Source organism: Podarcis erhardii (assembly GCF_964252035.2).
Source record: "Podarcis erhardii genome assembly, chromosome: 6".
Lineage (NCBI taxonomy): Eukaryota > Metazoa > Chordata > Lepidosauria > Squamata > Lacertidae > Podarcis > Podarcis erhardii.
In genome coordinates, this window is record NC_138510.1 from 69955918 (window position 1) to 70100096 (window position 144179).

The 144179-nt window shown below is 42.9% G+C and overlaps 1 protein-coding gene and 1 long non-coding RNA gene across 7 annotated transcripts; both read left to right on the forward strand.

Annotated features, from left to right (window-relative positions):
* The first annotated feature begins 32297 nt into the window (after positions 1 to 32297).
* On the forward strand, positions 32298 to 78612 carry LOC309344017. Of its 6 annotated transcripts, none has more exons than XR_014157532.1 (7): positions 32298 to 32585; positions 33571 to 33843; positions 34576 to 34672; positions 36369 to 36472; positions 38398 to 38444; positions 60583 to 60804; positions 78319 to 78612. It is a non-coding gene; the product is annotated as an uncharacterized lncRNA (long non-coding RNA). The 6 variants fall into 6 exon arrangements; XR_014157533.1 differs by having other exon boundaries at positions 33571 to 33822; XR_014157534.1 differs by having other exon boundaries at positions 33571 to 33754.
* Positions 44208 to 47045, forward strand: LOC309344293 (uncharacterized protein). The gene is made up of 2 exons (XM_081866564.1): positions 44208 to 44271; positions 45542 to 47045. Exon 2 carries the CDS (start codon positions 45637 to 45639, stop codon positions 46978 to 46980), a length of 1344 nt encoding a protein of 447 aa, XP_081722690.1. The 5' UTR covers positions 44208 to 44271; positions 45542 to 45636; the 3' UTR covers positions 46981 to 47045.
* Positions 78613 to 144179: the final 65567 nt, after the last annotated feature.

Sequence of the window (144179 nt, forward strand, 5' to 3'; positions counted from 1 at the left end):
GGTGGTGCAGAATGATAAACAAAACCTCTGTGCGCTTTAAGGAAAGGTTGCTTTGTCAAGAAGTGTTCCATTATATATAGGCGCACGTGCACACACCAGTCCCTGTAATTGTGTAGTCTCAAGAGGGGTCTCTTTGATGTGGAAGGACATTCTGGTCAGTGTGGAAAGCAGAGCCATATGTGTGAAAGAGGAGGGGGTGGAAACACTGAGGGGAGGACAAGAAGTTCTGGAGTAGTTTTTGGAAGAAGGGAGATGGAGGCTGTTGTTTGTGCTCATCCTAATCCTAGCTGGAAGAATAAGCAGGTCAGAGAATGGGGAGAAGCAAGTTGCTGCTCCCATGTTGCAATTGTGGCATCTCCCGTCTCATTCTCTCATGTGCTGGGAGCCTTCCACTCTCACTTTCTATGCTACATTAAGAATATCAACACTAGCGAGCCGCTTACCCTGCGCAAAGCTTAATGGGTTCCATTTGCAAAGGCCTTATGAAAACCACTGTGTTTTTAAATAAAATAAAATGTTGCGTTCCTCCTCTGCGTTTTGTTTGAATTCCACGTTTGAACAAAGCCCAGAACGCTCCATGAAGCTCAGCTGAAAGGACAGAGTTTGGCCTGGTTTCAGATGGAAACCATGTAAAACTAGACACAGATGATTTCCATCATGGCTGTGGCTACACCTACAGGGCCCCTGAGAAACTGGACAAATAGGACCCCATGCACACATTAAATTCACTCATTCAAGCCCTATGGTTTCCTCCTCCTCCTCCTCTACATTTTTATTACATGCCTATTATTTTCCTCCACTTACCCCGCTCCCATTATTTCTGGAATATCCGAAAGGGAAAGCAGATTTCTTGTGTCGCAGTTGCAGAATAGGAATGAAGAGGATCTATGAGCAACTGGAATGTAGGGTTCTTTTCCCGCCCTGGGGAAATGCTTTTGGAATTACCGTATACCTATGAAGGAGCACAAATTTATTGCACTGGGATATAAAAGTAAATGTGTACATTTTGAAGGACAGCATGTGCACATCTCTGTTTGAGAGTCTATGTGCCTATTGGCTGCCATGGGTGGAGAGAGCAGGTGCAAGTCATCCCTAGGCCTTCCCTACCACTCTGCTTTATATGGGACAGTTCTCTCTTTGAAGGAAGCCTCCATTGGAAGGGCTGTCAAGTTCAGGTCTGGCTTAAAGATCCAGAACCCTAAGAAGGGAGAGCAGCAGGGGGCCTTGGAGTTTATCAATAACAATAAGCATTTGGACTATAGACTGAGCTCTCACATGGGTCAACATAGTCTTCCTCACTATGGTGAGATGCATTTCAAAATATAGTAATTATTTCTACATTTCAACTTACAGTGGTACCTCAGGTTACATATACTTCAGGTTACATACACTTCAGGTTACAGACTCCGCTAACCAAGAAATAGTACCTCGGATTAAGAACTTTGCTTCAGGATGAGAACATAAATCGTGCTCTAGAGGTGCGGCGGCAGCAGGAGGTCCCATTAGCTAAAGTGGTCTTCAGGTTAAGAACAGTTTCAGGTTAAGTACGGACCTCCAGAATGAATTAAGTACTTAACCCGAGGTACCACAGTATACCTATAAGCTGGTGCAAATCTATGTCAACCTCCACCATCTTTTTTGGTGATATAAAAGTGGTCACCCTGATGTATTATTATTTATTTGGGTTATATACTGCAGGGACGTGGGTGGCGCTGTGCATGGACGCGGGTGGCACTGTGGGTAAAACCTCAGTGCCTAGGACTTTCTGATCGTAAGGTCGGCGGTTTGAATCCCCGTGGCGGGGTGAGCTCCCGTCGTTTGGTCCCAGCTCCTGCCCACCTAGCAGTTCGAAAGCACCCCTAAGTGCAAGTAGATAAATAGGTACCGCTTTAAAGTGGGAAGGTAAACGGCGTTTCCGTGTGCAGCACTGGTGCTGGCTCACCAGTGCAGTTTTGTCACGCTGGCCACGTGACCCGGAAGTGTCTTCGGACGGCGCCGGCTCCCGGCCTCTTGAGTGAGATGAGCACACAACCCTAGAGTCGGTCACGACTGGCCCGTACGGGCAGGGGTACCTTTACCTTTACTGCCTTTATCCTAAGATCCAAAGGTGATGTATAACACTAAGAAAATAATTTATGCAGAATAATCAGTGCTTCCCCTCCCCCCCCCCCAAAAAATAGGTGCCGGTACTCACCATGAAGATGTTACAGTAAATGTCACACTTTTTGACAAAAAAGCGGTGTTGGTACTGCGTACCCTTGAGTACCCCTGGGGAAAAAAAGTATTGAGCATAATAATATTAAGATAATGCTAATATTAGGCCCCCACATACACACATTTAACATGCCATGGATTATTTAATGTCTGAAGGCTTGGGTAAAAAAGGAATGTTTTCACCTGGCACCATGCAGCCAGGTGAGCCTGGGGAGATGGGGAGCCACCACAGAAAAGGCCCGTGTTTACTGCAGTTTTCGCATACCAACACCTGGCAAGTTTTCCTATCCAGGTTTTACTTCAGACTCAATTTCTCTTCATCAGCGGTAGCCAACGTGGTGTCCTCAAGATGTTGTTGGACCCTCAACTCCCATCAACCTGAGTAATTATGGCCAACAGTCGGGGGGGACATTATTTATTTATTTGTTTGTTTGTTTGTTTGTTCTAAATAAAATTTATATGCTGCCCTTCATCTGAGGATCACAGGGAAGTTTACAGTATAAATGGGGAATGTACTCCAACAACACCTAGAGGAAACCATTTTGGCTACGCTTGCTCTACAAACAAGCTAGACCTGGTCAGGCAGGAAGACTAATTCTGAATTCTGTAGTAGCACTTAAAAGTTCCATAAAATGAAAAATAGCACTAAAAGTTTTGCAAGCCAAACAGGCTTACATCAGATCAGTATTTTCTCTGCGGGCTCTTTTCTTTCATTTCATTTTCAGTCGAGGTTGTGTTCCACCAAGTCACTCAGTAATTAAAATCCTGACTATACTGTAGGAAAGATGTGTAAATGTGTTTGCTTACAACCCAGATAACAAGTATGCTAGGGTTCCCTGAGTTACTAAACACACCCAAGTCCAACTTTCAGAAGCCTGTGCTACTTATGTGTAGGGCAATGCCATATTTATATTTGATTGCTTACTTACTTTTATAGCCATGATCTGGCTTGCTAAGTTATCCTAATGAAGGAAAATATCTGAAGACACTACAGGACTTTGTGCTCGTTACTACCCTTCTTTCAGTAGGAGTCCTGAATCAGGAGGACTGACTCTACATGTGAGTTTGATATGAGAAGTCCTCTTCTGTCAGGAGATCTATCAGATGAAGCAGAACCACACCGCTGATGTCTTATGGTTGAAAAGATTCTTTCTAAAATCACTTGGGAGGGAGGCAAGTGGAGAGTCTGTTTCTTGGCGTCTTGGCTGAATTGAACCACTTTTTTGAAAATAAGAAAAACAACCTCATTTTTTCCCCATTCTGTTTCAATTAACAGGACTCGACAGACAGTAGGAGACAGCACATTTCAAACAGCCCATTAGTTACAGAGCATGACTTGGGGAGTAAGATATGTTCCCAGGGTGTGTTCCTAGAACAAGGCAAATAGCTTGAGGGATGGTCGAGTTGCAGTGGGGAAAGGTATCCTTAGAAAGAGAGAATCAGCTCATTCAACAACAGAGTTGAGTCTCACAGAAAACAAGGGGCTGTCATATGCAACATATCTACAGTATATAGTGAGATCCATTAGAGCTTTCCTGGACTTGCGCTTAGGTAGCCAAAACCACAGCACCTATGCACAAGAAAGTCATTTTGGAAGACTCGAGGTAACCACAAGGAATGAAGATAAAATTCTGCAGGTGGAAGAAGATGTACCACTACACAGACACCAGCATCATCATAATTCAGTGGTATGGTATGTTGAAAGACTGAGAGGGGGAAAACTGACAAGCAGGTGGAAGGGAGGAATAAAATAAGCTAATGGGCCACAGAACTCCCCAAATGCCATTCTGGAGGGATCACCAGTATGTGATTTGCATCACGGGGGTATCCATAACCCAGCAATTGGGTTGATTGATTCAGGATACATACCCAGTGCTTATTACAAAGCCTACTGCTATATGTAATCAATAAAGTTTTGTCCATTTTGGTCCCAAGCTTTAGTTGTGTCATTTGTTGCTATTTTCCACACATCCTGCCCCCCCCCCATGGCCTCAGGCTTACTGTGCCTGAGGGAGGAAGGGAGGTTAACACAAATGAAGGAGAGGTTAACACAAACCATCACTTTTTTTTACATTGGCTCCCAGTAAGTTTCCGGGCACAATTCAAAGTGTTGGTGCTGACCTTTAAAGCCCTAAACGGCCTCAGCCCAGTATACCTGAAAGAGCATCTCCACCCCCATCATTCTGCCCGGACACTGAGGTCCAGCTCCGAGGGCCTTCTGGAAGTTCCCTCACTGTGAGAAGTTACAGGGAACCAGGCAGAGGGCCTTCTCGTTAGTGGCACCCACCCTGTGGAACGCCCTCCCATCAGATGTCAAGGAAATAAACAACTATCGGACTTTCAGAAGACATATAAAGGCAGCCCTGTTTAGAGAAGCTTTTAATATTTGATGAATCATTGTATTTTAATATTCTGCTGGAAGCTGCCCAGAGTGGCTGGGGAAACCCAGCCATATGGGCGGGGTATAATTAAATAATAATAATAATAATTATTATTATTATTATTATTATTATTATTATTATTATTATTATTTCCTCTTTAAAGTAGTGTATGAATACTTAGCTTTTCTAAGCAATGTTGTGACTTGCTTCTTGCTTTTAAAAATTATTATTATTCATCACTGAGGTTCGTAATACATCACCCAAACAACACACTTGCAGTTGACGGCAATTGTTTAGCTATGCTCCAACTAAGCATTTCAGTAAGAGGATATCCTAAAAAGAAATAGAGTTGCAATTCAGTACTTAAATAAATACATCTTATGATTCTTTACCAGATCAAACCTGAACAGTTTACGTTTGTGAATTCCCCCTTTCTGAAAATATATGTAACAGAGGCTTCTGTGAGAGACTCCTGGTAGGTCTCCACTACATGGAGAAAATGCTTCTAACAATTTTGGAAAATTTGGTTTTGCAATTGTATAGCTGCTATTTGTTTTATTTTTCATTATCTCGCCAAGTAGCTACAGCCCTGGTTATTCAACACGCAATAACACATCTTGTCATCAGCACTCACGATAAAAGAGGGCAAAGGAAATTGCATGAACAAAGGGTAAAACGTGACATCTGTCTCCTGGCTGTCTTCCATAATCCTCTACAGAATGGTGTTGACGGAATGGGTCAAGGGCGTCCCATGACACCAGAGAGTCTATTAGCTGTGCCCTTGCCAAAGCTGAATGGACCCTCCAAGGAACATGAAGTCACCTTTGCAAATGAGGAAGCAAGAAGCTGAAGTAGAGTTAGTGACAAAATACTACAGATGCAAGTGTCAGATACACTAGCAAGTCTTGTTTTTTTACAACTACTCAATCTTTCCAATGAATGCAAAACAGCATCACAGATGTACTGAATTTCATGAGACAAACAGTAAAATAATTAATTAGAATATTCGCAATATAAGAAACTCAACAGTTCAGAGCCACATTCGGACAGGAAAAGGGCACACAGAAATCAAGGTAATCATTATATTCCATAAATCTTATAATGGGACATACTCTGAGTGTATGTGGCTTGATAAGGTAAGTTGTTCATAATTCCACACAAGAGTAGTTATGGAGCAACTAAAAGTGATGGTTGAGTTCAAAATACCTGTCTTGTCTTAATAAACCACTATATAAATTACCCTTAGTTCTGCAAGCACCCTCCCTCCCGTCATTGAATTCCAGGAATTCCAGAAATTATAGTACTATAATAAAATAAAAACAATGAATAACATTGTTTTCTATTACATCTGAACGAGGAAATGATAGATACCATGTTCAGAACAAGCAAAATATTAATCCATGCTTTGATTAAAATCCTGCCTTGCTCCGAAGCAGTAACCATTGTTCATGGTTGGATGCAACAGGAAACTGTGGTTAATTGAAGCCTTCTTAGCTTATTGTGGTGCAGCAAGAAAGGAGGAGGGAAAGAACAGTAGGGTCACAAAGGCACATGGCTTGTTTACGTACATCTGAACAAATCTATATGTGCAGAGCCCAGCATAACCGGCAGGAAGTCTGAAGGAGATATTCCCTCACCTTCTTGGGGCCACATGCCAATGATGAGCAGGGCTAGAGGCAAAAGTGGGGGGAACAATGGTTATGACTCTTACCTTTGTATAGTAGGATACATTCCAGCTTCTCTACAACCACCAACCCATCTCTTCATCTCCTATACAGGCCAACAAGATATATTATTACAGTTCAAGGTCAAAAATTAATTGGCTGGATGGATAAGGTGGTCAGATTGTGGAAAAAAGAGCAACCATACATACAATTGTGAGGTGATATGAGGCAGAAGGCTCACCAGATCACCCAGGCCCATCCTACATTGAGGAGTGGAGAACTTGTGGCTCTCCAGGTGTTGTTGAACCACAACTTCCATCAGCAGCAGCCAGTATGGCCAGTGGTCAGAGATTATGGGATTTGTAGTATAACAACCTCTGGATGGCCACAGTTTCATCAACCTTGTTCTAGCTACCGCTTCTGGCCATGCTAGTAACGTACAGTACAAAATATCACTTCCCAGTGCAATCCTACTCATTCAAACCATATCCATCTTCTTCACTGCCATATAAAAGTTTCAATTAAAAGGTTTTTTATGTTATAAATTTAATGAAAACGAAAGCCTTGTTTTTTGTGGGGGCTTTTTAAAGAGAGATCTCAGGTAAATATTGGTCTGTAAAACTTGTTTGGGCTTTTGTTTCTTTTGGAGCAGAACTTCACAGCTCCCAAAGGAATGCGAAGTGCTGCTTTTTAAAGCAGCAGATTGACTGGCAATGAAAATGTCCCAATTTTCTTGTTTCCAGCAGAGGCTTTTCACTGCTTTCCTCATGATTGCACATAAATTACTGCTTCCTTCAAAGTCAAGCTGTCTAAAAACACACACACTACCAGTTTCTGCATTTCCTTCCATCTCACCTGCTGTGCTTGCCTTTGGACCAAGATTCACCTCCTAAGGTGCTGACTATACCACTGTTGCTCTCCGAGATTGTTTTTGGCCACCGTTCCCCTGCTTTCTGGAACTGGCTTCCCCCTCCTGACTCCAGGTCAAAGTCCTCTGTCCTCACTCACTAATAACCTGTGTTTCAAGCTGCTGTTTGCATAGCGTCATTGTCTGCCCAGCAAGTCTCCTGTGCATATCCAGGCTGCCCTCCAAGTTTCTTCTCGTTGTGAATTTAAACCGGTTAGGCAAAAGATAATAAGACCTAGTAATGCCCTTAGAGCAACAGAAAAATGAGCCTTTCTGGTAATGAACAGCGGAAACTGTGCCCTCAGCCAATAATCATCAACCTTTTCAAATCAAGGGCACACTTCAGACCCAATTTGTAGTATGGGCCCCACCATGTAAATTTTTTAGCATGTCTGGCTCATTCTTATTTTATTTCCTCCCTTTCTCAATATGCTCCCATCTTTGATTTTCTCTTACTTGAACAAACTAACTCTGGGAAATGCTGGCAATACTGCTAGTACAACCTGCACCTTGAGACACAGGTGCCAACTCCCTGGGGCTCTGGGTGCCCGAGCCTCCCCAAAATTCCCCATGGAGGGGCCAGGCACCCACAAATTTTGGTGCCAGGGTACACTACCCTGGCACCCATGATTGTGGGGCCCAGTTGGCACTCCTGATGAGATGAGTGTCAGGATGCCCACCCATGAAGGCTGGCATCCTATAAGCACTCATTCTGCTAAAGCAGCACACCACACAGTCATAGAATCATAGAATCATAGAATCATAGAGTTGGAAGAGACCACAAGGGCCATCGAGTCCAACCCTCTGCCAAGCAGGAAACACCATCAGAGCACTCCTGACATATGGCTGTCAAGCCTCTGCTTAAAGACCTCCAAAGAAGGAGACTCCACCACACTCCTTGGCAGCAAAGTCACAATGGAATTGCCTTTCCCCACCATCTGGTCCTCACAGATAGCAAACTCAACCTCAACACAACCATCCATCTGAACCCAGAAAGAAAAAATGAACATTGAAAGTTTTTCTAGTGTGACCTTTTCCTTTTTTGTCAAATTTTTATTACATTTTTAAAAATTTCAATTCAAATTCCAGATTCCAAATTTGTTATACATTTCTCTTTAAACTTTGACTTCCCATCTCCCCCCCTGTGCTGTTCTTAATCCTATCCATTTACATACTACATTCTAATAAATGTTTCACCTAAGACATATTATTCTATTTCATACATTATCAATTTTCCACCTCTGCTCATATTTCAAATTCTGCTTGTGATTTTATCTGATTATGACATTTTCCCAAATATTTCATAAAGCGCTTCCATTCTTCCATGAATAGTCCGTCATGTTGGTTTCTTATTTTTGTTGTTAGTTTCACCAGCTCTACATAGTCCATTAGCTTTAAAATCCATTTGTCTTTTGTTGGTGCTTTTTCTTCTTTCCAGTTCTGAGCAATTTTCCTACAGGGAGATGGCCTCCAACTAGGAATAAGCATGCAAATAATAATAATAATAATAATAATAATAATAATAATAATAATAATAATATATTATTTATACCCCGCCCATCTGACTGGCTTCCCCAGCCACTCTGGGTGGCTTCCAACCAAATATTAAAATACAGTAATACATCAAAGATTAAAAGCTTCCCTAAACATTTTTAATTCATCAAATTTATATCCCACCCTTCCTCCTCCAAGGAGCCCATCACACAGGAAGTGTGATGGTAGGAGAAGAGGCCTTATTCTTCTGCAATTCCATTGGCTGAGCAGCTACTTCTCACAATCATAGTACTCTCAGAAAGCAAACTAACTGCTCTAAGAACTGTTGTAGTGCTCCAGATTTTCCATATGGACAATCCTTTTGCTGGGCTGTTTTTGTTCTTGAAGAGCTGCCTACATTGTCCTCCTTTACCTAGGCTGTTCTTGGATATACTATTCTGCTTCCTGTTCTGCCTTTTCCTGCCTCTCTTTCCTGCTTGTGCCTCAGGAAAGACTTTTTGTCTGGTGGGTGCCCGACAATTGCAGTTTTACTCCTGTTGTGGGGAAAACGTTGCTTCTTCGTTTATTTCTGCAAAAGTTTGAAGAACCTTGGCTGGCATTTCTGATACACCACTTCCCATGTGGGGAGAGGGGAGAATCCCAGGAAATAGTATAACGGGGGAGAAACCCTTGCAACATCTTCGCCCCTGAACATTCCACAGAGGAGCATAATATATTCTTTCCTTCAAGGAGGCTGCAGGCTAAACTGTTCATGTTCCTGTACTATCCACGAGCATGTTTCTCTGCTTCCATGAAGTTCTCATTCCCTAGCAAAGGTTTCACATTTTTTAAATATTACATTTGTTAGAGTTCATGATAGGTTAACTATTAGAACAATCTTACAAAGGTTAGGGAAATATCCATATCACTCAGGGCTTTTCCATCTGCTGTAGCAGCCTTCTTGAGGTCAGGTCACCTTGGAGCTAAATTACTCCCCAGGGTTATAATGGGTGTCTTGGTTTGTCGTCCTGTCAGCAGCTGAGCTAGCTTCTAACTAGTAATTATTCATAGTGCTAGGGTGAGTCTGCCTGTTGCAAAGTTAGAGTGATCATATTCCAAAAGGAGCAAGGTTCCTACAGTTTAGGATTCTGAAGCAGAGCAAGCAGGAGTGGCTTGCAGCATTGGGTGGAGCCATTCCACTCACTTCCCCACAGATGGGTCATCTGTGGGGAGAGGCAAGGTCGCAGGAACATTGGCAAGGTGAAAATGCATCAGCAGAACGAACACAGCACTCCTGACAGTGCTTTTGCACCACACCAACCCTCCCACGACTCTTCCTCCTGGTAAGCAGCAGCAATTCACCTGTCAGGAGGGCAGCATAGTGGTTCCTTCCCATCTACTGAGAGCAGTTCCTCCATTTTATGGATGTAGTGGCTGTACTTAATTTTCTTTGTGGAAGCTGGGGGAGTGTGTTGGGTGGAGTGTCCTTTCTTTAATTCTACAAACCATCCAGCAAGTAGTCTGTATTTTGCAGCCCTCTCAGGTGCCCATGCTTCAATTAAAACCAAGGGAAGACAGCATGAGTAACTCTGAGGGACCTTCTCAGATCATGAGATATCATGAGGCAAGCTCCTGAGGGACCTTCTCAGATCAGGAAGCCCAGGCAGGTGAGGAAGCTGCAGGGGTCTGGAGAAATGTTTACTGGGCAGAGAAACACAGACATAACCCTTGGGCCTCTTACCACAATAATATAAGATCAAAACCCCATATCCACCAAAATCATTACAGTGGCCCAAGAATGAGGTGGAAAAAAGGCTCTTTTGTAGAGGAAGGAAAGTTTTGATAAATAGGAGGGCAGTTTGGCACAGCATTAGCTATAGTTAATCTTAGAGCCCTACTGGCAGAATGGTTTGGTTTCTATTTGAAATCCTGGGTGAGGGGCAAGTGCAGCTGCCTTCCCTAACTGCCAGGCTTCACTCTAAATTCAATAACCCCACTGGTGATAGAACAGCAGACCAGATGCAAACAAAGGAGCTGTTGTATGACTTCAGCACCAGGTACCTAGCATCGTCATTTTTTTAAAAAAAGATTACATATTTAAACATCCATTTCAAAAAAATATAGTTACATAACCTCCATGTTATTTTCTCTTTTATTTTGGCACTTTTAGCAGAAACTTTAGAGAATTAGGACAAAAAAATATTGTCAGATTCAATTCCAGTTTCATTTGGAATAAAAATATCCAGTCTCCTTTACTGAACCGTTTCTCGCCTAGATACTATCATTACAGTTTCTGCTTCAGAAAATACAACTATCATTTAAGGGGGAGAAATGGACTCAAATACATGTGTTCTTCCTGACTCTTCACATCTTAAAGCTTTCTGTAATTCATTCTCTCATCTTCAGATGTGGGTTTCAGAAGGAGCCATGGTGTGATCATATGTATTTTCAGGAGACTGATGAAAAACTAGAAAAGTTTCCAACTAGCAAGGTGCTCAGTTTTCTTGGAGAAGGCAGGGGATGCTCACACGGGCATTTTCCATTTCTAAAGATGACGTAAAATGCTACAGCAATCAGTCACAAACACACCTCAGGCAACAAGAGTACCTATCATATTTCATGCCAGTCTCCCACTAGTCTTTGCTATTTGACACACTCAACAAAGCATGGCAATAGGTTTCTTGGTTTAGGAATGGCAACCCATTAAACAAACCTTTGTTCATCCCAATAATTTTACCACAAAAGCAAGCTGTATCCCAATTTTTTTATTTTTCTCTGAGCATAAAAAAATCTTATGGGATATGTGTGTGAGAGAGTATGAAAACCATGTTTCATATTTCACCTTTTTCAGCCTTTGCTACGTGTTTTGAAGAAATCATACATTATAAAAGTTGGCTAAAAAAGAAGCCAGCCATATGTTTGTGCTTATTTTACAGCACACTGCATTCTCTCCTCTAATATGAGAAAATAAAGTCTCAGGATCTCCAGAATAGAGAATATGCTTGAATTCTCTAAGTATGTGAAGACAAAGTGGGGATGTGAGAGAATTAACCCAAAATCAAATTGTTATCTAAGGCCTCTAGTAGGAACTAAGGGTTGCAGATGTTTATCCACCTTCTTTAGAGCGAATGAGAGTGGAGGCTGAAGGAAAATGTCCTCCCATTAGAGTGATCCCAAGAAAGGAATCTGCATGCATCGATAATCACCTTCTAGGGTGTTCCAGTATGTTGACTCTATACCAGACCCACAACTCCTGACAGTTCCCACAGACGTATCATCAACACTTCATGATTAATGTTAAAAGTTCTAATAAGATAAGTACATTCCCACACCCCTCTCCAACAAGGACAGATTGTTAACCACAAGCACAATCTCACTACTAAATCCAGGATTCAGGAACCAGATGTGACCAAGGTGGCTTAACAACAGGGATATTTGCTGCTGCAAACTTTATAAATTAAGAGTAGAGTGTTGCATGTAAAACTCTTGACAATGGTAATGCAAAATGGCTGCTGCTTCAGGTTTCTGGTCTTTCCTTACTTGTTATTCCTCAGAATAGCTTCCTCCAGACAACCCTTCTATGCAACACTTTGGTTTGCTCTTGAGTCTTGGTGATTCTGCAGAGCAAAGGGAAGGTTGAGAGATTTGGGGTACCAAATGCCCCTGTGGCAAAACATCAGCTAACAGCGCCCGGCTCACATGAGATGGAACAGATTCTGGTGTTCACTCTGGGTTTTGAGGATGGGGGCTGAGACCACGCTGAACGTCGCCCACAATGAATGGGCATTGTTTTCCTTGCCCACTGGCTGCACCAGGCATGATTGGACATGATCTTCTAGGGCACTCTGTGGTAGTGCCAGGGTGATATAGAAGGTCACATGCTGCTCACAGTGGCAGACATTCAGAGCATTTCACAATGGGCTGGAATCTACTCTTTACCAGTGATTAGGAGTCCTGGTCTTGGTCCCAAAATCCTTGTGCTTCTGCCAACACCTGGAGCTCTTTCCCAGACTGAAGCTGGGGCAACATTTGAGGGTATCCCTGTTTTCAAGCTCCACCCACCCCCAACCATGAAAACTAAAAACCAACATAACTAAAGCAATATTTAATCCATTTTCAGGATCCTCTTTACAGACTGCATGGTGCATGGCACACATAAGAGTCCTCAAACTCACAATCCCCTTTAGAAAGGGTGCAATTTGCTTCAATGATTTTTTTCCCCTTAGACTATCATTAGTTGGAGCTCAGCATGAGATTACTGTCTACATAATCTCTGCTATTAGACAATATTAACGGCAATATGTTTAAATCTATCTTTTTTTATACAAGCAGTTTGACTCTAAGAAAGAGCCAGTGGTGGGGGAAGCCACTCAGGCGCCTGGGGCGGCACACCCAGGGGCGGGGCAAGCCACCCAAAGGGGCGTGGCACACCGTGGAGCTTCCGGAGTCTGCCTACCTCCTCCCACTCAGCCGCCCTACAGCTGGGGGGGGGGGGGAGGCAGTGGATGGACCGTTCGGGCAGTGCGGAGCCTGTGCGTGCCCAAGCCACCACGTTTCTCCCAGGAGAGACACATGTCTTGGGCATGCTACAGGCCCCGCAGTGAGTGCCGCCCAGCATTTTGTCACCCCCCTCAGTGGTGACACCTGGGGCAAACCGCAGCCACCACACTCCCCTTCCTCTGCCCCTGGAAAGAGCAGCTCTTTCTCTGGTAATATTTTATGGATGCATCTCCTCAAATGGACTATTGGCATTGTAGTGACTCAAGGGGTGCTGTCAGTGATTTGTGGAGCTTCCCTTATGTCACAGAAGAACAGAATGGCCTGAAGGTTATCTTGTTCCATTGATTGATCTGGTCTGTGCAAGATTCATCATAGATCCAGGAGAAGGCTGAGAAGTGTCCAAAGCAGAGCCTGACCAGATCTTGTCTGTGGAGAAATTATGCCTGAAAGGAAAAGATTGTTTAGGGCCATGCACAATGGCTCCTCCTCTCAGGTTTTCATTGGCAAAGTCTCCAGCCACTCAATTCCTGACTTTTCTGTTCTCAGCAGGAAAGGCTTTGACCTGCATCCACAGTGGAGAACCTTACCTCATAAGTGTTCTTGATGGCAAGGAGGGTTTCAGGCAGACCCAGGTAGTCATCTCCTTTCAGATTTTCCCCACTCTCTACAAGAGTGTCAGGAGCAGAGATTGCAGCAGCCGAGCAGTGCTTCATGTCTCTTAACATGCGCCAATATTTCCTGTTCAGGCATCATGCCTAAGCAGGGTTTATGTCATAAGTAAAACCTGTATTAGAACTACTCCAGCTTCTGGTATGTTAAAACTAAACAGTAAACACAGAATTACAGTCTGATCCTTGGAGTCTTTCTCTGCCAACAACTGAGCTGCTCAGGAGGCTGCAGAAGTAAGGCCATCAAAGCTGAAGTTCATATCTGGATTAGGAATAAACCAGCCTGATCTTTGGCTGCCGGCCGGGAACTTGAAATATAAACTGATAAGCAAAGCCACCTTGGCCATTCTATTCACTTTTGCTGTGGGATTTTTACAGGTAGCTTCTGAGATTTATTTTTAAAAACAAAAACAAAAAAATCACACACACACACACACACACAAAATCCCACCCCTATATTTAGCTCACCAGCCATTCAGATCTGCCCTGCCACAGTTTGTTCTATCCCAGTCTCCTTGAACGGCTGATATCCCAGCATGTGCTGAGATCACTGTAATTAAGATACTGGAATTTACTGGAGGTAAGCCAGAGGGGCATGAACTGATCTCAGAGTTGAAGCTGTGAAAAACCTTCTCTAAGCCAGTGAGTGTTTAATGATCACAGAGTGACATACTTCAAACTGGAACAAAAAGTGGCACTGTGTAGGGTAGCAATCCAGCTAAGGCAGGGCATTTAAAGTCTGAATCAAAAATTATTTTTTGTACAGCCCAGAAAATCCTTCTATTGTGCATAATTAAATTACTTGGAAATGCAGAACACATGGCTGCAAATCCACATTTTCCCTTTTTGAAAAAACGAGATTTAGAATGTACACCCACAATTACACAGAGAGTAAATGTTAATCTGGGGGTGGTGTATGTGTGTGGGGGGGAAGTATCTCAAATTACAAGGCAGAGATTTTAAAAGCAAAAAAAAGGGAGGCAACTATTTGTAGAAGGTAAGGAATGCAGGAGAAAACCTTGCCCCACATGGCAACTAAACAGCTGTTTATCACTGGCCTAATTATCAAGTTAATGAGATACTAATTTCTATATTCATAAAGTATGCATGAGCAAACATGAGCATATGCAAAGCAGAGCTTACTGACAAACTTAATAAATAAAATAACAAGGTATTGGTAAATAAACATTAATGAGCTTGAAAGCAAAGGCTGGTGGTTTGTTTTTTTGGAAAAAAGGAACTATAAGAGCCTTGCAAGTACAAAGCTTTGTACTAGCAAAGATACTTAGATATGTATATGTCAACTGCTTCAGTCATTCATAACCTGTAGCCTGTATTTATGAACAAGAGGGTGCCTTCAGCCCAGAAATATAGGTTGTCCACTGAACACACACCTAGAATGCTAAACCAGGTATGGTGAGCCTATGACCCTTCAGGTATTGGTGAATGCCAACTCCCATCAGCCCCAGACAGCATTGCCATGGGTCAGGGATGAGGTGTGTTGTGTCCAACAACATCTGAGGATTACGGGCTCCCAAGGGCTGCCCAAGCAGATCTCCTTTCAAAAGCTAAAACCCCACTTGTTATTGCCAGCTATTTCATGGCAAAGGGGGAGGAGGAGAACTGAATCTACCCCACATCACCCCGTATTCCTCTTGAACACCTAACTGCTGCAATTTGCCATGTTAGAACAACAGTTCAATGCACACAGCCTTGCCTGCTATATTGGAGAGGGAAACTGTACATTCAGTACCTGGTTGTCCACAGGGCTCCCTGTTCAGCTAGAAATGCACAGACAATTAGGGGCTTTGCAAAAGCACAGTAGTTTGCAAAACAGAAGGTACAGCTTGCAAAACCCAAGAACGACTTTGCAAAGTATCAAGAGATGGTGCGCTTTCGCAAGCCCCTGGCAAACGTCTACCTTCCTGGTCATGCTGCTAAGCAATGACAAAGCTTCCAAATATATGAGTTGAACAGCCGACAGTGAAGTGGTTTGCAAAATAATAATAATAATAATAATAATAATAATAATAATAATAATAATAATAATTTATTATTTATACCACGCCCATCTGGCTGGGTTTCCCCAGCCACTCCGGGCGGGTTCCAACAGAATATTAAAATACAATAATCTATTAAGCATTAAAAGCTTCCCTAAACAGGGCTGCCTTCAGTAGAAGTAGGAGCTGCCACAGCAGAACTGTTCCTCTGGAGGGATTGAGAGTGTGGGGAAGGGAATCCATACTAGAAACTGTAAAGGGCTGACCATGGAAGCAAGGACACCTCAGTTTCTATTTGGCAGAAGAACTGCTTCACTAAATATGGACGGGTAATAATTTTGAAGAATTCCTGGTCACATATTGTTTGTGATGTGTAAATCAGGTGGGGTCGCATTAAAAAATGAACCAAACCAAATTCCCCTCACATCACTATTTGTGTGGACAGGCGGAGTCCCCCAAAACCCTGGGTGGCCCCGTGTGGAATAACAACTCAAGACAACGTGCTATGGGATTAAAATTGGCCACAACTTTATTATGTTTCAGATGTGGGTAGATCTGGGACTTCCGGGTTGGCGCCTCCGTTAATGGCGGAATTCCTCTGATCGGGAGGAATTTGCCTCGTGGAAATCTGGGTCTGGCCGCCACGGCGAAGGCAGAGACCCACTAAAAATCACAGGCGGGTGAAGCCTGTGAACGTGGGATTCGGCTGGCACCTTTTGCGCCTCCCCCACTCATGGGGAAACCTGGTTTCGGGGATCCAGAGCGACGTGGGGTGAGTGGCGTGGTGCTTCAAATGCATTTTTAAAAAAGGAAAAAGTTTAAAGACTATTTATAGAAATATTGTAAAATTGACGAATGTTGGAAAAATGTTGGAATGAAGTTATATGGCTTTAGTAGAAATGTTATAAGGAATTAAGTATAGATAGATTATTAGAGTATTAGGGAAAAATAAGGTTAGAATATGTTAAGATAAATATAGGACAGAAAATAGAGAAAGATGGAAAGGAATTGCTGAAACAATTAACAGAAGTGGAATACAAAAAGGGAGGTGTGAGGAGGTCGTGGAAACAAGTAAATGAAAGATATGACATTGAAATTGTATGATGTGTGTTTTAAATTGTTTTTGTTTGGCTTTATTTAGTTTTTTGTGTTAGTGTTGTGTTGTGTAATGTTTATACGTTGTATTGTATTGTTTTCTTTTTTCTTCTTTTTTCTTTCTCTTTTTTTGTAGTGCCTAAAAGTAATAAATATTATTTTTAATAAAAAAAAAACAGATGTGGGTAGATCTTGGCTCAGGCATTGGGCGTTTATCCCTCCCAGTCCCCCGCTGGGGATCTTGGGAACATCAGGGTTATCCAGAGTGGGGGGGGGTGGACTGGCTCTGGAGAACATATGCTCAAGCAGAGAGAGCCCGCCCCCGTTACACCGCTGTCGCAGGGGAGAGCAATGACAACCTCTTGACTTATGTCCAAAGCCTCCCCTCAAAACAACCCCTTTAATGGCGAACCCTGGTATTGCCGCCACAAAGAGAAGGGGGGCGTGGGTCACCACTACATGCCCATCCCCATTTAAGGAAGAGAGACTAAGGATTCCGCCCAAGGCCTGATACCACCAAAGTTGTGACATTTTGCTATGGGAAAGGCAAACCTGCCAATGCAGGAGAATTCCCTTCCGGCCCTTCAACAGCAACCTTGATGTAGCAGCGCCCGCGTACCTGTGGAGAAAAGGTTAACCTGCAAAAGAAGTCTTAACTGAAGGTGGGTAGGGTGGGGGAAGCTCTGGAGCCAACTGACGATTTCCAGGTAAGATCCTCCCCCTACTGTGGGGGCAGGGTGGTCCCTCCCCCTACCTGGCCTGATCTCCTTGGCAACGCCTCCCCAGGTGGGATTGGGCAACTGGCTGAGGTAGGCGGAGACCTCCAGGTATCCCACCTGGGGAAGGCAAAGCCAAGCCTGTGCTAATGGTGCCGCATAGGGTCCAGGGGGCTGTGCGTGACCATGCAAAGGGTGCCCCCATTTAAAGGAACCTTCTTGGGGTTCCCTCACTGCGAGAAGCCAAGTTACAGGGAACCAGGCAGAGGGCCTTCTCGGTAGTGGCACCCTCCCTGTGGAATGCCCTCCCAGCAGATGTCAAAGAGAACAACAACTACCAGACTTTTAGAAGACATCTGAAGGCAGCCCTGTTTAGGGAAGCTTTTAATGTTTGATGTATTACAGTATTTTAATATTTTGTTGGAAGCTGCCCAGAGTGGCTGGGGAAGCCCAGCCAGATGGGTGGGGTATAAATAATAATTGTTGTTGTTGTTGTTGTTGTTGTTGTTGTTGTTGTTGTTGTTGTTATATTAATGTTGGGAGTGGTCATTCCAGTTATCATGCCTCCCAAAGAGGCTTATGCCCCAGTACTTTCTTTTTTCATTTTTTGTGAACAAAGACAAATAGCCATTAAATAAGAAATATGAACAGTTCCTCTTTCTCCCTCTTCCTATTTTGACATGAGCAGATGTGTCAGAAACGCAAACGCGACTGGTTAATTCTTCCAAATAAACTGAAGAGAATGAAAGACCCCAGCGAGCCTGGAAACAAAGAAGAAGAGACAAGAGGTTGATAGCTCATGATCATGTTAATCGCATGGAAAAAAAGAAATTAAATGTGGCAGCGGAATGATAAGCAAAGACTCTTAAAGGTTTGGCTTCTCTTTCCCCCATGTTTGTTTTAAACACAATACATGACATGCTGAAACCAAAGACTGCATTACAAATCCTGGCTGTCAAGTGGGAGGGGGGCTGACGATAACTGGCAGCCGAACGACAGGCAACAGGGCCAGTATTTTAGCAAGAATTTATTGGGCATCTTTACTGGCCTGCTTTTGAAGGAAAATAGCAGGTACAGTACTGGTTTGTGCTTATGCGATAGTGATAACCATACAGTTTGTGTAGTGACAGCTACTCACCCATACGCTTACAGGTAGTTAGATTTTTCTGCAAGCATCCTAGGCGATGCAGTTAATCATTTCCTGATGGCAGAGTAGCTGTAGTTACCTTGTAGGTGAAGGCAGTCATCCATTATAAGTCAGTTTTTCAGACCGCTCCTTAAATTTCTGCCCAAAGTAAGCAATTCTCTTTGCAATGCAGAATGCTGCCCTCCATTAGTGTGCATGTCACAATTTTCCAAACACGCAGGGGACAAAAAAGCAAACTGAATTGGCATTTTTTTGAATCAACGGTTTGGTTAAAATAAGGTTGCAGTTCTCAAACCAGCTGTTGAGATCCTGGTTGGCATCCGTCTGTCTCTGGAGACAACGGGCGAATGTGCCTTTGTGGGTGAAGTCAAACTGTAGGAGCTCTGGCTGTAGAGACCAATATGGGAGAGACATGTTTTGTTGCAGCCGGGCAGATGAAGGCATCCGGTTGTGATGCTACAGATACACCATGGCGTTTCTTCTCTCTGTGCTCCTCCCAGCAGTCATTCCTCCTCTGGTCACTGCTATGGCACCTGACTGTCTCCAGACATTGTGGTCGTCTGCAAGGATTTTCACTATAGGATATTTATGCCTCCCTCTCTGTGGTCTGGGGACGTGGGTGGCGTTCTGGGTTAAACCACAGAGCCTAGGACTTGCCGATCAGAAGGTCGGCAGTTTGAATCCCCGTGATGGGGTGAGCTCCCATTGCTCGGTCCCTGCTCCTGCCAACCTAGCAGCTTGAAAGCAGTTTGAAAGGCAGTTTGAAAGCAGTTTGAAAGGCGGGAAGGTAAACGGCGTTTCCATGCGCTGCTCTGGTTCGCCAGAAGCGGCTTAGTCATGCTGGCCACCTGACCCGGAAGCTGTATGCCGGCTCCCTCGGCCTGTAAATTGAGATGAGCGCCGCAGCCCCAGAGTCATCCGCGACTGGACCTAATGGTCAGGGGTCCCCTTTACCTTTACCTCTGTGGTCCAGGACCACAGTTAATGACCCTCCTGGTTTTCTGCCGTTTGCTGGTGCTTGCTGTAGTGCCATGAAAACCTCTGGTTTCCATGGTAACACCAGCAAGCAGAACCAGGCTGATCACTACAGGAAGCAAAGAGGATCAGGAGACAGCAAGAGGTTGAAACTGAGAAGAAGAAAAGGTTAAAATCTGAGAGCCAGTGTGGTGTAGTGGTTAAGAGCGGTAGTCCCGTAATCTGGGGAACCGGGTTCGCGTCTCCGCTCCTCCACATGCAGCTGCTGGGTGACCTTGGGCCAGTCACACTTCTCTGAAGTCTCTCAGCCCCACTCACCTCACAGAGTGTCTGTTGTGGGGGAGGAAGGGAAAGGAGAATGTGAGCCGCTTTGAGACTCCTTAAAGGGAGTGAAAGGCGGGATATCAAATCCAAACTCTTCTTCTTCTTAAAAGCAAACACACATTCCACTCTGCCCCTTTGTAAGGGGAGAAAGAAATTTCTGCCTCTCCTACCCAAACTTTGCTAGGGTATCTGTTTGCCCCTTGCCTTCCATGTATCGCTGGATTAAAGACTGCTTGAAATAGTAGCCCAGTCAATGTGATTTTTTTAAACTTCTGAATGGACGTACATAGAACTGTGCTGTCAGATTTCTAGATCAAGCTCAGATTTCACAACACATGTCTGTGCAGCTTTAACTCTGAGTTCTTGTCCTCCCCACTCCATCTTCCTCCAAGAAAATATCATTTCTGGAGGGATGTTTTTAAGGAGCAGCATCTGCTCTGGTTCCACAATGTGCCTGGATGTTGCTTTATCATTTAATCTCTCAGATTGGTGATAACCCTTGCCTTTTTAAATTTATTTATTAAACATCTTCTTTTAAAAAATCCATCTCTGACATTGGTCTGAGTGAGATCTAGTTGTTGCTTTGTTTTGCCGATAATATAATTATATATTAAATGTTATCCAATAAATATTTTGAAAAAACACTTGCACCTAATGAGCTGTGGTCAATGCAAGCTTGTGCTGCAATATGCGTGTCTTAAAATACCACAGGACTTTGTAGTTGAGATAAAAATGAAAGCAACTATCCAGCCGCAGTCAAGCACTCTTAAGTTGCATCGCTTTGCTGGTTTACCAATGCTTTAACTTTCTGGCTCATATTCTGTGTCTCCTATTGATTTTTGTGGGGACCGCCCTTTACAATTTGGCAGGAATATTGAACTATTTGGCTTTTAGGAAGGAAGGAAGGAAGGAAGGAAGGAAGGAAGGAAGGAAGGAAGGAAGGAAATGAGCTTTGTATTTAATTTCTATAGTTGGCATATTTTACTTGGATTTTGTTTTTGTGTGTGTGAACCATTGTGAGCCGCCTTGGGGTCCATTTTGGCTGAAAGACAGCAGAGAAAGAAACCCTAGCAATAAGAATACTGGAAAATTCAAGGTTGTACAATTAAAGTTGATTTGGAGCTCTTGCACAATTAACAAGCATTCCCTTATAAGATCACACTTTTTGTGACAAGCAAAGTGATGGGAAAGCATGGCACAACACTTCCTTTGACGTGTCATCAAACCTCTCTGCAAATAAATCATTGTGAATACTCATTAAATAGGCAACATTGTCTAATCTCTCTGCAAACAAACAGGGCACCTGGAAGCATCCTGGACCAACTTCAAAGAGCAGAGCTTCCTTATTTGCTAAAAAGAGATTAACAATGCAATCCTATCCATATCTGCTCAGATTTTAAGTCCCATTGTGTTGAATTAGACTTACACCAAAGTAACTGCTATAAGATTGTAGCCTTATTTGCCCAGCTGGATATGTTCAGCAAATTGGAGAAATCCTAAAAAATCTGAGTGCTAGATTATGATGAGTCAGGAGAATTTGTATTTTTTTATTTTTAGAGCTGGTAGGTCAGTTTCCTGAGAAACCTTTGCTGGAAGAACGATGACTGAAAGATTTGAAAGTTAAGCCGGTGACAAGAAGGTCAACAAACTCATGAAGCAGCTTAAAGTGTGGGCCAGAGAACTTTATGTGTCTTTATAGACTATTGGCTGTGTGCTGAAACAAACCCGGGATTTTATCCAGTGCATGTCCAACAGCAACTGCAAAGAAGGAAAAGATACAGGGAAGCGTTTAATTTTGAAAGAAGCTCCGCCCATGAATTATTGCATTAATAAGGCCCCGATCCTGCCTTTAGTGCATGGAACACGATGCAGAAATTTGTTAACGCTTTAATGCGTTGCAACAAAAGTGTGAACACACCACTGGATGGCTCAGTTGGTTAGAGCATGGTGCTGATAACACCAATGTTGCAGGTTCAATCCCCGTAAGGGACAGCTGCATATTCCTGCATTGCAGGGGGTTGGACTAGATGATCCTCAGGGTCCCTTCCAGCTCTACATTTCTATGATTCAAGGAGGAACATGTGTGATGTGACATGAACAAGAGAACTCCAAAGTTTGTTAAAATTGTTATAGTTTATTTTTGTAACAGAAATTAATAGGAATGTGTTAAGGATCCAAGATGCATTAAACTAGTTTCCCTCAACCTCGGGCCTTCTAGATGTTTTGGACACCAATTCCCATCATCCGAAACCATTGGCCAGGCTGGCTGGGGCTGATGGGAGTTGGAGTCCAACTGTAGCAAACTGAAGTAAACCAACAGTTAAACTTTTATTAACACTTTTCATAGTAAATAACCTCACTACAGCATTGTGTAGTGGTTAAGAGTGGTGGACTCATAATCTAGTGAACCTGGTTCGCTTCCCCGCTCCTCCACACTAGTCACACTTCTTTGAAGTCTCTCAGCCTCACTCACCTCACAGAGTGTTTGTTGTGGGGGAGGAAGGGAAAGGAGATTGTTAGTCTCTTTGATACTCCTAAGGGGAGTGAAAGGCGGAATATCAAGTCCAAACCTCCTCCTCCTCCTCTTCTTCTTCTTCTTCTTTGTCCATCTGCTTGGTACAGCATTTGATTCTTCAGAGTTACTGTATGCAGATTTCTTTTCCTGCCCTCTCCCTGGGTGGTAATTTTGTTTCCTCCACATTACAATGATTTTGACGTCATACTGCTAAATCCCCCTTCTTAAAATCTCAGCAGTCCAGAATGAGAAACCTCTTGTGCAAGTAGGAAGCGTCTCAAAGAGCCTTTGTCTCACTTTCCAAAGGTGACAGTAACAATTACCTATAGTTAATTGCACAGCCTTTCGCTCATATGCAGCTCCAAAACAAATCACGCCACATTACATTGAGGACATCTTGTTCAAAACACCTAGTGATCAATTGCTTTATCGGCTCAAAACCACATCCCCCAAAAAAGTCCTAAATTTGAGCAGGCTAAAAGCATAATGTCATTATTGAATTGCCTTGCAGGGGAGGCAGGGAATTAGGAAGTGGAGAGAAAAAGAAACATGCTTGGAAATTCTGTCATAAGCAAAAGGAACACAAGACAAGCAGCCCAGGCTATCCTATTGTGATAGCACGTAACAGGCTGCAAATCTGCTGTAATCTGTAGAATTGCAGGTATCCCTCCTTTTGGCAATGAAAGTTTGGAAGTACCTTTAGCAAGATTGCATTCCAGAAAGGCGAAAAGGCGCTCCAAGAGAAAAGACAGCTATATCGAAACAGTGTGACTGATTGGAAAATGGAAAAAGCGGGGGAAACCCTCTATGACAACAATTTTCCACTTTTGTTTCATATGGAAAGCTTTTGCCCCTCCCTTTTAGGGCCTAACAAAAAGCCTGGAACTGGTCGCAAGAACACACTGCCTCAAATAAGTAATCTCTTACTTATAATAACAGCAGATGAACGTGCACGTACAAATATTTTGGATTTTTAAAAAGGTATTCATGATTTAAAAACAAACCAGAATCCCAGAAGACATAGTTACCTGCCCCAAAGCTTTAGCCATATGTGGACATCCCTGCACATTATGGTTTTTCCCCTTTTCTTTTTAACTAAATATACAATAACAGTAAACAGGTGCCACCTGTTGGAAATTTCAGTAGCAAAACACCAGTCCAATCATATAGTCCTTCCTCTCCCTCAAAGTCTTATCTCTCACATGATAATGAGGTCCCTTGGACAATGATTTGCTAAGGAACTTCACCTTTTCATTTTCAGATTGTTCTAGAGAACAAGATGCCTTGAATGTACCAAAAGTCAGGTTTGTATCTGAGTCACTGTAATGGTGTTTCTAGTTTTTTAGAAGAAAATAGGAAGTCTGCACTTCATTGGTTTTTTAGTGTCCTGATTTCTGTGTTCTGATCCCACAGGAATCTCCTATCACATCCTTGCAACTGGACTTCTCCGCGACCCTTCCCCTCTGCAGGGAGGTGGGACCAATTCGGATGGTCCGCCCCCACCACTTAATGGATCCAAACGGTTTCCAGAGAGTGGTAGGGGATGCTTTATCCCATGTTGATGGCCTTTCAGCTGATTCCCTGGTGGCCTGCTGGAATGCGGAGTTAACCAGGGCTATCGACTGTCTGGCTCCGAAGCGCCCTCTCCGATTGCATGGAGCCCGGACAGCTCCGTGGTTTTCTTCGGAGCTGAGGGCGATGAAACAATCGCTGAGATGGCTAGAGCGTCGGTGGCAAAAAACTCACTCCGAATCTGACCAGACACAGGTTAGAGCTCAACGTCGAGCCTACCAAGTGGCGATAGCGCCGGCGAAGAAGACGTTCTTCACCGCCTCTATTGCATCTGCAGAAAATAGTAGCAGGAGACTTTTTCAGGTGGTTCGTAATTTAACAGAACCACCTTTACCACCGGGGCTTTGTAAAGACCCCAAGATCTCCTGCAACGATTTTGCAAAGTTTTTTGCAGATAAAATCACTCATATTCGGAAGGAGCTAGACACCACCGTGGGAGCAGGGCTGGGGCGGGAGAGTGCTAGAGCTCTGTCTGGTCAAGTTGCATGGAATCGATTTCAATCCATTACCCCCGAGGATGTGGACAGGCTGCTTGGACGCGTGAAACCAACCACCTGGATCCTGGATCCTTGCCCATCCTGGCTAATAAAAGCAAGCCGGGAAGGGCTGGGCGATGGGCTCTGCAGGGTGGTGAATGCTTCCCTCTGTGAGGAAACATTCCCAGATCCGCTGAAAGAGGCGGTCATTAAACCGCTTCTTAAAAAACCATCTTTAGACCCGGCCAGTATGGCCAATTATCGCCCAGTCTCAAATCTTCCATTCTTGGGCAAGGTGATTGAGCGCGTGGTTGCTGAACAACTCCAGGAACGCCTGGAGGATGCGGACCATTTGGATCCCTTCCAATCGGGATTCAGGCCTCATCATGGGACTGAAACTGGCTTGGTAGCACTGGTTGATGATCTCCGGCGAGCTAGGGACAAAGGTGAGAGTTGTTTCCTGGTTCTGCTGGATCTCTCAGCGGCCTTTGATACAATCGACCATAACATCCTTCTGGACCGTCTAGAGGGGCTGGGAGCTGGGGGCACTGTTATACAGTGGTTTCGCTCCTTCCTCCTGGGCCGTGTTCAGAAAGTGGTGGTGGGGGATGAGTGTTCAGACCCCTGGGCCCTCACTTGTGGGGTGCCTCAGGGTGCCGTCCTCTCCCCCATGCTTTTTAACATCTATATGAAGCCGCTGGGAGAGATCATCAGGGGGTTTGGACTGGGTGTCCATCAATATGCAGATGATACCCAGCTCTACCTCTCTTTCAAATCAGAACCAGTGAAGGCGGTGAAGGTCCTGTGTGAGTGCCTGGAGGCGATTGGAGGATGGATGGCGGCTAATGGATTGAGGTTGAATCCTGACAAGACAGAAGTACTGTTTTGGGGGGACAGGGGGCGGGCTGGTGTAGAGGACTCCCTGGTCCTGAATAGGGTAACTGTGCCCCTGAAGGACCAGGTGCGCAGCCTGGGAGTCATTTTGGACTCACAGCTGTCCATGGAGGCGCAGGTCAATTCTGTATCCAGGGCAGCTGTTTACCAACTCCACCTGGTACGCAGGCTGAGACCCTACCTGCCCGCGGACTGTCTCGCCAGAGTGGTGCATGCTCTAGTTATCTCCCGCTTGGACTACTGCAATGCGCTCTATGTGGGGCTACCTTTGAAGGTGACTCGGAAACTACAACTAATCAAGAATGCGGCATCTAGACTGGGGACTGGGGGCGGCCGCCGAGACCACATAACACCGGTCTTGAAAGACCTACATTGGCTCCCAGTACGTTTCCGAGCACAATTCAAAGTGCTGGTGTTGACCTTTAAAGCCCTAAACGGCCTCGGCCCAGTATACCTGAAGGAGTGTCTCCACCCCCATCGTTCTGCCCGGACGCTGAGGTCCAGCGCCGAGGGCCTTCTGGCGGTTCCCTCATTACGAGAAGCAAAGCTACAGGGAACCAGGCAGAGGGCCTTCTCGGTAGTGGCACCCGCCCTGTGGAACGCCCTCCCATCAGATGTCAAAGCGATAAATAACTACCTGACATTCAGAAGACATCTTAAGGCAGCCCTGTTCAGGGAAGTTTTTAATCTGTGATATTTTAGTGTATTTCTGGTTTTTATGGAAGCCGCCCAGAGTGGCTGGGGAAACCCAGCCAGATGGGCAGGGTACAAATAAATTATTATTATTATTATTATTATTATTATTATTATTATTATTATTATTATTGCAGAGACCACCTCAGTTGGAAGACTATATTATTTATTGCATTTTAGTCACCTTTTTATATACAAAAAGTAGCCCGATGTGGCTTAGAAGATAGTGCAAACATTAAAATCAGGTATAAAATCCAAAACAGGTGAAAGCCTAAAAACACATCCAAGCATATATAATAAACAAGTATAGGACAACCCACACCACAAGAAAAAAAGGCAAGGAAAAAATATACCCCAAAAACCCTTGAAATTATATGGCCAAAAGCCTGGATAAAATGAAACATAAAAAGAGTGAAAGGCAAGAAGGCAGCCCAAAGGAAGTGAACAAAGAATAGATGGGATGGAGGCCAGCAGATGAAGAAGGCCAAGCAGAAAATCATAATCCAAAAAAGTGGCAGGCCACAGGGCAAGAAGTCATAACATGACAGAATGGCTACTCCAGTGCCAGATTTAGGGTGGTGAAAGGGCTTCCCCCACACAGGGGGCTGAGCAGAGGGGGAACAAAATTGAGAAAATCCATAATTGAGAAGACCCATTTGGGGTCACCAAATTTTGGCCTCATGTTACAAAAATTACCCAAAGCCCACTCCTGAGCTACTTTATCTAACAAGTTGCTTAGAGTGAGGAACTAATCTGCAAGGTGACAGCTCCACAGACCATCTGCTCCAGGTACTACTGGACCACAACTACATCATAATGGCTTGATATTCTATCGGCACCTTAAACCTGGCCCTGGTACATTAAGGGCTGGCTACAACCAAGGAACTGGTCAGTAATTTTGAAGCATTTCAAAACCTAAGTTCCCATGGAGACTTTGCAAATGTTGGCTTTCCTCTTTTCTGATCTGCTCCCAATAACGTTCTCAAGAGTTCCCTGGGAAAGTGAATTGGTTGTTCTGCAGGGGAAACAGGGATCTCCTAACTTCCAGCACCCTTAGCAGGCTACAGTTCCCAGAATTCATTGGGGGAAGCCATGTTATCCTGCTTTAAATATATGGTGTGAATGTGGTCAGTGATTTTATAAGAAAGTTAGTGGTGGGGATGGAGAAAAATATATATTCATTTACCAAGTCTGACATTTCAGGGTTGTCAGCATTTTAGCCATCTTCCCAACACATGTTGAACATGCTCCCAACATCCCATGCAGTCTAAACACCGTGACAATTTGGTGCATTTCTCCCAAGCCTCTCCAATTGGAATACATAAACGAGCAAAACAGCAGTAGCCCATTACTGGAGATAAACTGACAACAGAGGTAATACAGAGGTAATGCTGCAACTGCTGAATTAAATCATGGAATGTCAAGAAGGAATGTTGACGGTTCAAAAGCAATGGGGGAAAAAAGTAGCCGGTAGCACAGAAACAGGTTGTGTGTGTGTGTGTGTGTGTGTGTGTGTGTGTGCTTCCAAACTGTAGGGTAGAATCATAGAGATATACAAATCTTGGCTATTGTAATATAGAGACACTCTTTATACCTTCTGGAAAAAGTATCATTCTTAGCAATGTCATCTTGAGATGTTGAAGTAGACAAATTTTTACATAAGATACACTCCTAGGTAATTATATATAAGAGAACCACCACTCCTATTAAAAATAATAATTCTGCAGTCCAAATTCAACTCCTGCTATTACACTAAAAGCATCTCACCAGAGAGTTGCTATTCTAAGCAGTAATATCTGCCATTTAAAAGAAAATGATTGTTTGGGAAAGAAACACAGATTATTGTGTTTTCCACCGCTGTTGACTTTTTGTTTTTACATTTATGACATAATAATACAAGGGAAGAAATTCAGAAAATGATTCTCTCTCTCTCTCTCCCTGTTCTAAATGCAAAAGCGTTATAATTACCTTGCTGACAATTGCAGCAAGTCCTTTCACTTGCAGGAGTTGGGGGGGGGGCAGCATTGCTGAAAAAAATCTTCCGCTTCTTCTCTTCACTCAGTTACGGGCCTGATCCAATGCCCTTGAAACATTTTGCCTTTCAGGGCTAGCTCAGGAAATGCACAAGAGATCCTCATGCTTAATTAGTTGATCCCTGGAGTCTCCCAAGTAGGGCTAAGATACACTCCTGTCTGGAATCTCGGAAAGCCACTGCAGGTCACTGCTGATTATCCTGAGCTACATATGGACCAATGGTCTGACTCTGTATAAGGCAGTTTTGAGGGGTTTTCTTTTTTACAATCAAGAGGTGTATACATTTTATGAACGAAACTAATAAATAATAACTATGAGCAGAAGTGATCTGGATCCCTGTCCCTTTCATCCAATAGCCACATGAAAGGGTCCCTTGCATTGCTGGTATCTCATTTTGAACAGCATGAAAGAACTGTATTCTAGAATACAGCCACCCCAAATTTCATCTCGTGACTTTATGGGTTTACAGGGTCACAAATGGATCCCCCCCCCCCTTGGAAGCAATTAACACAGGAAAGAGCACTCAGCTTCCACTAGATTTCCCAACGTGACTTTTATGTTGTGTGAAAGACAATTATCCAGTAAGGTAACACGAAGACGGAATAAAGTGCTGTCTGGTTTTTTTTAAAAAAAAAAATATTTATTAAATTTTCCATTTTAACAATCCAATAAAACCACATTAAAACATTCCAAATTATAATACAATCAAAGAAGCCAAATATCAACGCCAAATTATATATCTTTGGCTGACTCCCCATGCTCTGAATTTTCGTGGAGTGCTGTTCATCTAATATCACATTGCATTTCTTAAGTAGTCCAGATAAACCATTTCCAATGTTAATCCTTCATTTATTTTTCGTTTGTTTTAACAACCACTGGTCCTTTCAACTTTCGCTGAATAAAGTGATGTCTGAATGCAGCCTAAGAATTTCTCGCCCCAGCAGGCATTTTAAGATAGTGTTCGGTTTTATGATCAACGCTTATTGTTTTATAAGTTCATCTTAAGAATGGGGTTGGGGTTTTTTTACGCTGCTTAGAAATGCCAATGTTTGAGTGGTTCATAAATGTCTTAAATAAATAAATGTCTGAGGTTGGCCCAGGAGATTTAACTCTTCTGAGGACCCACCTTCACATGGCACAGTGCACGAAGGGGCCTTGAATCTGCCTTAAACTGAATCAGAGGTAGATCAACCATTTTTTTTTCTGTAATAAATCTTGCGAACATCTGAAGAAGAAGAAGAAGAAGAGATAGAGGAAGAGATAGAGGAAGAGAGGAACGCAGGGGAAGTAATCAAAACCAAAGCCAACAATCATCATATCCAACAAGGCCACTGGTCTATTGAGCTCACCATTCGATTTCTTAAAGAATGTAACCAGAAGCTCTGAGGAAGGTCGCAAGCAGAGCTAAGCATTATTTCTTTAGTCGCTAACTCCGGCCCTTTTAGGCTTCTTAAGGCAGAGTCATTGCATCCTCTCAGTTGCGCTTGTACTTTTTGTCTGCCTCAGAAATAAATGTTGAAAGGTTCCACAGAGTAACGTTGCCTCTAGGTACTTGGCTGAAAAAATGACAAGGGTGCTACCATGCTGAGTGGAGCCCTTTGAGATAGATTTCAAGAATAATGTTGTCTGTCAGTTTCTTTAAATCTTTTTCCTCTGTGTCACTGGCACTTTGAAAATTGCTCTAGAAATCCCAGGGAAAAAAATATTTCACCACTGGGAATTACATATGATTTACTTCTGCTTGTTTGTTTTTTGAAAGAAAGAAAGAAAGAAAGAAAGAAAGAAAGAAAGAAAGAAAGAAAGAAAGATTTACTTAGATTCTTTCCTACTAAGGAATAACAAATTGGAGACTGAAATGACATTTCATCCTGTAAGCACTTAGGGGTTCGTTTTTTTCTGCTGAGGACTTTGTGTATATAAGATCAGAAACGGAACTTGAGGAACACAAAAGTTTCCACAGATTTGTAATCATGCAAAGAGAAGCTAAAATTGCAGCAAAATAATGCTGCAGAAATCGTATCCGGAAAGATTGGATCCTGTAGATTTCTTGGGGGGGGGGGCTTAAAAAACAACAACACATATCTACACATCTTAAAATATGGCACAGGCTGAAACCAACTGAGCAGGTTGGGGACCATATACACAACCGCTGAACAAATCCTCTTAGGATCTTAAAGCAGGAACAGTTTAAACCACATCTTAATTTCTCCTAAGATCTCCACAATTTGATTTTTTCTGGAGAATTTTGATCTCTGTTTAATTCCTGTGGTTTCACCATCTGCACAGCATTTTTATGAAAGGTAATTTTATCCCCTATGCCAACCTGTTTAATTGTCAAGGGAGGATTTATTAGTTTCCATGACTCCAGACAATATTTTATTCTCACTGAGTTTGTAGCCAGCAGCAGCAGCAGCAGCAGCAGCTAGTTCCTTATTTTATCAAACGAAAGTAGAGAAGTGGTTCATTAAAAAACTAATTCTGACTGGTGATTCGACATTTGCCTGTTTCTATCTCTCCATCTGGACAGAGGAAAGGTGCAAAACGAAGGTATTTCAATGTAACCTGGATCCTAAAAATGCCTGTGATTTAAGAGTTATCTCCTTCATTTCCTACAAACCTGGAACCTGGAATGCTTTCCTGAACAGCAGAAATACAATTGTCTCTTAAGTCCTTTAACAACCAAAACAACAACAACAACAATTTTTGATCATGCATCCTACCCATTGAGGAAAATAGATTGTTTTATTACAGAACTCTGGTGTTTTGCTCTTTTAAAAGCTTGATAATAAATGTTTTCCCTTCAGTAGTCCAGAATGTGTCAGCTAGACTGGTGATAGGGAGAGACCGCCGGGACCATACAGTAAGGTTACCAGATGTCTCCGTTTCCCGGGGACATTCCCCAGATTTACAAATCAGTCCCCATACAAATTCCATGGAAGTTGAAAAGTGTCCCCGGAATCACTGAAAAAAATCTAGTAAGCTTACCATATAGCACCGGTTGTAAAAGAACTACATTGGCTCCCAGTACATTTCCTAGAACAATTCAAAGTGTTGGTGCTGACCTTTAAAGCCGTAAACGGCTTTGGCCCTGTATATCTGAAGGAGAACCTCCACTCCCATTGTTCAGATCAAAGGGCCTTCTGGTGGTCCCCTCATTGTGAGAAGTGAGGTTACAGGGAACCCGGCAGAGGGCCTTTTCGGTAGTGGCGCCCTCCCTGTGAAACACCCTCCCAGCAGATGTCAAACAGATAGACTATGTGAATTTTGCTGTTTGATTTTGTATTGTGTTTCTACTATTTTTGTTGGGAGCCGGCCAGAGTGACTGGGGCAACCCAGTCAGATGGGCATATAATAATAATAATGTTTTCCCCTGCACTTTATAACTTCCGGTCCTTGTTTATGTTCATCACAGATACTACTACTGATCACTAGGAATATAAGAGGCTGCTGGATCAGGCCAATGGCCCATCAAGTCCAGCATCCTGTTCTCACAGTGTCTAACCAGATGGTCTGTAGGAAAACCCACAAGCAGGACCCAAGCAGAAAAGTACTCTCCCTTCCTGTGGCTTCTAGCAACTAGTATTCAGAAGCATGGCCTTCTCCTGAAAGTGAGGCAATCTGACTGGTCTTGTGGCTATGTCAGGAACTGTTCCTCTGAATGATGCCCAGTATATCGGAGAGATGTTCCATAGGAACCTAGGAAGCTGCCTTAGACTGAGTCATTATGCTGGTCTGTTTGCCCCAATACTGCCAACACTGACTGGCATTAGCTTTCCAGGGTTTCAGGTTTCCATGTCTACCTGGAGATTCCAAGGATTCAACCTGGCACATATTACATGCAAAGCAGAGGCTCAGTCACTGAGCAATGGCCTTTCCCAAAACTTCCATGTTTATATGAGGTTGCTGCTGCTGCTGCTGCTGCTGAAGTGTAGGTGGGTTCCCACTAGGCAAGGCACAGTGATTACAGCAAGAACCTTTGTTGAACTACAGAACTGGATAACAGGGGCAAAGCAACTGCTTATATGCATTTCTGAAGGCCTGGGCCACTCCCACTGCCAATGTGATTGGCTGTCTAAACTTCCAAACTGCGAATCGTGACTCAGAGTTTAAGGGCCAATGGCAGAGGCCCAAATCCTGAAATGTTCTGTGACTGGATATCATGTATCGAATCAGAACACAGGGACTCAGAATCCTTAGTCCAGACTCAAGCTCAGGCAAACAAAGACCACTGACTACATAATGCCACTCATCTGACCGGAATGACCCAGCCATTCTGGGTGGCTTCCAACATAATAAAAACACAGCAAAACATCAGACATTAAAAACTTCCTGATATAGTAAGTCTGTAATTAAAGGGGAGAAATGCATTGTTTGGTGGGAGGCAGGCAACTGTCAAGTTGGCACTGGGTTCTGAAAGCCCTATATTGAATCCCAGGCTACTGAATCTCTTTCTTGATGCGACAAGCCAAATGTGCCATTTAAAACACTTCTTTTGATTCCCACACCATATTTTTATTGCAGAGTGGCTTGAGATTTATGACGACAACGCCAGGTTTAAGACACTGAATTATTGTCACTGCCTCATCTCCTTCTGCTTCTGTTCAGATTCTGTACTGTAAAGACCTGGGAGTAAGCAAAGCTGCATTGCAAAGAGGGGGAAATCTAACCTTTCTTTTGGGGGCAATCTTTCAAAGCAATTCACCAGCCACCTAAAGCAAGGCAGTTGGGAGGGAGGGGCTCAAGGGAAGACTATTGCAATAAGAACCAGGCACAGGTCTCACTGCCATCTTTCACCCATCATTTTTCCAGGTCACTTGTGTGGGCAGAGAGGGATTTGAGAAACAAAATGACAGGTCCCTGTGCAGTAGACACAATTCATTTCCAGAAAATTTTGCCAACAGCTCCATTCACCTGTGCCATCCAAGCCGGCTTCCTCTATCAGTTGCCAGCTAATGATTTCTCTCATTTTGACCTTTACTTCACTCATGCTGGCATTCCCTTTGTGCCCTGTGTATTTTCGTCAACCAGTTTTCAGGATATATCAGGGCAAGTGTGTATTTGAAATAAAGGATAAATTTTATGGTCTCCTTGCTCATCCTTAGAAAGGATTAGCTATTCTGAAATGGTTTCCAAGTATTTATTATTATTATTATTATTGCTTTTCCAGGAGAGGTGCTATGAACCAGAACCACTTTGGGTAAGCTCTCAGTGCTGAAAAAGTGCAAAGTTTAGAAGCGCAGTGGTTCAGGCAGGCTTTACATGCCAAAGTCTGAAATAGCTCATACATTTGTATCACAGACTCTTTTACTTTCCTCCAAACAGGTTAAACAATACACAGTCTTTGGGGCAAAATGTGACAATGCTTGAGAAGTGAAGAGATTTGCTGATAGCACCGTATCAAATAAGAATTCAGAGAGAGCTGCTGCAATAAAGGACTCAGAATGGAGATAAATTAAACGGAGGCGTGTGGAAAGTTGAAAATCAAACAGATTCTTCAAATTCAAATGTATGGTATTGTTGCTGCAATCCAGAGCCACGATGCATACAAGAGGCAAAATGTCGACAATCTAGATGGTACAGTTCCTTCCCCTGGCAGTAAGCACCACGGAGAGTGTGACAAGAGAGACAGATGTTCAATTTAGGCAAGACTACATTGCAGACTTTGAGCGAAGGCCACTGAATGTGCCAATCTCATCAACTGAGCCCCCTCACAAACTGTGACTTTGTTAACAACCTCCATTTCTTTTTGCAATAATTTTTGTTGTTGCTGTTGTACTTATTAACGTTGTTTAGAGAAGAGGGATTACAAAGGCGGGAGATAAAATAGGAAAGGGAAGATTAAGTTGACAAAGTGTTCAAAGAAGAAAACTCAAGTGCTTTAGGAGTTCAATGCCTCTCAGAAATACCACTGTCTAAAGACAAAAAATAAATCTGATTTCAAGGAGAGGAAAACAAACAATATCACAACAATAATCTTTGGACGACACAGCTCTTTCCCTGCCCCACCTGCTTTGCACTTAACAGGCTGCCAAAATATTGTCTGTCTGACAGCCGAGAGTTAAAAGTCTATAATTTGTTTGTGGTGGCAAAGAGAATGTTGTAGAAAAATATGTGATTCACAAGAACTAAAGCGTGGAACTCACTCAAAAATGCCTGCCTGATTCCAAAGTATTGATGCTTCTTGGGGGGGGGGGGGAGTTGAATGTCAATTAAAAGCCATTGACAGAGAGAACAGGATATGGCATTAGTACTCTCTGACTAGTTCTTGTGCTTCTAATACATCCGTCATTGTCAGCTGAAGGGTTATATTTAATTCTGAATACTTAGGCATGTCTTCTCACGAAGCATAGGAAATCCACAAAACCAGAATCTTAATAGAATATCGTTGGAGGACAAGCTCAGTTTCATGTCACCATCTTGGAAGGTAAGCATATGCTATTAATATACCAGGTACCCTAAATGTCACTCAGTATAATTGCATCCATGGCAACAAGCCAGGTGCAGACCCTCAACCCCCCCCCCCATGACACCGACGGTGCTTTACAAGTGTCAGTAAGTCACAGTAACCAACAGGGAGAAGTATTTGATTAGAATAATTTCCTCTACCCCGATGTTTTTGGGGAAACAAAGAGCCGGCAAAATGAACGAACAAAGAACACTCAAAATATTTGGTGGAAATGGTTGAGAATGGTGGCATGATGAAGAGGTCACAATGCAGCAGCCTATAAACTGATATTCCGCATCTAGATGGGGAAGATGCAGCTGCGTTCCTGAACTACAACTCCCATCACCCCATACCATCTGGGCCCCATTTTGTTGAACTGCATTCTAGCTAAGTTCAAACAGGCCCCCTTCCTGTTGAACTTACTTAAGATTTTATTTATTTTAGCAAGCTTTTAAACTTTGATTTTTATAGCTTTCGCTGATTTTAGTCTCATTGTATTAGGTCTCCAGAGGCAACCAATATTAAGCGGAATCCAAACGGTTGAAATAAGTGAATAAATATAGGATTTCGACCTAAATTCCAGAGCTGCAGTATTTTAGATTTGTTGGCATCACTAGTTTGTTTTGATTTGGGCAGGCTTCAAAGACACAATTTCAAAGGTTGTCAGCCACCTACTATTATCAGACACTAAGGGTAGTATTCAGTATAGTGCTAAATAGATTGTTCTGGCAGTGTAAGCATTTTTGCTTGCCCAACAAAATCATTTCTCCTCTGCTCCCCCTGCACACTTATGGGGGTTCCCCTGACCCTCCACAGCAGATTGGGGGGGCACAGGAACCACGTGGGGGCGGGAGTCCCATTGTGCTATAGGGCATAATACAACAATTTGTTGAATGTGGCTCCAAATATTACTGTATGTTGACTGTAAAACAGAGTCAACAGCTAAACACTATTATATCTAGTTAGATATGAGAAATACATATCAAACTATCAACTATCAAAGACTGTCAATAACATTAAGTACTATGATGTGATCAAGTACAAGCTCTCAAATATTAGCATAAAAGATCATTGGATGTAAATTACAGATATCAGACATTTGGTAAACAGGAAAAAACAAACAAACAAGCAGTCAAGAGAATATCTGGGCACTATTCCATACCCAAATTTGTAGAAAAGAATTTTAAAGAGAATGTTAGGAACAAATTTGTTTCAACTGTGCTTAGGACAGCTCAAAGAAAGAAAGTATGCCAACCTCTTTTCAAACGGAATGGGGTGAAAAAAATGAGGCATAATTTCTATAGCTTTGTCATGGCGAGAACTCAGGACACAATCGAAGAGGAAAAGAACATCCTTTTCACAAGTCTGCTTAAGATGCAGTTTGCAGATAGATAGTAACATGTGGCTAAGTTGAGTTAAAAAGCAGCAGTCTGTACTAGTCCTGTCATTTGAACATGATCCTGATTGATCACTCCTTCAAATGGCCTCGATTGTAACGAAAAGCTTTGTGAATATGGTAGGGCTGTTTTTAACCGGTCACAGGAGACCAAAGTGTGGAGGCAACATGTCCAAACCTACTTTATCTAGAAGCTATGCATAATATGATATAAATAATGAGGTGCTATGGAGAGAAGGGGGAATATTTTAACTGGTATTTTTGTTTCCTGACACATAGATTTCTGTGCGAGAGTCCACCAGCAATTGATGGAGTGTGGCAAAACTATGAGATGACATTTCAACAGTTCAATTGATCCCATAGTTTAAGATGCTTCTGCACAGGTAAAGCGGATGGCTTTGTGCATTAATAATAATAATAATAGCAGTCAGAAATAGATATGAAAGAGTACAGTAAGCTTTTTTGCTTATATTTGGCTGGGAATGTCTTCTTGCAAACAATTAACCAACACTGTATAAAACACACCAGCTGGCTTCTGCAAGAAAATGCTGCAAAACTGCTGCAGAGATAAGCCGAGTGACTATCCTTAATGCGTTCCAAGCAGAACCTACATAATACAGTTTTAATCAGTTGACACTGCCTATTCACTCTTTGGGAAAAAAAGTAAGTGTTTTCTGTTGATGAGCAAGTAATATTTCCCAAGCTGCTTCATTATCAGCACTGTAAATGTTAGCAAGACATTTGTGCCAGAATCGGATGCATCTGTTCTGACAATATACCTAGATCAGGAAAGAGGGTCGAACAGAGTACATTACCATCTCATTGTTATGGACAAACCCCTTGAAAGAAAGGCTGGGACAAAGGGGAGCTTTTCTCTTGTATCCATATTTTACATTCTGTGTTCTAAGGTTCCTTACTTTCTCATTCACACCAGATCTGTGTGCACCAGATGTGCACCAGATCTGGACAAATCTTGCTTCAGACAGACTTGAGGCCTGCCTAAGCTAAAAGAAGAACCCTTCCTTAGGGTTCTGAGCTGAAGAAGGGTCTTCCAGTGTGATTTGGAGATGTGGATTTAAAACAAAAAAGCAAAAAAGCAACAACTGGACAGCCAGTGTTTCTGCACAAATTGAAACATTTCTCCCCAGTGTTGTTTTATGAGGAAAACACCAGTGTGGGGAGAGAGTTGAAGGAAAGCTCTTTTGAGACTGACAAGTCTAGCTACTACTACTACTACTAATAATAATAATAATAATTTATTATTTATACCCCGCCCATCTGGCTGGGCTTCCCCAGCCACTCTGGGCGGCTTCCAACAGAATATTAAAATACAGTAGTTGGTCAAACATTAAAAGCCTCTCTAAACACGGCTGCCTTCAGATGTCTTCTAATAGTCTGGTAGTTGTTCTTCTCTTTGGCATCTGGTGGGAGGGCATTCCACAGGGCAGTGAGAAGGCCCTCTGCTTGGTTCCCTGTAACTTGGTTTCTCGCATTGAGGGAACTGCAAGAAGGCCCTCAGCGCTGGACCTCCGTGTCCAGGTAGAATGATGGGGGTGGAGACGTTCCTTCAGGTATACTGGACCGAGGCCTGCTTTACCTGGTCTCTCCAATCACAGTGCTTTAGGAAAGGGGTGCTAAAGTAATGAATCAGCTTGTGAAGGTCTATTCTGTGCTCTTTGCTAGTTTTGCTGGTTCTACTTCCTTGGAGAAGGCTGGGCACTTTCTCATTTCCCCAGTCTTAGGTTCATGGAGATTTTTCAGCATTTTACTGCACATTTCTCCAAATACACACATTTTTGTAATCAATTTTCCTTTCAATATAATATATTCAAAGTGTTGGTGATGACCTTTAAATGGCCTCAGCTCTGTATACCTGAAGAGGTATCTTCACCCCCATCGTTCAGCCCGGACACTGAGGTCCATTTCCAAGGGCTTTCTAGTGGTTCCCTCACTGTGAGAAGTTACAGAGAACCAGGCAGAGGGCCTGTGGAACGCCCTCCCATCAGATGTCAAGATCAAGTACACAACCTTTAGAAGATATCTGAAAGCTGCCCTGCATAGAGAGGTTTTTAATGTTTAATGTTTTATTATTATTTTGTATATGCTGGAAGCCACCCAGAGTGGCTGAGCAACCCAGTCAGATGGGCGGGGTACAAATAAAATTATTTTTATGTATTTATTATATTTATTATATATATTATATGTATTATTATTATGCCTGGTATTCCACCTTCCTGGCCCTTTTACAAACTGCACTGCAATTCATTAAAATTTTCATTTACATTCTATGAATTGTGCAAATACCAAGAAAAGGGAGCTTTTGAAGAGACGTGGGAATCAAGCCAGACCCCACAGGTAAGTAATGCTTTAGAAATGGCCAATTAGGCCAGTGACAGCAGCTTGAGTTTATGCTTTCATTTAGCCTGCGGGAGCTATTCATTGCCAGCCTTCAGGAGATAACAAAACTACTGGCACACTTGTGGAGAACAACTTAAATTACATAGTCATTCCACACTTCTCATATATTTGTCACCACTGGATGTAAATATTTATGGCTGTGATAACAAACCACTTATACCTTATTTGGCGATGCTGAAGTACTAGCCAAATTCTAGGGTCATCGGTTGAGAGTGTAGCATTTCTGTTGCAAGCAAAGCTTTATCAGGGCTGTGGTATCTCCAACAGCTGCAAATAATAATGTGCAAGTGTTTTCCCCTCCAGAGAAGTTCCATGTCTCACAAAATGGGTGCAGTGGGGGGGGGGAATAATTGCCAGTAGCTGCGATTCACTGAAACAGGCCTAACACTGCCACAGAGACCTGCTCAAAATATTTTAAGCCCTATATCAAAATTAAAGTAGAAAACCTAATGAATTTTGAAATGGAATCCCATAGATAAGAGTACTTATCCATATCTCAAGTTGAAGTGAATTTTCAAATACAAAGGCCCAATCTATCTCCAGCTGTAGAAATCAGTCACACGCTGTAACTAGTAACCCCAAAAGGTGATACACTGTACTGTCTACATCCATTTAGCTCAATGGGGTCCAGGTAAATATTGCAATGTAAAAGCCTGCTTCAATAGGCTGCTCTGTCTTCCTGGTTCATAGTAAACGAAAACTGGACCAATTGCTAAACCACTCTGAGAAATGTAGCTCTGTGAGGGTAATAGGCACCTCCTAACAAATCTCAGGATCCTTAACAAACTACAGTTCCCAGAATTATTTGGGGAAAGCCATGCCAGATGAAAGTGGTATGATACTCCTTTAAATGCATAGTGCCAATGGGGCCTGAGTTTGCTAAATGAAAATGATTTTTTGGATGCCAAACATTGATGTTGAGTACTAATAGCTGAATATAAGCAATATATATTTTTGAGACTATATTACATCAATGTTCTGCAAAGCTGTTCTAGTATTATTGTTTAATACATTGTACTTTCCCCAGCTATAGATCAGTTCAGCTAAATATAGTAGGCCTTTCTAGGGACCAATATATGAATTATTACTAGATCAATTTCATCACAGGTTTCAGCATCAGGTCAGGTGGATCTGAATTGGAACCAAGCATGTAAAAGGACACAAGGTTGTTGTTGTTGTTGCTGTTGTTAAAATTTATTTGATGCCTTCTCTCACCACCAGCAACACAGGCTATCTTTAGAAAAACAAAACAAGCAACACAAAAAATATACATTCATTAAAACCAAAGAGGAAAAAGAAAACATTTAAAACAATCCATGCACCCCGTTTTGAAGGGTCATAAATTGTTTACAGCCATTATTCCTGAATATGGGGGTGATAGCTAAGGAGAAAACAAGCAAAAAACTGAAATGTCCACCTCATGCTCTGGCTTAATTATGTGAGGCTTCCAGTGAGCAGAAAGTTGTTTTTCACCATAGTAAGCAGATGTAACACTGAATATACAGAGATATGGAGTGAGAAAAACACTATTTCTACAGTTTTGTTTTGAGAACTACTGTGAAAAGGACTACCTTTTGGTTTGCTTGCTTTTAAAAAAAGGAATGATGGAAGCAAGTAGACGAGTATTTCAAACTTTAGTCAAGATTAGTAGAACACAAACAGGTTTACAAAATAATACACTAGATCAGTCAGTATTATTTTGAAGATTTTGAAGGTATTTCATGAATGGCATGATGAAATCTGGAAGACCAGTTTAATGGGAGTCAGAAAAATAAAGCAGGGTTAGAAAGTGTTTAAGAAGTGTAAGAGAGATTCTCTGTTTGTTGAACTGATATTTAGGAAAAATATTTGAACTCTCGGTTTTAGTCAGCTGGATCCAGGCTTTACCATCCATGGATAGAAAGGCTCTATCAAGCTACAGAAAGTTTTTGATTCAACAGAAGGACCTGGCTGGCAGAGAACAAGTATACAGCTTTTGTGTATTCTTGCACAGCTTCCTAGCACAGTTCTGGAGGGAAGAGATGAGTGAATCTGTCAATTTGTGTTTCTTTCAGTTTCATTTTTCCTTTCTCGAGTTCAGATCTCCACTTTCAACAATGGTTAGTGATTTTTTAAAAAACAACAACAAAAAACCCTCTCATGAAAAATCACCCGAACTTAATGTGACATTCTCAGTATAGACACATTTTTGCACGAAGTTTTGATTAACACCCATTTTTGCAAAGTGATTTCCCCCAATGCAATGTATTTTTGCATGCTATTTTCACTAATTTGTAGTGCAGTTCTATAGCTACTTTAGTATATGCATTTTTGTACACCATACAAATTACTTGGCTGGAGAACCACACTGCAAAATTCAGAGAAGTGTGATTTTCAGAGGATGACTAGGTTTCAGTTTGCTTTTGCTCTCCTTTTGCTCTTCTTCTTGCTGTTGTTCAAATGTAATAATTCTGATTTATTTATAGCATGGTTATATAATTATAATTCATTCTGATTTGCTTCTGTAGTGTTTTTACTACAGAATGATTTGTTGTTAATGATTTGTTCGTCCCACTCTTTTCTGTGCGTTTTCCCTTCACTTCCTAACTGCTTTCCTTTTTTTTTAAGTGGATTTTCTTTCTTTCTTCTTCTTTTGGTACTAGTGCTTTAATCCTATTTAACTGCACAAACTTAAATTTGCAGTATGTGCTTGAGTCCCTCCCATAAGATAGTTGCACTAAGTCCTGTTGTTATGAGATAAGTACTCTAGAAGTGGGACACGGGTGTCACTGTGGTCTAAACCCCTGAGCTGCTTGGGCTTGCTGATCGGAAGATCATGGTTCGAATCCGTGCGATGGGGTGAGCGCCCGTTGCTCTGTCCCAGCTTCTGCCAGCCTAGCAGTTCGAAAGCACACCAGTGCAAGTAGATAAATAGGTCCCTCTGCGACAAGAAGGTAGATGACATTTCTGTGTGCTCTGGTTTCCATCATGGTGTTCCGTTGCACCAGAAGCGGTTTAGTCATGCTGGCCGCATGACCCGGAAAGCTGTCTGTTCCCTTGGCCTGAAGTAAGATGAGCGCCACACCCCATAGTCGCCTTTGACTGGACTTAACTGTCCAGGGGTCTTTTACCTTTTAAGCACTCTAGAGTTTGGGGTTTGGGGTCTTAGCAGACATATTGGAATAAGTGGAGGGGAGCAACTGGATGGTAATTTTGTTAACAACTGAATTCTATTAATATGTGCAGAATTACAGATATGAAGATAATGCCTAGCCATATGACTTCTCCTTTTATGAACTCTTTCTAAATAAATACAAAGATCCTGTGTTCTTCCTTAAAGATAACTAACTTTCTATTGAAACAGACTAAAGAACTAAAATGGTCTTTGTTGGCCTGACTGTATGATATTGTGAAGGTGAGAGAGGGCCTAATTTTTACCTTGAGGTCTTAAATGAAGATCTACCCAAATATATACATCAGAGAATCTTCTGGGATTAACACTAACAGCTAGAGCAAACACTTTGTATTAAAATAAACCCACCAGGAAAGACACACACAAGGGTGCATGTGTGTTTGTGAGTGAGAGAGAGAGAATGAGTGAGAGACAGAGAGCGCTGACAGCTACTCTTAATTCACTTGCCAGTGTTTCCTGTTTGGAATTGTCTTGAGAAAAATAATTTGATAAGCATTGGCAGGCAATGCATTTCTCCCCAGATATTCAAAAGAGGAGCTACATTTAAAAAAAAAAAAAAAAAACACCTTTACATTAAAGGAGGAATTTTTTTATAGCAGTCTTGCTAAAATAATTATAGCAATTACATACGTTTGGCAGTGTTCAAGAACATGAGAAATGGCAGAGGGGAAGAATAAACTATTTCCCCTTCGAGGCTGCATTCTCTACATTCCCTCTTTCTAAGTTTACCCCTGAGAACTACATTTCTACCTAAATCAAATTGTATTGAATCCATCTTGAATTCAGATGTTCCTAATTTTAGGGTCCTTGTCATATTATTTGTCTAATGGGTGTTCTCAGCTCCTTTTATCTTTATGCATTTCAAACCACTTTGCTAGTTCATTCCCCACCTCGACTGACTAGAAACTCTGTACTTATGACCCTCGGACTTTATCACTTTATCACCATGGATATCTAATGAGAATGTGCTTGTAATTGTTAGATGCTATACTACTGCAATTAAAAACCACAGATAATCACTCCTATTTTTCTTTAACAAAAAAAGTATATATATATATATATATATATATATATATATATATATATATATATATGCTTTCGTAGATTTTCACGGGTACAGGAATGCAGGTTTTGGTGTCCTCGGGTGTCTTCCCGTGTAAAAGTTGGGGTGTCTAGGCGACGTTTCGACGAGGTCTCACTCGTCATCTTCAGGCTGGTGCTTTCGGCTTCTTGTTACTGGAACAGAGCAGGATCTCAGTGTTTGAGTTCCTATAAATACTGTAGAGGGGGTGTGGTGTATAGCCTCCAATGTTCTGGGCAGAGAGGAAGTTCCCAGGCTAGTGTGCCTTTTCTTCTTTTGTTCCTTAATTACTTGAGAGATATCTTGAGTGGTTTCTTGAGTGATATCCTGAGTACCACTTAGGTGGGTCATTAGGTGTGGATTAGTTGTTAAAGTCTTTGTGTCTTGACCTCTTGAACTTTGTGAAGAGTTTTCCTGAGAAGATGGCTGTACTGTACTTAGTTGTGCTCTGGCTTGGCTTCGTGTATAGGGGCGAGCTGTGGTTTTGTGGCTTGTGTCAGCCAGATCTGTGTAGGGATTGCAGGGGGGTGCAGCATCCGGAGGTGCCACCATGGATTGGCTACTGGATGGTGTCTGTAATTCATCTGTGGAGAGGGTCTGGGTTTGGGTCTGGTGTGGTTGATTGGTGTTGGCGTTCTGTGTGCCTCTGGATCTGGTGTCAGTTTTTGTGGGGAGGGCTAATTTCCAGATGTCTGGCAAGCGGGATGTGTCGTCACGCTTGTTCATGTTGTGAGGGTGTTTCTCTATCTCGATGGCTTCCATGATTATTCTCTTGTGGTGATGTTCCGTGTTAAAGAGCAATTTGGAATCTGCAAAATTAATTTCGTGTCCTGTTTCTTTCATGTGTTGGAAAAGAGAGGAAGTTTTTTCTTCTTTTTTGACGGCATTCTTGTGTTCTGCGATACGTGCATTTATTCGTCTGTTTGTTTGTCCAATGTACGTGGCTGGGCAGACTTTGCAGGGTATTTCATAGATCCCTTGGTTTTCCAACTGGATTTTATCCTTGGGGTTTCTGAGGATATTGGCTATTTTTTGGTTGGTGCAAAAGGCTGTTTTGATATTGTGTTTATGGAGGATTTTGCTAATTTTATCTGTAGTGCCCTTGATATAAGGAAGGAGGGCCATGCCATTGTTTTCTTCTGTGTCTTGGTTTTTGGGGGGTGTTTCCTTTTGGATTAGCTTCGTAATCCTGTTTTGCTGGTATCCATTGGCAATTAACACGTTTGAGAGATTCTGTAACTCAGTTGTCAAGTGGTCTTTGTCAGCCAGGCGTTTGGTTCTGGAGATGAGAGTCTTGGCTACGGAGTTTATTTGTGCAGGGTGGTGGTGTGATTGTGCATGTAAGTAGCGGTTGGTGTGTGTTTTTTTCCGGTAGATAGTGTGTCCTAGGGAGCCATCAGGTTTTTTGTAGATTAGGACGTCAAGGAAGGGAAGTTGGTTGTTGGCTTCTATTTCCATAGTGAATTGTATTTTGGGGTGTAAGTTGTTGAGATGTGTGAGGAAGCTATCCAGTTTTTCCTTCCCGTGTGGCCAAATTACAAAGGTGTCGTCAACATATCTGAGCCAAAGTTTGGGTTTGTGTTCTGACTTGTCTAAAGCATTGGTTTCAAAGTGTTCCATGTACAGGTTTGCGATGACCGGTGAGAGGGGTGATCCCATAGGTGCTCCTTCTATCTGTTTGTATCTTTGTCCATTGTGGATGAAGTACGTGTTGGTTAGGCAGTGGTTGGTCAGGTCCAAGATGTATTCGGGGGGATTGTATTTGTTTTGAATAGCTGTCAAGGCTTCATTAATGGGCACTTGTGTGAAGAGAGATACAACATCGAAGCTCACAAGTAGGTCATTAGGATGTAGGTTTTGCTTCTTTATTGTTTCTATGAACTGGAAGGAGTTTGGTACGTGTGAAGAGATGGATTCTGCATAGGGCTGAAGTTGCTTGGCGAGAAATTTAGCGAGATTTTGTAGAGGTGAGCCTATGGAGCTGACTATTGGTCTGAGTGGTGTTCCTTCTTTGTGTATCTTGGGGAGGCCGTAGAGTTTGGGGCATCTGGATGATTTTTCTCTGGGGATGATTCTTAGCTGGATTTCTTCACTGATAGGAGAGGCTTTTATTTTGGATTTGGTGGTTTTTTCCAGGTAGGTGGTGGGATCTGTTTTTATAGGTTTGTAGGCAGGATCTTGGAGTAGATTTGATAGTTTTGCTTGGTAGTCCGATGTGTTCATCACCACTGTGGCATTACCTTTGTCTGCTGGGAGAATGATTATGTTGTTGTCTTTCCTCAGGTTGGTGAGTGCTTTCTGTTCTTCTTTGTGTAAATTGCTTCTGGGTGGTTTGCTGGAGCAGAGGATGTTGGTGACTTCAAGTCTGATTTTATTGGCTTCATCTGGGTTGATTTTGGTTAGGCTAGCTTCGACTCCGCATATGATGTTTTCCGTGGGGATGCGTCTCGGGGCGACTGCAAAGTTGAAACCTTTGGAGAGTACTTTGGTTTCAGTTGTGGTGAGGATCCTGTCTGATATGTTATGTACTGTTTGTTTCATGGGTTGCTGTGGAGGGTGGCTGGGCTTCTGGCGTTTCTCTAGTTTGTGGAGTTTGTTGGTGTGTGTGTCTGTCTTATGTGAGGTCTCCGTTTCAGCTCTCCAGATGGCTAGTTGTTTGCATTTGTCCCAGAGTGCAGGGTGGATTTTGTTACAGAGTTTGAGGTGAAGAGTGAGTAGATCTTTGTTGGTTTGGTCTAGTAGGTATCTTTTCTTGTGTAGTTCGTTTCTGATTAGGGATAGTTGACGACACCTTTGTAATTTGGCCACACGGGAAGGAAAAACTGGATAGCTTCCTCACACATCTCAACAACTTACACCCCAAAATACAATTCACTATGGAAATAGAAGCCAACAACCAACTTCCCTTCCTTGACGTCCTAATCTACAAAAAACCTGATGGCTCCCTAGGACACACTATCTACCGGAAAAAAACACACACCAACCGCTACTTACATGCACAATCACACCACCACCCTGCACAAATAAACTCCGTAGCCAAGACTCTCATCTCCAGAACCAAACGCCTGGCTGACAAAGACCACTTGACAACTGAGTTACAGAATCTCTCAAACGTGTTAATTGCCAATGGATACCAGCAAAACAGGATTACGAAGCTAATCCAAAAGGAAACACCCCCCAAAAACCAAGACACAGAAGAAAACAATGGCATGGCCCTCCTTCCTTATATCAAGGGCACTACAGATAAAATTAGCAAAATCCTCCATAAACACAATATCAAAACAGCCTTTTGCACCAACCAAAAAATAGCCAATATCCTCAGAAACCCCAAGGATAAAATCCAGTTGGAAAACCAAGGGATCTATGAAATACCCTGCAAAGTCTGCCCAGCCACGTACATTGGACAAACAAACAGACGAATAAATGCACGTATCGCAGAACACAAGAATGCCGTCAAAAAAGAAGAAAAAACTTCCTCTCTTTTCCAACACATGAAAGAAACAGGACACGAAATTAATTTTGCAGATTCCAAATTGCTCTTTAACACGGAACATCACCACAAGAGAATAATCATGGAAGCCATCGAGATAGAGAAACACCCTCACAACATGAACAAGCGTGACGACACATCCCGCTTGCCAGACATCTGGAAATTAGCCCTCCCCACAAAAACTGACACCAGATCCAGAGGCACACAGAACGCCAACACCAATCAACCACACCAGACCCAAACCCAGACCCTCTCCACAGATGAATTACAGACACCATCCAGTAGCCAATCCATGGTGGCACCTCCGGATGCTGCACCCCCCTGCAATCCCTACACAGATCTGGCTGACACAAGCCACAAAACCACAGCTCGCCCCTATACACGAAGCCAAGCCAGAGCACAACTAAGTACAGTACAGCCATCTTCTCAGGAAAACTCTTCACAAAGTTCAAGAGGTCAAGACACAAAGACTTTAACAACTAATCCACACCTAATGACCCACCTAAGTGGTACTCAGGATATCACTCAAGAAACCACTCAAGATATCTCTCAAGTAATTAAGGAACAAAAGAAGAAAAGGCACACTAGCCTGGGAACTTCCTCTCTGCCCAGAACATTGGAGGCTATACACCACACCCCCTCTACAGTATTTATAGGAACTCAAACACTGAGATCCTGCTCTGTTCCAGTAACAAGAAGCCGAAAGCACCAGCCTGAAGATGACGAGTGAGACCTCGTCGAAACGTCGCCTAGACACCCCAACTTTTACACGGGAAGACACCCGAGGACACCAAAACCTGCATATATATATATATATATATATATATATATATATATATATATAACAAAGATAACGCTAAACAGATTTCCACATAAATGAAGTCCACAGTCCTATGTACTGAGGTAATCATCTATCTACTTTGTTAATGGCCTACGTTTATAAGGGTGAACAAAAATAACTTCTCATAGGTATCTGGTTGGCCACTGTGAGGACATGACGCTGAACCAAATGGGTCTTTGGCCTGATCCACAGAGCTCTTCTTATGTTCAACTTTTTAAAAGAATTTCATTTTTGAACAAAACATAGAAACCACACAAACCTTCTGAGAAGTTCATAGTGCCATGCAAAGATTCCCCTGAAGTTCACTCATCTAGGTACAAACCAATCATAGGAATGCTTCCACCAGCAATTTCTAGGTGTGTGTTGTGCAGGAGGGGGGGGAGAGACTATCTTTTTCTTTTTGAGGAAGAGTATGACAGGAAGTTTATATGTGAGAGTGATCTGAAAGCACACAAAACCCCTGGCTGTGTCCTAAAAATACAATTTGGGAAACTGCCTAAAGTCTGAATGCAGCAAACATCTCTTTCAATCAGTAAAGCTTTCAGGGGGGGAAAGAAGAAGAAATACTTTGGGAAAGAAAGAATGTTATTGCTGATTATATTTCATTCTGTTTGCTGAATTTCTTTTTCAGCCCATACCTGTTACCACTTCGAGCTTGAATGAAACGTGCTGGCGAACTTGCAGTTCGAATCGACTTCTGCTGAAAGCAAATTGGTTAACGATGGAGGTCAGCATTAGAGAAAGTTTTAGACTTCAAATGCACTCCCACCACTAAGGCTATCCCTTCAACAGTGCTTGCCTCCCCTGTCAATGCCCCACTTGGGCAGGTGAGAGGACGGCTGCTGATATCCCCCCAAAATATCCAGGTGAACAGCCCTGAGATAGGGTGTTTTGAAGGTGCATCCCATTTTGAGCTGATCTGAAAGGGGTCTGGATCTGACACAAAGAGACAGGACACAAACATTTTTAAAACAGAGTTCACATTCTGAACACATACAAACATACTGTTGCTTTTGCTCCTACCTCTGGCATTTAAAAAGGCAACCCATTAATGCCTTTGAGGTCTATTTGAGGTCCAACTCCTCCTCAATTTCTGATATCCATTGTTCACCAATTTGCTTCTCAGCAAATGTCGATTCAAAATGTAAGTTCAGCAGCAAGTTTTGTTTAAACTTCAAGTGGTAATATGTTTGGAACAAAGAACAAATTCAGCAAACAAAACGAAGCATAATTAGCAATTATAGTCTTAATTATTCCATGTATTTCTTTTTTTCCTAATTACCAGAAGAATTAAAATATTAATTATTCACCAAATAATATCTGCATATAATTGTTAGTTTGCAAACTGTGCACATAAAAAGTCCATCACAAGTACTAAAACATTCAGACTGTGAGGATATATGCTCATTTTGACTGGAAGCCTGTTTCAGTTAGAACCTGCTCAGGAACATGGCACCTGAAAATCCAAACAATGTAGGATTAGGGAAGGATCATCTCTGGAGATTAGCACAGTGAGGTACTTCATAGATTAGATGGAGAGGACAGACACCCAAAGGAAACCTCAGTCCTTCAGTTGCTATTTCAAATGTATTTAGTGCCACTGTCGACAGCATGAGGCCATGGAAAGTGGTCAATAAGGTAACTGACAGACCTGATTTCTTATCCTGTCTTAAGATATATTTACACAAGGACAAGAATACAACACAATTTAAGCACTCAGAGATCCACTAGGTTAAAACATGCTTCACTGTACATTGGGTTACTATAGCTAGAATTTGTGGTCCATAGGACTGAGTCAGACCAGTTGTCCCTCTAGCTCAATATTTTTCTTCTTCTTCTTCCTCTTCTTCTTCTTCTTCTTCTTCTTCTTCTTCTTCTCCTCCTCCTCCTCCTACTACTACTACTACTAATAATAATAATAATTTTATTATTTATACTCCACCCATCTGGCTGGGTTTCCCCAGACACTCTGGACAGCTCCCCAGAATAGTAACAACACCATAAAACATTAAAAACTTCCCTACTGACAGGCAGCACTGGAGTCTATCCCAGCCCTACCAGGAGATGCCCAAGTGATTTAAACTTGGACCTCCTGAAGGCATACCTTCCAGCATTTCTCTGATGAAAACAGGGGTGGTTATTATTATTATTATTATTATTATTATTATTATTATTATTATTTGTACCCCACCCATCTGACTGGGCTGCTCCAGTCACTCTGGGCAGCTTCCAACATATATAAAAACATAATCAAACTTCACACATTAAAAAGCTTCCCTATACAGGGCTGCCTTCAGATGTCTTCTAAAGGTTATATAGTTGCTCATCTCCTTGACATCTGATGGGAGGGTGCTCCACAAGGTTGGTGCCACTACTGAGAAGGCCCAGTGACAGCATTTCCGATGTTAAAAATGGGCTGGAAATATTCAAATTCAGTTTCATATCATCTCTCCCGAGAGATGACTCCAATAGCTGTTTGACACAGTAAATCAGACTTGAACTTTTAATTGCTCAAAAGGTGTGATGACTCATCTCAAAAGCATTCCTCTACCCCATCCCCACTCCCAGGAAGCTCCTCCATATTGTTGCTTTTAGCTAATTTGTGCTTCTCCTCAGACAAAGCCTAAATATTCCCTGCTGCAAAGGAGCAACCATTCCTTCTTTTTTGTCTCAGTGAAGAGTAAATCTTATTTCTAGTCAGGCTCACCTTTGACATTTCCTAGAACATAGCAGCATTCTATTTTGTTAGCTTCCTGAAGAACATTTTCCCTAACTGAGGAGGGGATTGTCCTAACTGGCCCAGGAAGAGGGGCGGCAGTTCTTTCTTGCATCGCTTTCACAAGCACCTTCTTTTCCCTGCCTTCCACGGAGCACGTTCAGGTTTTGTTCAATGTTAAAGAAAAATTAGTAAAAGTGGAGGAAGGTTAGCACCATATCAAGATTGCAGCGATTGTTTTTGCAGCAGCTGTCTCCTGGCCGTGGCCCCGACACACATCCATCATGCCATCATGTATCCATTCAGTGCACAATTGGCAGGGAACGAGATGGAAACAGTCCATCAATCTAATGTCACAGCTGTAATAAAAATCTACAGAAAACCTATAAACAATGGTTATACCCTCAGTTATACAGCTCCAATGTGCTGACTGGTGTGAAGTGCGCCAAAGAGTTGAGGCAGGGAAGGAATTCATGGGAGGTTGGAGGGGTTGCAACTCCTCAGCAGCCTGCCATTGAAGTCATTTTGCAAGCACCAAATATTGCAGGTTACAGCCTTGCAAAAGCCGAAGAAAGGAGATGGAATAAAAAAAATTGCTGAAATTCATACACACAAAGAGCAAATAATCTGGCAGCCACAGTAGCTACCGCCGTGCATGTTTTTGTTGAATAAACCCTCTTTTACCCACAAATACAAAGACATAAGTGCCCATTTGTTAGGGTTATAAAGCTCTCAGATAAATAGTCAAAAGTACTTTAGGGAAGTATGTTTTCCATCTTTGCCAATAAATGGGGAGATGTGTATATATTCCTCCTTTGCACTGTACCTCAAACTGCACTTAGCAAAGCCAAGGGTGATTTGAGGTTTTTCCTTCTTTAAAAAAAAGAAGAAATTGTTCTCACTTTAGAATAAGAGTGCAATACTATCAAGAGTGCAGAACTCAGTAAAAGACTCTTGGTAAGTTTCAGACTAATGGATCATGTGACAAGCAATCCCGTGTTTTAACAATCCCCACTCTATGTCAAGCTCAACATACAACAGTACAATGGCTTGACAAAAGGAATATATCCAGAAAAATATGGAATGCAAAACATGATTTGTTTATTTAGCTAATGTTGGGTTGTTGTTGTTTTTCATGTAAAGTGAACTAGGAAGATATTCCTACAGATGAAATGGTGAAAAGCAGATTACCCAAGGGATAATATCAGGGACTGCCAAACTGGAAGTTATGAACGTCGCACTGTCAGGGCATCAGAAATCAAACAACTTGACTGTGCAGAAAAGACAGAAGCTTGCATTCCAACAGTGGATTATGCAAAAATTCAAGGGCAAAAGCCAATGTGGAAAACTTCATTTTAATTCTTACACAAGTGATATGAGATCTAGAGGCCTCCAATGTGTTGAATAATGGTTAAGGATCTCTTCACAGTTTATGTTTCTATCCATGTCTATTACTAAAAAAAATTCAGAATGTGACAAACAAGGGGTTCAAAGCACATGTATCTTATAGGAATACTTATCATCGCTTATCATAGCCATGACAGGCCGTTTCTTTGAATACAAAAAATCTACTACATTAACTATGCTGCGTGTCCATGTATGAGTGATGTAAGGAATCCTCACAGTACAATCCTAGACAATGGGAGAAGCTAACCCCCAACCAGCAGTAAGATGCACTTCCCAAGCAAGAAGTTTCTCTCCCCACTGCCCCAAGATCTTACCAGTTTTCACGGCAGCAAAAATTTAAATGACATACCACAGCACTGGGTGGAGAAGTTTAAAACTCTCCACATGGCCCAGAACCCCAATGGAGATGCCATTGATCATTTTGGTGAGCAGGGATGGAGCAGCAGTATTCTGCACGGATTAGCTGAGGTGGAGGGATGTGTCCCCACGTGTGTCTGTGCATGTCTCTCTGTGTGTTCGGGACTCCTGTGCATGGTGGCCTACACATACCCATGGCTGCCATGTGACACACGCACCACAAGGGGAAATCAGGCCACTGGATCAAAAAAGGTGAAAGAACTAAAGCCACATATGTCTACTTAGAAGTAAGTCACCTTGAGTTCAATGGGGCTCACTCCCACATTAGTGTGCCACAGTCTCATGGAAATCAGAGAAACATAAGCTCTTAGCTCTGCTGTTACACAGCATTCATTTCAATGGGACGGCTGAGGAGTGTCTGATGTGCACCAAATCTGCTTTTTTAAATCACCAGCGATTACATTTAAGAACTGCATCATGATAAGGTTGCTTTGTTTTGTTGGATGTAAGGCTCCAACAGAAGAAGCAACTGCTTTTTGCAATTATCTGTACTTCATGACTCTTCAGGTCTGGGTGTTTCTTGAGTTGCTTAATCTGCCAAGGTTGAGTTGCTTAACCTGGGTGTTTCTTGAGTTGCTTAATCTGCCAAGGTTGGGGGAAGGGAGCAAAACAACAACAACAACCCAGTTTGTGTTGCAGTGTAGCTTCCTTTGTTTAACTCGGCTGTCTTCATACTCCTCTCTTGCCCGCTAGAATATTTGTGAAAGATTTTTGGAGAAATGTTCCTGTTTATGAAATCATAATCAAATACTTGTGGGGTGAGTTGGCAGCGCAGTTGTTGACAGATGTGTCTCAGGCCTTTGTGTTGCAAGATAATGGTTTGAGTTAACAAAAATTGTTTTGGTGAGGTCATGGGTCTCTTCAGCATCAAACACAACAGAGCAATCTGGGTAATGAGGACCAGCAGGAATGGCACTGAGATGATGCAAATACATAGGTTTTTATTTTTAAAAAAAACATAGTTCTGACTTAGGGCTTAGCAGTTAACTATTTTGGAAATAAACAGGCTTTTGCTTGCTGACTTTAAATAGCACAATTCTCATCAATTTGTTTTCCACCATGCAGGATCTGGGATAGTATGTGCTCTACAGCACAAGCTTGAGAAATGTCAAGTGCACATTATAGGATTTTGCATAATTACCTATCCGGAAGAACACTAGCACTTATGTTATCAGATAAATATAACAAAAGTATCTTAATTCTTTGGCAAATGAGAATACCCAAACTCTTATGAATCTCCCATAATTCCCCATCTCCAGTTGATACCCAATGGATCGCTCTGTCATGCTGTTCATTTAAGTTATTGTAATACTACTAGAAGCCTTCATCTTTCAAAAAAAGACTTCTTTTTTGGTCCTGCATGGTTCATTGTAACCACTTAATTCCTCTCCTCCACGACCCTAAAGCATCTGTGAGAGAGGCATAGCTGGAGACACATCATTCTTCATAGGCTGTGTGGCTCAGAGACGGGCGTCGCTAGAGTGCAGAAATGTTCTGGGAATTATAAATTGCTGGAGGGATTCCAGTGAAACAGAACCAGCCACCCAACTTGTTCCACACTTAAGTAATGATAAAGGAAGTTAATTGGTGGCTGTGGGTTGGCTCCCAGGATAAGCTTTTAGGAATGATTCCCATGAACTGTTTGGGGGTGGTTTATGGACTCAACCATATTATCATATTGTTCTCGTGAAGACTAACTATCTGATGACAGTGTCTGAGTGAAAGCAGCATCACAGATCTAAGGGATTCTGCACATGCAAACTCCTTTCTGAAATGAATCTGTGGCATCTGTGGCTAGGAAGATTGTCTCTCCTCCCAATCGGTGTTGAGCAGAGGTGAGACAGTGGTCATATCCTTCATAGAAACTGAAGCACATATCAATGTACAAAATCTTTCCCTTTTGATAACAGGGTGCTTTCCCCAAGAAAAAATGGCTACAGCTCAGCACAGCCTTTTCACAGCCATTGTTGAATGGAAAACACACAGCTATTAATGGCTTTTATTTTATTTAACAAAACTCTTTCCTTGGGCTTCAGGTCATTTCAGCAACAGCATCTGCTAATCTCAGTTTGACAAAGAGCTTGTTATGCATTTGATGGTATGAATCGAAGTGATGGAAGGTTTATCTTAGGCAAATATCCATTACTATCACTTAAAGAATAAGTATGAAAGAGCTTGGGGACAATTGGTGATATAAAAATTGGCACATTGTCTGAGGATTTCAAAAAGAAAAAATCAGAATAGATAGTGGCTTCCAGAGAGAGAGATTTCAAGAGTTTGTAATTCAGTAAGTACCATATATTTTTATTTTTAGATTATTAAATGCTTGCTTTGAACAATGACTCTTCTTTCCATTTAAATATATTTAATTTAGTAGTTACAGTTAAGGACTGAAGTGTTGTTAAATCCACAATAATTCAGAGCAGGGCTGTCTTTGTGGCTCTCCCTCTTCTGTGGCGTAGCATCCCTGTCAAGACAAAACAGGTGCCCACTATCTGCAGTTCCCAGAAACAGATGAAGTCATTTTTGTTCTGACTGGCTTGGTATTCCCACCTGGATGAATGGGTCTCTGTCACAGGTCTGCTTTGTTTGTGTGTTTGTTTTCTGCACTACATTTAACTGGGAATGAGCTGGAGATGGGCTTTTGCTGGTATCTTGTACATCACCTTGAGATGTGTGTTTGAAAGGCAATCAATCTATCAAGCATTATTTTTACGTGCTTCACTTTTATTTTCTTCTTTGCTCCCTTGGAAGGTGGCTAAGAGGACATTGGATGTGGCCACCACCCATTTCTTCTTTAACAGAGGGAATCGGTTCGTTCCAGCTACTCTAAAGGTCTTTAACGCCAAAGTAGCCCCAAAACTTCTTTACGACATTCCATTATGGATTACTGCAGTTAACCAATCGTTGGAATGCATCCAATCCAATTTTCTGAGGAAAATCCTGGGCCTTACTGAACACTCTTACTGGTTGTTGGGCAGAATAAATGGAGATTTTGTGATAACCAAATACCAACCCCATTCCTTCAGGAAATCCCTCCTACAGGATGTACATTTGTCTCCTCTGGATATTATTAAATGGGCCTTAAAGCAAGGGCAGGAAATGTGACCCTCTAGCCCTCTTTGGGACTCTCCCTAGGCCACACACCACACTGTCCCTGGCCCTACCCTCAAGTACTTTTGTCTGGCTTGAAGGCACCTGGCTTGAATGTTTGTGTATGTGTGTGAGAGACTGTGTGTTAGTGTGTGTTAAAACCTCTGGTTTTTGCTTCGCAGGAATGCAGACTATTGTACACAGGTAAAAGTCACACCTCTTTGGCACGTGGCCCCCAGAAGGTGATCTACAATGGAATGTGGCCCTGGGGCTGTAAAAGGTGCCCCACTATTGCGTTAAAGCAGAGCTTTCCAAACTGTGTGTCGTGATATGTTAGTGTGCTGACTGCAGTGTGTAGGTGTGTCCTGCAAACACTCCCTGCACTCCTCCCGGGGCTGGAAAGGGGTTAGTTTAGCCTCCAGTTTGCTAGTAAAACTGAATTTCTGTGTCACAAAATGATGCATGTCTAAAAAGTGTGTCACCGACATGAAATGTTTGGAACGCTCTGCCTTAAAGACTTGGAGGTTCCACTCTGCTTTTAACCAAATAAAGTTGCTCATTTATCATTTTAACAGCCACTCTCCTAAGTGGATTTTAAAACTAATAAATTCTGTATGCAGGATCGGAGCGAAGGGAGGGCATAGATTGAAGTTTAACAGAAGATATGAGAAAAGTTTGCTTTGGAACACATAGGGTGGTGCTAATTGTTACAATATTCTCAGAAGGCTTTTAACAGCAAGACCATGGGTAATCTGTTCCAAATACTGAAAGAGCTACAGTATTCAAATGCTGGAATACTGTATTCACATCGCTGGTGCTGAAATGAGTGAAATATGTTGTTACTCAGGGTACAGATGGCCTCCCATTTCTACGCCAAATTAGTGATAGTTTTTCTCCACCCTTTAACATCTGCCCCGAGTTTATAAATTGTTGCATTGTAGTTAACTTCCTTAATTAGAGGAAAGACAAAGTATAATTTGAAAGCACAGCTAGAATTCATTTTCTAAACTGTACCACCAGGGAGAGATTTCCAAGTTTTATGCTGGGGGGTGGTGAAGCCTACCTGCAGATGCATGTTTGTATTTAATTTAAAGTTTCTGATTCTGCTTCAAAAGTCACACACCCATTGAGACTGCGTCATCCAGGAAGTCCATTGGCAGCTGCTGAACTTGCCATCCGGAAGGCTTTCCACGACATGTGGTAGTTACTAACCCAGGACTTCACGGAATAGGCATCCCTAGTTCCAAAGTTCTCTTCATCCAGATTTTATGCTCTGATTCTGGATTTCTGAATTACACGGTCTTTCTATGGTGTGGAATAACTGATGCATTAGACAGGTTCTTCCTTCTTGTGCTTTCATCTCTGGATTGTGTGCAATGCACCATGTTGGCACAGTTTGCCACCGTTTCCGGTTCCTGAAGCTCATTTGTATCTGCCCTGCGTTTCCAGGCTATATACATTAGCAAAACTCTGCAGAAAGACAGTCTTAATTTGGGATCCACAGGGATACCTGGCCTTATCCTGAAAGGGTCTTGATCTGTTGTGCATTCTTCACATGAACATGCTAGAAAATGTGTCTGGGTGCTCTGTTACCTCTTCCTTTATTCCTCAAGAACTCACTAAGCTTATCTAGAGTAGGAGAACGGGGAAGAGCTGAAGAAAGTAGTCGGTTCTCCCAGGTCCTGACATACAAGTTCAAGCATCTCTGGCAGAAAGCTGATGCTACCCGTTTGCACCAGAGAAATCTCTCAGCATATCTACTTTGAGCTGACTAAGACAAAGAAGGGCCAGAGCCATCAGACCAGTGGCATGAGAGAACAGAGGTTTTGGAACTCGACTAGATCCAAAGCCCATTAGATCCTCTTGAACCAGGAACCCTAGAACCAGGAAATCTGGCACCTGTACCTTCAGAACTTACACCCCTGGTGAATGGTACGCTCTACAGAGGCGAACCCTACAGCTTATAGGTCCAGACAAGAAGCCTTGTAGGAATTGTCGGAAAACTGTTAGGCTCCAAGCCAGAGGCTGTCCCTTTAAGGTCTTCCAAGAAAGGCATGGAGCCTGAGAGAAGTGATCTGGCTGTGAACGTATGAAATTGACACGAATCCATACCTTTCCAATATCCCTAATTTTGAAATGATTGTAAACGTCAAGCTCCCCACAATGTGGCCCCTGCTAGATGTTTTTGGACTACATTTCCCATCATCCCTGAACACTGGCCATGCTGGTTGAGGCTGACAGGAGTTGTAGTCCAAAACATATAGAAGGTGCCTGGTTTGGGGGGAGTTGGTATGTATCACCATTTTCATGTTGAATTTTACAGTTGTGCAAGTTTTGTTTACAAGTGTGTAGGGGTGCATGTACACACTGCACACGTTCAGATTACATCTCCCATGCCAGATATCTAATAAAGGAACAAAATGGGGTAAATGGTCTCGAAACTATTTTGTTATCATCACCACAGGATCTAAACTACTTGCTAATACCTGGGAAATCCTAGTGTTATTCTGATCTCATTCTCACTGGGAAGATAAAGCTGCCTATGGGCTACACCACCTGACATGGCTGGGTCCTACCCTATTCAGAAAACCCCTTCCATGTAGTAAAATAGATGCCAGAGGAAGGGTGCTTTAGCCTTCTCCCTGATACACTAGATTTCTATATACAAGGACTTACATGGACGATCATGCCGTAATAGGAGCCCTCACCTGCAGTCTGAGGCAGTAGATCCCAGACACAATTTTGCCAATCCTATAAGAGGGGGAAATATTTTGTTAGCGCATTTCTTACATGTTGCCTGATGTCAACATGTTGCGATGGAAAATATGCACAACATAATCTGGCAGTTAATTTTTCTTAATTATGTCCAAGAAAAAGTCTGGACTGCTCGTATGGTTCAGTATTTTGTGTGTGTGCGTGTGTGTGTGTGTGTGTGTGTGTGTGTGTGTGTCTGCTGTGATATTAATTATCACAGCAGCTTGGTTTCTTGAGCCATTCATGTCTGTTAGCTTGGAAGTAGATTAACTGCCCAGACTTAAATCTGGCTATGCCATTACTGTACTGTTGCACAGCCATGGGGTGAAAACCCTTATATGGTACTGCACTGCCCTCCACTGGAATTCCATGGGGAGGGGGAAGATGCAACATCCATCTTTAAAATCAGACTTGGACGTTCCCTTATTGTTGCTGCAATGCTGCAACAAGAAAAATACTTCAGGGAATAGAGTTCTTATTTTGTGTAGGGCCCCCACCTTATCTGTTGTGATTCAAGCCTCTGTTTACCACAAGTGGTGGAATAGGATTGGATGCAAAACTGCCGTGTGTGTTTAATTTATGGCTGCTTTCCAGTTCGCCCCACATATTTCCCCCCCTCTCCTTAAGAATATCATGAAGAAGAGCTGATTCAAGTGCACACAAGTGTTTGGGGTTGTAGCTCAGTGACAGAGCATTTGCTTTTCCTGAAGAAGGCCCTGGTTCAATCCTTAGCATCTCTAGGTAGTGCCAGGAGAGACCCACATAAACATTTGAAATCCTGAAGAACCACTATTGGTCAGGGTAGACAAAACTGAATCCCCGCCAAAGTGCAAGTAGCTAAATAGGTACCACTCTGGCGGGAAGGTAAACGGCATTTCCGTGTGCTGCTCTGGTTCGCCAGAAGCAGCTCAGTCATGCTGGCCGCATGACCTGGAAGCTGTACGCTGGCTCCCTTGGCCAATAAAGCGAGATGAGCGCCGCAACCCCAGAGTCGGCCACGACTGGACTTAATGGTCAGGGGTCCCTTTACCTTTACCTTAGACAAAATTGAGGTAGTCAGACCAATGGTCTGATTTAACATAAGGCTCCTTCCTAGGTTCCTGTGGAACCTAGAAACAGACCTTCTCATTAGTGACATCCATCATCCGAACACGTACCTTCCATGTGTCCTGATTTTCCAGGGACGGTCCAAGAATTATGAAAGCCATCCCGGCATCTGATTTGATCCCGGAATGTCCCTATGTGTGCCACCAATGTCGATCACAGGGAGGAGGATGAGCCAGAGCTTGTCCCAATTGGTGGTGGTGGCAGGGCTGAGAGGGAGTATCCCATTGTCTCTCTATGGCCTCTCCCTGGCCATTGCCCCCAACCTCATTTGGGCAGGTTATAACAGCTGCTGGGGAGCAGTTGAAGAGGAGGAGAAGCTGCTGCCACTGGCGTCCAGCCCTGCATGATGAGCTAGCTCTGGGCAGGAAGATAAGGAAAGCAGAGTCTTGAATTTATTTACACACACACACACACACACACACACACATTTGTGTGCCTGTGTCTAATCTTCCCCCTTTCTAAAATGCTATTTATTGGTGTTTGTTTTCCTTTTTGTAAATCTACCAAAGAATCAAATCAAAATCAGGTTTAAGGGGTTTTCTCAAAATAGTGGAGGGGGCATGTGCTGTGATGAGTTGGTGGTGGCACTCGTCCTTCTTCTGACAGGAAATACTTGGGGGCATTGACAAAAATGGGGTGACGATGAACATCAATTTTGGGAGCTGAGAAATGTCCCTATTTTCATCTAAGGAATGTTGGAAGGTATGTGAACACTCTTCCTCAGGTAATTTATGAAGTGGAAACGATAATAACTTTTGACCACCTCTTAAATGCTTACACACTTACCCAACGTTTTCTGAGTTCTGTCTCTTAATTTTGGTTTTGTGCACTGCTCAGTTTTATTGTTGATTTTATCTTGTTTTATCTGGTTGTTTTTTAAAAATAATAATAATAATCTTGAATTGTTGAATTGTTGCATTTTTATTGTAAAGTGGTTTGTTGTATATAGTGAGCCCCCCCCCCAATAAATAAACCTGTATGGTTAAACCACGGAGCCTAGGACTTGCCGATCAGAAGGTCGGCGGTTTGAATCCCTGCGACGGGTGAGCTCCCATTGCTCGGTCCCTGCTCCTGCCAACCTAGCAGTTTGAAAGCACACCAAAGTGCAAGTAGATAAATAGGTACCGCTCCGGCGGGAAGGTAAACGGGGTAAATGGTGTTTCCGTGCACTGCTCTGGTTCGCCAGAAGCAGCTTAGTCATGCTGGCCAACCCCAGAGTCGGTCATGACTGGACCTAATGGTCAGGGGTCCCTTTACCTTTACCTTTATGGTGCTATTCTAATGAATGGATAGTCCCACTTCAACTATTCACACAGGTGACATGCAATTTAAAATCTTTAAATATATATATTTTTTAAATCAACCATAGAAAGTTTGCTCATCTACCTCTCTGACCTGCTTCTTCTCCTTTTCCTTATCCTGACCGAGGAACAATTCATTGGCAGACTTTTCAATTGAACTGCCTGAGATGGCATATTCTCTGCACGAGGACAGTTATCACAGTTTTGGTAGGCCCTAGGAATCCAACAATCTGATCAGGCAATTATGCTTTGATCATCATTCTGCAATCTACAATTTCATTTCCCTTAATGGGAACAGGGAATCCACAGCAGGCGCCATATAAACGGCAGTTGCAATTGTTGTCCTTCAGCATTACGTATCCAAGCGCAAAATTTGAGCCTTCGCTAGGAGGGGACAGGGGAATCTATCAAAGAGAGATGCGACTCTACTCAGAAATGTTTTTTCCTGGCTCTTTCCTCCTGAAATGTTTCAGAAGGCACTGTGGAAAATTAATTTTTGCGCAGCAGGTGCTGCTCTTCTGTCTGGGTGTCTATCAAGGTTCCCATCTATTGTGCTCCTCCATTATTTGTCTATTTCATTAACAAAAGGGAAATAGATTATGTTGCTACAGCAACAGCTTGCCTTCCATGGAACAAAGCCTTCATTGGAAGTGGAAGTGGGATTTAAGTTAAAAGATGACATTTACCTTACTGCAGGGAAACGGACAACGCAAGGTCCTCTGCTTGAACGGAGCTCTACAAAAACATCAGAGAAAATGTTCTCGGAGGCAGAAAAGGCTAGTGAGTTACGTAGTGACAGCAGGCCTGTGCAGTGAGCCTCCAGGTCCAATGCATGGGGGATTCATCAACATGGTTCATTAGTAACCTCACCAAGCTATGAAAGTGTGACATCAGATGCAAATGTCCCTGATGATGAAGGTAAAGGGGAGGGGAACCCACTAAGGAAATGGAGTGGGAAATTGTATATCCCCCAAGAGTATCAATTCAATAGATACTGTACATGTTCTCTTGAAATGTGTCACCCCCTCCCACATACTCAAACCATTGTAGTAATTACCCAAACCACCGTACTAATTACTGTTGAAAAGCAACTTCTCTATGAATTCCTACAGTTGTTTAACATGAGCCTAGGAACGGAGCCTAGGGACGCGGGTGGCGCTGTGGGTAAAACCTCAGCGCCTAGGACTTGCTGATTGTATGGTCGGCGGTTCGAATCCCCGTGGCGGGGTGCGCTCCCGTTGCTCGGTCCCAGTGCCTGCCAACCTAGCAGTTCGAAAGCACCCCCGGGTGCAAGTAGATAAATAGGTACCGCTTACTAGCGGGAAGGTAAACAGCGTTTCCGTGTGCGGCTCTGGCTCGCCAGAGCAGCTTCGTCACACTGGCCACGTGACCCGGAAGTGTCTGCAGACAGTCTGCAGCCTATAGAGTGAGATGAGCGCACAACCCTAGAGTCTGTCAAGACTGGACCGTACGGGCAGGGGTACCTTTACCTTTTTAGGAACAGACAAATCAATCCATTTCTGGCCCGTCTTGACAATTTTTATAGATACCCATTCTGTTCTGTTTCTGCATTAATCTCCTTAATTTGTTTTAAGAAAACCCATCTCAAAATAGGTATTTGAAACTAACTCTCTCTCTCTCTCTCTCTCTCTCTCTCTCACACACACACACACACACACATACCTGTTTAAATGTGTACTGGGATATATTCAAACTGCCAAGAACTGTGTCACATTGTTATGATATTTGGAAGAAGTAAAATACCTAGTGAACAGCTAAGCTTCACATTGCACTGAGAGATGGATATCAGGTCATTTCATATAGGAATTTTCAAAGGCAGAACATTCCTTACATGAGCCTTTGAATTTGTGAAGGGCAACCTCCATCTTGATTCAGAACTAGGTTGGAATCGGCTCTCTCTGATAAATCTTGGGAATTCTGCAAAATTGCCATATGCATCCTTATGGGCTAAGAACATACGTCTTATTCTATCGCCGCCGCCCCCATGCTCCCCACTTCCAAAGCCAGGTTTAAAACAAAAACAAAAAAGGAAGAGTTTTAGATCTGGATGGAGGGGGAAGTAAGAAACAATCAAGAGAATTCAACCAAAAAGATATGCTCATCGAAGAAAAGGTTGCTTGGTTCAGACTGCTCTAAGCACCTAGTTTCAAAATGATTAATGAGAGGAAAAAAGTTAATGTTAAAGACAGAATTTCTTCGCTTCTACCCACAACTTCTGCACTTGCACTGCAGCTGACTTTGTAGTTGAAATAACTGCGCAATGATCAGCCACAGTTTCAACAGATGAGAATTTCATCTGAGAGTAAAGGGCTTATATTAAAAAATTGTTTGCATAAAATCTGCAAAGCAGCCTGATCTAGTGTAGCACCTTATTTTACATTTCAAACTGGAAAAGAATTTCTTGATGGAATGGCACTTAGTTTGTAAAACAAATGAGAATTATAACTTGTTGGACGCATTTGCATCCTGAACTGGGCATAAGTTATAGCACGATCCATATCATTGCTAGTCAGAAGTAAGTCCCATTGAATTAAATTGGCCTTACTTTCAGGTAAGTGGGATTAGGATTGTAGCTTTAGACATGTCTATTAACTTCAGTGGGCCTGCCATTTACCTCACAATTGTTGTCTATAGTTGGTATAATCCTGTCTTTCTGTCTGATCTGCATTATGGATGGTGTAATGTCTAAAAATCAGAGAGCAGAAGATGTAAGATCTGTGAGTTCAATGAGACTTACTCTCTACTAAGCTTGTTTAGGTCTGAATCCTGAATGAGTCCCACAATCTATTCAAACCCAAGTTCATCTTTTTTTCTCCCTGTTACATGAGGGATAGTTTGGAATAAGGCCCAAACTAAATGAAGGTCTCTGAATGTGAATAGTCTTTCGTTTCAAAATAAATAAATCAGCTCTATGCTTTCAGAATAACATGCACAGCTACCAATCTCCATTTTCCTACTAGCTGGGGAGAAACTGCAAGTCGTGAAATTAGAAAAGCCACCAAAGTTACAAAGTTCTGTGCATGCGATAATTGAACTGGTTATGAAGAGAACTGTGAAGGGAGCTCACAGGAGAAGTGGAGAATGCAACGCTCAACAGAACAGAAGCAGCAAGAGGGAAGGAGCTGGGCTTTTCTAGGCCAATGAGACGCTGAGGGGGACGGGAAGCCAGATAATGAGAGTGGATGCAAAATTAGAGAATGGCTTTTCAATAAGATCCATTTTAAACGCATATAGGAAATTGTGACAAGAAATGACCCGAGCTGAAGAATACTAAATCTTTAGATTGGGGGAAGCCAACGTGGTAACCTCCATACGTTGTTCAACTCCAATTCCCATCATCCCTGATCACTGGCCGGGTAAATGCTTTTAAAAATAGATAAGTAAGTGAACAAAGTGTGCAGGTCTCCACATGGAAAGCTTATATCAAACATTGCTTCAGCACCTTTTTGAAGCAAGAGGAAGAACAAGCAAGTAGTATGTCTTCTGCGTGGAGAAGACAGAGAAATGATATTGGGTAACGGAGAGAAGGCAGAACTGCTGAAAGCCTACTTTCCCTCTGACTTGGACTACAATTCCCATCATTCTTAGCCAACATAGTCAATGGTCCAGGATGATGGACATTGTAGTCCAAAACATCTAGAGAGCACCCCATTAGCTACCACTGATTTACCCGAAGAGCAAGGATGCCTCCATTACTCCTTCCCATGCCAAGCCTTGCAGTAAACATCAAGGTCTTTGTCTCAAAGTCTGACATTTTTTAGAATATTCCACATATATCTTAGTGAATTCAGTTGGAAAGCAAGCAATTGTCCTGTTTAGGATTCCGCGTGAGAGACCCCACATCACCCCAAGATGAAACTTGCTGTTGGGTCATTCCTTACAACAAACTGAGAACTCTAAAGGCTATAAAAATAATAATCACAAATTCATGGCAGCCCAAAAAAGGTCACTAGGGAAATAAATATTATTTTTCAAGGCATTAGCAAAGAAGCTATCTATAGGGAGCATAACAGCAGTTGGCAACTACATCAAATATCCCCGTTGTGGTATATCTTTATCCATTATTAAATAACATGATTTCTCTATCATTTAAATCTATCTCTTTCAAAGCACAGCTCCCTCACTGAATTTGTTTTTACATAAGACTTCATCTGCTGTTTCAACTCAGAGCTCAGAGTCACATCTGTAATTTCCTTCCTCCCACCTCATTTTTATCTACAAGCCTGGTTCTGTATATAAGATAAATATATCATTATAGACTTCATGAATAAACGCAGCTCCCTAAAGTGCATCTTCAAATTTTGTTTTCAGCATTCGTTTCCCCCCAAAAAGTTTACAATAAAACAAAATGGGGAATTTGCCTGGAAAGTGCTGGAGAAAACCTACACTCTAAACACTTCTACTACAATAGAAAAATGTTTCTTAAAAAAATCAATGACACTGCCCTTCCCAGTTGGATATGAAGACCACATTAAACAAACAAACAAAAATTCCTGTGCTATCTCAAGGATCTTAGCACACAAGCTGTGATCTGCTGACCCCTGCAAGCAGGTCATGAAGTGCCACTCAGCAAAAACCAAGCGTTTACAAAGTGCTGTGCTATTGAGCAACTTCTTCAAAACCACTGTCTTGAACTCTGCATTTCACATGTATGTTCGGACTTCTGTGCGGCTCAAGCCCTGCATCAGGCAAGGGAATACAGCAAAGAGTGGATCTTCGTTGCCACAATAAATGTAACCTTTGTAGCTGGGATTTTCGCCAACTCACAAAACACTGTGTTCTGATGTTGTTTAGGGACATATAATGCTGTCGGAACAAATCTTATTTGCACTTCTCGGTGAATGTTATGGTTTTACCAAGGTAAAGGTAAAGGGACCCCTGACCATTAGGTCCAGTTGTGGCCGACTCTGGGGTTGCGGCACTCAGCTCGCTCTATAGGGCGAGTACAGCTTCCGGGTCATGTGGCCAGCATGACTAAGCCGCTTCTGGCAAACCAGAGCAGCGCACGGAAATGCAGTTTACCTTCCCGCCGGAGTGGTACCTATTTATCTACTTGCACTTTGACGTGCTTTCGAACTGCTAGGTTGGCAGGAGCAGGGACCGAGCAATGGGAGCTCACCCCGTCGCGGGGATTCGAACCGCCGACCTTCTGATCGGCAAGTCCTAGGCTCTGTGGTTTAACCCACAGCGCCACCCGCGTCCCATATGGTTTTACCATATGGTTTTACCAAAGGGCAAAGCAAAAGGTCGCTAGTGCAAGACCCACTGAAATGAATGGAGTTTGTGCTAGAGAATTCTGGAGCGGCTCACGTTCATTTCAAAGGGGCTTGCCTAGGAAAACTTGCTTATTTATTTATTGCATTGGTATCCCCCGTTGTTTCTCCAAGGACCTCAAGGTGGCGTACATGGCTTCCCCACTCTTCATTTAATCCTCACAGCAATCCAGTGAGGTAGGTTAGGGTGAGAGGCAGAGACTGGCCTAAGGTCACCCGGTGAGCTTCACAGCCGAGTGGGGATTAGAACTCGGATCTTCCAGTTTCTAGTCCAACATTCTAACCACTACACCACACTGGCTCTTCTTCTGGGTTGATTGGGCCTGGAATGTATCTCAGGATTCAGAGGAATGCAAACTTTAAAAGGCAGCTGTGTTTCAGTTCACATGTTGTTTCACAAAATGTGAATTAGGAAGGCTCGGCTTAAAATCTGAACAAAACAAATTTCTCCTATGTCCCTAACCGGACGTCAATATTGAAAGTGCAAAGTTGGAATTGCGTGTTCTTCTGGTTGCAAAATAAAGAATGCGCAGAATGTTAGCAAACCTCAAGTCAGACAATATAATTTTTGCCTTTCATTCAGAATTAAATAATCAGTTGAGAACTTGTGTACAGTTTAGACTGCACTGAAATCATTAATAAGAATTCCTACCAAACATTAGTATGCATGGATATCAAAGGGGTAAAATGGCTGAGTCTGGCATATTTCCCTTCTAACAGGGAAATAGTTGCATGCAACTGATCATAGTTCAAACAACTTCGAAAAATAATCTTTAATATTTAAAGGAAAATGCTAGTCAGAGGTTCCATAACTTCAGTAGATCTTTGTCATGTATTATTTACCTTTTGGAGGCATAAAGAGCTGCACTCCAACAAAAATTGTAAGGATGGCTATCAAAGTAAACCTTCGATAACGCTGGGAATAGAACAAAATGAATTTTCAAGACAGGGCATCTTAATGAAGGATGCGATTCATAGATGTTAACAGTAGATATTTAGAAAACTATGGTTTGTCTTAGTTTCTGTGTTATATATATAAACAGCACAATCAGTGGTTATTATATGTGATATTCACATCATATAACACAGAATGAGAATAATTTATGTGAATACCTTGCAGTTTTCCATTGCCTAAAGTTTTGAACCAGCTGCCCAGCTTTCCTTAAATAATAACAATTCTTCTTCATCTGCGGGGAGGCTGAACTCTGGCTCCAGTCCTATACAGTCATACCTTGGTTTTCAAACAACTTAGTTCTCAAACAAATTGGCTCCCGAACGCCACAAACCCAGAAGTGACTGTTCCAGTTTGCGAACTATTTTTGGAAGCCGAATATCCGATGGGGCTTCCGATTGGCTGCAGGAGCTTCCTGCAGCCAATCAGAAGCCGTGCTTTGGTTTCCGAATGTTTTGGAATGTTTTGGAATGTTTTGGAATAACAGACTTATGGAATGGATTCCGTTCAACTTCCAAGGTGTGACTGTATTCATTTACCTGGGAGTAAGTCTCCTTGAATTCAGTTAGGCACACTTCTGAACAGACATGTATAGGATCGAACTGTCAAGCAAGGAAAGAATGAGAGGAAGACACTTTGAAGTAGCATTTATACTAGAGATGGGGAGCTTGTGGCCTTCCTTCCTGACCACTGACCATACTAGCTGTGACTAATGGGAACTGGTGGCCAACAATGTCTGTAGGGCCAGAGGGTCCCCACTCATGACTTATACCCGTTGGTCTTTTTGACGAGCATTTATATCCAAAGGTCCTGTTGAGCACCACAATATGGAAAAGTAATTCTTTTCCTTGTGTATTCCTGATTAAACCCAGACACGTAGCTATGCTAAATGAGGAAGTAAAGGAAAATAACAGACAAAATGGGGGGGGGGACAGTATCTAAGGCTAAGCACGGCCTCATGCAACATTTCTAACAGAATATAAGCTTTTCTGAGAAAGCTTTCTACATGGCACCCATTGACTGAAATTTGAAAATGCCTCCTAAAAGGGATAGCACACCCTCCAACATTTCTCCGATGAAAACAGGGACATTGTATTCCATAATATTACAGTATTCATAATAATTTTATTATTTATACTCCGCCCATCTGAATAGGTTGCCCCAGCCACTCTGGGCAGCTTCCAACACATATAAAAACATAATAAAAGATTAAACACTTTTTTTAAATAAAACACTTCCCTGTACAGGGCTTCCTTCATGTGTCTTCTAAACTCCTTACCCTCAAACATTTCTCCAATGGAAATAGGGACATCCTAAGGAAAAGCGGGACGTTCTGGGATCAAATCAGAAACTGGGATAGCTTCTGTAAATCCAGGACTGCCCCTGGAAAATAGGGACACTTGTAGGGTTTGGAATAGTTCAGTCTTTGGCAAGTGCATTGTTGAACAATCCATATTCCATGAAATCACCCAGAGTACTTTGGCGGTGCAGCCATTGCCTTTTGGCCTGAGTCAAAACTGAATTCATCTGCAGCTGAACATATTAACCACTAGGAAAGAATCCATTCTAGGCCAGTTGGCTGGCTGCTGTGGGTTGTGTGTATAAGCTTTTCAGGATCCCCTCTGGTCATCCCTTAGAGTATTTAGGCCAGATGATTTTATTAGAAATATTGCAACAATACAGTCTGTTTAAGTGTCTCCTGCTGTTAGACCTGGGATCCAGCCCAACACAATACTCTGAAGCATCCTGCATCCAAAGAAAAGTGAGGAATAAGCAGGTTCACAGTTAGCAACCAAGGGATTCACATCAAATAATCCAATACTGCCTGAATAGGGAGAGGGGGTTTTCAGTTAGCCTGCCTAGGATGCCCTTAAACCCCTGTAAGGATGTGGCCAACCAGGCACTTTGATCAAGATACTTCAGTGAGAATACATACAACCTCACAAGATAAACCAACAGCACCCTAGAGGCCTAGTGGTTCTTCCAGCTTTCTGATGCTTAAAAATATATATAGCATATATATAGCAGGATGGGTTCTTCTGTTGCATGGGCAAAATTGCTAAGGATGGTTGCATATTTCTAGCATTATAGTTCTAAGATACGTTCAGTTGAAAAGAAATGTTTTACCACCATGTCCCTACATGCAAACCTGTGGCAGGAGCTAGAAGAAGGGCTACCTTGGCAGTGACCAACAGTGCCAAGTGAGGTCTGCTGATGTTATTCGCCCACAGCCAGAAAGGAGATTCAGGATACACAGCATGGGATGTAAAGGTTATATTCATTATTATAGTGGGGTAGGAAAACTGGAAGGGCAGATCGTGAAGCTGAGGCTCCAATACTTTGGCCACCTCATGAGAAGAGAAGACTCCCTGGGAAAGACCCTGATGTTGGGAAAGATTGTGGGCACAAGGAGAAGGGGATGACAGAGGACGAGATGGTTGGACAGTGTTCTCGAAACTACCAGCATGAGTTTGACCAAAGTGCAGTAGAGGCAGTAGAAGGCAGGAGTGCCTGGTGTGCTCTGGTCTGTTTAGTCTAAACGACTAAACAACAACAGGAATACTGGGAAAAAAGAATTCACATCTGGCAACTGTTGCCAGTGCTGCAATGCCAACCATTTTTTTTGTTTCATATAGTTCATAGGTAGATGAGTCTAAAAATCTTGGGACACAAGTTTTCATGGCCCTCTAGCGGCCAAATGAAGGCTCATGTACCAGAAATAAAGTATTTGGCATTAACTCTGGAAACATACACTCAATTCTGACCAAACTAAGTCTCCTGCTGTACATTTTGCTCTAGGAGGATACGTTTGGTCAGAATCAAGTATACGTTTCCAGAGTTAATGCTGAGTTGGCGCTAAATACATTACTTCTGGTAAATGAGCCACCACTGCTGCAAGAGGGTCATGAAAATTAGTGTCCTGGGCTTTTTAGATTTGTCTACCCATGTACTGTCTGAAACCAAAGGGGCTCATTGGTTGCCAGATGTGAAATATATTGGCATTATTTTCAGCTCTCCTATTGCCTTATGTAGAACAAGAAGATTTGCAATCAGTTAAACTGAAAGTGTGGGGTGCTGGAATCTGGATAAGTCAGGTAGAGGCACATACTACCAGTCCCAAGCCCCACAGACGATTGGAAGCAGAATAATCCTTCCTTCACTAAGGGAACTATGGGGATACAGTAAGTGTCAAGCATATGCAAAACAACAACAACCCATACTTCATCCAGCACAGGGTAAACATGCCATGCTCCAAAAAATGCACATGCCAGGAATACACCAAGCAATGGAAGGTGGTTGGAAATCCTTGAACAAGACTCCCATTGACAGGCCTCCTTAGTTGAAATAGGCTCTTAGTGAACTGAATTTTGCAATGCAGTTCTCCAACCAAGTAATGTGTAAAAAAATGGTGCATTAAAATGCACGTATTGGTGAAAACAACACACAAACAAAGGCATTCTGTACATTTTGCAAAATGTGAGTATTAGGCAAAAAGGAATGCAAATTTGCCTATTCAGAGAATTTTGCACTAAAGTGCTGATGAATTTTCATGAGGACGTTTTAAAAAAGTCAAGCTGATGTCAAAATATGGAGAAATGAACTGAAGATTTGGAAAATGTGAAACTCAGAGAAACCAACATAGACAGATTTACTCATCCCTACCCATCACATTCCTCAAATGATCCCCACCTTACACCGTTATGCTCTGTGTGTCATTTCCAGCTACGAGTTTGGCTGGCCAAATAGCATAGCCCGCATCTGAGACATGCAGCTATTTCATTTGCTTACAGGCCTGCTACCTAGGTTGTCTATCCATTCAGGAGACTATTAACCTTGTTCATGCTAACAGACCTGGAAGATTTGTGGCCAAGCAGAGATGGAAACTTGGAAGACCTGAAAATTCCACAGGGTACAGGATACGACAGTACCCCCCAGTTCTCAGCAAACACACCCAGAAATAGAATGCTTGAAATGGTATTAGACAGGGACAGAAAAGGGGGGCAATCTCAAAATATACGCCAGTTTAGACAGTTTCAGACTAATTGTACACATCTTGTGCTTTTTGAACATTTTACCTCTTTAAAAACAAGCCCAAGCTAAAAGAATTGTTTTATTGGTTGCAAAGGAAAATTCACCCTCACATATGGAAACCGTTAGAATGACGATATAGCATAAGTTTATTGTTACAAGAGTAGCCATGCTGCAGACTGAATGAGGTTTGTTTGTTTTTTAATTCGAGCAAAGAAAATTCTCAAGCACGGAACGCCAAACTTGTTGGTCAGACATGCATCGCAATCCAGTGCATGCTTACTCAGTAGCAAGCCCTGCTTTGTTCAGTGGGGGTTACTTCTAGGGAGGGGTGAAGAGGATTGACGCCTAAGTGGGTTTACTTTAGGCCTGCAGCCTGCATTAGTTAAACGGGTGTGCTCTCTTTGCTTGTCTTCATCCTGAATGTCGTGCAGTGGGTGGGGTGAATGATTAATGCAAGACAGCGTGTGCAGGAAGAAGCTGAGCAACACAAAGTTTTTGTGCAAACAAGACCGTATCATTAGGGAAAGTGATGTGATACACTCGAGGGGTGACATGTCATTAGTCAGGCAGTTCCTTAATTCCTTAATACATGGTCCTAAAATAACCACCAGAGCTTTCTTGCAGGCAATGGGCACAGTTTGTTTGTTGCAACTAATGATGAAGAAATTAATTATCATGGAATCATAGAATCTTACGAGTTGGAAGGGACCCACGGGTCATCTAGACCAACTCTCCTTCAGAGAGTTGAACATGGTATGAAAGAGGAATTCGTTTTATAAATACAGTGGAATCTCGTGTTACAGACGAGATCCATTCCAGAGGCCCATTTGTAACACGGAACTGACATAAACTGAAGTGCCACGTCTGCACATGCGTGGCACAATTTAGCACTTCTGCGCATGCGCAGAAGCACGTTTTAGCAATTATGCGCATGTGCGAGTGGTGAAACCCGGACGTAACCCATTTCAGTACTTCCGGGTCGTCGCAGGACACGAGACCAAAACACACAACATGAAGCGGACATAACATGAAGTATGGCTGTTACAAAAAAGCAGTTTTGAAAACAGTAGACATTTATCAAAATACAGATAAAATCAACAGTTTCAAAAAATGTACATAATGAAATTACATGTCTAGGTTGCCTATATTAGATTTATACACATGCATACATTATATCAGATACTGTAATTCAAAATAAACTGAGATTGTTGGGTGTGTGTTTTTTAAAGAAAGCAACAATAACACCGACAACCATTGACTAACACACACAAACACATTATACTAAGGGAAACCAGGTGGAATGTATTTGAGGCAAAAGGTCATATCCTGAAGTCAGCAAACATTTTTTTTTAGCCAGATGTAACAAGATTGGTCACACTGGCAAAAGGGCCGTGCGAAACATTTTGGGCTCATGAGCTTCAGCGCTGGGTGTGTAAGCTGGCACCATTAACTCAGAAATTCCATCAGAAAACATGATGTTGTTTTATTAGCAGAAATTCCGCCACATTTCCCTAGTTTGTCAAATGTCATTTCCCCCCTCCTGTTAGAGACAAGCTTTACACATTACCGGCTACTCTTTCAAATTACAAGAACAAATATATCAACTCAACATACTGTTCTCCCATATAATGAAAAATTGATTTCAAGTGAAGAATTCCATACAGGGCTAGAGCAGTAAATTGCCTCCTTAGTGGCTTTTTGCATTCCCCATGAACGTAATTGAATGTCACTCATCCACGTTTGCAGACACGGTCCCATTGACTTTACATGAAGGAAGGAACTTGCAGGGTGCAAGTTCAGGAGTCCACTGTATGGCTTGTGGATTACATGGAGACTGTCCACCCTTTAAAAAGCATTTCAGGGCAGAGGCTTAGCAAGGTCAGGTGGTACCCGTGCAAAAAAAAATTGTCACCCCCCCCACACACATCAACGGCTTGGGGTAGGCTTGGGAGTTGTGGGTGGGCAGTGCGCCGACTGTCACCCCCCTCAGTGATGACACCGGGGTGGTCCGTATCCCCCCACACCCCCTTCCAATGCCTCTGTTTCATGGGTCTGCTTACTTAGCTCTTCACAGTGGGTTTAGATCTATTGATTAGAAGTAGCATCTCTGGAAAGTTGCTGCTGCAAAGGAATTTGAACCTCCCGAGCAGCTAAAACAGAATTACCAGCGGTGTGGTGCATGGCAGGTGTTCTGTCCTTTGACCAAACCTCCTTAAGTGCTGTCTTAGAAGGCTGATGTGGCTAAAATTAGACAGGGTCAGTAGGAGGGCCGTGTTGACTTCACAGAGAACCCCCTTAAGTTTCCCTGCATAATTCAACCACTGTTAAGAGGCAACACCAAAGCCTTTTAAAAAGCAACGACAAGGCCAAGAAAAAGGTGTTGCAACAGGTGTGGTGCAACCAGAACCTGTTTTCTTCTCAATTGCCTCCCATTTGTCCACTAGTGGTCCACAGAACACTATGATCGATGGAAGTATCGACACATATTATGTGCTCAAAGCTTCCTTAGCAGCCTTTCTCATCTCTGCCTTATACCAACTCAGCTGACTGCCACCGACTCTCCAGGGTTCCAGAAGGCCTATTTCCCCACCCTGGCTGGAGATACCAGGGATGAAGCTTGGACCTTCTTCATACAACCCATCATCTCTATCATGGAGCTGCTGCTAAAATGGAGGTGAAATTCAATTGACACTTAAAGGCAAACCCACCCAATTCACATTTTCCAAAACAATACAGAAACTGAGATACAATTATCCCTTCCAAGTTGCACTTCTCTAGATTTTGCAGCTCAGTTCTCCAGCCAAGTAATGTGTGCATAAATACGTATACCAGGGCCAAATGTGCATAAAATGCCTATATTCATGATGATGCAATGTATTTGGGGGAAATTGCCTTGTGAAATGTCTTTATTGGGCAAAATCGCACACACAAAATGTGTATCTGAGGATAAAGTTGCACAAGATTGTTCATTAAATGTGGAGAACTGAACTTAAGAATGGAAAAATGGGAGCCAGAAAGGAACCCAAATTGACCAGTGTGCCCAACTGTAGCTGCAACCCCTCTCAGTCAACGTTAGTAGCCAGAGCTTCTGGCTTCTTCTGCATCCTACTGTGGAGCTCATGGTACCTCAGTTGCTTCTGTTAACTTTTTATACTTCAGCTGAGACCCCAATGGATTCTCAGGCAATTTAGCCTGCTGTTTTTTGCCTTGCACACACGTGTATACACACCGGAGGAGGGACACACAGGCGCAAATGCCAGGCAGATTGGGTCCTCTGCTTAACGTCTCCCGGAGGCCAGCTCTTCTTCTTTAAATCGAGTCTGTCATTTACTCACAGGTCCCCACGGTGTGCAAAGTCCAAGAACAGTCTTTCGAGTCTCCTTCAGAGAAGGAAGTGCTGGAACCTTAGCATTCGCTTGGTAAGCCTCTGTGTATGCATTTAGAGGTTGAAAAACGAATAAATGGAAAGTTGAGAGCAGCAATCAGCACAGCCAGAGTTTGCCCCGAGGCAGCATCCTTGGCAAGAAGGCAGCAAGTGCTAAATGAAACACATTACCAGGCTCATAGGTAAGGAAGCCTATGCGCAGTGCTCCCCTCCACGCTAAACATAAAGAATAAAAAATAGGATATGTTCCAGATTTTCCCTATTAATGTTAGCCGGGCCCTTTTTTTGAAAAATAAAAATGGTGCATTGCTGAATGCTATCCCAAGTGTGTGTACGCGCACACACATATAACAAAACATAGGGTGAAAAGTACATTTTACTAAAATTAATTTTAAAAATTATACGGGGGAGGGGGGGAGATTGGACACCAGTCAGACTGGCAAAAATTTATCCCTCCCTTTCCCCTTTATGCTTAAAGGGTTGTGGAAAACTTGGTTCATTTATGCATGTTTGGTGGGAATGGCCCCATGTTAAAAAAAAACTTCTGGAAGAGAGTATTCTCCACTATATCTGCAATTAAAAGCCAACCTCTTTTTCCAAATCCTGCCTTAGCACTACTGTATTTGGACATAGACCTGGGCTCCACCCTGCACCACCGTGAACCAGCAGCACAATTAGTGATAGCTCAACAATGGATGAACCAGACTGAAATACCCCTCAATATATGGGAAAATGATATCTGGGATACAGCAATGTCTGGGGGTCTCACCAGACACAGGAGGACAATTAAAGGCATAATGATAAGGGGCACCTGCCGAGAAACATGGATTCCTTTCTTTAGCTATGTTATTGACCTAAATCAAGACCTTGTTATACCTACTGCTCAATCATCTCAGTGAAGAGGTTACATTAAGAAATATGTTTGAACACTGAAGCTCATGTCTAAGGTCAATGGATAGCCCAAATACCATTAGCTGTACTGCTGGATAAGTGTTTAATGGTTCTTGTATAATAAAATTTGTTTTTTAAAAAAACTTTTTGAATGTATACATTTTCAATGAATACGAGGAGAAGAAGAAAAAGCCTGACACACAATGCTGTTCGCATTTGGGCTCTCTTTTTTTTATTGAATAGCTTTTGCTAATCGCTAACACTTTCAGCAGGGTTCCTGCTTTGTGGAAGTGAGTGTGAATACCCCTAAATGCGCATTTCTATGAACTCAACACCTGCTAGAAATGCCAGAAACTGCAAATGAAAGTAAATGCTTGTCCTTATTCATTTAGGATATGAAATAGTTAGAACTGCAATGCATCGCCCAGGTGGTTTGGTTAGAGTAGATGGGGTTACTCCAAGGTAAGTAGGCTGCATACTTTCAACATTCACTATTTTATTTTTATTTTTTTAAAAAAAAAATCTTGGCAACAAAGGCCCTCTTAAATGTATCCTGAAACACTTTTGAATTGATAACCTCAAAATGAATGTGCCTCAGCCAGATTGATGTAATTCATTCTGCTTTGAATAGAATAAAATAGTTGAAATCTGGTTCTGTAAAGTGATAGCATGCTGTTAGGACATATTGAAAAGATAAAGCCATTCTTTCTAATGAACTCTTTTAAGTGAAATTGATCTAGAGGACAAAAATATTCAAGTTGCTGGCTGACCTTTTCCGTCCTATAGATGAGGATGTGCATAATGCATTATTCTGCCGGGTATGCATTTCTTATTACACAGTAATAGGGGGCCTCGGTGCTTTACATGTGACCATTAGAAAGATAAGAACATAACCCAGCCTTCATAATGTAATTGAGTGCTTCAAAAATATCTCTAATGATTAATATACCAGACATTATGCAATGCCCCTGCAAGGTAATTTTGGCTTGACACAGAATAATGAATGTTATAGAACTTCGGTAGCGTAAAAGACATTAGGCCCCCGGGCTGCCATTGCCAGTCACGAGCCAATCACAATACACAATGCGGGTGTAGAAAGCTACCTCATTAATATCAGCGAGACTCCAGTTTGTTTACGTAAAGCCACCCAAAGAAAACCCTGTGCTCACGTAATACAAATATTACTTTGGCCAACATTCAGAAGTCCAGGATTCAACTTTTACTCCTGCTGTTTTAAAGTTCTACTGTCCCTGGACCTTCGTACTAGAGTGAAGTCAACACATCAGAGATATCCAGTCTCTGTTTGGCAATTGGGTGGGATGAACATGGGCGCAAAGTTCTGCTGCTCCTGGGAGATCTATATTGCATTCACACTTGAGGTCAAACTGGTCATTCTATACGCCTTGTGTGTGTGCATAAACGTTCACTAGCCTGATAATGCACTAGATCACATGTCACACGCAGCATTGGGAAGACATTGAAACAGCCTTCCCAAGAAAAATGTGTATCTCTAACTGTAATGGGTGATATCCAACTAATTTATTTAAGTGTATGGATATTAATGGATCTGCTTTAAGTAGGACTAACATTGGCTATCACACAATGTCTACAACTACTACCATCGATCAGCACATTGCTTTAGCTTGGGTCATGACGCTGATCCACACAGCATGGCATTCTCCATGTTTCAGCCAAGGAAGGGATCGCTTTTCCATGCAAAAGCGATTAGGAGATAAAGAACTTCACAACTTTTAGAAGACATCTGAAGGCAGCCCTGCATCAGGAAGTTTTATTATGTTTTATATGTGCTGGAAGCAAATCAGATTGGCTGGGGAAACCCAGCCAGATGGGCAGGGTATAAATAATAAAATTATTCATAATAGTTATTATCTTCAGCAGCAACCTCTTGGTTAATGTCCTAGTCCTAAATCCAATGGCTGAAGTGATAAACTGAAGTGCTGAAGCCTCGAATGGGAAGTGTTCGTGTTAACCGACTGATACATCCTCCTCCGTTGAGTAGCTCTGGAAGCAGCTCTGTCCTATTGTCAAAGAAAGTGGGTGGAGACAAAACAATACAGCCCTAAAAGATTTTCAACTTCAAGTGCTATAACTTTAAGTGCTCATAACAGCCTCCATCCTATTGCAGCAAATTCATCATCTTACTTCGAGGACCACAGTGTCATCTGCATGTTTGTCACAGGCAAATACTCTACTCTCTCTTGAGGAAACACAATGTTTTCACAAAGTATTCAGTTTTCAAGTGGTTCTTTTTTCAGAATACTGTACACATTTCATTAGTTGCAAATTGCTGGGGGTCCCCTGCTCCCCAATCACCACCCCGGGATATATATTTTTACTCTTTCTGAGCTCTCTTTGCCAAAATCATACCAGATGGTAACCCTGTCTGCATATTGAAAGTACCATCTACATGATAAATAAGATCCAAATGCCCACACCTGTATTTCACAGTCTACATCTGGAAATAGCTACCATACTGTTGATAGCTTGCGTATTCATCACTGAAATCAGATTCAGAGGCACCCCTTCTGATTCATGCTTTTGACCCAAGTCTAGGGAGACCATTTGTTTAAAGCAGACATTTTATAATACCTAGGAAAACATAATAAATCTTTGGGTGTGTAATAATAAGCAGGGTTGTTGGGTCTTGGTGTGTATATGTGTGTGTTTAGTTTTAGTCCCACACATTATTTGCAAGACATTTTAAAATCAGAATTTTCTGGCTTATTTTCTTCTAGTCTCTTTTGGCATTTTTTATTTTTTTTTTATCTTTTGCTCTGTGACTTGACTTCCTCCCTGCTTTCCCCTCTTCCTTAAATAACACCCAAGGACATAAACTGAGATATAGATAGAAGTGCAAGAAAAGCACGCAAGGGTTAAACCCTAACGAATGGGGATCTTGACTCCCAAAGGCATCCTTTCAAAAGCATAACTATCTTGGGGACTTCAGGACAAGGTCACTTTTGTGTGTTTCTGATATAGGCATTGATTGCTGACTTCTCATTTGACCTTTTGTTATACATGCAATTTGCCATGTTATCTTGGTTAGCTTGCTGCAAATTCAGAAATGAAATAAAAATATGAAACAGAGAAGATACAAGTTTTGAAGTCATTAAAAATAATAAGTTTAAAACCTTTTAAAAACCAACCAAATTTGGGCTCTAAATCCCAGCTAACACAGGAAAGGAGCAGATGAGATCTTTGCCTGCATCCAAGTCTCACACAGCCTAATTGGAAGCTGTCTTGCTCATAAGTAGGTGCTATTGATTTCAATGAAAAGCAGAATGAATCGTGTGCAATTGCAGCCTTAGTGTTCCTCAATGTTATTCTCTGGCTTTACTTTTTGTCGCACCTGCTACTGTTATCATTTGTGGGTGGGTGGGTGGGTGGGTCCATGCAAAAAGAAAAGGATACACATATCTTGATAAAAGTGTTATGTCGGTGCTAAATGACTTCCAGGGGCAGCAAAAAAAGAGCACTGTTGCAAAAAAGCACTGCTGTTGATGATTTAATTTACAGTATATCACTTACTTTCCAAAATAGCTTCTAAATAGTTTTAATTAAGGATTTAAGAGATGCTTTAAAAAAAATGAATAATGAATAGATCCTAGAAGCATGGGCCATGTTCAGCAATGTGTACAAGACTAACCAAAATATCAGAAAACGTTGCTAAATTTCAGAGGGTAAAATGGTCTCTACAGAATCAATTTTGGCACCTTTCACGGTCACGCTCAGAAGAAGGACAGGCTAAAGTAATCATAGATATGAACCTATAAGACAATTTTTATGTTCTCACTGAGTGATTACAGACCTTTCTTCCCAGGACAAATTGAACTGAATGAAGGTCTATTTCTCTGTAGCATCAGGAAAGACACCGAGGTTAATGCACCCACCTACCAAGTGGAAATGCAAGAACATAGTTGGATGTGGAAGTTGGATGTGGAACTGGTCTTCACCTCATGGGTGGAGCAACTGATGACTAGCTCAATCCATCTGATTGTATGTGTACCTTGGTGAGTTCCCACTTATTAAATAGTACTTTGCATCTATTCATTATTAACTTTCTAGATTATACTTCAGTAAAACAGATTAGTAAAGTTATTATTCAGAGAGTTATGTTTCTTGAGGTTACAGACGTAAGGTGATGGAAAATATGGTTGATTTTAGCATGAGGTATTTCCAATTGAAAAAGCCCTTTGAAATACCTGATAGCTAAAGAGTGAGACTAAACATTGTTCCAATAAGTTTACAGTCTAACCATGGTCAAGGGTAAGTTACATCAAAAACCAAGAATGAGAGAACTCAATAGGATAATGAGCTAATACAATTTAAACACCATTCAGATATTGTAAAGAGAAGAAAGAAAGGAGTTGAGTCATGGATAGATAGGTTTTCTGAAGTCGTGGGCCTTAAGAGTCATTTCAAGGATAAGAAATGGAGGATACAGCATTTGCACATGGGAAGATGATTTCAGGCGCTAGAAGAAACGAGTGAATGAGGATGGAGGGTCCCAAAGAGCAGAAATCTTCAGGAGGAACATAATAAGCATAAGAAATAAGAGAGAAATGAGAGTTTAGAAGGGAGAGCTGCATAAAGCTTTGAAGTCAAGGACAAGGAGTCTCTGCTAATATGAAAGAGGATAATATAGACATCAAGAAGCATAGTACGGTCAAAAGTATTAGTATTAGGCTGCAGTCCTAACCACATTCCATTCAATAGGACTTATTTCTGAGTAGATATGGTTAGGATTGCACTTTGTGTGTGCCTACGTGTGGGCGTTTTCTGGGAGGTTTCTTGGCCGTGTCCGGGAGTAAAGTTCACAATTTAAATCACTGTAGATCTCTGGTGCTTTATTGTTTTCATTATCTTTCAGCATTTTATATCCTCTGTATCAGTGGTTAGTGAACTGGAGGCAAGGGGCTAAGGAAGAGGGAAAATGTGTTGTATGTTATAAAATTACAGAAATTTCTCAACAACATGTTAATTAGAACGGATAAGGAGAAAGTGTGGAACTCCTTGAAAAAGGAGGTAAAACCAAACTACACTGCAACTAAGTGCACCTGTGCTCTGAAGTACACCAAACTTTGCTGGGCTGCAACCATGCGATATTATTGTTGAAGAATTAGCTTAGGAATATTGTCTTTGAACTAAGTGGGACTACCTCAAGATTCCTGATGCTAGGAGAAGAACAGCTAATTGATTTTGTATAGGTGTGGCCACAGAACAAGTGCAAAGAACCTTTTGCTGGCAGATGTGTCTGAACTACAATTCCCATCAGCCCCAACAAGCAAGGCCAATGGCTAGGAGTGATGGAAGTTGTAGTTCCCCTCACCTTCAATGGCAGACAACCTGTCAAGGTCTGCAAACATAAATAAACTCTTATTGCAGCTTCATGACAAGAGCAATTGAATTCTTCCATGATTGTTTGTGACACTCCGCCATTACAGCAATTTAGTTTCACTGTGCAGGTGGCTGAGGCAGACCGATAATAACAGCTGCATAGACGTCTCATCAAGCAGTGCCGAGAAGAACATATATCCTACCTTGCGGCTGCTATTATTGCTTTACTTGTTTAGGTATTATACGTAGTGGCAATGCACCCCACCGCCCGCCCAAAAACACCATATTGCTGTCCTTGCATGATCTCAGAGCAAGCATGACAATGTTGTTCGGCGTGTTATTGGCTGACAACAACTAACAGAAACACATGCTGCTACCTGTGTATGCAAAGATATTCCCATTCAAGAGTATGTTGTCTTCTCTGGGTTGCTGTGAACTCCGCTATGTCACTTTCATCTCTTCGGATACTGCAGGCAGCTCAGATCTCCCAGCTCTTCTTTGCATCCATTCATTCCCTTGGATGTTCTATCTTCTTCAAACAACTGGGAAGACTTTGATATTTTCTCAGCTGTACTGAACATGCTCACTCAAAATCCCTCCACTGCTCTGGCCACTTAGCATAGCTGCAGTGGGCAAAGGGTGTTGTGTAAAGCCTTTATCACATCATCTTGAAAATATCAAAGAAGAAAGCCATAGAAGCCTGCTGAGCATAACAGTGACAACAAATTAAATTAAAAAAAATGGGGAAAGCTGTTGTCTGCATCTCATTATAATGCCTGTCAGGTGTCCTGGGTACTTGCGAGGTGTTTAGCTGATAAGCTAAAATGGAAGGGCTGGTGCTGCAGTTGGAAATACTTGAATGGGAGTGGAGTGGACAGGCCACCATAGTTTGTGACCTGTTAAGTGAATGTGTAGGCCAAATTCAGATGTTCCATTCCTACATGGGCACATGAGGAGGTGGGCAAAGAGAGCAGGTGTGTACTTACTCCTGTTGACACCTTGGATCACATTAGCCAGAACTCACTGGAGGTCAGTTCCGGCACCTCTCAGGTGGGCACCATTACCATTATAAGAGAACAAGGGAGGTGCTCATGGTGAATTCTGACACCTCTTTTTCTGGAAAAATATGCTGGGTTCAACTGGATCCCAGTGCTAACAATAACAAACTAAATTTGGACCTCGACACAAATCTGAAGAAAGAAGCTAAATAAAGTTTCCCCACTTCTGCCAATGGAATTAGCACAGTGTAGGCACAAAACCCCTTCCTTCAGTTTACAGTGGTTGGTTTTAAAAGTTGCAGGGTTGTCAGTGTTTGTAAAAAGCAAAAAAAGGAGGAAAAGGTTCTGACCTCCCTTTGTCTCCTCAGCCTGGTCCTCGGACCCTTGTCGGCACAAAAAGAGTCCACGAGAATATCCTTGCAGAGTTTTATTCTTAAAAGTATTTGTGCAAAACACGACTGAATATACACACCAGCACTAACCAACCAACCCAAACACCAGCCTCAACAAACTAACATTTCTCACTCTATATATACAACTTGGTGCAGGCCGCTGAGTCATGCTGAACCAGCTTTATTCGCATTAAAGAAACAGCGGCCATTTTAGCCGTGACAAGGGTTTCCCCAAGACTTGTGTGCTATAAGCCAAAGCTCTTCTAACCCAAGGTCAAATGCCTCTTCTTCAAGCCAATTCGAAAACAACGTGTTGCTGAGATTTCCAAAGTGCTTTCTTTTCCTGTGTAAATATGGTTTTATCAATATAAATGACTGTTTATCGCCAGCTGTTTAAAACATCTATGATTTTGTAGGATGAGAATTGCTAACCCCCTGCCATCACCCATTTAAATGAATTGGGGAAAAACACTGGGTAAATTGCTGCCTGTGATGTACAAACACAAGTAAGTCAAGTGCTCATAATTGTGGGAGTCATTTTAGATCATTCTAATTTAGGTTTCTTACCAGAAGTTCAATTTCCAGTAGCACCAACTTAATCATCACCCTGATCTACGGCTCATTCACAAAGCTAACAGAATTACCAGGGAGGAATTCATAGCAGTGGCTTGTGGCCTTCTGAGCACACCTTAAGAACTTAAGAGGTGCTATTTGCCTATGTCTAGAGGCATAAATGGATGCCCACTAGCCTACACTGGCTGCTGTAGAAACCCGGGTATCAAGAAACCTTTGTACACATTTATAGCACAATCTAAGGCATGTTTGCTCAGAAGTGAGTTTCACAGTGTTGAATGGGATTTTCTTCCTCATAAGTGTGTGCATAAGGTGGCAGCTTTAAATTGCCAGCCACTACAGCAAATAAGGTAAGCCATTGCCACTGTGGAGCTTGCAGCGTGAGGAGATAGCAGTCTATTTACCTCTTGTATGATTTCTGGACCCCAGCTAGACCTCCCAACTGCTTATGTGTGCATTTAAGCAGCATATGAAAACGGAGACTATGCAACAGCCACAAGTAACTAAACCTGCAATAACAGGGACATGATTCAAAAAGATTATAAGCCTCTAACCTCCCCACTATAACTTCATATCACCCAAAGAGATCATATGCTTGCTCTTCAAATTGTTTACTTTTCTACTGAATATTATTCATACTCCTTTGCCTTGGTTTCGTTTAGTATTTATTGTTACAAGTGAGACCCACAAGAAAATGTGGCCGTACAGAGTGCTCTGCTTCAGGATCATCAGTGCCACTCCACTCCACTCCCAGCTTTCAGTTATCCTCCCTACACCAGACCCTCCAAGGGCCCCTCTTTTCCAGGGACCTCCCTGATTTAGAGAAGCCGTCCCGGTTTCTGATTTGATCCTGGAATACCCCACTTTTCCTTAGGGTGCCCTTATTTTCATTGGAGAAATGTTGGAGGGTATGGAGTTATCTGACCCCTGAGCCACCCAAAGGCAATCCTGTACAGTGGTACCTCGGTTTAAGAACTTAATTCATTCTGGAGGTCTGTTCTTAACCTGAGGTACCACTTTAGCTAATGGGGCATCCCGCTGCCACTGCGCTGCCAGAGCATGATTTCTGTTCTCATCCTGAAGCAAAGTTCTTAACCCGAGGTACTATTTCTGGGTTAGTGGAGTCTGTAACCTGAAGCGTCTGTAACCTGAGGTACCACTGTATAGGGAAGGTTTTTTTTTACAAAAATGTTTAATTTTTTATTATGTTTTACTATATGTTGGAAGCTGCCCAGAATGGCTGGGGCAACTCAATAATATATGTGGGGTATAAATAGTAAACTTATCATTATGGAATGTGATGTCCTTATTTGCATTGGAGAAATGTTGGAGGGTATGCTACACCCCAGAGTAAGTCAGCAGTCTGTGGCCACTGCACTTGCTGGGTCTTCACTGGGTAGTTTAGGGGAAGGTTTCCTCCTTAGGATCCCCCCCTTTATTACTATTTTTGAGAACCTTGGGTTTCCCCCCGCATGCTGTTACCTTCCTCGTGTTTCTCAGCAGCCTCAGTTGCATCAAAGAACCATTGTAACTCACCACTTGAGCTTGCTATTAGAAGATATGCTAGAACAGGGGGTCTCAACGTTTTCCATACCTAGTGCTAACTTGAAAGGATTGAAAACTACTGAGACCCTCCTATCATGAAACGGAGGCACAGCCAATCACAAAATGGGGGCTGGTGGTGGAGGGGTTTGACATGCTGTCTCAGTCCTGCCACCCTCAGAGACATGCTTGGTGGGGACACAGGAAAGAGCCTTCTCAGTGGTTGCCCCAGACTTCACAACTTCCTTCCTAGAGAAGACTTCTTTCTTGCCCTTCCACCAGCAGGCGGATACTTTTTTCTTCCAACAGGATCTCTTCCATCTCTCACACTTAGCCAACCATTCTATCCATTTTCCTTTCTTTCCCCTTCAAGTTAACATGCTGGAGCCTTGCTGTCTTAACTGCTGACTGGGAGTGGCCGCCTAGACCATACAACACCAGTTCTGAAAGACCTACATTGGTTCCCAGTATGTTTCCGAACACAATTCAAAGTGTTGGTGCTGACCTAAACGGCCTCGGTCCTCCTGAAGGAGCATCTCCACCTCCATCATCCAGCCCCAAAACTGAGTTCCATCACTGAGGGCCTTCTCACTGTGAGAAGTGAAGCTGAAGCTACAGGCAACCAGGCAGACAGCCTTCTCAGTAATCGCACCCTCCCAATGGAGCACCCTCCCACCAGATGTCAAGAAAATAAACAACTATCTGACTTTTAGAAGACATCTGAAAGCAGCCCTGTTTAGGGAAGTTTTTAAGGATTGATGTTTTGTCGCTTATTATTATTATTATTCTGTTGGGAGCCGCCCAGAGTGGCTAGGGAAACCCAGCCAGATGGGTGGGGTATAAATAATAATAAATTATGATGATGATGATGATGATGATGATGATGATGATGATGATGACAGCATGCCTATGTGAGGGAATGGGTTTCCATGTGAAGACCCGCCAAAAAGCTGAGGCCCAACACCTGCAGTTTTAGAAGCACTGTGGCAGATGATTGTAGGGGAGAGCAAGGCATCTCCAACCTCCTCTGCAAGGATATATTTTCTGTGACCCACAATATCTCAAACTTTGCCCCCTTCCGCACAGCCCGACATGGGGCTAGTACCAAATACATGCTATCCAGCTTCTCTATCAAAGCAGCGCTATTTCCACCGTGTCAGTCACTGTAATCTCTAGTCACCCAATTCCTGCTAGAGGAGCAGAAAATAAGTGGCGTTTTCAGATACGGTAAAAAGTCCAAGACTTTTCTATTCCACACTTCATTCCCCTCATTCCTGTAGGGACCGCAGATGCAGAACAGAGGTCATCTGTACAGCACTCCTTGTCAAATCAAAGATCATTGGGCTCAAGTTCTCCACCAGAAGCCATCCCATTAAAGCCACACTTCCAGCAGAAATATCAGTAAATGGCATTTTACTCTAGAAGGCAGCATTATCTCAATAACATGTTAAGTATTGCACTTGGGCAAAAAAAATGAGAGGCACAAATACAAGATGGGTGACACCTGGCTTGAGAGCAGTACATGTGAAAAGGATCTAGGAGTCTTGGTTGACCACAAACTTGACATGAGCCAACATTGTGACGCGGCAGCTAAAAAAGCCAATGCAATTCTGGGCTGCATCAATAGGAGTATTGCATCTAGATCAAGGGAAGTAATAGTGCCACTGTATTCTGCTCTGGTCAGGCCTCACCTGGAGTACTGTGTCCAGTTCTGGGCACCACAGTTCAAGAAGGACACGGACAAACTGGAACGTGTCCAGAGGAGGGCAACCAAAATGGTCAAAGGCCTGGAAACGATGCCTTATGAAGAACGGCTAAGGGAGCTGGGCATGTTTAGCCTGGAGAAGAGGAGGTTAAGGGGTGATATGATAGCCATGTTCAAATATATAAAAGGATGTCACATAGAGGAGGGAGAAAGGTTGTTTTCTGCTGCTCCAGAGAAGCGGACACGGAGCAATGGTTCCAAACTACAAGAAAAAAGATTCCACCTAAACATTAGGAAGAACTTCCTGACAGTAAGAGCTGTTCGACAGTGGAATTTGCTGCCAAGGAGTGTGGTGGAGTCTCCTTCTTTGGAGGTCTTTAAGCAGAGGCTTGACAACCATATGTCAGGAGTGCTCTGATGGTGTTTCCTGCTTGGCAGGGGGTTGGACTCGATGGCCCTTGTGGTCTCTTCCAACTCTATGATTCTATGATTCTATGTAAGTGAAAGTGAAGAAAGAAAAAAGAGAAACACCTTAGTTACATCCCATGACTGATGCTAGAGACATAACTTCTGATATCCTGGAGGTTGAACCAAAGTAAGAGTGCCGCCGCCAACACAGTTTTCTGGGAGTTCTGAAAACTGCAAGTATACAGATTCTATAGGGCAAGGGATTAATTGAAATAGGATATTGGTAACTGCATTGGTAGCTAGCAACCAACTTCTGTGAAAGCCATTTTCTAGATTTTCAGCTGAGTGTGTTTTTATTCCATTCCATTTATGAATCACATCCTGTGAAATTGCTCAAAGCAATTTAACAATAAAAACACATGTAAAACAATTTCATATATAAAAACCAATTAAAACAATTTCATATATTGAATCAATTTTGAATCCAATACAGGTATGGACTGATATAAAAAATATATGTCCACTTAAAAAGTTTGTTGAAAAGAAAAAGTTTTAAGAAGAAAAAGAATAGGTATTCAATAGGCACTGAAGAGATAATAGAAATGGCACCTGTCTGATGTATAATGACTATATATACATACAATCTCAATAAATTGTGCAATTTTTACTAAAACTCTGTTGATCTGTCCCGACCTTGTAGGTTCCACTTGAGGAACCCACAAAACTACTTTGAGTTTTCCTTTTGGCAACTTTCTGACTAGAAATGTGTGTCTTATCCTCCATTTTCTCCTTCCTCTTCCCCATGTTCTCCGATATCCACAGGAAGTCAATGGAGATATTATTGCTTTTGCAAATGAGTTCTGTGCAGCTGGGATTCTTCTCCCTCTCCCCAACGTGCAAAAAATAATTTCCCAAACCGGTGTACAATTTAGTGATGTGCCAGCACATGAGTCTTCTGTTAAAATTTTGCACATGCATGGGCAACATTGCTGACTGCACAGATATCCACTCAGTTTTGCAGCTCATGTTTTGAAGCCTGAACATACGCACAATTTGAAAAAGGGAAAGTCTCAGCAGCTTCAACCTAAATTGTACACTGTGTGTGTTTTCCATATACGTGGCAGTCCAGCCTATCATGTGTAGTTGTGGGTGGGAATGTACATACCGATGAGGATACTGCAGCAGTGATATACATTTGCACTCAGATGCACGTTCAGATAATACTCTTTGACATTTCAACCCCCTGCCTAGTGCACACAATAATTTGAGCATCCAAATGCTGCTGTTGTGTTTTCCCTGGTAGTAAAAATATTGGGCAGAGTCAGAGAGGGCTATTGGCTGCACCAGTGGAACAACAGTATCTATGTTCAGTGCTTGTCTAGTGCACACTTGTGCATTATTACCATAGAGTTTGGGGAAAGATACAAAGGAACTCAAAGCTGAGGTAAACTGTGCATGTGCACAAATTGCAAATTTCAGAACTTTTCTTACTTAAAGTGAAATTCACACAAGCCTGCTGGTGCTGATGGTATAGTCCAAAACATCAGGAGGGCTACTCTGCGCAACATCTTTCTTTCATGTTCAGATGCCCAAGCTATGGAGATATATTTGCTTCTGATGGAGGAACCATATTCTGATGGAGGAACCATATTCATATATTTGCTTCTGATGGGTACATTTACACTGCAAAGAATCAGTTATATATACCACTGAGTGGCATTTTCCCCAAAGCATTCTGAGAACTGAAATCTATAGACATGTCATAAGAATTCTCTGTTGGGATCCTTAGCCTCTCTCACAGAACTATTAATCCTCAGAGTTCCCAGGAGTAAATGAATTATTTTTAGGATGCAATTCTATATCCATTTACCAGGGATTAAGTTCCACTGAACTTCATGATACAGTCGTACGTTGGTTCTGGAATGCCTTGTGACTCGAACGTTTTGGCTCCTGAACGCAGCAAACCCAGAAGTGAGTGTTCCAGTTTGTGAACTTTTTTTTGGAAACAGAACATTCGATGCGGCTTTTGATTGAGTGCAGGTAGCTTCTGCAGCCGCACCTTGGTTTTCAAATGTTTTCAGAAGTCGAACGGACTTCCGGAACAGATTCCATTCAAGAACCAAGGTATGACAATACTTGCTTCTGAGTAGGCATATACAGACATACGCTGTTGAGGCTGCCTATGCCCTAAATTAGGAGCAATCAACAAGTTGCAATCCAAATGTTGTGGATTACAATTCCCATCATTCCTGAGCATTGGCCATGCTGCCTGGGGCAGTGAGAGGCAGTAGTCCTTAACACCAGGAGGACATGACATTGCCTACCCCTGCTCAGAAGGTTTACATCAAGCAATGGCTCATCTGTATCCACACCTTCTGTTTCCATAGAAAATCTGCCTGTTGTCAAAGTAGACGTTCCCACATAATTTCTGTTACTTCCTTAAGTTGCATTCCTACATCAAGACACTGCCAGCTAGATGGGATTCTGCAAGGACTGTAATGTTACACAACTAAAGAAACAAGAAAGGAGTCCTCCGAAAGTAAAAGAAAGTACTGAGGATGAAAGCATGGGTGACAGTCTTATGGTCCCCTAGGACCTCTGTCAGCAGAGAAGAGAATTGCCTTGCGGAAAAGACCCAGCTGGCAAAAAGTATGTCAGCTGCAGGAGGTAAAGAGGGGAGAAGTCAGGCAGGAGTAGAAACTAGTGAGCCACTCTGTGGACATGTGGTGCCAAGAACAATGTCCCACAGGCTGAAGGACCAAGGATTCACATATATGTATAATGAAGCACAGAACAACACAAGCGTCCCCGACTAGCAGAAATCGCACCTGCGCTTTGCACCCCACAGAGAGATTCAAGGTGCCTCATTTCCTGAAAAACAGGTTTACTTCAGAGTCTGCAGCAGGCCCAAAGGGAGTTCACCAACAACCTCAGTCATTATCTCACAGCTTTCCCACTTGACTGCTATTTTCCCATATATGCACCATCTCCCTGCCCTCTCCATCAGGAGCTGCTTCAGAGCACACCCTCGGAGTCAAGAGGGTAGACAGATTCCTCTGAAGCAGTTAGCACCGCATGGAACCAGTCAGCAGGGATGCCCAGTAATGAGCCCATCTGTACCATCTCCACCCTGACCGATAAGAATTAGCTCCATTGCGCTACAAGGCCCAGCAATACATGGCAGCTTCACATGGGAGCTGCAATTAGACGTGCTTTGTTTTCTTTCCCGATCCACATAAAAGAAAACTCTTGTTTTTGCACACCGCCAGAACGATCAAACATAAATAACAAATTAAGCCAAGATTAACGGTTAACAAATTGCAACTTTAACTGCAAACCGAGGATTACTTGAGAGTTAACCAACACTATTAAAAATTCGAAATGGGAGATAAGAGAGCAAAAGTTATGCTAATGTGTTCCAGTTCCATTGTGCCATAATAATCTTAATAAATTCCAAGAATCCTTGCCCCATGATTTTGTTACGCTCAACGTTATTATACGGTGATGTCTAAATCATAATGCAGAGATGATGCGGAGCTGGTGGGTGCCACTTTCTGAGGTAAAAATGTCTTTGCTGAAAGAATTCGGCTGCCTCTGACACTGCCTCATGCAGTTGTGTGTATGAGGAGGATCATTGCTGGGGCAAACGGTCATTTGTTGGGCAGGAGAAGAACAGTTATTTACTGGTGATTTTGAATGGCATAGAAGGCTCTGATTGGCCGATCCAGGGGAATGTCAGTCCACTGAACCAGTCAGATGAGTAAAAGGCTGGAGCTTGCTGGCCATCTGATCCGAACTCACACCCTCACTCACCTTATTTCCCCTCACCTCAGCATTTTGTTACACCATGACCTGGATACTTTTTTTTTTTAAGGCTTTTTAAGAAACAGCATCATGGCAGTGCAAAGCTCTGAGGCTGGAGGGATTTCTCTTTCCCAACTCTTCATTTCACCAGTTTTTCTGAACCACAGAAGACTCCCCAAAGTTTTGAGCATCCTCACAGAAAAGGCATCAGAGAAACCATGCAACTCATCTTGCCCCTATGTGGCATGACAACGGTTTGAGTTGGTTATATATGTGGTTTCCTTGCTGCATAATTTTCTTTGTATCAACAACATTTTTGATACTGACATTTCTTTAGAACATCCCTCTTCTTCCATTACAGTTTTGGAAGAGAAAGTAATTCCCTTGATTGCCCCATGTTAAACGCAGACAAAACACTGCATAGCTAGCTCTTTAAGGACATTGTATTTTGCAAATACCATTCCTTATCTTTGTTTGTTGGTTTAATTGGAGTCCATGACTCCATTGTGGCCGGTGGCACAGAGCTACGGAGACCTGTGGTCATACTATAGAAGGCTAGAATTCTGAACAAACACATGAAATTTCGCCAAAAGAAGAAAACAGCTGGCGGTCAGTTTTGGTATGCATATATGTTAAGGATCACAGAACATGTAAGTGGGATAAAGTCACATTTCTCCTGTGCCCGACACAGTCAAAGTGCAGCCAAAGAACTATATGAAGTGACTTACATGGCTCTGCTGTGTTAGCAAGAGGTTGTGACAGTTTCCCAGCTGGAGCCTGGGATGTGGTTGCTCTTTGCCTTCATTCTTGCAAGAATTGTGTCATGGGAGAATAAGGGAATGCTGACTCTAGCCGGCCTGCAGCTGGTCTGAATTCAGGAACCTGAGCATACATCATCGTTTATTATTTTAGCCTTGTGTGAGTGCTCTTCCTCTAGGACTCTTCCTTTCCCAGATACCTTTAGCAGATCCATCCCTAAATGAAACGGAACTTGCCTGTTACGTCCCTCTGGGTCCTATTTTAACTTCAGAGGCTGTGTTTTTAAGAAAAATAATTGCAAGTTGCTGTTCTGTGACAATATCAGTCAGAAGCAACGGAGCTATCTCTCAAGTTGACATAGCATACGGAATTGTGTTGTTTCACATCAGACCTTAGTGCGGTGTTTTCCTTGATGTCTAATTCTTTGGCTGAAATTCAGTTTCGGCTGGCTTGTAATAAGCTCTTGCCCGAATCCTGCTAAGATTGAATTGTTATTGATTGGTCTGAAGCATTGGTGTAGAAGGGTGTGCTCCCATGACTTGCATTTGGAAGGGTCAGAGCTTCTGACAGGTGATTTTATTAGAAATGGTGGGGTCATTTTGAAGCTCAAAAGATTACATAACCAAGCATATTTTTGCTTGCCTGCAAAAGCATGCTCTTTTTGTGTGAAAGGCATGTCTGCTTCATGTACCTTCAAAATGATTCAATCCTGTGATCCGATTGTCGTCAGACTGGCTGCCAGGATTGCATGAGGCTCTTAATAGAGCTTTTTAAATTACATCTAAATGTACAGATTACAGACCAAGCGTAGGCAAACTCCGGCCCTCCAGATGTTTGGGACTACAATTCCCATCATCCCTGACCACTGGTCCTGTTAGCTAGAGATGATGGGAATTGTAGTCCCAAACATCTGGAGGGCCAGAGTTTGCCTATGTCTGTTACAGACCCTCCAAGTGTCCTTATTTTCCATGGACAGTCACAGATTTACAGAATCTACTCCGGTTTCTGATTTGATCCTGGAATGTCCTGCTTTTCCTTAGGATGTCCCAATTTTCATCAGAAATATGTTGGAAGGTATGGAGTTATGTGACCCCTGAACGAAGGAGATAAGTAACTATACAATCTTTAGAAGACAATTTCTAAAGGCAGCCTTGTATAGGGGAGTGTTGTTGTTTTTTAAAAAAGTTTAATGTTTTATTATGTTTTTATATGTGTTGGAAGCTGCCCAGAGTGGCTGGGGTAACCCAGTCAGATGAGTGGGGTATAAATAATAAAATTACTACTACTACTATTACTACTACTACTGTTATTAGTATGGAATAGGACATCACTATTTTAATCAGAGAAATGTTGGAGGGTATTCAGATAATAATAAAATTATTATAATGCGTGCTGATCTTCAGTGAAATGCACTGAGTAGTTTTCATTCATTTTCGCAGAATGTGTATCAGGGGCAATTTTAGTGGATTCTGATCCATATCGTTACTGATTGATGAAGCCTGTAAGCAGGACAAGAACACAACAGCACTCTCTCCACTTGTGATTCTCAACAAATGGCATTCAGTCATACCACCTAAGAGAAGGCATGACATAGCCACTGTGGCTTGTAGCCTTGTCCTCCATGAGTTGGTCAAATCCTCTTTGGAAGCCATCAAAGTTGACAGCCATGATGTCTTCTTATCCTTACAATTCTGTGAGGTAGATTAGGCAGAGAAATAGTGGCTGTCCCAAAGTGAACCGAGCAGGGATTTGGGGTGGGTGGGGGTGTCTTTCCATGCCAACTGCCACACTTTCTGTCAGGAGTTCAGCCTACACTCGAGTGGGACCCTGGCAGAGACACATGCCCGACTGGCATGTTCTCTCCCTCCTGGTCGATCGTTTGGGAGCTTCAAAAGCTTTCTTCTCCCCAAACATCACAGCGACCGATGCCAACAGACACCTGCATACTTAGTGATCCACAGAGTTTGCACAACTTGCATGACAGACCTCAGCAACTCAGCATTTTGGCTAATCTATTTATTTACATATAAACACACATGGAGCACTGCAACATGACTCCCTCTCTCTCTCTAGCATCAGACAGCAAAGAGAAAAAGAACAAAGGACAATAGTCCCACTTCATGGAACACAGTAACACAAACATCACTTTCCACTCTGTGGAGTCAAAACATACACTGTCATGTGACAGACAAAAATCCCATGACTGCAATCATAGATCAGGAATTCTAACACTTTCTCCCTCTCAAAAGTCAGATCTTTTGTTAGCACTGTTAGATGCAAGGAGCAAGGGACCCTGTGGCTCTCTATCATCACTGACCCTGGAGTTGGTGGGAGTTGCAGTTCAACAACATGTACAACATTAGCAGATGACAAAGAGAACCCTGTTGTACTTCAGGGGAAGTTTCACTACCGAAGTATCAGAAGAAATAATACATTGGCGCCTGTGGCTACCCTAGCATTCAAACCCCTGTTCTTCTCCAGTGCAGTCTTTAGCATATGTGCCGCCGAGGTGCAAACATCCGCCCAGACCCCCAAATTTAGTTTAGCCCCCAAATTAACTTTTAGTATGATGTAAGAGTTAATTTCGCATGCACGGCGCCATTGTGAATGACAAGCACCACCACTGGCGTGGTGCGTCTTTGGTAAATGAGCGCACAAAGTCGAAAGTCCTTTAGTGAAAAGTAGGTATACATTTTGGTAATACCAAGGTATATATGTATATTGTTTTTCTAGCTTGATCAAAAATATTTATTATGTCATAACAGGTAGATAGTTAAGAGCTTAGGTGGCTTCAGTGGCGGGCGCCTGGCGCCCCCCAGAATTGGGTGCCCGGGTGCCCCGTACCCCTTGCACCCCCGGGTAAAGATGGCCCTGTCCTTCTCAACACCCCTAGCAGGTCTTTGTAAAACCTAATTTGTAAGTATTTTAGGACATTAAGTCTAAATTCCAGTCCTTCTCTTGCCTTTGAGAGCTTTTTATATACTTTGGTTTTACTTCTGTACTTATAAATCTCAAACTTATAATTTATGTGTTTGACTTGAGAAGATGCATGGATGCAATTAGCAGCATTAGACTTATTTTATTACTAAGTCTTTGATTTAGGTTGCAAATGGTGTGAAAATCATAATTTCGAAGTGAATTATGGAGTGGTTTTTGTTGCCCATTTGAATTTGTCAGGGGGTTGGGGTATCATTAGGAAGGAGCCATTTATTTTTCATCTTTGTTGTTTAATTGAGCTAATATTGTCTGCTGAAGAACATGAGGATATGTGGCTTGACCACTAGCTGGAAAGTGAGGCAAAGCTATTTCGAATGGAAGAAGGCATTCTGAAGGACAATCTTGCTTCCAGAGATGTTGTTTTTTTTTTTTTCATTGAAAAAGAAAGCATTTTGTTGGCAATAGAAACCTTTCTCTCTCTCTCTTTTTTTTCTTCTTTTTTGTGTTCTTCTGTTGGACGAAATCCATGGGTCATTTGGTATGCTACTCTAACTGTTCCAACGTAATGATCTATTATTATGCTAAGTCATCATTGTATTTCTGCTCCAACAACAATGCAGATAACATTGCATCACACTGAAAAGGCTACGTTGCAGTGTTTTGTGTGTGTGTGTGTGTGAGAGAGCCTATACACAGAAAGGAGAGGAGAATTGCACCTGGTAGACCCACTCCTCACCTACATGAGTTCAGTGAAAAGGGGGAAAGAGGATTCTATGTATACATAGCTGTACAGACCCAGGCTAGCCAATGGGATAACTCCACCAATTTCACTTAATGGTTATGCTTGTATTCAGTTAGTAGCATTGCTGACTTCAGCATGGGACAACTGCTACACCTGGATGGATCCTTTTTACTGGTATAATGGGAAGGTTGGCAAGGGTTGGACTAGTTGACCCTTGGAGTCCCTTCCCACTCTTAAGGTTCTATGATGTAGTGGTAGAGCACAAAATTAGGGAGGAACAGACCACATGGCACTCTGAGCCATGAAGCTCACTGGGTGATCATAGAGTTTCCATTGCTTCTTATCGACTTTCCACTGCTCCTCAGCCTAATCCACATCACAGAGGTTTTGTGAAGATAAATTTTGTATTTGGGTGGGGAGAACCGAGAATGTGGCCTTGAGGAAAGGCAGAAGACAAATGAACAAATTATATCAGCCCAGGAAGGGCTTTTCAGTGCAACTTACATGGACACGGTTGTACTGAAACTGGGCTTTGACTGTGCACTCTGATCTGTGGTGTTAAATTCCTCAGCAGACATTATTAACTCAATTAATCAGAAAGGGGATAAATTAAATTACTAATTCCTAATTATCTAAAAATAGTTAAACACGAAATGAACAATTAGGTAATTTGCCCTAGAAATTAAGATCTTTTTAAGGCAACAACATTCTAAATCAAAATGATGGCATGAAAATAAGTGTAATGTTGCTAATTGCACCCATTCATCCTCTCAAGTCAAGTATGTAAATCCGCAGCGACCTTATGCATTTTGACAAATGACTACAAAAAAGAACAAAGGCTCTTCAATAGACCAGCCTCCCTAATAAAGAGATGCAGGCAGGGACAGAAGCATGTATTTACCTCTGTCTCTTCACTGTCTTTAAAGAATAGCGGCGAAGACACGTCAACAAAAGCCCTCATCAGAACTGATGTGAACTGCCAGTTCAAGGGAATAACCTGTTAGCATTGCCCCCTCCGCTCCACGTCTCCTCTTATTATTTTTGTGCTGAATTAAATTAAAATTCTGATTTGCAATGCACTTTGTATGCCATGGCTCTACCTGATTATTATTTGTTATTATAAGTGCATGTTCCCCCTTCACCACTCTTTATTAGCCTTTTCTTCTGAACACTCAAGAAGAAGGTTAACGACTTCAATAATCTAGTAATCAGCTTTTGTTTACACTGGATTTATTATTATTATTATTTTGAGGGTGCGCACATGGAACATAGAAGATCCATCTCATTTGCATAGTTCGTGAAGCTGTGTTTTGCCATTTTATGCAGTTTTACATGGATTATAGGGAGGTTATATCAACAGCCATGAGGTGATATAATACACAGTTGAAGACACAAGGCACAAACTGCAGCCAGATAACCTTGGTTGGCTCACATGCTGCATTTTGGAAGGAGACTGTTGTCAACATGTTTTCATACAGAAACTTCCCAAAGCGACAAGAAGAACATGTTGCTTAAAACACAACGATTTCACTTCTTAATTTCCACTCTGTTCATGGTATGAGTCTCCATTCATTAAAGAATATTCTCATCCACACCTGCTCACTGTGGGCCTAAGCTGCTCTGCCACCTTTGCTGGGAGGGGGGAAACCCTGTGGAAGCTGGTGCCTGGTTGCACCCCCCTCAGAATTTTGCACCTGGGGTGACAGTCCCTTTGTGACCCCATGCTATGCCTTCCTGCTACCCAGGAAGTTCCCACCACTTTCATTTCACAGCCAGACGAAGATTTTGAAGCAGAATTCCTCTCATTGTCTCCCAAAGTCTTCCAATAAAATGGGGTGTACTGTGAATGACAGAATGCTTTTATGTTAAGGTTAACTAAACTATAATTGAAATGTGCTGCATTGGATGATGACCTAAGTTCAGCTCTGGTCCCCTTGAGAAATATATTCACCACAGCAATGTCGTTGTGTCTGTTTGTGTTACTACAGTGGTACCTCGGGTTACAAACACCTTGGGTTACAAACACTTTGGGTTACAGACTGTGCTAACCTGGAAGCAGTACCTCGGGTTAAGAACTTTGCCCCAGGATGAGAACAGAAATTGTGCACCGACAGCATGGCAGCAGCAGGAGGCCCCATTAGCTAAAGTGTTACCTCAGGTTAAGAATGGTTTCAGGTTAAGAACGGACCTCCAGAACGAATTAAGTTCATAACCAGAGGTACCACTGTATTGTGGTATGTTCAGAACTTGATATTTTGGGTTGGCTCTATCATTAGGTAGGGCAAGGTGGCTGCCGCAGAAAGCTAATTTGGGGCAACATAAAAGGGCAGCAAAATGTCTCTTATTTGATGTAATGTTCTTGGGAATGCAACAAAATTAGAATCTGGTAACTGGTAAACTGCCACTCAGTCCACCGAGGCTCAGGCAATCGTTCTTATCTTGTCCATATTGGCTGTTCCATTCAGTCATCCATTGAGAGTTAGTGCAGTGGCACTCAGTACAGTGTTGTCAGATTGGGGGGGGGGTCTCCAAATCTGAAGGTCTTTAAAGGCCTTGGCAATAATTGTGGAGATAATTTTTCTTTGGGGGGGGGGGGTTGGGGGGAAAGCAAAATATTAACCACATAGATCTGGGAGGCCATCAATGTGTCAACTCACGATATGGGGGCACCAAAATGTTCTTTAAGTGCTTAGGGTCCCTAAAGGTCTTAATGCAGCCCTGCGATGGCATTTTGATGTGCCACGTGAATGAAACAAACTGTCTGTGGCTGATGTTCAGACAAAAGGCAAGCAACTGTGCAAGCATTAAAAGAGAAGCAACAGAAAGCTCCTCTGGAAATGGATCATGCCTACCGCTGGCTGTGCCTTCGGGGCCCGACTGCTGATGCTACCTGCATTTAATGGGAGCAGAAAGTTCACAACAATGGGCTAGATCAATCCCTATGAATTTATGTAATGTTATTTATTAACAATTGCAAGCCCCCTCACCCTTCCATTCATCCAGGTCAGCACCTGAGATGCATCGGCTGCCCAGAGAAGGGATAAAAGAGAAAAGTGCAGATGCCCTGGTTTCCTATAAGGTCGCTGAGGTCCTGCCGAGTGTGCCAGATTCCTGCTGAGAATCCCATTCAAATGCATTGTTCTGCGCAACAGGGGGCTGTGCACTCAGCAGTACCTGCAGGAACAGGCTAGGCACTTTATAGCAATAACCTGTATAGCTAACCCTTGCAAGTTTGCAGAGAAGGCTTAAGGATTGTGCTTTACTTTGAAACTCTCAAATTTATGGAGCTATCGCACCTGTATTAAGTGTGTGCATCATCTTGGCGGCTATTGTAACCTTGCAAGGCACCCAAATTGCTGCCCAATGGGTCTATATAGATTTTTATTTTTGACAGGGAAAGAGATCCTATCTTTTATTCTGGGTTAGGGATGACTGGCTCTCCTCCCACATCTAATGCAGCTTTTGATGTTATGGCCTGATTAAATTTGAGCCCAATGTGCCAGACTGTTGTAACAAATAATACATCTTCTCCCTTTCTTTTCCTTTTGTTGAAAATACAGTCTGGCTTTCAGAAATCATTGTGGCAACTGTAAATGATGTATGAAATGAAAAATCCTGCTCACTTTGTTAGGAAGGGAAACCTGGAAGGGCTAGGCTGCACGTTTGCTGCTGTGCTTTGCTCTTTGCTGAAAGATGCAATCACAGGAGTTCACCCTGACTGGCACCGGGCAATGCTTTCCCCCCACCAAATGAATGATAGTTTGCTGCTAAAGTGAAATGCAAATTGAAATCTGAGCACCACGTGGAATTTCCAGAACCTAAATCAACCAAACACAGCACCTATTTGGTTCCATGCTGCCTCATTTCCCTCCACCTCATGCCAGTTTTATTAATATTACAAGCATTCCAGATTGGGAAGGCAACTATTCTTTCTGTTTGACTATACTCCTGTGGCTGTGAGAAATTACAGTAATCATTTTGATGGGGATAAGCTTCAAGCAAATGCAAGGTACATCACTGAGTGCTTTTGAGGGGAGAAGTGAATGTAAACAAAGCAATAAGAGAAAAGAAGCCAGAATTTTGCTTTAGATGGGCCTAACTAGGACATGAGAAAAAACAACATGGTCTAGTCCTCCCATGGAGCTGTGGCCATAATTTATGGAGCATCTAGCATGCAAAATGTGCCAAGTTCAATTTGTGCCAACCCAAGGAAAACAACAACAACAACACACACACACACACACACACACACAAAGAATCAAAGAGCAGGTGATACATTCAAGATCTGCCGTCTTTCAGAGTAGACAACACTGGGCTAAATGGACAAGTACTCGGACCTGCTGTAGGGCAGTTTCCCATGTAGGACAAAGTGATAGACTCAAGCCTCAGTATCTCTACACAGATGACCTTAGGTAGCCAAGACATCTGGGAGTCTTGGTCAGTTAAGCTATAGAGAGATCCTTGGTTCAGTCTAAAGAAGGAAGCTCAGATCACCTCTCCCCGTATGAATTGACCCAGACCCTGCACTTATCATCTGAGGCCTTTCTCCATGTCCCCCATCTGAGAAGTTCAGGGGGGGGGGGGCAACAAGAGAACAGGCCTTTTGGTGGTGGCTCCCTGATTGTGGAATGCTCTCCCCAGAAACCTTGCCTGGAGCCATCGCTATATGTCTTTAGGTGCCAGGCAAAAACATTCCTCTTTACCCAAACCTATGGCTATTAAATAATCTATGACTTGTGAAGTGGGGGGAGAGGACTGTTATTATGATGAATATTTTATTATTAGGCTATCTGTCATTATGTTTTTATCACTGATGTTCTGTAATGTGTTTTTAATGTTGTACACTGCCCTGGGATCTTCTGATAAAGGGCGGTGTATAAATTGAATAAATCATCATCATCATCTTAGGGCAGGCTTCCTCAACCTCAGCCCTCCAGATGTTTTTTGGCCTACAACTCCCATGATCCCTAGCTAGCAGGACCAGTGGTCAGGGAGGATGGGAATTATAGTCTCAAAACATCTGGAGGGCCGAGGTTGAGGGAGCTTGTTTTAGGGTATGTTCACATTGCTGTTTACTTTCCACCCATTGCTCTCCCGCTGCTAATTTTGAAGCTGAGCCACATGTCATTTGCCATTAGCAACTTCAGTCCAATTAGAAAACTGGATGTGAGGTAAGCAGCCATGTGAACATACCGTGATGTGAACAGCCTTCACACAGATGAAGATGAACAAGCAAGCACACTTGACAGCTTAAGGAATAGGAGTCCCAGGAAGGCTGTAGGGGCAGGGAAACCCAAATGGTCAGATGCGTTGGGTGAAGACATCCCTACCCACTCTCTGATGTGAACAACCCCTTGCAAATGCAGCTTGAAATGCATCAGGAGTAAATAACCTCACTGCATTTCAAGTCACTGATGTGAACATACCCCCACTCTGTCACACAGTATATGGTTCTATGGGCAACTCTCAAGGCGGCGGTGTAGAAAGGCAGAGTAGCAAAAGAGAAAAGAAGCCTCAGCTTGCATTTTGGTCTCTGAATTGCATTGCCTATGATGACTGTGACCCTGACTCTAAGATGCAGAATGAGTAGCTCCTATGGGGCTTTTTTCTAAAAAGAGCCGTATTCATGAATCTCGTTCAAAGATGATAAAACAAGCTGAAAATTCATATTTCTCTGTTCTTCCTCCATTCTCTTCCACTGAACCAGCTGCAAAGGTTATACACCCGCCACGTCCCCTGCAGGCAACCTGCAAAACGGATGATCAGGAGGGGGAAAGCCAGAAATATCTAAAACTTTTCTTTGTGTATAAGCAGCTCGTTTCTGGTTGGCTTCAGAGATGGCTCCCTCAGCCCCTTCAATTCACAGTTTTCATGTATGGCAAAACTAGTTTAAAATGCAAAGTATTTAACCTTCCAGGCATTTTTTAAATGGTTGCTGCTGCTGTTATTTCTGTCTACCCCTCCATCTCAACTGAGTGTGAATTCGAAGAATTTGGGAAGACTTGAACAGGAAGGGAAGAACTTTCAGCCGACACATTTCTTGCTTAAATTCCTCCAAGAGAAATTGAGCTCGATGTTGTCTGATCACAAGCAAGGGCAAGCGGTTTGCAGCTGCTAGCAAATGGGAATAGTATCTGGAGGCCAGGGTTGCTCGGTGCGAAGAGCAGAGAGAGCAGCTGAGAGACGGAGCTGTTAAGAGTGATGGCGCATAAGGCCGTGCCATGCAGAAGGCATGCTTCAAAACTGTCTGCCCCCATCCCAGCAGTTTGATAAGATGGATGTCGGGTGAGGGAATAACATAAATAAAGCGTACTCATAGAATCTGACAAGACAAACAAGGACTAGAATGGAGAGGGCCACAGGAGAGAGCAAAGCCGAATTGGTAGTGCCCCCTGAAAATCTGTGAGATGAAATGTTGCTAGAGGATGGCAGCTGGGATCATGCAGAGGCAAGCTACGTGGATCAGAAGGGAAGGGTAAAATTCCAGAGTCCGGTTCACCAGTTGCTTGTGGGATATGGCTCTGAACCAGACTTTTTGACCAACCATGCCCCCTTTGCTGCAGTATGTCCTTCTTTGTGTCTTCCATGCTAAAGTGATAAGTGCTTAAAATGGGGGCACAGGCAACCTATGGCCCTTCAGATGTTCTCAGTCCATATTGTTCCTGACCATTCGCAATGCTGCCTGGGACAGATGGGCAGTGGAGGTTGCCAAGCCCGGATTTGGGATATCCAACACACTAATGTTCACATTGCTCATCCATTTCCCTGCCACATGGAGAGAGGGGAAACAAGCTTAGCACATTATGCAGGCAAAGTGGATGAAATTTATGAGGATATCATCATGGACAACGTGAGCACATTGAACCAGTGGAGGCTGGCTTAGACTTGGTAAAAGTCTGATTTCAATTCAAGTCAGGACTATGTTGATCAATATGCTTGCTTTTTTTTTTTTAACAGGAGGCAAGAGTGGCCTTCAGGTGCTGATACAGCTGCCACAAGGGAGCCACTTTTCTGTGATACAACTGTGTTCTAAGATTGAAGGGCAGGTGAATAGGAAGTCAATGGAGCTGAAGGATACATTAATCTAGCAAAGTTTTTAGGCACCATTTCCTTAGCAAGGAAGTCGAGCTGAGTGATCTCAGTAGCTATAGATGGCCTTCTGAAAGACCAGGAAGTAGACCTGAAAGGGGGTTATCTGTTCCCCACCCCAACTAAGGATGACCTGGATGTCTGAGTGTGAACAGAAATTGAAGTTTGAGTCAGACACAGATGTAAAGCTGAGTTTGGACTCTACAGCATCTTTGGGGTGTTGGCTGTCTTCCTGGGTATCTGATGTGGGAGCAATGGAATTTAGTTACCTGTTGAAGTGTTTGAGCTGCGACCTTCACACCTGCACATCCTGTGTATTGGCATATACATGCAAATATTGTGAAATGCCAACAAGACTCCAGCTGCCTTCTGGACATAACCAAAAACTTATAATGCACTACGCCCTAGAACGTCTTGTCATGCAGAAGAGTGAGGGAGCTAAGACATTTTACAGAGGTTTACATGGAACTCTGGTAGGACCACTGCCTACTGCAACCTACACTTCGGACTTCAACTTCACCTAACACAAGCATGTGCAGTGGGGAGGGAGCAGGGCTTACTTGAGACAGTGTTCTGGAAATCCTGGCTGTTTGGCCTAATAGAGCGATCTAAACCCCAGCCAGGCAGTGAAAGATTGGGGCACCCACAACCCTGTTGCTCACACTAAGTGGGGGAGAAGGCAAAAGCCTGCTCTGGGTTATGCCAGTCTGCACCTGGCTGATCCCTTCCCCTGATTAGTTTATTGGATTTGTATACCACCCTATACCCGTAGATCTCAGGGAGGTTTTACCCAGTTTCAGTGGGTTTTCAAAGGAAAACCCACTGCTGGTACTCTCAGCCACCTCTTCGTTGGGCAGAATGGGAAGCTGTGTACCAGCAGAGTGGCATGAGTATCACTCAATGGGCAGAGGCCAGCAGAATGTTTCTTGACTGCATGGCGGGAGACCCCTGCCCCACCCAACACCCACCCAGCCTGCTGTGATTGCACCCCAAGTCAGTACAGCGTACAGTACAGTACAGTGTGGCATTTGCCCTCCTAGTTGGGTCATAAGAAAAGGGTTAAATGAGTGTGAAGTGATTGGCCAGTGGGAACCCAAGGGGAGGAGTTAGAGTTGGAGTTGTTGGGAAGTCAGTTGGGAGTTGGAGAAGGAAGAGGGAGGATAAGTCTGTGGGTTGGTCTAGTTTTGATGTGAGAGTGAGTGAAACTGTTAGGAGGATTCAGATAGACAGTTGGGATAATCAGTTAGAAGTTATTAGGATGGTATAGGCCAGTATAGAAACTAAGGGTAAGAAACTGACAAGAAAAAATATCTGAAACCATAACCTTGTTCATGCTTATAAAATAAACTTGATTATTTGTTTTGATGTTAATAACTGTCTGGACTCAGTGTGTACCCGAGAGAAACGGGTTGGTGGCAGCGGGGAAGTGATCATAGTGGTGGCACAGGGATCAATAGACCGTCAAACGTCCAGGGACCCTGTGTGATCGCCACAGTAAGATACCTCAAGGGATTGATCCATTGGTCTACCACAAAGCTCTGAGCAAAGGAGGAGGAGCTAGACAGATAAACAAAGAAGAAATGTGAACAGCAAATGGCCAAAGCTGGCAACCTTATAAGGCCTTCTCCCTATAAAAAGCTCCCCAGTCCGTCTGTTGCTGTATTTTGCATAGAAATGCTTGGAAATACTTTGCCTTACTCCATCTCTGAGGCACCATATGACACCCAGCCTTGCTTTACTATTATGAATTTCCCCTCCTGACAGGAACCGGCTCTGCCCTGAATTCTGCTTTGCGTCCACCTTACAGTTTGTAAACAGGGACAGCGCTGTAATTGATGTACGCACATGTGTGCGCAAGAGAGATATGCCTAAAGTCTGGTTTTAATATGCTGTAATTCACCTTTCGAGATAGGAAAGAATACAAATATTAAAAAGGCCTATGAATAAATAAATGCCTGCGATAAATAATGATGAAGTTTGAAGACATTCTGGCATTTGGCTCTTAAATAGAAAAAAGAGAAAGTACTTTCTCCTTGAAAAGATTGTCGGGAGAGCTGATTAACCACAGACAGGACAGTGTCGGAGATGTCTGCTACAACTGATACCATGAACATAAAGAAGAAAGAGCCTATGCAATTAGTTCTCTGCCTACAAGCAAAATTCACAGAAATGAATTATGAACCAACCCTGTGTCGTTTGCTGTGCCCGATATTCTTTAATTCTGATATTAACTTCAAAAGTTAACACACTTAATTCAGGTGAATAAATTACAACAAAACTCGCTAAACACTGATGTTGTCTCAATACTATTCAAGACTCTGTTTGCTGCTTCTTCTCCATGTCATTTTTTCTACTTCTTCACCCTCCTTATCCTCAGTCTCATTTGTCCAAACTGTTGCATAAGCCAAATGATTGTGATTACCTGGGCACTTGGTTTAGAAATATCCATTATGTCAGGCGCAGCATTGTGAAATCACTGCCAAAAATCACATGGATCGATGCAGCCAATAAGATTAAATGGGGAATGAGTAGCAGCATGTCAGGAAGATACAAAATCACCCCGGGGAGGGACAACCCCGAGAAAAGCTTGTGACAAATTCTCAGAAACAGGAGGCACTTATCAGAAGCCACAAAAACAAAGATGAAACGAGGAAAGTTATTTCTAGATTACAAATCAGGGGTGAGAAGCTGGATCTAGCCAGTGAGCCAGATCGTTATCTGCCCTGTGTCTGACAAGCAAAATTGGACAGGTGGGTCGGGCCGTTCACCTGTCAATCACCCGATGCCACAATGATGTCAGACTAGGTGGTGCTTTCAAGTCTCCACAATCATCAGGGCTTCAAAATACCATGCAAAGTTCTGAGCAGGGCTCTTTGCAAAGCACTTGCCAAACTCCCTGAGCACTGCTTTGGCATGCCCCTGATAAGCTGGTAGTCAGTGCTTCAAAGCTGACCTCAGTGATCCCTTCAAAGATCAACTGGCTGCATTGTTCTCCCTGGGAGGCACTGACTTCAAGCTCTTCTTTCTGCTGGGATTGACTGTGCTACAGAGTTTCCCATGAAAAACTCAGTAGCGCAACCAATCCCAGCCTACCTTGCTCTCACTGCCAATCAGCTGACTGGCAGTCACAGCAAGCCTCCTTTGGCAATGCGCAATTGGAAATACACTTTAAGGCTCCCATTGAGAGCTACATCTCCCCCTGCCCTTCACATGTGATGTCAAGTGTGGAGTGGGTGTGTGGTTAGGAGAAAACGGCACCACAGCCAAACTATAACCTGTGTCAGCCTAGGTAGACCTGCAGGCTGGAAGTTACCCACCCCTGGTGAAAATCTATTTTCATTCCAGGTAAATTGCCATATCCCTTCGGTCTTCGATCTCCAAACAAAATCTGCATGAAAATTCAGTTTAAAATTAAACACTTTCATCACACATTCTCTCAAAATGCACGTTTAAAAATGTATTTTGGTACATACTTTTGAAGTGAGGCCTCCTTCGGAACATTGGGAAGTGCAAATGCTGGTGGAGAAGAATGTCCCCATCCACACTTTTGTCGTGGATCAAGGAGCCGTGGATCAGTTGTGCATCTGAAATGTGCAAGGATCTAATTCCTCAAGCATCCGTGGTAATTTGGGAAAGCCCTAGTTCTCTATTTACCAGCAGCATTTATGATAGAGGCAAAGTTTAAAACACCCTTTAGAGTATCTATGCATCTGTGTCTATGCAACATCAAACACTTTTTAAGTACCAACTCAGGCTTAATAAAATAACTCTGGAGACACATTGAAAATGCATCCATATTAAAAAGCCAGCATGCTCACGACTGGACCAACACTTGATTGCAATTCTACCTCGACACTCCAGCTCCCTCAACAATTGGCTGTAACTTTCAGAAAGAAGCATAATGGCTCCTCTTATCTAAAGGCTTAGCAAAGCTCGCTTTACAAAGCTGTGCGACCAAATTAATGCACAGCCTTCCCCCCAGTTTTATTAGCAGCGATAATATTGTAAGAGTGGTGTGAAGCAGCTAATTCACACATGTGCCATGTTCTGCACGCTGCCCGAACCTGCTGGAACATGATTTCCCGAAGAATGATGAGCGTAATAAACATCTTCTGGCAGAGGCTTGCAAAATCTGCACCCATTTTAGTCACTCAATAATGGGCCGTAAAACTCCCAGAGAACTGCGGGAGAAGAACAGTGTGCAAAGGTACGCATCAATTAAATCATGGAAAACCAGTTCTGCATCATGCTGCAACTTCCGAGTGGGGAAGCTGGTGGTCGAGGAAAAGTCGCAGTTGCTCACACAAGGTTGTGCATACAAAATATGGGCACAAGCAATAGGGATTGCAGTGAGAGAAAGTCCACAATATACTTTGCAGAAACCAAGACGGTATCATGGAGTAATTCATCATCTCAACATCAATGAGCGTAGTTAGTGGTGATTAAGATCAGCATAGAGTTTTGTGGCACCTTAAGGACTCAGAAATTTATTATGTCATCAGCTCTGGGCTCTGGTCCATGAATCCTTATGTCATAATCCATTTGTTAATCTTTAAGGTGCTATGGCACTCATTGCTGCAACAGACAGGAATGCGGCTACCCATTTGGATATTACGAACAAGCTAAAGGTTAGGACAAGAAGTGTAGCAATGAGCTCAGAGTTCCCCATGCAATCCAGTGCTCTAGGCTCTCATTCAGACCCTGAGTTTGCCCTGTACAACATAGTAGGAAGTGGATGTAGACCTGGGAAGATACAGTGAAGAAAGGAGCTGGATGCAGTGGGTGCCAAGGCCCCATGACCCACAGTTCCTTGGTGGATAATAAACACAAAGACATGAGTATTTATGTTTATGGGTTCAAATAGGCCACAACTTTATTGGTTCCACATGTGTGTGGTTTGGCCTAGGCATTGGGTGAAGCTAGGCTATATCTCGACTCCCGCCCATCTGCAGGGAGTTCTTCTTAGGGTACGCCACCAATAGGGGGAGCCCTATGACTTACATCAAATACAGGCACCCTGAGGGGTCGCTGTTGGAGTCGTGGCATGGCCTAGCCCATGTCCAGGCATCGGACAGAACGCACACGCCCGGATCCCTTTAACAGAATACCCTTAAAGAGGAGGGGCAGACAGGGCCTACAACCTCCCCTCCATCCCAAAAAGGGCTTGACGATTACTACAAGGTAGGCAAAACCAAAATGACTGGCGTGAAGTTGCCAAGTGGGAAAAACTCCTACCCGGTCCAAACAATATGGTGGCCGACATTTGTCCATAGCAAGGTTGTGTCATAGCAAAGCAAAAAAAAGAGGGCAGGTGGGTTGGGAGATCTGGCAAAGGGCAAGAGAGGAGGGCTCCTTGGCCACGCCATAGTTTAAATCTCCCATGGCCACACCTCTTACCTGTGCTGATTGGACAGAGGAGCCACCCCTGGGTAGGGCCCTGCCCAGCACCGGTGACATGGCTGGGATGACAATCTCCGCCCTCCACCGGATCACTGCAGGGGCCTGGATGCCTGGCCGCAATGCTGACCACCAGAAAAGGTGAGCGGACCTGTCCGGATCAGAAAGGAGGAAGCAAGGGAAATAGCATGGGGAAACAGCTATGGCCGTTTGGATCAGTGTGTACCAATATATCGATGAAGCAATGTGTGGTGCAGCAGTAAATTGTAGAAGTCCTTTTGCATACATCTGCAGCATCTTTAAGATATGCACAATGAGATCTGCTGGCAGACCTGCCACATGTCCCTATTTTCCAGGGACAGTCACAGATTTACAGAAGCTGCCCCAGTTTCTGATTTGATCCCAGAATGTCCTGTTTTTTCTTTAGGACATCCATATTTTCATTGGAGAAATGTTGGAGGGCATGCGCTAGTGGGAGGCCTATCTATGGATTTGCCCTTTCCAACCACGTAAAGCAAAATTCCTCTGTAGGTCTGAACATGCAGAACAACTGAAAAGCTCCTAATGCATGTCCGTAGATGGTTCTGAACTGGGATGCAAATATTTAAGACTTCACTGAAGTTCATCTTGATTATAAGGCTGCTTTATGTAGAAATCAAATGCTCCAGTGTATAATATACAAAGTACTGTTGCCAGTGGTGCATTAGTCCTTTAAAGTGCTTTAAATACACGCATAAATAGCCACAGCCTATTATGCAGTTAATCTAATCTCAGCCTGTAAACACAACTAAATTGAGGAGGGGGGGGGCGGAATAAAAAGTAGGTGAGCCACGTGACCATGGAATCAGCTAATATTTCAACTGATCAACACAACAGGCACTTAGCCATCAATAAGAAATGTACTGATAAAAATACTTCCATCTTTTTCAAAGTAATGTCTCTCCCAATTTATTTATTTATTTATTTATTTATGAAAAGAAGTACACTTGCTCAGGGATTGTGTATTTAACTGCTTAATAAAATTACCCGTTTAAATACCAGAAAGGTAATTGAAACACTAATGTGTCGAATCTATTACCTATCAGCATGTGCCTGAAAGAATTTTCTCTCCCGCTCTCTCTCTCTCTCTCTTTGAAAAAAAAACAACAACTTCACTCTCACTAGAAACTATGGGATTAAAACTGACTCAAATTGCATGAGATTGTAATTAACCATAATCTTATCAGCATTGTAGTGCTTAGAAAGTTTAATTAGCTGGTAAGATGTTTTAAATGGGGGCAGAGCTATGTCAGTGGTCAACTAGGCCAAATAGGGCATTGCCCCACCAACTTCAGTCTGTCCTCATCCATCTCCCACCTGCCTCTTACATACAACCACGGCCAAGGCTGACACCAGACATCAGCTTCTTCCCCAGTCCCAGTGTTGCCTTGTAGAACAGGAAAGTGAATGGGGACATAACTGGAATTAGCTGGTTCTGCCTGTCATTGGCTATAGCCTTCTGCTGTATCAGGGTGGATCTACACACAAGGAAAAAAATGCTATAAACAAGTCAAAAATAAAATCATTATAACAAAAGGAACAAAAACACTATGGAAAATTGCAAAAAAAAAAAAATTGCTCTTCAGCCCCGTCTGGTGTTGCATGTTTATAACGCATTCAAAATGCTGTTTTTTGATTAATGTAGCTGAGTCCCCAGTCTTAATGGGAACCTGCCACCACTGATTGTTTCTCATATCTATTGTACATCTTTGAAGGTTATTCAGGTAACAGCAAGGATTGCTGGACCCCATCCCTAAGTAACTGTCACCAAACTTGTCAGGGATTTTTGCTTCCATGGAAATTCCCTGAGTGTTTCCTTGCACAACAGCCACCATATTGTTTCAGGAGAAAAACTTAAGCAGTTCTGAAAAAAAAGTTTCTAACAGGGGAGAGAGAGAAAAATTAATGTGAATTTACCTAATTTGCATTTCTCAAGCCAATACATGGATTAAAACTATCCTTTAATAATCACACTTCTCCAGATTTTGCCAAGTAGTTCTGCAACCTAAAAATGTATACAAAAATGTGAATATTATGGGAAAGGGCACACAAAAATGTGCATATTCATAAAAATAATGTACAAAATACATATTAGGGGAAATTGTTTGCAAAACCCTGTAATTGCTCATGCACTTGTATATTTTGAGAAATGCACACAATTACTACAAAGAAATCTTTGTACACATTTTTTTTAAAAATCTCCAAATTGATATGGAAATGGGCTGAACTGAACTTAAGACTTGAAAATGAAAGAAACTGAAATTTAAGAAAATAGGATGCAGCAAAGGGGGAGAAATAATAATAATAAAACTATGGAAAATGGGGTAGGAAGTTGATAAAAAAATAAAAATATGATGTATTTTTATGTTGTGTGTTTATGTTGAATTTTTGAAATTTCAAGACAATATAATTACAAAGAAAGAAACTGAAATTGGTAGATTCACTGATGCCTTTTCAAGATTTTGGTGTACCCCTCAAAAATCCTCAGATAGTTTCTCCAGCCTAGAATCTCCAAACTCTCCTCACAATCTCACCATGAGCTTTGCTTGCAAGGCAGATAAAAAAGTGGGCTATGTGCAGGGGGGGGGGGGGCAAAGTTGTTGAGCTTTATTTTGCAAAATCTCAAAAAAGAAGATGTTTTTGAGCTATTTTAAAGGAAATTCACCAAAAAAAAATCAACACTTCCGACATGGGTTGCCCTACGCCCGGGTTTTCTATGGCATTTTTACTGATTTTTGGAAATTCTACCCAGACACTATTTCTGACAGACCTGTGTTCCGCCATGCATCCCCCAAACCTATTCTGGGGTTCCCCAACCCTCCCGAGCAGATTTAGGAGGTATGAGTTCATTCCATTCCACGAGTAAGCCTTTGTTCCATGCACACAACAACTTAACTGAATCCCTCCCATAATAAATTAATATATAAAGTCCAATTATATGCTAAATAATTATTGCCAAACACTTCAACCATGACAATGAATTAGCGTTGCATGATCTCCCTAGAAGACAATGCTTCTGGGTGAAAGCAGTATTCTGTGCTCATTTTCTTAACCATACAGTGGTACCTCTGGTTAAGAACTTAATTCATTCCGGAGATCCGTTCTTAACCTGAAACTGTTCTTAACCTGAAGCACCACTTTAGCTAATGGGGCCTCCCGCTGCCACTGCGCCGCCGGAGCACGATTTCTGTTCTCATCCTGAAGCAAAGTTCTTAACCTGAGGTACTATTTCTGGGTTAGCGGAGTCTGTAGCATCTGTAACCTGAAGCGTCTGTAACCCAAGGTAACACTGTACTGTTTTCTTCCCCTTGGGCTACCTCTCATCCACCTTCACCCCAGACCCTGAACAGTTCAGAGACTTACACAGTTCTGCACCAGCAGTGCTCCAAAAAATTAAAACAACTCCCTTATAAACACTGTGGGTTTGCTTTTGTTTTTTAACACATCAGTAAATTAGTAGCTATTTAAATTCTCTGTAAATGACTGTGCAATCTTACAAGCATCAAGTCAGAAGTAACTCGCATTAAGTTCCGCGGACTTTACTCCCAGGCGAGTGTGTCTCAGCCTGCAGCCTGTGTCTGCAATGTTTGCCTCTCACCTGTGCGCATTGTTTCCTAAATGGCTAGCTTTATTTTAAGCAGGAAAAAAAAGACTCCTGTGATGCTTTGTGCTTCTAAATGCAGGGCTGAGCCTGGCTTGTGCCTGCCGAGTCACCGGGCATTAGCATTTGATTGATTTGCAGTACCATTGTGGGACTCATTCCAAATACATGTGGTATTTAAATAGGGACTAGCCATTGACTTTGTAATCCCTTGTGCGACACCGCCGCTCTGAAAGGGGAAGGGGAAGAAAGTCAAGTAGTGTATTTGTCAGAATGCCTTCACCATTCCCACTATCCCCATAGGCGGTGACTGTCAGTGTCTGTGACTGCAAGCTAGTTCATGTCCTGATATTATTGTGCACATCCCCAGAGGGAGTTCTTGGGAAGGACTTTTGCATTCATGTGAAGACAGAGATTTCGGCAGCTTTCCAGAGGCAGTGATTGCCCGAGACAAAGTGACTGCTACATGGGCAGAGACTGAAGGACATCAACATACTGTAATACATTTTGGCACAAAACAATAACAGATTAAGGTCCTTTTCACAGGTGATTGAGCAAAATGAATAGCGGGAGCGGAGGAGGCTGATGCCTTCTTCATGCCCACATGACTGCGTTTCAAAAATACAAAGGCCTCTCTTATTCTTGTTAGTGCAATTCTTTGTTAGACTTAGATAGGTTATTGCTTTTAATCATAAAAGTTCATCCTGCATCTCCCGCAGAGCTCCTGGCTGATTCAACGGGAGATGATGGTTTAGTTTAAAAGTGAAAGCTCAGGCCTGAAAATAAATTACCACCATATATAATTTGATCATCTATTTTTCATATGAAGTACTTTGCAATCTTCAGTGTGTCCATCGTCAGTGCCTCCACACCAAAAACAGTTGGGTTTTTGGGTGGGTTGTTGCCGTTGTTGTTTTGGCATTATTCCCTTTTTACATGTGGTAAACTGAGGCTGAGCGATAACTCTTCTTTTTTGCAAAGTTGCACAATCATGGCACTAGAAAATTCTACATCTAATATATTTCAGTGTATTTTGTGCACAGCTGTTTCATTTTACAAAATCTTTTGCAGGCTCAGTTGCAGTGAGCCTGCAGTCGCTGGAGTAGAGGCATAGGAAGAAAGAAATAACATAACAGCCTTTTGGGATCGAAATGGCAACAAATTTTTGATTACAGGTGTAAGAAGGCTTTGGTGTGGGCATTGTGTATGTATCCTGTATTGGCCAACCCTGTTGCTGACTGATAACTTTGTCAGGGTCAATTCTGAGTTAAGGATACCCATTTGACACACATCAAATCAGGCTACCCCTCCAGAGGACCAATTGGGGAGTTCTGTGGTTTGTCAGCCCCTGCCTGGGCCTACAAACAGAATTCTTCCCCTTGGGACCCCTTTACTTTCATCCAGAAGAAAGGGGATATAAAGCTCCTCATCCCCCCTGATTAGAACAAGGATCCAACCCAATGCCTTTTTCTGCCAAAAACTTGAGACAACTGCTCCCCCACAACTATGCCAAGCTGCAACTGCCACTGCTGCCCAGATGGGATGCAGTCTTTGCAGTTTGGCAAATGCAGAAACAATGCATTATTTTGGAAAATATTTGGCACATGGGTGGTGCTGTGGTCTAAGCCACTGAGTCTCTTGGGGTTGCTGATTGGAAAGTCAGCGATTTGAATCCGCATGACGGGGTGAGCGCCCATTGCTCTGTCCCAGCTTCTGCCAACCTAGGATTTGGAAAGCATACCAGTGCAAGTAGATAAATAGGTACCACTGTGGTGGGAAGGTTAACGGTATTTCCATGTGCTCTGGCACTCGTTATGGTCCTCCATGCACCAGAAGTAGTTTAGTTATGCTGGCCACATGACCTGGAAAGCTATCTGTGGACAAACGCCATCTCTCTTATCCTGAAAAGTGAGATGACCGCTGCACCCCATAGTCCCTTTTGACTGGACTTAACTATCCAGGGGTCCTTTACCTTTACCTTTGGAAAGTGTGTGCAGGGAATATGTGAAGGTTCATAGGATGATGATAGACAATGGAATGCATCAAGGAAATATCAGTGCAAACTTACACTAAAGACAGAGAATAGCTGCATACCTCCCAACACAAACTTCAGGTCTGACGTTACACAGCACTCTCTCTATCACTCTACTAGCTATATGCTGGCATGCAAGAAGATGTGTCAATTTGCCTCTCATCAAGGCACATTTCATGTGCATTCAGAGTAATTGAGATAACGGCTGACTACATGACAGCATTGACAACAACTGTGGGTTTGGTGTCCTTTCCAGCATAAGCTGCAGAGGCTCCTGCTGTGTGCAGAAACAGCACATGATGAAAGCATTTTCATGTCACAATGTTAAGAGAGTCAATAGTTGCAAAATATGGATGTGAAATAATGCACGGAAGCAGGTTCACTCTTACCTGCCTTATGGCCCGGTTACAGCCATCCCAATGCAAGGCATTGAATGCTCTTGACAGGTATTGTTGTTGACGTTACTCAAGGCTCCTACTTGTGTAGCACTCTGCCTCCTGGAAGACAGATTTGTCTGTTCTTACCTCCACAGGGATTTTATGGTAAAGGGTGGACAAAAAAAGGAAAAGGAAAATAAGAACGGATATTCAGAAGAATTACACGTTTGAGTACCTGCAAATGAAAACAAGAAACTGTACTAGACCGAAGAGGGAAGGGGAACCTGCGGATCTCCAGATTTTGCTTTACTCCCATTATTGCTGAACGTTCACCAGGATGGCTGGTGCTGATGGGAGCTGGAATTCAATAGCATCTGGAGAACCAGAGGTTTTCCAGGACTGAAATAAGTGTTGGTTTGATCTTCCATTCCCCCCAAAAATAAAAAAGTACCAGCAAAAATCAGAAACGTATTCAGAGGAATTCAATTCTCCTCTCTCTCAAGTTAAGCCTGTCTTTGGTGTTATGGAGGGGTGTTATGGTGGGTAGCTGGCCTGCTTAGCGGGTGCAAGGCATAGAGTGCACATTTCTGACCTTCAATGCCTTGCAGTCATTCGCTAAATTGCTCACTTGTGGCCTGATCAAGCAGATGCTAAAATTTGGCACAGCTCCCAAGAGCAGTGCACCATGCCTTCTGGAATGTGTGAACTGGGATGACGGCCTCTCCACCCGTCGTTTGGTCAAGAGAATTTTTCCCAGTGATGCTGACTGTGAAACATTGGGAGAAGATGAATGGGTGAGCCCAGTCCAGCAGTGAGCAAGCATTGCTGCTGCCAGAGTGCTAGCCACCTTACGTTGCCTAATAGCAGGGCTGGCTTAAACATCTGAACAACAGAGTACAATGTTGAAATGTTCCTGAACCACCTTATACAATGTTATAGAAGATAGCAGGGGTAGCCAACAGAGTGTTCTCTAGACACTGCTGGACTCCAACTCAAATCATCCCTGACCACTGTCTAGGTCTAATGGGAGTTGGAGTCAACATCTGGACGACACCACATTAGCTACCCCTGTACTACAGAAATGTTGTTTGTGATCCTTCACATATATTTTAATAGTCCATTAAAAGCATCAGAGGGAAAAGCTAAATACTTGCAAAAGCTCGTTAAGTGTAAGCATAATTCTAATCAGAGGGAAAGCACACTGGATTTGAACTAATACCATCATAAATCAATGAAGGCAAAAGTTGCATTAGAAAGTTGGCTTTTGAAGAGGAAATCAACAAATCATTAGCATCAAGCCTATCACCCAGAAAAGTCTATTAATACCACACATGGCACAACACTGCAAGGCATATATGACACTAAAGAGAATGCATAGCAGAATACAGCAGTCAGCGCTTGCCAATTAGCCACTCTGCGTAAAGCATACACAAATAAGAGGGCAATTATTAATTGTGTACCGCAGTTAAGAGGTAAAGTGTAAGGTGTTTTCGGTTATTGCAGGAACAACCATTTAGGACAACATTACCCAAACAGAGAGAAGCAAGTCTGCTAACGGATCTTGGGATGATTTGCCAAAGGGTTTTTGTATGTTTTTTACTCCCTGTTATTTAACAATAGCAAAAGGAGAGGCTTCCCCTTTCTTCTAAATTAGGTGGCTGAATTTAAGAAAGTTGTGGAAGGGGGAGCAGGAGTAGATTTTGTATGACCTAACTGTGACCTGGTGGTGAGCTCAGTTCTGGTAGTGAAAGCAAATTCCTGGAGTTAGCATGTACTCAGAGAAACCCTGCTTCTTAATTCTATGTCCCACTCAACCCACATTTTTGCACCCAGCTCCAGTTTGTGGACCATCGTACACACACACCATAAATAGATGCACTTTCTGGACACTAGACCTGATGTACTGAATCTGGAACAATGGGTTATATGGGCCAGTGCCACTGCCAGACCCTGGACATGTCTATGGCACAGTGGTAATGAGAGCATTTCTTGTTGCTTGCATGTCTCATTTACTAGGTCTGCTAGGTTCAAATCAAACATTCTGGAGATCATTAAGAAAGATGGCCAGGAGGAGCGTTTGAGCATTGCCCCTGTTGCAAGCATGCCGGTCACCCGAACCAGTCAGTTTCAATGTTGTTTTCAAGTGCTACAGTTTCCATTGAAGGCCACAATATTTTAATGGGTCCAACATTTCAAAAATTATATTGAACCTTCAATGTCTGGAGGTCAATTCTTTGATACAGCAATAAATGATAAATTACTTTTAAATGAAGCAACATCTTTTTGCTTTTCTTTTTTCCTTTTTACTAAGGGGAAACCCAGTTAGAAGGTTGCAGATGTGTGTGAATGCAACTCCCAATAGCTTTAGGGGTTTGTTGTGGTGGTGGCTGTTAAATGCAGCTGCAGGACAGGCATAAATTTGGATTGGGGCTGTGACATGGGCAAAGAGAGCTAACCTTTCCCTCTCATGCCAACTCATCTTACGTTTCTCCCTCCACTGCTAAACCCAAAGACGAGGGGAGGAAGTTACTGGATTTATTTATTGCAATTATTTATGCCCCTCCTTTCAGGATATAAAGCCTACCAAGGTGGCTTACAGGCAAGATTCAATGACATATTTTAAAAAATACAATTAAAAGTAAGCTGTTGAGTGTGCAACTCCCTTCAGCCCCAGCCAGCATGACTAATGGTTCAGAAAGATGGTAGCTATCACTCAACAGCTATCATCCACCTGCAGGACCACAGACTCCCCACCTGTGCCTACAAAACACCAGGAGATTCATTCATGTATCTGTGATGTCACATTTAGTTTGGGCACAAGCAGGTGAAGTGGAACACATGTTGAAACAAATGATACCTCTTGGTCTACTTTGCACAGATTTTGGATGGCTCCAGGTGGATGAGGACCAAGTTTCTTTAGTGCCTTGCAAACCAAGGGATTTGACAACAAGAAGCACTGAAGACATTTCTTTTTTCTGTTTTTGGTGCAGTTTATGAGATATTATATATGTGTGTGTGTGTGTGTGTGTGTATACTCTTTTAAAATGTTTAAAAATACACGCAGCTAACTGAAAACATGTTTCAGCCATGGCTCTCAGCAAGCTTTGCCTCCTTGAATTCTGCAGGCAGAATGTGTCATTGCAGAGGCCCATCACATCTGATTATGTTGTCATCTTGTATCCCCCCCAGCATTTCATCGACACACTGCAGGGTCATGATCCAGTTTTTCTGTTTTCCATGCAAGTTCCTTTGAAGGCTCCAGGGCCAAACAATGGCCATAGAAACTGATCATAATTATGAATTTGACTGAAGTCCTTCATTATTCATTGAACTAATGAGAACTTTGGATCAAAAACAGGCACTGGTAGATTACAAAAGCCCAACTGTGTCAGCCCACAAAATGTCTGTGGTGCCCTATTTCCCTCACCACCTACTGATGGAAATGTATGGGGTTGCATAGGCTCCACATTTTGCTTACATATTTAATAGAGAGAGAGTGCTGTAGCCACAAACTGCTGAATGTGAGGGAATTATCACAACTCTTTCCCGTGCTCAGGTCCAACTCAGGGACAGCTGGGTAGCTATCAGTGTGCAGAACAGACAGCTCTAACTTCCAACAGAAGGGTATGGCTAGAGGACTGAACTAAGGCCTGCTCCCACGGCCTCCCAGACTTTGCCACCAGTTGCAGTTGCTTCATTCTGTCTAATGATAGTCCTCACATGGGGGCATTGTACATGCTCCCAGCTCTGTTCTGCTTCAGAAGCCAGTTCAACACAAGCTATTGCAGATATTCATATACAAACTAGAGCCAATGAGACGAGAGCTTCTAGCAATGGGAAGTGGGGATGCAGCAGGCCTGGTGGCTTCCTTCTTGTCTGTGGTGGAATACCCAACACCACCATTTATCCTGGGGTTGGCTGGTATGTGCAGAAGCATCTGTTTTTGTTATTGTATTCACCAGTCTAGCCAGCAGTTGTACTGACACCCAACATTTTAATTACCTCACAAAGCCTCCTAATGGTTTCTTGTTCCGGAGTGACACAACATTCAATGCCCACGTGGGACAGCTGCATATTCCTGCATTGCAGGTGGTGGGACTAGAGTGATCCTCAGGGTTTCTTGCACCTGTACAGGTCTAGGATTCTAGGACATTTGAGCCCCAGAGGCGTTGAGAGGGGATTGAAATGGCAGTTGCCTCATCTGCAGCACTGGACAAGGGGAAAGCAATGGCAGTCCGGCACTGAGAGAATTGTTGGCATCCTTGGGGTCTCAAATTTCAGTGGTGCCCTGGGCAACACCAAAATTCAGCACCCCACCCCACCTCTCATTTTCCATTCTACTACATATTTGTTTCAACATTTGTGGAGCCCTCAAGGCTCCACAGGCAGTGCAACCAAATTGGTTGTTGTTGTTGTTTAGTCGTTTAGTCGTGTCCAACTCTTCGTGACCCCATGGACCAGAGCATGCCAGGCACTCCTGTCTTCCACTGGTCAAACTCATGCTGGTAGCTTCGCGAACACTATCCAACCATCTTGTCCTCTGTCGTCCCCTTCTCCTTGTGCCCTCCATCTTTCCCAACATCAGGGAGTCTTCTCTTCTCATGAGGTGGCCAAAGTATTGGAGCTTCAGCTTCACGGTCTGTCCTTCCAGTGAGCATTCAGGGCTGATTTCCTTAATGATGGATACGTTTGATCTTCTTGCAGTCCAGCCTTGCCGTGGCGAAGGGGCTTGAATAACTCAGAGAAGCTATGAACTATGCCGAGCAGGGCACCCAAGATAGACAGGTCATAGTGGAGAGTTTTAACCAAACGTGATCCACCTGGAGGAGGAACTGGCAAGCCACTCCAGTATCCCTGCCAAGAAAACTCCATGGACAAAGACCGAACTGGTTGCCACCCCCTAAATCTGCCTCTGACAGCAGCCCACATTTGAGTTGGTGGCAGGGTCAATGGGAAGCCTTCCTGAAGGCTAGAACTCAGCCAACAACCACTGCCATAGTTCTAACAGTGGTTCTAGCAGCATTCTAGCTCTTTTCATCAGTGAAATGTTGAAGAGTATGCTGTCTATCCAGGTGGAAGCAACACTATTGTCACGCGATTCCCCCACATGCAGTCTGAGATCGTACATGCCAGACACAGAGAGGCAGGCCAGAAATATTTAAAAAGGAAGTCCTCTGTCCATAACCGTGGACATAGATTCAACAAGGCAGGGAGAAGACATTTCCTCATCAGGTGGAGGAGCAGGAGATAAGAGTTCAGGATGTTGGAATACAAGCTAGCTTGACTTTTAATTTGAAGCTGAGTGGCATATTGATCTATTGTCCCTAGTTGTTGCTGGATGGAAGTGTGACTCATTAAAGAACTTGCGATTAACTAGGAGTTCTCAGGGGTAAGATCAGAGCAATGAGCGAGGTTCTGAAGCCTTTTCAGGTAAATGTATGAAGCTCATTATAGGAAACTAAATCAAGGCATCTGGTGAAAAAAGGGGGGGGGGGAGAATACCAAGCTGAGCTGGCCAATCACTCAAATGCCTCTCCCCACCCCTTTGCACCAGTTCTTTGGCAAAATGGGAACACAGCGACTCCCGTGTGAGGTGTTTTGTGAGTCTTGACAAATAACAGGAAAACATGTTTTCTTCCTGCTTCATTAGGGGCACCAGTAGTTAATGTTTATAGAATATCAATAATGCAGTGTGTAGTGCTGCATAATTAAAGGCAACCCTATGTTAATAAAATAACTTGGAAACGAAAGTGCCAAATAGAAGGCGTAAATACACTGCTGCCTTTGGCCTTATTTCAGACAAGTTTAATTACACTCCAGCAGCTGCAACCTACCCTGCAAGGCTATTTTTTCTGTCACTTAGAGCTATCAAGCCCTACACCCATTTATGACATTTATGAGGAAGAGCAAACAGCATCCCAATGGCCCACAAGTGAATACTTGCAGTTTATGGATGTCTAGACTGCACATTTGCAAATAGTAGCTCACATAAATGGAGCCAGCTTCCCTCACGCAAAGAAAGGCAATCAATTCTTTTTAAGCCTTCTGCAAGAATGAGGAAAAGAAGCCTAAGATGGGAGGTAGGCCAGAGCTGCAGGATTCCAGTCTCCATAAGCATCGAAACTCAGGAAGGACACCTCCCAATGGTAGGCTGACCAGATGCAAAGGCTATATAGCTCTTGGTTTCGAAGTATTTTTATTTTTTTGCTTTATTATATTAGACTGGCTCAATGGTTGTGCCCTTATCTGAAGAAAGAGGGCCTGAGTTGAGTCATGCAGACCCTGGCTGCATCCAAACTAGATTATTGTACGTATCACTGTCTTTAAAGGAAGTTTGGGAATGAGCACTCACACTTTACATTGTGGGTGCCCTTTGCAGGATCGCACATGGTGCTACAGTTCCCAAGGAGCTTACTGGCAAGCAGGGGCTGGCTTGCCTCTCAGTGTTAATTTTACTCAGCCTCAGCAATTAAGTTTCTTGCTGGGAGGTGGGGCCAGCCCCATTTATAAATAGGGGGTGGAGCCGACAATAGCCAGACACACGGCTCTGGAGATTCACCCTCCCTACCCTCCTGTTGTTAATGTTTCTTGTTTACAGGTTATCTTTTTCTTCCTGTTTAGCAGGCGCTGCTATAGTCTTTGACTGATTGCTGTTGAAGAACCGGGAATAAATTTTCCTGCATTGGCAGGTTTTGTCTTCCCCGTATCAATTCGTCACAACTTTGGCAGTTATGGCCTTGGGTGGAATCCTTTAGTCTTTTCTACCCTATATTGGGGGGGGGGTGAATTGGTGACTCACCCCCCTACTGCGTCGATTCCAGGGTCCCCTCTTAAAGGAGTTATATATATGAGTGTCACTGGCCATACACTGAAAGGTCGTCAGTGAACTACCCTGCTTGCGGCGATATGGGTTTGGCTGTCTGCTACACTTATCGTACGTCTCACAGAGCACCCCCATATCCCATTTACCCTGATGAGCCCCAGTTCCCCCTGGCTGGGGGGCTGGGAGGGATACACGCCCAAGGCCTAAGCCAAGGTCTTCCTACATTCAGAAGTTTAATAAAGTTGTGGCCTAATTTTAATTCCATAACATGTTGTTAGAGTCTTTATTCCTTCCTTATGATCCCTGGGGGCTGGGGCTATTCCCACCTGCTCACACAATCTTTAGCTGGTACATAATGCAGCTGCTGGGATGCTTTTTGGGGGGTGTGGGCAGAGTTTGGATCATGTTAACACCAATTCTGGACCGGTTTCATTGGTCATCTATTTGCTGTCAGGCTCAAACTGAATTGTTGGATTTGACCCTTACAGCTCTGAATTGTTCGTCACCAGGATTCTTAAAGGACCGCCTGCATCTCTATGAACCTATCCATCCCCTGAGATTGGCCTCAGAGAACCTGTTCTCTGGTTCTCCTTTAAGAGCCATAGGATAGATGGAATCTGGAGACAGGGCCTTTTCTGTGGTGACCCCACATTACTGGAATTCCATCCCTGAGAGGTCCTCCTCATTGTGTTCGCATTGGTGGCTTTAAAGCAGGTTTGAAATACTTTTAATCATGCTCAGCTTCTTGCCGATGACATTATTGGCCTTTGTTTATAGCTGCTGCAATTCTAATTGATAATTCCCTGGTTTTAGTTATTGTACTTCCTTAGTTGTAAGTGGTAAGTCATCTTGTGAGAACTTTACTCCCAAAGGTAGAATATGTGCACGTTCAATCAATCAATCAATCAACTGCAACTTTTTTTTTTTACCCTCCATGACAGGTTACTGTTCATATGATCCCTCTTCTACATCACAGAAGCAAGAAATCTTTGCATTCAGTCATCGTATATGATGCCATGTAACCATGAAAATCATGCATTTCTAGCTTCAAGCTGTATCTTTATCTATCATAGTTTATATATGGTGCTTTTCAAGCATATTGTCAGGGAAGCTTACAACAAAAGATGTAAAACACCATAAAATACATAGAAATAAACTAAAAATAGCAAACTGATAGAAACAGCATAAAATAACATAAAAATAATCCAAGGGAAGTAGATAAACAAAAGTTTTCCGACCTAAGGTGAATGTGCTTAGGAGGGTGACAGATCTCTGAATAAAATAAATAAAACACTGTATATAGTTCCTGAAGCCAATCACACTCCTGTTTTGCTCTATTTTTAACTTTAGAAATTTGATGTCTGTCTTTAGAATCTGACTTTGTTCCAATAAGGATAAGCAAGCTTGATAATACCCATAACAGCTAATGCTACCAGAGTTACAGCTCAAAACTGCCTGTTTATTCAAAAATAATTATCATCGACAGGACTTGCAAACATTCCAGCGATCAGGGATTAGCTAATTAAACTTTGTGATGATGCTATCACGCAAAAGACAGTGATTTATGTCGCATCATGAGTGGATAGTAATCATTTGTATACATTTTTAAATAGTATATGTTTGGAGAGACTATAGACAAATCTACGGCTTTGAAAGTAACAATGTATAAGTGGGAAAGTATTTTACTACAGTTTAATGGGATGGAACTTTATTTTTTAATTTTTTTAAGGGTATATTCCCAAGTACATCTGAATGGGATTACTATTTTGAAGTTCTCTCATTACCTTTTCCCCAAAAGTAAGCCTCACTGAGTTCACAGGAGTGTATCTTTTGATTTAAATGTCTGGGATTAGCATCTTAACAATTCAATATCTATTGGACACGTAGTACTCAAGTCTCTAAAGTGTAATAAAAAAAAATCCAGTTCTATCCAAAATGAATTTAACAACACAGATTTAAGAATATTTTGCAGTATGAGACTTCAGTGCTTTGGCAGCTTGTACTTTACATACATACATATAAACAACAGCAGGACTATGTGGTTTTGGATATCTCTGAAAGTGCTTTTGCTGAGCTGCAGAGCAAGAGGAGAGGGGAAAGTGTGTGAGTCCTCCATAAATGCAAGAGTTGATTTGGTGGCAGATTATATATATACATCAAAGCACCCAGCTAATAAGTGTGCAATAAAACTTGACCTGCATTGAATATTTGGTAGAGGCGAGTCAAAAAATCTTGAAAAAGGAATTGGATAAGGTAGCCATAGCTTCTGCAGGACTCACTAGCCAATGTTTCATCAGCAAAGATGGTACAGTGGTACGCTTCAGGTTACATACACTTCAGGTTACATACGCTTCAGGTTACATACGCTTCAGGTTAAGAACTTTGCTTCAGGATAATAACAGAATTTGGGGTCTGGTGGTACGGCAGCAGCAGGAGGCCCCATTAGCTAAAGTGGTGCTTCAGGTTAAGAACAGTTTCAGGTTAAGTACGGACCTCCGGAACGAATTAAGTACTTAACCCGAGGTACAACTGTAATTCATTCAGAGAAGAAAGAACTCAGGTATTAACTTACCTTATGTCTGAGCCACTCCTTTCCTTTATTTCTGAATTATTTTCTAAACTCTCGCTTTAGTTCTTCAAGTTCACCTCAGGTACTGTGCAGCAGGACATTCTTGGACTAAGTAAAATATAAGATATGAATTTTATCTAGGGGAGGGGGGAGGGAGTGAAACGACTGCTTTCCAAACTGGGACAAGTTCAGTAGCCTGTGGCCCATCCACCAGTGGCCTTCAAGTCAGTACTGGGGTTTCTGTAGTGCCTTCAAAGGGGTCACAAGACTTTCCCTCCTCCTCCCCCTTGGTCCCATCTTCTTTCAACTGTTATCAGGCAGGGGGAAGGGTAATAAAAGCTCCCTACCCAAAGAAGTGGTTTCAGAAGCAGCATGGAAAACCTCCCAGCCAGTCGAACTATGTGTAATTATTTTTAAGAGAGGGATTAATATATGAAGATGCTATGCTATAACATAAAATAAGTTGTGTGGTTTTTTTTCCTTTCTCCCCCTCTGTGGAAAAAGAGACCACTGCTCTTTCCGCTGCTTTCCCCCAATTAAACAAAGCCAGCTCAGCAGAAGCTTGAGTATTAAAATTTGTGCACTGAGGAGACTACTGTGCCTAAATATGTTCTGTATTTATGGCCTGCAATGAAAAGTCGGGGCATGGGGTCTGATCTTAAATCTAATAAAGTCCATGGAAGTCACTGGGTTTTCAATCAAGCCAATTAAGACTTCTGTGGCTGAATATTGGTAATTAGGAGAAAGAATCAAATGGCTTATGGTCTTTGAACTCTTCTGTTCACTTCCCGTAGGTTGTCATATTACAGAAACTCTGATTATCCAATCACTGCATTGCCTCAACATTTTCTAAGTTTTTCCTCCTTGGTTTTGCCCCCCCACCCCCCCGCCAAGCAACATAAACAACATAGCATAGTCCTACTGCTGCAAATTTGTTTAATTCTTTCCCCATATTTATTTTCTTCCTAGCAAACCATGCCAAGGTATAAGGGGTCGCTTCCAGACTGGCTCTCTATTCTGCAGCACATTACTGGCAAATTAGTTGTGGATTTATTGTGCTTGGGGCACATCTGTACCATACATTTACTGCGCTATTACACCACTTTAATAGACATGGCTTCTCCCAAAGAATCCTGGGAGTTGTCTTTTGTTAAAGCCATTTCCCGTTCCTAGGGAGATGACATTGCAGGCTGGGAGCAAGCCCTCCCCATACGCATGGGGCGGGATAGCTCCAACGCCATTGGATGGTCCTCGGCCATGTCATCCTTAGGCTTTCCAATCCGGACCGTCCGGGGGCATGACACGGGCTATTTAAACTGCCCATGGCCAAGGACTTGCCCCTGTTTTCTCCCTTCTTAGTCAGTTCTCCTGCCCTTAGGTTAGGCTCTTTATTTCTTGACCCTGGTTGGTCACCTTGGTTGTCCAAGGGGCCTGGTAGGAATTTTTTTCCACTTGGCAAACTGGCACTGGCCATTTGGTTTTTCACCTACCTTGTAGCAAATCATCACAACTTTGTAAGGCTTGGCGGTTAGGCATTGGAGTATTAGGTTGAAGGTGAGGTGAAGTAGTGGCCATCACCTACCCTTCCTAATTCATGGGTATTCCGTTAAAGGTATCTGGGGTGTGTGGTCTCTGTCCAAAGCCCCAGACAGGGGGCTAGGGCCATGGCATGACCCCTAGTGGTTACCCTGGGGGAGTTCATAGTTGATGTGCATGAGCAGAGCTCCCCCTACTGGTGGTTAACCCTTCCAAGACTCCTACGGGTGGGCAGAAGACAGATATAGTTGTGTGGTTTCCAATGCCTAAGCCAAGACCTCTCACATTCTGTAACCAATAAAGTTGTGGCCTTTTTCGCCCATTAACCTAAAATACTGTTTCATGTGTCTTTATTCCACTTTGCGAGAGGGTTTGGGACCTTGCCATGCAAAGGTGCTGAGAGTTGTTAGGAAACCCCTGTTCCCCTACAGTTCCCAGAGGGATTTAACCAGCAATCCCTCTTCACAGGGAGCTCTGAACTGGCACTCTGTGGAGGGAATAGGGGTCTCCTAACAACTCTCAGAACCCTTCACAAACTACAGCACTCAGGAGTCTTTGCATGAATGTTAAACTGGTATAAGAGTGCTTTCAATGTATGGGGTGGGGGTGGTGATGATTAGTGGCTCTGCGATGCTTTCCTGATCCTACCACATTATTGCTGTTCAGTGCCCCAAAAAAGTGTGATGAAGAAACAAACAAAGCCCAAAACATTTGTGATATGAAAACGTATATGACTTCAGCAGGATATGCACTGATTGGAATTGAAGCGGTATGACCGCCTCATCACTTTTGCAGGTGTAAATAGTATTGAAAGTGGGATCGTGTGTGACCGTCCCAATAGCATCATGAGCACACATCATCGTGAATGCACAGGCAGGCTGCATCTTACACAGATTTCATTTATGTGTTCACAGCTTTACACAGATCACTGAAAATAAAAAGAATAATTAAAAAGGTATGGGAGAGGGGACCCCCTCCCCATAAGGCGGTTTGAGCTCTCACGTGAGCCCTCCTGCAACCTTCCCAGAGCCTGGTAAGCAAGGTGGGGGGCTTTGAAAGCTCTATGCCTTGCATGAGGAGGGGCAAGGCCCACTCAACACCGGGTTCAGACGTTTAGGGATGGTTGCACGAATCTGTTCAAGGGGTTGTTGTGATTTTATATGATTTTCCTTATATGCTTGAAAGTCAGGAACACCACATAAAATGAAATCTACCTCTGCAACATAGAGAGAGAGAGAGACCCAAGAAGAAAGACTCATTCACTGTGGAAAGGGTTTTGATTAAAGCGTTGTCATGACATGAGAGCTGACGAACAGTTCTCGTGGGCCCACACATCATGATTCCGAGGAAATGTTTTTAGACGGAAAGACTCTTTACGAGTGGTTCTTTTCCATTTAAGGGAAGAAAGCTACCGTGAGAGACCATTGCACATTTGCACAGCTAATCATTCAAAATTCAGGAAATGCCAGTGCTTGGGTTTCACACTTAATCCTAGTCTTGGTCCCATGTGACTGAGCTGTGTTATTCAGTCTTCAATGATATGACTGATTAAAATTTCACACCTCAAGCACTGCCCAGACCTGGTGGTTTTTTCACTATTGTAGGCAGAGATGATACATCTGATAATATTATTTTCTTGCAGCAATGTTTCCACCAGTTACATTACCACAAGACCACACGAGCCATTATGGATGGGCCCTTGACCTCTGCTTCAAAAGAAGTCTGGAAACTGAGATCGGAATGAGCCTAGCCACTAATGTTATTAGGGATTCGTAAAGTGATTTTAGTGAAACACAAAACATTCTTACACACAAATGTACATCAGTTTCAGGGTGGGAAATATCCTCCAGCTATGAGACAGGAAAGTCTCAAACTTTTTGCCTCTTCTTCTGTGTCTCTTCACAACCACATCCCATTAAGAGACGCTGAAAGGGTCTACCACATTAGCACCTGTGAACTAGGATTCCTACAGGTAGTAACATTGTGATCTGACATTAGAATAGAATAGAATAGAATAGAATAGAATAGAATAGAATAGAATAGAATAGAATAAAATAGAATAGAATAGAATAGAATCATAGAGTTGGAAGAGACCACAAGGGCCATCAAGTCCAACCCCCTGACTTATTGAAAAGGGAGCGGGTGGCGCTATGGTCTAAAATATGGTTACCAGACGTCCCAGTTCCCCAGGGACATTCCCTGAATTTACAAATCTGTCCCCGGACAAAATTCATCCCTGGAATGTCCCCGGATTTCATTTAATGTCCCCGGATTTATATTTTAAGTGTTGTAGATTTATTAGCAAGGAATGAATGTTGCGTGATTGGTTCAACGGCACAAGACACATCATATGGGGACTTCCGGTGAGGCAAAATGGCGGGCGCCACTGCCGAGGGGGAACCGGGGACTCCCGGAGCGTCAACTGGGGGAACTGCTGACACACATACACCTGTGACCCAAATCAAGCCAGGAGTGAGAGCACCTGGTCACCATGCCAACTGCCCAGCCCAGGACCATGAAAACCCCAGAGCCAACACAGGGAGAAGAAGGGGAGGAGAAGGAGAAGGCAGAGAGAGAGAAAGAGGAAGGAGAAAAAGAGGGGAGCCCCGACCTTGCCGCGTTCCCCCGGATTCTTTGAAAAAAATCTGGTAACCTTAGTCTAAAACACTGAGCATCTTGGGCTTACCAATCAGAAGGTTGGCAATTCAAGTCCACACGACAGGGTAGAAGCAGTTTAGTCATGCTGGCTAAATGGCTTGGAAAGCTGACTGCGGACAAACGCCAGCTTCCTCAGCCTGAAGTGAGATGTGCACCGCACCCCATAATCACATTTGACAGGATTAACCATCCAGGGGTCCTTTGCCTATACCTGACTTCTTGACCTCAAGGAGAAGGGCCCCAATGGTTTCTACGAACATTTCACCTATTTTCATTTTTTGGCCAACACTGCTCTATCATAAATGATGGATAAGGATGCAGGTGGCACTGTGGTCTTAACCACTGAGCCTCTTGGGCTTGCTGATCAGAAGGTTGGCGGTTCGAATCCGCACAACAGGGTGAGCTTCTGTTGCTCTGTCCCAGCTCCTGCCTACCTAGCAGTTCGAAAGCAAGCCAGTGCAAGTAGATAAATAGGTACCACTGTGGCGGGAAGGTAAACGGCGTTTCCATGTGCTCTGGCTTCCGTCATGGTGTTCCATTGTGCCAGAAGCGGTTTAGTCATGCTGGCCACATGACTCGGAAAGCTGTCTGTAGACAAATGCTGGCTCCAACGGCCTGAAAGCAGGATAAGCCCCACAACCCCATAGTCGCCTTTGACTGGACTTAACCGTCCAGGGGTCCTTTGCCTTTAACTTTTTTATCATTAATGATGGACCATGGAGAGAGAGTATTTCTCTGCTTGTGGCAAAAATACCAATAGGCTTGCTACCACAAGCTGAGCCTAGCCAGAAAGCCACTAGGCTGCCAGGGCACTGGATGCAGAAGGGGGTGCCCTACTGAAAAGTACCCTTCTTTTAAAGGCTGTTCTAAAGATGGTAAAATAAAGTAATATAAACTTAGATTTACTTTCCCAGAGGCCAAAGGGTATAGATTTTAGCCTAGCCATGAAAAATACCTTTAGAACTCAAGGAGTAGCTTAATAACATTGCAGTCTAGCAAGTAGGGAAGATTTTAAGACAGAAATGCCCTTTGAAGATCAATGAAGCCAATTGTAAATGTATATAAAGGAGTTTGTTTAGGTAAAGGAAGACAGCAAATCTCTTTCACACACAGAGAGAGAGACTTTAAAATCAAATCCAAAAGTCAATCACTTTTGTTAACTACACGTTACCTGCCTTAGTAGAGGTGGGTTTCAGAGCATGTGCAGAGTTACTTGCAGGAAAAAATGGTATAAGAGTGCATCAGTCTCATGTGGTGAAACTCTGCTTACCTGTGACCAGGGTTCAAATTCCTACTCACTTGGTAACCTTGGGCCAGTCCTTACCTCTCAGTATAACCTACTCAGAGGGTTGTTGTGGGGATTACATGAAGAAGGGGACAACCATGTATGATACACTGAGCTCTTTGGAAGAAAGGGTGAGATATAAATACAAAACAATAAATAACTCCAAAGGAGACTGGGCTGGGTGATGTCCCGCATATTTATAGGAATATAGACATGGAGGAGTGTTTTCCTATGTTATTTCCATGTCCTAAATCCTAATTACTCTTGTGGTTAACTGCAATAACAATAATTCTCCCAACAGACATTATTAGTTACTTTTGTTGTGGCTTAAAAAACAACAACTTTCATTAAAACTAATTTTGTCGGTCAATGAACCTTAGTATCATTCCTTGATTTTTCTTGGTCTTTACACACCTTGTCATTCTAACCAGCTGGTGGGTTCAGTTAGGGGCTATCTTAGCTATCTTAGCTTAGGACAGGCAGTCAGAAAACTTGTGTGTGTATGTGTCAAAAGCTTGATATAAATATAACTAAATTCATCTATAATGCTGAATGTCTTAAGTGGTATTATTTGAGAAACAGCCTAAGAAAAGAAAACTTGGATTGAAGAATGCACACACCCGTGTGGGACAATGTCTCCTGTGCACTTGAACCGAAACACAAAGCTATTCATATATCTTTCCCTGTGAATCAGTACAGGAACCTGTTTCTGCCTGACACTGTTTTGCTAAAAAAAAAAAAAAAAAAACCAACAACCATAGCAAGGGCTCCAGAGGACTGTTCAGCTGTTTCATGACAATCTTATAGTTGTGCAATTAATTAAAAAATCCCTCTTAGCAATATAAAATCTTCCCAGCTGCTAAGATGAATCCAGGCAGGACACCCTCTCTTGGGCATCTGGCAAAGTCTTCCGGGACTTCCTCCCAACATCATCTCAGTTTATATGAGCAGCGCTGTTTGAGGTAAGAGTTTAAGACCTCCTAAAACAGAAGGAGTTCAACATGTGCTTAAATGACATGAGCGATCCTTCCCAACCAAATGCATCTTGGAGAATGTGTAACATCTGTGTGCTCCTTGAAACATTTGGAAAGGAGGCTGAGCCTCCCCTCTTTAGCAACCTGCCCTGCTGAAAGCAGCTTTCTCTGCTCAAGAGGCCCAAAGTGACTGGTTATGTCAGCAGATCTTTTTAACACCTTTGGAAATGCGAAAATTCGTTCCCATTCTATATTCTCTCGACGCCAGCTAATGGCAGCATGTGGTGTGCACATGAAAACTCATGTCTCAGGGGCGGGGGGAAGCTGGAGATCAAACCCATGTTCTAGAAGAATAAAGAGTAGTAATCCTTATCTAATATGTTGTTGTTTAGTCGTTTAGTCGTGTCTGACTCTTCGTGACCCCATGGACCAGAGCACGCCAGGCACTCCTGTCTTCCACTGCCTCCCGCAGTTTGGTCAAACTCATGCTGGTAGCCTCAAGAACACTGTCCAACCATCTTGTCCTCTGTCATCCCCTTCTCCTTGTGTCCTCCATCTTTCCCAACATCAGGGTCTTTTCCAGGGAGTCTTCTCTTCTCATGAGGTGGCCAAAGTATTGGAGCCTCAGCTTCACGATCTGTCCTTCCAGTGAGCACTCCGGGCTGATTTCCTTCAGAATGGAGAGGTTTGATCTTCTTGCAGTCCATGGGACTCTCAAGAGTCTCCTCCAGCACCATAATTCAAAAGCATCAATTCTTCGGTGATCAGCTTTCTTTATGGTCCAGCTCTCACTCCCATACATCACTACTAGGAAAACCATGGCTTTAACTATACGGACCTTTGTTGGCAAGGTGCTCTCTGCTTTTTAAGATGCTGTAAATAATATGGGGCCCTTCTATTAAATGAACCCCACAATCCCATTCTCAAAGTTAATATTCCGAAGCTGCATGTGCTAAATGTTCAAACGTGTATGTGTGTCTTTGCAAAATATGTGGTTAAACTGCTGTGTTCTCATCCTCAAACCTTCAGTGGCCACAGAGGAACTGTCATTGCAGACTGTGGGCTCTTCCCAGACAGAGGAGCATCTTTATAACTGAGACATAATTTCAAATACAGTTCCCCATGTCTTTGGATATGGTAGTCAAAGATCCAAAGAAACATTCCATAATGCAGCAAAATGTCTCACATTATGTTTTGAGTTGAAATCTTACACTTGTGTTGTATGTAGGCTTTCTAGATGACCTCTGACTACCTCAGCTCACTGCCCTGGGGAAGGTGCATATTTGCCCAGTGATGGGAGCACCATGGGGTCTTGGGCAACTAGGCTTTACCCTCACTTTTTGACTCTCTGGTTCCCCTGCCCTTAGCAGTGGGCTGCCCCCCTTGGTGGATTATGTTGCTGTGCTCCTCTCACCAGGAGGGAAGAGGAGAGTCCTGTGTTCCCAACTGGGACAGCTGCCGCCTGAGAGTGCGAAGAGCTCACCGCTTCCAGCTTCTGTTCCCCAGTCTCAGCTCCCAACCCAATGTTCTCATCCTGTTCTCCCTCTTCATCCCTCTTAGCCTGCCACTCTACTCCAAAGCCCAGAGACGCTTCAGGACTCATGACGCTTTAGGATAGCTCAGTCAGTAGAGCACGAGACTCTTAAATCTCAGGGTCGTGGGTTTGAGCCTAATGTTGGTCAAAATGATTCCTGCATCGCAGGGAGTTGGACTAAAGCTGGACCCTTGAAGCTCCTTCCAACTCTACAGTTCTATGATTCTATGAAAACAATTTGCAACCAAAAGAATAGTGTGGGGATATATATATATATATATATATATATATCTCAGATGCCAAAGGCCAGGGTAAAGAAAGCAAATGTTGATATCTTATTGTATTCAGCACGATTTATATGCCATTTCATCAAACAAATCCATAAGCAGTTTACATAATGGTATAAAACAGGGCAAATGCAGACAAGCAGGCGAAACTGTGTGTTAGAAAACAGCTTGGCAATTAGCTGCCTGTATTGGACCGCAGACAGCTAGCCTATACTGTAGTTACAGGTGCAGCCTCAACAGTGTTATGTCAGCATGCATTTGCCCAGCCTCACTTACTCCAAGTAGCCACCCAGGCAAGTGCTACTGATACACTCATCACATGCCCACCGTAATTTGGCAAGATGTGGTGTTGGCCAAGTATCCATTGTTAGATATGCTTAGCTTACTCCCTTTTCTTTTCTTTTTTCAGATACCACACTAATGGTCCCAGCAACCACCCTGCCGGTGTGACTGGGGCACAATTTGTGACATGGAACAGAATCCTTAGAAGGTGGCCATGCCATGAAGTTCAGCAGACATGGAAATTGGGGTTGAAATCCTGCAGCCTTCACAGCAGCAGTTCCTGGGCACCCGAACTAAATGCAAAGCAGCAGAAAAGACAATGGATTAGGAAGCCCACATGTGCATACGTTTATTCAGAATTAAGCCTGGTTGCCCCCTTTCCACCACCACCCCTCCCCACTCTCACAAAAAAACCTAGGCTTGAATTTGACTCGTACCTTTAATCTTCAACAGTATTAGTGAAACAATTATAAGAGCACATTAAAGCCATGTAAAAGTTTGAAGGGTGGATGATCAAAGGAGGAAGATATGTAAGAACAAGATGGAAGGCTGGCTTTGAGATTCAAAGCTTTTGTGTGCTCTAATCATTTCACTAGCATTCATAAATCTTTAACATCCTTTTCTCAACTCTTTTTCATTTTTATGTATTCAATTAATTTCAACAGAATGTGTTCTAAATACATCATGTGTCTTGATGTCATATAGGAAGCCTGTGGACTCTTCAGAGGGCCGATGGAAAAAAAAAACCACGTCCATTCTGGTGGGCAGAACCCATCTCTCCACCATGTGGGTCCCTGATAGATTGTGCCCTGTTTATGTTTTTGTTTTTATGAATCAAGGTGAGCATAATGGCCGGGGGTTGACCATTCCAGAGCTTGCCGATAGGAACTGACAAAACTGCCCTCAAATGACTGCATGGAGCAATCCTGGTGGTGCAAACTAGGGTCCTTTTGCATTTTCATAGGATCCTGAGGTGCACGGCTTGAGTGGCATGTATTTTAGTTGCTGGTTCCCCCTTCCCACACCAAATATAGTTGTCCCAAGAGTTTTCACAGTTTGGCTGGCCTTGAGGGCAAGAAATATCCTCACAAAAGCTGTTGACAAGGAAGGTACATTTACTTTCAGCAACAGAGGAACTAAGCGAAGAAGAATAGTTTGGATTTGATATCCAGTTTTATCACTACCCTAAGGAGTCTCAAAGCGGCTAACATTCTCCTTTCCCTTCCTCCCCCACAACAAACACTCTGTGAGGTGAGTGGGGCTGAGAGACTTCAGAGAAGTGTGACTAACCCAAGGTTACCCAGCAGCTGATTGTGGAGGAGCGGGGACACGAACCCGGTTCACCAGATTACGAGACTACCGCTCTTAACCACTACACCACACTGGGTAGTGGTGTACATTCTCTGGGACTTGAGGCTTGTGCAGAATGTATCACAGGCAAAAGCCTGTGGGCCATTGGAGAGAGCGCTGGGGCCTCCCCCTATACCAGCTGGGCAGCCGGTGTGACAAACACAGCTCTGTCTTCCAACGCCTCAGAGACACTCCCTGGCTGTTGCCTCACTTTGCCTAATGGGAGAGCCAACTCTTATTCTTTAGCAGTGTGTAATAAGAGGGCAGCAGGTAGCAAGACAGTAGGAAACGGAGGGAAATGACTATTCCCACCCCCACCCCAACTCCTGAAAACAGAACTCTTTCTCACAAATACAAGATGGGTGACACCTGGCTTGAGAGCAGTACATGTGAAAAGGATCTAGGAGTCTTGGTTGACCACAAACTTGACATGAGCCAACAGTGTGACGCAGCAGCTAAAAAAGCCAATGCAATTCTGGGCTGCATCAATAGGAGTATAGCATCTAGATCAAGGGAAGTAATAGTGCCACTGTATTCTGCTCTGGTCAGACCTCACCTGGAGTACTGTGTCCAGTTCTGGGCACCACAGTTCAAGAAGGACACTGACAAACTGGAACGTGTCCAGAGGAGGGCAACCAAAATGGTCAAAGGCCTGGAAACGATGCCTTATGAGGAACGGCTAAGGGAGCTGGGCATGTTTAGCCTGGAGAAGAGGAGGTTAAGGGGTGATATGATAGCCATGTTCAAATATATAAAAGGATGTCACATAGAGGAGGGAGAAAGGTTGTTTTCTGCTGCTCCAGAGAAGCGGACATGGATCAATGGTTCCAAACTACAAGAAAGAAGATTCCACCTAAACATTAGGAAGAACTTCCTGACAGTAAGAGCTGTTCGACAGTGGAATTTGCTGCCAAGGAGTGTGGTGGAGTCCTTCTTTGGAGGTCTTTTAGCAGAGGCTTGACAACCATATGTCAGGAGTGCTCTGATGGTGTTTCCTGCTTGGCAGGGGGTTGGACTCGATGGCCCTTGTGGTCTCTTCCAACTCTATGATTTTATGATTCTATGTTCTTATGAGTTGGAGATATATCTCATCAGCAATTTCCTTGAAGTCCCCAGTAGCGGGGAAGGGCCATAGCTCCATAGCAGAGCATCTTACAGCCCAGTATACCTGAAGGAGCGTCTCCACCCCCATCCTTAAACCTGGACACTGAGTTCCTCCTCTGGGGGTATTTAGCTGGTTCTCTCAATGCGAGAAGCAAAGTTACAGGGTACCAGGCAGAGGGCTATTACCCTCCTGAAGTTTTTAATTCTTGATGTTTTGCATTTTTATTTATGCTGTAAGCAGCCCAAAGTGGCTGGGGAAACCCAGCCAGATGGGCAGGGTATAAATAATATTATGGTGGTGGTGATGATGATGTGGATAGTACCTGATTACAACTGCAGGCAGGGCTGGGAAGAACTTCTATCTGAAGTACCTTCTATCTCCAGGCAGGGCTGGGAAGAACTTCTATCTGAAGTACCTGCAAGTCTCTGCAGACATGGCTGAGCTAGATGGACAAATAGCCTGAGTCAGCTTCCCATGGGTTGCATTCAAGGAAGCCCTGTTCAGAACAGGCCGTCTGAAATGAATACCGTATTTTTCGCTCTATAGGACGCGCCCAACCATAGGACACACCTTGTTTTAGAGGGGGAGAACAAGAAAAAAAATTCTCCCCCTCTCTGCTCAGCACCCCTTCAACAAAGCAGCAGGAGAAACAGAGCCCCTTCCATTTCTCCTCCCGCTTGGCTGAAGGGGCGCTGTGCAGCTCTCCCTCTCTGCTGAAGCCAGGAGAGTCTTGCTCTCCCGGCTTCAGCAAAAGGAACCTGAAGCTTCCGGAGCAGAGCGGGAACTCGCGCTGCGCTCTAAAGGCTTCAGGGATAGCAAGACTCTCCTGGCTTCGGCGAAAGGAACCTGAAGCCTCTGGAGCGCAGCAGGAACTCGAGCTGTGCTCCTAAGGCTTCAGGCAGCTATCCCTGAAGCCTAGAGAGTGAGGGGGTCAGTGCGCACCAACCCCTCTCACTCTCCTGGCTTCAGCGAAAGCAACGCGAAGCCTCCGGAGCGTGGAGGGATCACTCGCTCTGCGCTTCGGAGGCTTCGCATTGCTATCGCTGAAACCAAGGGGGCCTACATTCGCTCCATAGGATGCACATACATTTCCCCTTAATTTTTGGAGGGGGAAAAGTGCATCCTATAAAGCGAAAAATGCGGTAAATCTAGTAAGCAATTTTGTAAGTTTCAACTCTTCGTTTCTACTCTTCGTAGGACTAGCGTCAACTACCACCCTAACTTCTTCCTATGCCTATATCGCAAATCTTTCACAGATGGCCTGAAACAGTTAGTTGTATGCCAGCGGCTTACACCGTTTTGTATAATTATTCAGCCTCCCGACATGATGGTTTTCTTGGTGCCTGTTTGTTGATTAAGAGTCAGCAGATCTACAGGATGCTCTCTTGTAATCATGCCAAGCTGCCACATATCTCTGCCTTCTCTAAGGATACGGAACCAACAGCTAAGGTGTCTCATTTATGCATGCTCAGTGAACCAGATATATTTGTTTGCTTACTGATTGATATTGACTTTGCTGACGCTGGCGATGCCAACGCTTGCGGTTTCGGAAGCAGCAGCATTTCATGCGACATTCTGTGCAGGCTGTGCTGTGGGCGGAGGACACCCTCTGTCATCTCCTCTGCCCCTCTCGGTGAACTGTAAATCATGTCATTAAACAACTGCTTCCAAAGTGCAGCCATTTGTCATGATCCCAGGGACAATGCCACTTTTAATGCATGCACTTAGCTTGCTATACCTTGTGGCACTGAGGCAGGATTGTCACCTCTCGGTGCCGTTTAAGTACTTAATGACAGATGTTCTAGGATAATGTGCGCTAACCCCATGGCTCGTGAAGATGCCAATGAGCAATCACTAGTGGAATCAATATGTTCAGTAGAGCAAGGTCTATTCAAATTCATGAGGAATAGCCCACAGCCAAATGGGGCTGCTACTTTTAATTTTCAAGGACTGATAGTCATTTCCAGTAATCTCTTCAACTCAGATTATTTCAATCCTTGGATTTTTGGCATTAGAAATATTACACTACATGGCCTACGTAATGGATAGTTCCCATAAATATGTAACTTAACTTGTACTTCAGACAACTCACATTGAGTTGCCACTGGGTTTTTCATCTCTTCTTCTCATGAGGAGTGAAGCCAGTCGAGTTATACAGGTTGTGGACTTTTTATACTTTTAAACATTTATATTTAAGGGTGCCTTCAAACTGTCACTATTTTGCAGGAGGGATCCAAGCACAAACAAGAAACTGAAGTTTATGCTATTAAAGTGCTCTGTTCCCATAGCATAACAACTCCACCTTAAAAATGGATTATTATTAGTATGATTTGCAGTTAGGAAAGTGACAGAGAAATGCTTAAAAACTAAGTGTGGGATGCATGGACAAATAACAGGAAGACATAAATATCATGCATACAAATCAGGATGAATGCCCATTATGGCACAACCATCCCTTAATTAAATCAGTAAGGGCAGGGTAGAGTCCAACCACAATGTAAGCTATGTGCAAGCAAATAAAGATGGATGCCGAATAAACAGATCATCTAGAGAAGCCCTAAGCTTCAGACCAGGAAATATGTGTCATTGCTACTGAGTTCTACCATCACTTGGGACTAAGAGTGGCTGATTAAATTTGCTGTACTCCATTATGATGGATCAGTGCCTCTCATGACAAGTTGGAGGGTGACTGCCTTCTTTCATTGCACTGCGGCTTCTTCCTGCCCTGCCAGAGTGATGGAAGAAGCCCCAGGATGCTCTGGCCACTGAGCCAATGCTGCCATGGGAGAGAAGCCCAGCAATATGGTCATGGCTGGGACCATAGCTTGGTTTTTTGTGATTTATTATGATAGTCATTTACTACAAACAATAAAAATGACACTGACTGCACACTCTCATGCACACTCTTTCATATGCATGCACACATGACACACACGGGGAGACACACAGTCTCCCTTCTAAGCTGATCCATGCAGATGGCCTCGGCCCAGTATACCTGAAGGAACGTCTCCACCCCCATTGTTCAGACCGGACATTGAAGTCCAGTTCCAAGGGCCTTCTGGCAGTTCCCTCACTGTGATAAATGATGTTAAAGGGAACCAGGCAGAGGGCCTTCTTGGTACTGGCTCCCACCCTTTGGAATATCCTCCCACCAGATGTCAAGGAAATAAACAACTATCTGACTTTTAGAAGACATCTGAAGGCAGCCCTGTTTAGGGAAGCCTTTAATGTTCGATGTATTTATTATGTTTTTAATATTCTATTGGGAGCCGCCCAGAGTGGCTAGGGAAACCCAGCCAGATGGGCAGGGTATTACTAATAATAATAATAATAATAGCTGACAAGGTAGGCTTGCCACTCCCTCACCACTCTTCAAATGATTGACCTGATGACCAGGGACGGTGCACTTTTCATCTCAGTTAGGGTGCTGGGCTCTGCACACTCCAGCACTGTGTTTACTTTTTTGTTTACTTTTAGCCAAAATTGGTGGGGTTTTGAGGAGTTAGAATTCGTTTGGGGGCCAGAACTGAGGGTTATCCCCTCTGGTTTAGATATCACTGGCCTTAGTATCTGAGTGGAGTCAGGAGATTCCTGTATCAGTTGTTTTTTGCTTGGAGAAAGACAATCAAGTTCTTGTCTAGCTTTATCATCATCACCATCACCATTAAAATTAAACGTATATATCATCCTTCATCGAGTGATCACAAGGTACTTTCTTGGCGGAGTATGGAGAGATGGGAGGATGGAGGAATGAAATTCATGTCCTGCTACTTTTGCACTGAAAAAAAATCATAAAAAATTCCTGATTTCTAATCCAGGGGTCACCAACATGACCCCTTAAGGCCTTTTCCTGGTGCCTATATAGCACAAGCACTTTCTCCTTGATTTTGAGGAAAGGATGGTTATATTTTTTTCTGCCTTGAAAAGTACATAGAGCTGAAGGAAGACGTTGGAAGACTGACACCCAAAAGTTTACAAGTGCAAATATTTTGGAGTGAAAATTAAGAGAGATTTCAAGAGGGGCAGTGGGCTCCAGATGAGAATAGATGGCCTACAATGAGCCCTTTTCAACTCTCTGATTCTATGATTTACCCACATTCAGCGTTCTTCATTCTAATTCACTCTGCTCCGAGAAAACACAGTATTTTATGCATCTGCTCTAAATATGAAATTATAAATGCAATGTAGCTTTTTGGGCCCACATATTATTAAGGCACACAGTTTGAAACAAAGAGACAATGGAAAAATAGCTTCCATTTAAATCAGGTCTGGTTTATTACTTAACTCTGCCAAAGAACCACAGTGTGAAAAAACAATATATCTCAGGTGTAATAGGAAATAAGAATAACAGGGGTTCTAAGCAATATTTAATTGGATTAAATGAATTTGGTTTGGGAATGTTGAATCTATAAAATCTCTTGCACTGTGAAATTAAATTATAGATAATATACAGTACCTATGGCTATGAGCCACAGGCCCTTGCTGGGATTAATCAATGAGCAATATATCTTCCAAATAACACCATAAAGAATAAACATCTCATCAAAATTACTGTAAAGGAAATTTAAAAGAATGGTTAATTCCATTCCAGATAAGCTCAGATGAATGTGGTCTATGAAGACCAGTATTTTATTCGACATTCATTTAAAGGGAGTATCTTGCAAAGCCTACATTTTACTGCTCATAGATCATAGAGCCATATATGCTGCTTAGAGCATACAAAGTAGTTACATGGATATAAATGTAAATAAGAAAGCAATGCATACACTTGAGAACTCTGCCTAGCGATGGATAATAGAAATATAGCCTTCTGTCCTGGTCTTGCCAACTTCTGATACCAAAAGGAAACACTTCCTTATATTGTCAGAAAGCTGGTCCATCTAGCTCAGTATGGACTACAGAAGGCATGGCCAAACTTGGCCCTCCAGCTGTTTTGGGACTACAACTCCCATCATCCCTAGCTAACAGGACCAGTGGTCAGGGCTGATGGGAGTTGTAGTCCCAAAACAGCTGGAGGGCCAAGTTTGGCCATGCCTGGACTACAGTATATAGACTTGCATTGCCTCTCCGGGACTTCGAACCTTCTTCAGCCTTACACGGAGCTGACAGAGATTGAACGTGGACTATTTGCATTAAAAATACACTGTACCACTGAGCTATGGCGCTGTCAATAGAAAAGGGGAACAAGGATGTGCTCAGAGACATGCATGCTATTGTAAACTCTTCTGTAAAGGCCTCATGCCCAGTGCTTTAATTTTTCCTTAGCAAAGGCAAGATGACAACTGCACACATCACTTTGGGTAGCTTTCCTTCTTATGCTCTACATCAGGCACATCCAACTCCCAAGAGACTGCAATCTACTCCCCGTATAAAAACACTGGCAGTGATCTACCCATTGTCACTGGAGGGAGGAGGAGTGTGTGGGTGTGGGTGTGGATTACCCAGAGTTGTTGAGCTTTGGGGGGATAGGATTGCCCAGAGTTATTCTGCTTCTTTTTTGTTTACTTTCAGTAAACTTGTTTTAATTCCATGATCGATAAGGTTCCCGTGATCTACCAGGATCAGCCAGGGATCTACCGGTAGATTGCAATCTACTGGTTGGACATGCCTGCTCTACATCAGTGGATCTGAATTTTTCTCTCCAGAAGACTTTCCCCAATTATACTTGTCTGCTACCATTGACTTCTCATGTTCTCACTTCTAAGGGACTGAGTCATTTGAGCTCTTTGTGTGCAGGCCAAGTCCATCGGGCCTCATCATTTTTCTGCATAAGCTGAGAGTGTACCCAAGGACACATTCAATAGTCCCCTTTGGCACCGCAGGGGGACATTGGTAGCGTTGGGCAAACGGTTCCTAGGAAGCTTATTTGCCATGACTGATCTTCTCCATGGGAAACTGCTGACATGTTTCTGAGGAACCACAGGAGCACAGTTTGAGAGCTACTGCTCTAAGTGATTGAATTCTCAGATGCCTTTTAATATAATGCAAAAACCCTCCCTCATGCAAACATTTTTGCAAACTACTAAGTGGAAACTTCAGAATATGCAAGCAAATGTGATTGTCACTCCAAGCTTTTCCCCTTTACATATACCACAGAAAAGTTGTCAATCTCAGTTTCCCAGACAGTGAGTGCCCTGTTCTTACACAACTGCCCCCCTCCAGTTGCTAACCTCTGATTACTATTCAATAAATATATACACACACAAATGCCAAAAATAGCCCCTGTTTATCAGAGTTTTAAAATGGCTTCAAGTAATCTCCTGGGGATATGGAAAATGGCTTAGTTTCTCCATTATGTCAGAGAGACCAAAGAGCAGAAGAAAGTAGTTCATTCCCCCTGGACATCAGGAGGACTGCTCCAAGCACAAATAATTCCAACTGGAATAGGATTTCCCTTCCACATGCCCACATAGTCCTCCTCTTGGCCAGACCCACAGGCCTTCCTTCTGCAGAACTGTGACAGGGTCAATGGGGAGGGTGTGTGCCCCGAATCGCCCTCCCTAAATGTTGGGGGTATGCACCTGCTCTTCTGTTTTCCCAGAAAATGACCTCAGGTGATGGGGAAACAGAGTTGCTCCTCTGCAATTCTGTGATGGGAGGAGCAGGGAAGGATATGGGGACAGGTTCGCCCATTTCTTATTATTTCCTACTATTGATTATTATAACATCCTTCTTCTTCATATTCCTATTTCTACTGTGCCCAAAGTTCTACCACAGGAGCAGGGAGCCTCTGGTCTACGGGCCAAGTATAGGCCTTTCTATCTGCTCCTTGGAACCCTCTCTAGGTCATACCTCCTTTTAGCTAACCCAGAATTTGCAGAACACACCACAAATGAACTTTGGGGACTCTATCCCTGGCACATTCCAATCCAAGTTTTAAAATTTCCACTTGCTTGGGACAAATTGATAAATGGCCTGTTTTAAATCAGAGGCATTGCAGCTTGTTCTTTCTTTCATTCTGGCAGTGGAGAAATAGCAACTTGCTAGTATTAAAAAATGCTACGAGACTCTTTGTGATCTGTGCAGATCACATGTCTCATTTTACTGGCATTCTTTAACTGAGATTATTTAACTGGAGATGATCCTGGGGCCTTTTGCATGGACAGTGTGCAGTGCCGGATTTATGTATAGACTAAGTAGGCTGAAGCCTAGGCTAGGGTCTCTAAATCTAGGGGGCCTCACCAGCCCACCCGCTCTCCAGAGGGCAGTCTCCCATCTCCCAAAATTGCAAACCCAAGACTTCATGCGAGGGCAGGGCACCTCAGCCCTTTAAACCTAGGGGGCCTCGCCAGCCTGCCCACTCCCCAGTGCCGCAGTCTCCCCTCTCCCCAAACTGTAAACCCGATACTTCATGCAAGGGCAGGGCAACTCAGGCCCAGCAATATGAGACTCAGGGCTAGCCAGTGGGGCCCAGTTTGAAGCAGTGGGGCTCAACTTGAATTTCTTTTTTGTAGGGCCAAAGTTCACAGCCGAAGTCTGCAAAATCTTATAGATATAAATAAAATCCATCTAGATTGCCCTGGTGTGTGGGGGCCCTTAGCAACAGCACATGGGGCGCAATTTGGCCAAATTGCTCTAATTGCCTTAAGGTCAGCCCTGATGAGACTGTGCAGGGGTTGGACTGAAAAGCCCTACACCTTATAGGTCCCTGGTGTCATCATTCAGAGTACAGACTCAAGGACTTATTATGGAAATAAAGGGGGGGCACTTATTGGAAATCAGTTTTGTCACCTCTTCCCCCCCCCAAAAAAAATCAGATACAATGAGCCCAGCCACCTTTTATGCACAGTCACATTAGCACTACACTACAGCATAGCCATAAACCTGTAAGTTCAACTGCTGAAATATACACCCAATATGTAGCAATGGAGATTTATGTTACTGCTTTATGAATGAACACTGTGTTTTCTGCATGGGCTCTGTATTTCATGAATTATCTATCAGCCACCAATAGGGAGCTCTAGAATCTGAGAGCTAACCAATAGGGTACTACCAAACAGCGACCCCTATTACTGAAAGCAGGTAACCAGCATGGAATGCTTCAGCTCAGCCTTTGCATTGTTGACTGGATACCCCCTGCTGTGCAGATAATGGTGTTATTAACAGTAATCCTTCTAGTTGGTTAATTGGTTCGGCAACTGCCAGGCTGGAGGCCTGGGCAGGCCGGGTCGTCCTCTTATATACCTGCTGGGATTGACAAGTCATCTGACACTCACCTGAATCTCATAGCTCTCCTGTAACTGCCTCTGATTTGTTATCATTTAACTCTTGGGGGAAATAGTTAGCATCACATGTCGTGTGCATGGCAATTGCTGAACCAATTAACCAACTAGAAGGATTATTGGTAATAGCACCAGTTTTCCTATAACTTGATATTGCTGGATAGTTTTGATGAATTGCAAAAGCTTTTCTAGTTTGCTTTCTGTTGCACCCTGGAACTTTTCTTTATTAGTGCCACTTGGTTTTGTACAATTCCTTGCAAATGAAGGAAAACAACTTTTCTGCTTGTATATGTTGATAATATAATTTTGGTTACTAAGGACAAACCTGGGAGACTTTTCTAAACTGGGGATTGTTGTTGTTGTTAAATTTATTACCTTTTACCACCAGGTTACAACTATTTAAAATGCAGAATTAAAAATAGTTAAATCAGATTACTGTCACAGAAATAAATAATACTGAACATGAGGCTATTTTAAAACAATATCACTGCAATACTATTGTAAACAGAAGCTAAATAAATAGAGTGATGTGTCTTTTCAGAACAGGCATCCAACTTGACACAGCAGGAATGAATCATAGCCCTCCAGCACCAACATCCGGAATAAAATGCTGAAAACATTGGAGGCTTTCAGCAGCCAGTTTTGACTCCTCTTGGCTTTGGGACACCAATACTGAGCTGATGTCACTGTATTTGTTCCTGAGCTGTTTGACAAAGTGTCTTGCTTTTGCACATTCCTTTCCATCCCTCAGAAAAGCTGCAAATTACATTATAGGTCCCTGTGCACCATTCTCTAGTGCTTTGCATCTTTCAGGCATTCCACACTGACCATTCTCAGGACTGGCAAACAAGCATATGTGACACCGGGAGTAACCATGGGTATAGCCACATGAAATGTTACTTTTGCATCCTCTAAGGATACAGAACCAATAGTCAAGGTGTCTCATTTACTAGTGTTCTCTGAGAACCAGATATGTTTGCATATGTGGAACTTGATAGTAACCTGCTTACACTAGTGATGCTGATGGAAACAATATTCCGATTTCAGAAGAACCAACTTTTACATTGTATTTTTTGCATACATGCTCTGTGCTCCAATGAAACCCTTTGCCATCTTCTCTGCCCTCCTCTCTCCCTTTTTGTAGAACAGTAAATCGTATCATTAAACAACTACTTCTAAAACACACTATAGAAAGCCACTGAGGAGCAAGCAGGGAGCGGATTCAAAATTCACAACAGAATTTCCTTGTCGCTTCAATTTCCTTTCCCGTGCATATACCACATTTATCCTTCTCCAAAACTGCACTGAATTCTCATACATAGAAATAAAGTCTTATTACCATGCATGATACTGTTGAAAATGCCTCAGACCTGACAGTTATGCCACACTGTTGATTCAGTTTTGCCACCATAATATCACCCTGGGCACTTATGGTTCACACAATGAATTGAATGTGCTACTTTTGCTTCTACTTACCAGATCTCTGTTTTGTGTCACTTGGAGAGGGCATAGTCAATACACCATCTGCTCTTCCAAAAATACCTGAAGGTTTGGGCTATATTAGACATTAACGTATAAACTGTTTCGTGCAATATTGCAGTCCATAGCTATCATAAAAGTATACACACAAGGATACGACACAATTAGCATGAAAATAGTTTAATGAAAGCTTTACTACTAATGCAACAGAGATTATACTCAAGCTCTGTTAGCCTTAGTTCCATTTGGGGGGGGGGAATTACGCTAAAAGTCCCTGCTTCAATACTTGAGATAATCTTCTATAGAAGCTTTAAGGTAGGGAGAGATAATTCCCAAGCGCCCCACAAAATCAACCTTTGATTTTGCAGTGCCCCACAAAATCAGCCTTCAGTGCCCTAACCGCAGGATCATGATTTCGGCAAAAACCCAACATCATCCTATTCATTCCAAAGTAGCACCAAATGTCAGCAAAAGGCACCCTGCATTGCTTGGCAGTGAAAATTGCAGGTTTCACGGCTCCCCACAAAACAAGTCCTTGGTGCACGGACCTGTGCAGTCACGCTTTTGTAAAAATCCCGACATTATCTGATTCATTCCAAAATGGCATGAAACACCAGCAAAAGGGTGCCTGCAACATTTGGCGGTGAAAACCCTATGTTTCACAGTGCACCACAAAAACAGCCTTCGGTACCCTAACCCATGGGGTCACAATATCACCGAAAACCAGACATTGTCCAGTTCACTGCAAAGCAATGCCAAACACCAGCAAAAGGCCCCCTGGAACATTTGGCAGTGAAAACCCTACGTTTCGTGGCAGCCCACAAAATGAGCCTTCGGTGCCCTAACACTCAGGGTCACGGTTTTGCCAAAAACCTGACGTCATCCTACTCACTCTAAAGCGGCCAAGACTGCGGCTGATGTAACAGCATCCAAGGGACCACAGCTTCCTCAACCCAACATAAGAGAAATACTAATATTATCAATAATTTCCTGCCCCCATTGCCAACACTATTTCTGAGTACACACAGAACTGTTTGGAATTTCTATTACAGTAGTACCTCGGGTTAAGTACTTAATTCGGGTTAAGTACTTAATTCGTTCCAGAGGTCCGTACTTAACCTGAAACTGTTCTGAACCTGAAGCACCACTTTAGCTAATGGGGCCTCCTGCTGCTGCCGCGCCGCCGGAGCACGACTTCTGTTCTCATCCTGAAGCAAAGTTCTTAACCTGAAGCATTATTTCTGGGTTAGCGGAGTCTGTAACCTGAAGCGTATGTAACCTGAAGTGTATGTAACTCGAGGTACCACTGTACTAATATGTTGACATTAATAAGCCAATTTCCATACTAATACTTCATTCTGCTAACAACCCTTAAATAGGATTGTAATTTCTTAAAAATAGGGACACTGGAAAGAAACTAGAAAATCTAGCTGACATAATAAAATTACTTGTCCAGTTTAATATTCAGTATGTCAGCAATTGCGTGTATGTGTGTGGCCATGCAGATGTTGTTGAACTACAATTCCCAACAGCCCCATCTACAGTGGCCAGTGGAAAGAGTTGATGGGAGTTTTAGTCCAACAATAATAACAACAGCAACATCTGGTGAGCCACAGTTTCCTTGTCTGTGCAGCATGCCATGGTCTGACTGCCTTAAAAAATATTCCCCTAATATTGCTAGGCCGAATTGCTGCAATAAAAATGAATGTATTGCCAAGGATGCTGTTTTTGTTTCAAACATTGCAAATTTTGGACAAAATGGAATGTTTCAAGAAGTGGCAGAAAGATATTTCTAGATTTGTCTGGCAGGGCAAAAAGCCCCGAATAAAATTTAAAATACTAACTGATGCTAAAGAGGTGGATTTGCCCTGCCAGACCTTAA

Coding starts and splice junctions, on each gene's coding strand:
- LOC309344293 (XM_081866564.1), top strand. CDS start 45,637: ATGGAAATAGAAGCCAACAACCAACTTCCCTTCCTTGACGTCCTAATC.